Source organism: Sander lucioperca, chromosome 15 (assembly GCF_008315115.2).
Source record: "Sander lucioperca isolate FBNREF2018 chromosome 15, SLUC_FBN_1.2, whole genome shotgun sequence".
Taxonomy (NCBI): Eukaryota; Metazoa; Chordata; class Actinopteri; order Perciformes; family Percidae; genus Sander; species Sander lucioperca.
This window is the reverse complement of record NC_050187.1, coordinates 28,345,094-28,480,914: the sequence shown is the minus strand read 5'-3', so window position 1 is coordinate 28,480,914 and position 135,821 is coordinate 28,345,094. Positions and strand designations below refer to the sequence as shown.

At 41.8% G+C, this 135,821-nt stretch overlaps 1 protein-coding gene and 2 long non-coding RNA genes across 3 annotated transcripts; 2 read left to right on the top strand and 1 right to left on the bottom strand.

Moving 5' to 3' along the window:
• Nucleotides 1-14,069: 14,069 nt before the first annotated feature.
• Nucleotides 14,070-14,626, top strand: LOC118493233. Its single transcript, XR_004895226.1, has 2 exons — nt 14,070-14,412; nt 14,530-14,626. It is a non-coding gene; the product is annotated as an uncharacterized LOC118493233 (long non-coding RNA).
• Nucleotides 14,627-41,687: 27,061 nt separating this feature from the next.
• Nucleotides 41,688-45,787, bottom strand: LOC116061631. The gene is made up of 2 exons (XR_004107755.2): nt 45,511-45,787; nt 41,688-43,849 (listed from the first exon to the last, which is right to left on the bottom strand). It is a non-coding gene; the product is annotated as an uncharacterized LOC116061631 (long non-coding RNA).
• Nucleotides 45,788-45,876: 89 nt separating this feature from the next.
• Nucleotides 45,877-125,815, top strand: meis1b (Meis homeobox 1 b). Its single transcript, XM_031315933.2, has 13 exons — nt 45,877-46,570; nt 48,412-48,632; nt 49,883-50,024; nt 50,344-50,394; nt 50,957-51,007; nt 52,324-52,470; nt 61,782-61,893; nt 83,121-83,266; nt 102,053-102,129; nt 115,446-115,504; nt 117,283-117,372; nt 118,276-118,373; nt 124,702-125,815. Exons 1-12 carry the CDS (start codon nt 46,559-46,561, stop codon nt 118,332-118,334), a joined length of 1,167 nt encoding a protein of 388 aa, XP_031171793.1. The 5' UTR covers nt 45,877-46,558; the 3' UTR covers nt 118,335-118,373; nt 124,702-125,815.
• Nucleotides 125,816-135,821: the final 10,006 nt, after the last annotated feature.

Here is a 135,821-nt window from a genome sequence, read left to right as displayed (position 1 = left end):
GGCAGATTGACCAAACACAACATCATATGATTATATGAAATATTGATAAGAGTGGTCTCTTCTCCCATCAGGCCTTATGGACAAATAAATGGACAACTGACCAGCCCTGGCTGAACTCGAGCAGCTTGTATAATGAACAGAGTAGCATAAGAGCTGAACAAAGTGGAAAATACAACAGTGGCTTAAGGCTGAAAGCTTGTCTGTTGCAGATTTTTCTGATATATTTTCTTTTATTATTTATCTTTTTTTTCTTTAAGATATTTTATTTAACTGATGTGCACACTGTGCTAAGAGCCATCATGGACTGACAAGGTTCAACCCTTATAACTTAATACATGTGTTATTCCATCATGAAAATAGTTTTAAAATAAAATGTAATTAGTACAAAAATATAGATTATAACACTTATTAAATGTCTATTTTAGAGTAAATCTTAGAGAGACTTCAGACCAAGCTGACTCTTTCTCCAGTGGACATAATTTAAACAAATTTAATAAATAACTAAATAAATGCATAAAAATAGGTGGATGGGTAAAAAGGCAGATTTAAGATGATCTTTTCAAGCTACATCACTTTCCACTTAAGAACACAACTTATCTTTCGGACAGCCGGATGAGGATGAGAGACACTGCGTTCTGTAATTATCAGGGAAAAAATTGACATACTGTAAATTTGGGTTGTGATCAATGGTGCCGACCTGCACGTACAAATGTCTCCATGTACAAACGCACATAAAGTGGGGGACACTTCACTTTGATGCCCCCTTTTGATATGTCTTCCAAACCTTATTAATATTTTTCTTAAATTAAAGGACACTGATATACAGTACACTACTCAACAGAGATGTCTTATCAGAGATGTTTATCTTGATTTATGCTGCAAAGAGTGTAAAATCTAAGTAATGAAAGATAAAGTTATCTGTCGAAGCGATGTTATGTCTGTCAAAGCGATTATTACAGCTGTTATCTACAGTTTATCAGAAGCTCCAGCAGTTGTGCAAAAAAAATACACTATTGTTTTGAGTGAACGGAACATTATCTGCAAAATGTTAGCGCTTCACTTACAAAGATTGATAACTCTTCATTGCAGCATGTTTAGATGGGTTTTGAATAGCTTTCCAAAACCTATAAGGACATGAAACTTGCTCATGTCAGTCTTAAGTTAAAGTAAAAACAACTACATTTTCTTTCTTTGACATCAACAGCAAAGACTATTTTAACTTCCCAAAGAGGGTGCTTCATTAGCTGCACACACGTATTTCAAACGACAGATAGGGGAAAAGCAGTTTTTAACAAGCCTTTAGTTGTTGAGGGGAATAAGTGTAAGCAGTCTTCCATCAGCTGCACACATTCCTCTGATGAGACGATAGCGGCTAAGACGTTTATGCAAAGATGCAACCTCACGCTTTCAACTTTCCCAGTCACATGGACGACAACTTTGATGCCATATTAGATGTGAAGCAACAAACTTGATACGGGTATTTACCAACAAAGCCTTATTCTCACTTGTGGGTTGTGCAGAGTAAGAGGATTAGTTTTTCTTTCTTTTGTTGTCAGGGTTTAGGGAAACTACAATTTTTGAATTTAATTGTTGTTCCGTTGTCTTAAACATAAGCATCTGACTTCATGCTATATGTCCTGAATGCCACCAATATTAGGAAAGAGTAACTTTGATGGTGTATATAAAGCAAATAGCCTTCATGTTTAAAGGAATTTGGGGTTAATATGCATTCGATGTTGGCACATATCACTCTTTTGTACCTTTTTTACTTAATTACCATATTTTATTGCTGCATTGGTGTGTTTGATTCTATTTTACACTAAATACCTGTGTGTGTGTGTGTGTGTGTGTGTGTGTGTGTGTGTATATATATATATATATATATATATATATATATATATATATATATATATATATATATATTACTTTTTTTAAGACCAGTCCATTTTTCTCTGACAAGAAAAGATTAAACTCTAAAGAATAACCTACAGAGGCCTGCAGGGGACAGTTGTTGCCTCGGTGAAATTTGAGAACAGAAGTAATTTGCTCATTACTGATCGCCCCTGCGATATCAAATTTCACACACATTTTATGAATTCCCCCCCTATTTGATTTCTAATCCTCACAAAAACCATTGTCCAATACAATTCACCTATTTGTGGGTAGAAAGTATGATTCTAAGCTTAAATATGTATCAAGTTTAATAAAGCAAATTAAAGCAAACTGAAAAAACTCAAAAAATGTATCATCATTCTCATAACTGCTCCTGTAAAGAGTTTTTTTCCATTTAAAAACTGTTGGACACCCACTTACAAGTCAGAGTAAAGAGAAGGATGGATAAAGATGAACAGGAGTGAGGAGGAAGAAAAGGGGGTTTGGGTGGGTTAGGAAGGGAGAGAGGGGGGTTGTGGCATATTTTTTACCTGAAGGCAAAAGCAGGGAGAGGAACCCGAAGGTTCAGCGGGGAACAGTCGTGCCCGCCCCAGTTCCAGGAAGGCCCTCTCCACTGTGATCCATTATTCAGCAACAAGCACAATTAGCCTCTGTCAAGCTATTTTTACACGCTCCGATAAGATAGATTCAATGTACAAAAGAATGTGCAACGCCCCCCCGCGCCCCCTCCCGCACATCACCACTTATTTATTTATTTGGCAAGTTAATGCGTTAGAATTGTATCGATGTAGCTTTTATCCCTTCATTTATTCATCAGGGCTTTGAGAGAGTTTGTTTAGAGCTGTTTAGTGAGGCATCATCGTCAAAGCTAGAGGGATGAGATACGTTACGTTGACTCATCTATCTCGATGTTATATGTGGGTGTAATTTCTGTGTTTGAATGCAGATGGTTTGCATTTGAAAATGAATTGACCTCAAGGACCTTAACGAGCACTTAGCATCAAATGCAGAACGTTAATACGTAGCCACACTAAGTGCAGGTGCCCATTTACAGAAGAGTCCTCTTAGTATGAACAAATAAAATACGCTTCATAGTTGTGATGCCTTGCTAATGATCTCACTCTCAATTTTAGCAGTGTACTGTTTGTATGCAGTGTGACGACAGTTTAACCTAAATGGATTTGAGTTTGCGTTAGTTTAGCTTTCACCATCTTTCTTTTGAGCGTCCTCATTCTATCACTTTTTTTAAAAACTACACTCCCTCCTCAACTACATGGCAAACACATTTGTGTGCGGAGAGAGATTATAACTTAAAGTGATGGTTCGGAGTAATTTCACCCTAGGCTGCTTTGCACCTTGACCTCGAGCCAAACAACCCCCCATAAGCTTTTTTCCCTTGTTATAACGTTGGTCGAGTTAGCGTTTTCAGTTGGTTAGCTTAGTGCAGGTGTAATGGATCCACGTTTGTATGTCGTAAATTACCCCACTAATAATGCCCGGAATGATACCAAACTTCTACAGTAGTTTCTTTACTTATAAAATGAGGCATTAGAAAGTTTGTAACTACACCAGAAGTATATTTAAATAACACTTGCCTGATGGATACTCCTGTCGGCTGCTACCGTGCTATCGCGCGAGATCCCACAAGATCACGCACAGAGCACAACATCTATTGCTTTTAAACCGCAGCCGGGATATATACAACTGTGTGGCATCTTGTCCTATCGCCTCACGCTGGAGTAGCTGCTTCTGCTGTTCACTCGCTTCTTGATTCTTCTTTACCAGTAGTCTCTTCTGGCAATAGATGATAGAGCGTATTTAAAAGTGCTACCACCTGTCTCCAGCTGCTCTTAGAATAATAATCTTTTTTTGGCGGAAAGTTAGCTAGTCGTATCCATCAGTTAAATATGAAGCTGCAGCAAGCAGCTGGTTAGCTTAGCTTAGCATAAAGACTAAAAACACGGGGAAACAGCTAGCCTGGCTTTGCCCAACGGTTGTAAAATCCACCGACCAGCACCTCTGAAGCTCTCTAATTAACATTTTGTATCTTAATCTGTACAAAAAATGAACGTATAAAACACACAAAACTTTACGTTTTACAGGGGTTATGTGCCGGTACTTCTCATTTAACTCTCCACCAGAAAGCGAATAAGCATATTTCCAAAAAAATATAAATGCTTATTTGCTCAAACTATTTCTTTTAAGATATGTTCAAGACATTTTCTTCAGATGTAGTGTTTCTACACAGTGTGAAGATAATCTCTCTCATCAGCATAACCTCAGTAGTTAGGATAGATTACTGTAATGCATCATTATTCATGTGACTGTATTGTAATAGGGAATAAATGTATGATAAGGTTAGGCTGAGAGCAGAAAGTGCTTGAGCTCTCTTCACATTTCAGAGCTTTATGTGCAATTTCCCAACTTATATGTACAACATAAGTCAGTCCAAATTGGCTCACCTGCCATTTTCAAATAGGGAAAAGGATATTTGTTTTTGGCTGCAACTCTTTTACCAAATGACACTGGTCCCTTGTCTCCCTTTTCCGCCCAATGTTCCCCAAATTACTTCATCACTTCCTCTGAAAACTTTGTATTTGGTCACGGTTTGGGCCTTGGGCAGTTTTGCTTTTCTTCTTTGCTCATACACTCCCATTTTTATCAGAGCATCATTTTATCTTAATAAACGTTAATTCGATGAGATAGCAGTTTGGAAGTTCCTCTATCTGTAATCTGCTTTGATATCCTGGATATCTTGGTATAGATTTCCAGCTTATATACAGTACATTTACTGTACAAGAACGCTGCTTTGTGATCTCATGTATGGAAAGGGGTTAGTTTGAATGAAATTACACAGTTCAATATACAGTACAGGTAAGGAACTCAAACCAGGTTCTTTAATGAGGAAATCCAAACAGACCTGGACTAAATCACGCTTACTTTCTAGGGAAATGAGACTTGAGTCGCTCAAACCATTGAATTATTAGAGCTCAGAGTTTTTCCTGTGGGTTAGTCAAAATCAGGTCTGTCTTCATGTACCCACATTTTTCCTTTGCCAATGCAAATGAGCCTTACAGTACTTCTTGCATGTCAAATACTGATTATTGCTGTACACGAATGCATGCGAGATACACATTCAGTCATGTTAGATTGATACCCACAACCTGACTTGTGAAGTCGGCGTCCAGCGTAGCGATACTTTTCAAGATGAAACGATATTGCCTGGTCTATGCATTACTAGTGATCTTTTAAGCTCACTTGCTGCCCTTTTAGCATGAAACTAAATATGCAACATGATTAGCTCTCATTACCATGAAGTATTTCTTAACAAGGTTGTTAGCACATCCCAACTGTGTGCTTTGACCCCTCATTGCAGGTGCTGTCATTGCATCAGATCAGGCAGGTAATTAGGCTACTTAAGTGTGTGTGTGTGTGTGTGTGTGTGTGTGTGTGTGTGTGGAGGGGGTATTAGTGGGGTTCATAAGCCCACCCTCCTACTTATCCACCCCTTTACCCAACCCTAGTTGATCTTTACAAGACCTCCCTCCCCTTTCATTCTTTGCCTCCTCTCTCTTATCTCCAGCAGCGTTACCCCTGACCCTCTTATTTCCCCCAGTGGTGGAGTGGGTGGGGTTAGGGGTGTGTGTGGAGGTGGAGGGGTGCATCCATTGAGGGCGGCTGATCAAAGCCCCGGGGATCCCCAGGGAGGACCTTTTCAGAGGCAGGAGGGAATTTAAACAGCGGCCTAAGCCAGGAAACCAGAGCTGAGGTGAGAGGCGAGGGGGTTATTGTGGCTGTTTCTAACCCAGGAGAAGGGCAGCCCTGTCTTTAATCCCCCTAATGAGGGAGTGGATCTCACCAAGGTTGCTTTCACCTGTAAAACGTCCTAATGTGATTTGCATGGTGATAACCCTTGAAAGCTATTGGGTTTTTAAAAAAGGGCATAAGAAGTGTGAAATGTGAGAAATCTCTGGATTTGTAAGAGCAGCGTGAAGTGTATTGAGGATGACAGAAGCATCAGAAACAACAAAGTGGTCTCCAGAGGCTGACAATATCCTCTGTGTGTGCGTAGCACTGTGTGTTGATGCATGTGTGCCTGTCCTCTGAGCTGAGCCTCTTTTTTTGAAAGTGTGCACGTTGCAGGCTGTGGTGTGGCTCTGTGTGTGTGCGCCTTGACATTATATGTTTGTGTGTGTATGGGGGTGTTTTTGGCCTGTTGTGCGTCTGTGTGTGTGTGTCCGTGTGTTCCGTCAGAGACATGACAGGCGCGAACGCTGATTCAGTCTGGCGGTGGTAGCGTCTGAAAGCGCCAGGGAACCTACCGGGAGCAAATGATATTCATTGGTCTTAAACGCTCGGGTTGGCCGGCTGGCCTTGTTGCAACCGCTGGTGTCATGTTACATTATGACCTGAAGATGAAGGGGGACGACACTGCTCCAAAAAGGAGAGCGAGAAGACGAGGAGGAGAAGGAGAAGAAGGAGGAGGAGGAGGAGGAGGAGGAGGAGTGGCAGCTGCTCAGCTGAGGTCATTTAAAGCCCCAATCCACAGTTTGGTTTGCTATGTGAATTTTTAGTGGACCGACACAGATAGATATAATCTAGTTTACATCATTTTTTTTCTTCGTCGCATCCGATGTATTTGCTAAATGTGATCTAATCTAAAAAACTCATGTATGAAGTATGTTTTACTTTATAGTGGGAACACAATGATATTATGGATTATTTAACTTAACTCAACCAGTAATTCTGACACGGACTCTTCAACATGTCTTTGATTCAATTAACTGAAGATAAGATAAAACATAAATAAAGCCACTGTGGGGAAATACTGCGTCAACAGGGGGTGCTGCACAGCAGTTCAGTGGATTGCTGCTTCAGCTTTTGAGAACATTTTCAACACAGCAAGTATTTTACTGGTTACTTAACATATGGAAGTGTTTTACTTTTAATCTATCTTTAGATTGTCTTTGCATCTGTCGTATGTGGCTTTTTCCACGGGTGTGTCTCTGTCTTTCTCCTGCTCTCTTTCTGTGTGTGTTCGTGCCGAACCAAAACATGGTTTTGAGGTCCGTTTGAAGTGTCTGGTATCTTCTGCATCTCCTCTCGGAGCCTAACCTTGGCTTTTATATCAAAAGATGAACCATTATTACAATTTCAGATATGATTACCCATTTATTAGCAGGGTGTGCACAGTGTCCACAAAGACACTGCCAACATCTGTTTGAAAAGGCTCAATCTTTGAATTCTTGTGTTGATTCACAGCCACTTACAGAATAAGGCACTTATGATGCCACTGGGCATAATGTTTTTTTAATAACTTTTAATGAGATTATTTAATAGTTGTGATAAAGTAAAAAAAAAAATTCTTGTAGTTTTAGTTTCAGAACTGGTTTGTACTGTACACTGAGGTTGCTTTCCATTTTGAGGGGATACATGTGGATCAGGGTGACTGCACGAGGAAAGAGAGAAAAAAAAAAGAGTATCATTGTTCAAACAAAAAGAGAAAAAACTACGCAGCTTGTTTGGAAATGAAACAAAAAAGCATCTGTGCCAAAGAAGAGAAATCTTTATGAAGCCAAAACAATGGTGTCAAGCTAAAACAAAGGCAGCGTTTATTGGTTTGTGGCACTGAATGGCAGAGGTTTGATTGTGTACAGAGGGGGGGAACAGCTGCGTGGCTTTATAAAGACGAGACACTGAGATCCTTCATTGTCAGTCCATACCTTGGGCATGAATCAGTTTTGACAAAGCACCATTATTCGCCGTCACCTTGCTTGTGTGGTCAGATAATGAGGATGTTTTCACAGACAAACAGAGAAACAGACTGAGAGAGTCATCAAACAAAACAATGTCATTGTGGAGCCAGTGTTGCAGCAGAATGAATGGATTTGTCTCCACATTTTGTGTGGTGATACAGTTTTTCTGTGGGTTGTTTGGTGCCTTTGCCAATGTTGACAGGCTCAGTTTCATTCCCGGCCTTGGCACGACTTTCTGCCAAAGCTTCTGCTGGAGTCTATTAAAGCGTTGCACTGCAGGACCTATCGCCCGCTACCATCAATACAGATCCAGACAGACAGAAAACCAAGTGGGATTTCTGGGAGAATGGCGTGTATGTTATATCAAGAAAATAAAAGTTTAATCTACATAGAAAACATTTGACTCCGGCATTAAAATGTTTTAAGAGTAGGTAATGATATAGAGAATTCAGTTTTTATAGCTGCAACGGACAACTTTGCATGTTTGCAGCTCTAAATGATAATAGGAGAGCTTCCCAGAAATCCTGTAATGTGCTGCTCTGACTTCTCGCAACACCCACTGATGCAAGTATAACAAAGGCAAGATAAAGGCAAAAATATCTAGATGAGTTTGTAGACAAGATGCTACTTTTGAATTTCTTTTAAGTTTTGATTTGTCAGTTCCTATTCGAGAGGAATAGGAATCAGTCAGGTGGATGAGCTAGCTCTACAGCTAGCGCCGCAGTATCCCTCTCTCACAGTCTGTGCACGTCTAGCGCTAGCCGTTAACCCGAGCCACTCCTCTGCGCTGCAGCTGCGCCAACATCTGTGCTCTGTGTCTTCTTCGTCCGCCCCATTCCCTCCAATAACTTGCCATCCCTCTGATGGGTATGAATAAAGGAGGCAACAATCTGGATACTCTGTTACACAACATGCCGCTGGGACTGAACACATATCAATAATAGATTTACCAGCATTCACCTTCCCCTTAGTTTTCTTTTGCATCATATTTTGTCAATGGGGACAACATATGTATGAAAATATAGAGTGTATAAATCCTTTTGTGAGTCTTCTTTGGGCTTACCTGAACTCTGTATCTCGCTTGTCAGCCCTACTTGAGGCTAGCGGCTCAAGGCTACATTAGCAGCTACTAACATAACACACCGGTCTTTCCAGCATAGAAACGGAGAGTCTGGGCCCTATCTTGCACCCAGCGCAACGCAGCGCAAAGCCCGACGCAAGTGTCTTTGCTAGTTTAAGACCAACGCAGTTGTCAATTTCCCTTCCAGCGGCCACGTCGTTTAAATAGCAAATGCACCTGCGCCCATCTGTGTGCCCATGGCCGTGCTGGTCTTACAGGGAGGTGTGTTCAGGTGCATTCTTGCCGTATTGCTATCTTGAGGCAGCGGAAAGTGATCTCGCCATTGACCAACAAAAACCTGGTCTAAAGTCAATAACATTGTTATTTAAATGCCTGCTTCACGTCGTGGAGTTTTGGTGGCAGAGTGCTCGTGACATATATGATCTGATCGTGCGCTTTCACTTCACGCATGAGCAGATCAGTTTCTTCTCCTGAAAATCTCTCTTTCCTGCTTAGCAAATCCACCATCATAATAGCAATGCGCTATGGTTCAAATGCGCCTGGCTTTTAAAGGGAATGGGAGATGACACTCTATGATGACCTATGATTAATTAAGACACTAAGTACAACCCTTTTGAACCATGCGCCTTACGCACTGACCCTTTTTTCCGCCGTTAAACTAGCAAAAGTGGATTTGGACACGCTCTGAACGCACCTGCTCTGCGTTCTGCTAGCTCTGACTAGCAGCTCTACGTCACTGTAGAGGCTACACTGAGCGGTCTAAAGCAGCAGTCAGTCTACCTAGCTACAAGACTACGATTCTTACAGTCGGTTATTTCTCTGTATTGTTTTTTTAATATCCTGTGAGACAGAGTGGTAGCAGAACTTGAGGGTGGAGTTACACTTTAAAGGCATCTGAATTAACTGCTGAGCTTTTATTGTGAAATGAAAAAAAAACTGCAGCTGCTGTTAAATCTTGTTTGGAAATCTATTATTTGTTTGTTAAGGGCAAAGAAAAGCACAGTCTTACCCTACATGATACTGTGCTCGGTAAGGTTGCATGCTGAAAATTCTCTTCCAGTTGCATCTTGGCACTGCACAAATTGGCATGTAGGCGGGACCATGTTAATATGGTGTGAGACTGCTAATGGCTTTATGATTGGATAATTAGAGGAAGGTGGGTAATTAGGAGAGTGGTCTGTGCTTGGCTTCCCTGTTGGAGTGAGTAGGAACAGGAAGACTCCCTGCTGGCTGTTGAAGGGTGTTTATGTGTGTGAGCGTAAGTGTGTGTTTTTGGATGTCATTGCTACCGGCTAATAGTATAAATCCTTGCTGTGCCAGTTTAAGATTCCAGACATTTAAATAGGGTAGTGGTGAGTTGAAGAAAACTAGAACCTGTGGCTCTAACTGGATGTGTAGCTAAACCCTAATGTTTATACAGTACAGTATGTGCAAATTTAGCTCATACAAATGGCAACAATAATGTTTTTTTTGCCTTGACACAAGCTCCTGCATTGAACTTTTTATTTTATGTTTTACTTTTTTCATGCATATTTGTTTTATTTATTGAAAATAAATTTGAAGGGATTTGTGATGTTTTTAAGGCTTCCCTCTGAGAAACTGAGTAATGTCGCACATAGTTGATTTGACAGAAAAAAAATATAAAATCAAAATAATTATAAAGTAAGCCTTTAAAACACAAAAAATACTATTCAAACTTACACAATTGAATGGTCATATGTTGTCCTCGTGGTTCCAAAAACATATTCAGTGGTGCGACTATTTCTCTTATGTTTTGCTAAATAAAAGAGCAAACAATCACATGACATCCCCCCCCAATTTGAGAAGCACTTTCAGGATATTCTCAAAAATTTCCTTTTGGTCCACTTCAGTTCACCGGTCCACCCTGCTGCTTTAAGAGCATGTTTTTAATCCTTGAGAAAATGACTGTGAAGCTAACGACTTCTCCCTCCGCCCGTCCACCATCTCCAGACATCATTAAAGCCAGGCTATAGCTCCAGGCTGCACATGAACCCCTTCTTCAAACTGTACACTTTATCCATAATTCAGCTATCTTCCCTGAATTATTCAAGCAAATAGTGGGGAAAATAATGGAGTTCACTGAATCTTACTTACACATAAAACTATTTTAATGTTGATTTGAATTTTTGAGGCTTTCTGATGTGGTGAGGGAGGAGGCTTAAGTAGCACATGTGGCCTTCTTTGCCTCAGCCCTGATCAGGGGCAGGGGAGGATGGTTTGGCTCATAAACACATTAGCACAGACTGAGGGTGGTAAATAAATGAATTTTGAAATACACACATATGTGCATACATATGCATGAAAGTACTGTACACAATTTTACACATGCAGAAATAAACATGCAAGTTTGAAAGCAAATGCTATCAAAGAGTTTTACGTGTGCTCTTCGTACAGTTTAGGATCAACATTTTCTTAATGTCTATTTTTTAACTGAGCATATGAATTGTAATCATTGTTGCCTTATATAATTAAAAAGGAAACACTATTATCAGTAGTCCAAGATAATTTCCCTTATTGCTACACAAGCTGACACAACAACTTTATAACATGGCGTGACATGGCAGGGCTCCCTCCCTCTCTGCCCCCGTACAGCCTCTCCAAATTTAAAAGGGGACAGGAGGGTAAATGTAGCAATGCCCCCCACTTGATACCCTATCAGAAAAAGGCTGAATTAATGTTAGTTGCTTACTTACCATACCGTAAGCCTTGGTGTTAAATCATTTACTCCCTTCGGAGTGGGTAAGGCCATGCAACTTTTATCGCGGGAAAAGAATCAGAATTCCCCGGAAAGGAGAAGGGTGGCTCATGCATAAATAAAGCATACAGTACATGTTAGCAATATAACCTTGCTCAGGGGTTTCGCTGGAAGCACATAGGGCATTACTGAGAGGTTTTATACGGTATCATATAAAGGCTGTAAGCCCATGCTTTATAACGGGGCCTTTGGTGGAGTGGAGAAGAATGCATTTTAGGCAAACTCAGGATCTTGGAAGGGATGTCAAGAGAATGTCCTTGGGTCATACGCACCAACACACTTCTGTGTATTCCCACTTGTGTTTACCCTCATTCACGGTCTAAACTATCTTTTTTTTTCTTTTTTTTTTTACCTCCAGTAACACGCATATATGAACAGATACACACTTTAGGCTACCCACACCACTGAAAGCATCTGGTATCATTTGATTTCAGCTCTTTCCCCTTTTAGATTCTGCACTAGTTACAGTCTTTTCTAAACATGATGCTTACGTTTCATGTTAATGAGTCACAGTCAGGGCATGAAGTTAACTTTTTTGACCACCAGCCACTGTGGCAGGTGGATTTTTAAATCCACCTGCCACAGGGACTTTTTACCAGCCACTTTTTTTTGTGTCGTAAAGGTGAAAAACAGGAATTGCTGTGTCTCTATGATCCTATCCTGTCCTATTGATGGTAGCCTACTCGTGGACATTGCTCCGTCATCACGTGCTGTAGTATGGGGGCCCGCCTTGATAATCCTGCATAGGGGCCCGGTGTTGGCTCGTTACGCCACTGCATATAAGAGATGAGATGACTGACAAAATCAGGAGTAGCCTACGCGCACCACCACAACAACAAAACACTGGTGAATGCGCACCATAACACAAGAATTTTTTTTGTATAGTTAAATAAAATAAAAGGGAAACTTGTTTTGGGGAGAATAATACTTATTACTATTAATTCATTATTCTGGGCTGAGATTTCCTAGGAACCTTACCAAAAAGGCTCAGGATGCTGCAAATGTTGGTAAAATATGAAAAAGGCTGGTGGATTTAAGATACAAAATAAGAATGTATTGAATGAATCAAATATGAACATATCTATCATTGTCAGTGGCTTGTTGATCTTTACATTGTTAGTTAATTTCCTATCCTGGCCTGGGACACACATTCATACAGTTTCATTGGACTTTAACTTATCATTACACTTACAATAACGAGAGTAGCTGTCCTCAATTTAGGTCATCGTGTACGTCTCATCTGCGTTTTTTCCTGCATCCACCGTGTGTGTTTGTGTGTGATTGTGTGTGTGTCTGTGCGTGTGTGTGTGTGTGTGTGTGTGTGTGTTTGTGTGTGCGCGTCAGTCGCGGGGGAAACGGAGCAGCCCCGCCCGCTGCAGAGAGCCGACAGTATTGAAACAGCAGCAGCTTCAGTGACAGCGTACATTGATGTTAAAATGTATACATGTTGGCAGGACGATCTGAAATGTTTTGCACGGTCTTTCGCTGTACGTTTTGTTGGTAAATGTGAGATGTTCGAGTCACACACACGTCTCGTCTTCATATCAGAAACTAGGAAATTAACTTTACCCGTTCTCACTCCCGCTTGGTCAGTGGCTGCACGTGGGACTGCTGGGATTGTGTGAGTATTGAAATTGCGATAGGGGGCCCCGGCTGTCAATCAATGTCTTCCAGTGATGCAGGCCTCTGATTGGACCAGGCCCGTAAGCAACGGCGTACCCTGCTTACCGATAGTTAAGTGTCTGAATCACTCAATTCTCATTGGCTACCCGCCAACGTGGCAGGTAGATTGACAGTTTCACCCGCCAATCACAAAAGTTACCCGCATTTGGCGGGTGGGCGGGTGCCAATTTCATGCCCTGGTCACAGTTATTAAACAGGTAGCCAAGTGCCTCCTAAAAGTAATGTTCCTATACAACTCACTTGCTATTTTTTTTACATATTGAATTATTAACATAAGGAGGAAATGATTATTTTGACCCTATCTGCAAACTATTCACTGCCAACACGAAATGTTCATACTGAATAAATCTCCAAAACATTTACTGTCAACATATTTCATTTGTTTTCCCTGAGTATTCATTCATAGCAAAAGCATAAAGCATGATTAACTTTCTTATGGTCATGTTTTGGCAACTCAAACCACTTAGTTAGGATAGGGAAAGATTGTGGTCTTTGTTATATCTATGCTGATTTGAGAAGGGATGTGTTGTCGTTTTCTAGATTTAACTAAAACCACAGTTCTTCAATAATCTTAAATATAGGTTATAAACAAAGTTACCGTTTACATTCTGTATTACTCATCAAAATGCATTGTGTGTGTGTGTGTGTCCTTGAGGTCCAACAAACGTGCTGACTGCATTTCCTATCTCGTTAAACACTTGTGTTGTTTGGTTGCTAGCAGTGTTCTTCGTCCCTGCTTTTACTGGCTGGTTACTGCCACCTGTAGATCAGTGGAATAGTGTAAGACCGATAGCAGGAATGTGTATTGCATCACCCGTGTGCTCGTATGCGTGCATTAGAAAAACCAAAACGGGGACCCACTCATTAAACCATAGCTTCTTTCCGACCAAGTAGTTACAGGAACGTAGTTATAGGAACAGTCCACTTCAAAACAGTTCGACTAACTACTCTCCCCCAAAACCGGTTTTGCCATTTGCATTTGCACTGGCCAACTGGCCATAGGAACTGGTAGGAGGGGTAAGGGAGTGACGCAAGCACGGCAACGGTCTTTATAGTGTCTTTATAGGATCCTCATAACGGAGCTCGAACGGCAGCGTTTAAAGACTAGGCTGGAGTACTTAACAGAGAAACACAGAAGACAAAGACTCCAGCGTAATATGATCCTAATTAATATGATGGAAGAAGATAGAAGAGCAGAGCGCAACAGGCAAACGAAACGACGGGTAAGTTCAACTAGCATTAACAATTAGCTGGTTGAATGTGTGATGTTTGTCTTATGAGTTAGCATACGTGGGCGAATTGCAACAGGCAGTGAAGAATATGTACTGCTTGTGTTTCAGACATTGCTAGGTCACTAAGGGTTCCTATGCAGAAAAGGGAAAAGACCCTGCCCTGAAGTAGGAGCTGAAAGAGTTACAGGAACTGCGGTCAGAGGAACTTAATAATCCCCAAATTGGTCCAGTCGGAACACAAGAAAAAAAGGGTTCTAGGAACGTTATGTTCTAGGAACTGCAAAAATCCCTCTGGTCAGAAAGAGGCTATTGCTCCATAGTGCTACTGGTGGAAAAAAAACTCCACATGGTACCTTTAACCGAGTGTTTCAGTGGCCCAAACCTAACAAGATTTGGAATGAAGGAAAAAATAACCTCTCTTGTGCTTTGTCTAGTGTTTTAACATTTCAGCTAGAAACCAGAGATGACATTGTGCCATTCACCATTCTTAGAGACACTTAAATATGGAAAACTGAACATGACTAGCATCATGAAAATAAACAAACTAACAGACAATAGCTGTAAAGATTTAGATTGATTGCAGACCAAAAATAGCTCTTGTGGTTTTCCTAGGGATCTATGAGCGAGGGATAAGCTTGTACCTTTTTCCTAATCACCATTTAACCCCATCATTGTATATCTACATGGATGTATAGGAAGGAGAGAGAAACAAGGGACAGGGTCACAGGAGGAATGGTGTGGTGTATGTGGGAGGAGTGAGGGATAGACTGACTGGGGTGTAAAGAGCAGCGGAGAGAAGGGAGCAAGAGATCACAGCAAGGTGGAGAGGAATGAGGCCCAGACGTGAGAACTAATTTGACACATTTGCCCAGAATTCCAGCACCGTCTGCCACTATCAACACATTTACCCTCTTCGTCTTTTTATCGAGGGAGATGAGGCCTCTGAGGTCTAGCATAGGTCAAAAAAGGCAGATCAAAGAATTCGCTTTTCCAATAGAGGCAGTCATCCAAATCTCTCTCTCTCTCTCTCTCTCGCTCGCTTGCTCTCTATTCATATGAAGGAGAAAGAGAGATAAGGCTAAAGAAAAGTGACGCTGACAGTCATTTTCCTGTACTGGGTAGGGGGTAAAATGTGAGTACACTGTATTCACCTTATTGGAAGCATATGAGGTCTTGCTTGGTTTCTGCCTGCTGTCTGTTTAGATCAACCCGTGTCTTTATATCTGTCTGATTTCTTTTTTCTCCAAAAGTATACTCAAAATCCGTGCAAGAAGTGTAAGAAAAAAAGCCAATGCGTTTTGAGAAGCATATTCTGGCCTTTAGCTGTTTGCAAACTGCTTTGTTGTTAGGTAACCACAGCCAAGTCCACTGTGGGCACGCCTAAAACAAAAAATATCTCAACATGATCAGTTTCTGGACAGACACAGGCGTGTTGTAAATGAAAGTAACCAAAGTATTGAACACATTCAAATTTTGACCTGATAATGAAGCTCGATGAATGACCATGCATGTTTGAACCAAATTGCATTGTAATCCATCCCACGTTTGTTGCTGGATTAAAGGTCGACATTTAATGACAATCCATCCAGTAATTGTTGAGCTATTTCAATCTGGACCAAAGTGGTTCAACCAACCGAGTGACATTGACTCCATGGAGCTCCTAGCAAACGACACCAGGCTAGCACAGGATGATGGCTCACGGGAGCAGATTCCCTTACAATGTCTGGTACAAAGCTCTGTATCACCAAATCATTTCTTTAAATAAAGGTTTAAAATCTTAGCAGTGTGCTGTGTGTTCTCTTGTTTGGAATACAAGAAATATCTGAGCTGCTGGTGAATTCCATGACTGATTGCATCCAGACAAAAACTTGAGGGGCTTTGTCGCTCCAGCTACATGTTCTCACTAGCCGAGCCTCCTATTAGCAACCTTTGTCTCCCGTAATGAGATATTCACTGTGAAATGTTAATTACTAAACACTGGGCCGAGTGGCTTCCAGTACTGACCCCATTCTGATTGAACTTAATAACAATTACTGTAGTTCTCTGCAAAAGTGGGTTATGAGAAAATGAGGTTGTACAGCAGCAAGCAACTCAACTATTGAAACAAAGGATAATCCATTGTCTAAGTTTAAAGAAATAAATCACACATCACGCTTGTTTTTTTTCTTCAGTTTAGAGTTAACATCTATAATTAAATCATAACACGGTGTCAGTAATGATGAGATGGGTTGTGTTATTTTGTTTGTTAGTGTAATTGCTTGAGTAGGTGCACAAACATATTAACGTGTGAGAGATTGGGATTGTGTGTGTGTGTGTGTGTGTGGGGAAGATCGACAGCCATTTTCTCCTGTTTGTATGGCTCTAAATCCACACATATCTGCATGAATCTGGCCCTGTGTGCTCTTAATGGAAAAGACCTTCTCTGTTGGCTCAGCTATGAATAACTCTAATTGTTCAACCCACTCCCCTCTATTCCCTTTGTGCCCCTGCCAGCTGGCATCTGGTGCCCGCCGACAGTAATATTCACCCTCCACTCATGCCATCATGTCCCCTCCCTCCACACACACAGTAACACACACTGCTATACGTTTGTGATGACCCTCCAGCTGTGTCCACGTGATTCAGTCGCAACGTAAGCTTAGATGACGCTAAGTTACGATAATACTCTTGTGCATATGCAAACCGGGTGAAGATGTTCACACACACATACACACATATCATATAAAGTGTGGATACACACGCATTTATTCATACATGCGCGCCATTATGAGATCTACTAAGGCTGGTGTATCACAGTACTTGAACACCTGTAAATACACAAACATGCAGCTACACACATGTACTGAATTGTTTTTGCCACAGATAACTTTTTACACAATTCACTCATGCATGCATACAGACACACAGACACACATACAGAGCTCCCTCCCCGTCCTCTCAACCCCTAGTCCAACGTTTTCCAAATGATCTCATCAGATTAGCCCCAGATTGCTACCTATTACAGCCTCGCTACTTATTTAGCAATTTAGCTAGGGGGAAAATTGCCCCCCGCTTGATGGCTAATTTTCAGAGGTGACATTTTGCCACATTAGGCTGCAGTGCTGAGGGGCCTGTTGTTGGATAGACAGGGGGTCCAGTTGTAGTAGAGCCATTAGGACTAAATGATCCCTTCTGACTTGATTTACTGACAGGGGTCTTCACATTGTAACAAGTGTGGACAGAGCAATGTGCAAGGTGAGGGAGCTGAATGGTGGTTTTGTAGTTGCTGAAACCAAATCTGGCTCAAGCTGCATTTTCTGGCTTTATGTGTCTCACTCACGTGATATGGGTGCTGTTATGGCCAATGGTCTGAAATCATTTTACGTTGGGCTTTCTTACTAGAGCAGCAGTATGTGGTACTATATATTGTTCAACTCGCCATGACTGAAAGAATATAACCGATAGCTGAAACATTGAATTTCATAATGACATTTTAGAGGACACTGTATTTAATGTGGAATAGTCAAGTCTTGCTGATACCCCATCCACCTAATAAGGTCAGTATCAACGCCGATACGTCGATCTCTACCAGAAATGGGCATCAAAATGGGGAAGTCAAAAACAAATTTGAATGTTTTTTTTAAAGAAAAGTGTTTATTAAGCAGTGCATTACCCTTGCATATTACAGGGATACAAATAATTATGTAAAAACAGCCAAACCTTGAACTATGTATGTTTGTACTATGTACTTAAATCCCTAATACAAACATTGCTACAAAGATGGATCACATTAGGTTAAATGTCAAAACCGCAAAAAATATTTTATATGGCATGGAGAACAGTTTGGAAAATCATAGAACTTACTCATGTTATTTGATTTTACCCTCTGTGCATTACCTATTCTTGGGCTAGTGTCAATTTATCTTGATTAGTGTAATTTCACTTTTACTGGCCTGAACTTTTTAGTGCCTAAAATCATTCACTTTTATCCCTGACAGTGAATAAAGTGGTAGCACCAACCGTTTTAGTGGTTTGATTGCGTTTGGACCCACCCACCTTAGGAGTATATTTACCCCTGATACTGTAAGGTGCATTGACTAATGGCATCTGCTGCACCAAATGCGATATGTTATGCTGATGTGAAAGTGCATCAGTAATCCCTGGTGAGTTGTGAACTGACCATGATTATGGCCCTGCAACTGCAGGAAATCCGTTTGAGGCTGTAAAATATAAAACCATGACATTATAAATATGCAGGCCATTAAAAACAGCCAGCTGACATTGCCAAAAATAACCCTGACACACTGTGCAAGGCAGAAATATGGATTATCGTCTAATGCAATACAATTCGCTTTATATCTTTCATGATCTGGAAAACTCCCTCTGCTCTCATTTGTTATAAATGGAAAAACCTGATGATGTCCATGGAGAGGGGCTTTATAGCTGTGTGTGTTTGTATGGTGTTTCCCTATAGTCTTTAGGATTATTTGTCAGTGGGGATCATAGTTAGATTTTGAGAGTAGGTAAATTAGACGAACATGCATTCAAAACTTAACAAAGATTATGATTACATGGAACTAGTATCATCTCATTTGTCATGTCCTAGTTGAAAACAGGACATCACAGAACTGAATATCAGTAATTTAAACCCTGCATGAATCAGCCATGACTCTCATTTGTAATGTTAAAACCATTGTGCAAATTGTAAAATCCTGTGCAAAAAGTCTAATGCTCTTAGAGAAAATATTCTGTTCCTTCTTGAATACTTCCACATTACTACAGCAATGTCAACATTTAAACTGCTGTTTTTTAGCAAATAAAAGGCCTGTAAAGTTGCCTTTTAAGCACTTCGATGTTGGCTTAAAAATGTTGATGAAAGTTCAATCTTGTTCTTGCAAATGGTAATAAAAAAATCTCAACAAGATCCAAGGTCTTTTAAATGCATTTTTAGCACAAACATGAAGTTCTGCTTGGCTAAATCAGAAAATGTAAAATGTTGGATGCAGGGCTTCTGTCTAAACTAGCTCATTTAATAAAGCTTTGTCAATGAGTTTTACAGAGTGCAGAGGTTGGAGGTCAGTTCCTTAATTATCTGAGGTCCTCACATACTACTTGCCACCTGTGAATGAAACTAAAGACAATGAAAGACAGAAAAAAGGAAAGTAGCATCCTTTATGCACACTGATTATCTGGACTGAGGCATTAGTAGAAGCAAAGCAGCAGCATTATGGCTCTAATGATGACCAATTTAAGGACCCCTGAGGACCCCAGCTGTGTCCTGGGCTAGACATATTGGCCCATGATGGGCTAAACCAAGCCTATTTACCCATGCTCTTTCTCCCCAGCCTGTAACAGCCAGCCACACACAAACACATATGCATAATGGAGAAATAATGGAATCTTCTAATAATTTGTTTGGGCCAGGGAGGAAAGCAGAGGGACGGAGAGTCAGAGGCTGGCTTTCTAAATGACATGCCCCTGTGGCCTAACACGATTAGAATTTAAACTATGAGACCGCCGAGCCCTTCTTTGGGGGTTGAGATGAAATATTGAGATTGACGCCATGGCTTTTGCTCTCTTCCCAGCTTCCCGCGACATTCCCTCACTCTGACACTTGTCTGCCAATCAAAGTGATGGACAGCTAACACGGAGAGAACAAAGACGAGGTCCGCCAAGCCAGTTTGTTTTAGTCAGTTTAGTGGTGAAGAAGGTTGAGTGACACCTGGGCGCTTGGAGACACAGTGCTTTACTGAAGGGATGTTGTGCAGTTTATTTAGTGGTAAAATCATATGGAGGAAATGTTGTCAGACAGAGTTAATGTGCAGGAGCTGCTGTCAACCATATTTACTACCAAACAGCAATAACATATCTGTTTTTATTCTTTTCTATTATGTTGAACAACAGAGATCTTCTTGACATTTGCAATCTGAAATGTCATAATATATATATATATATATATATATATATATATATATATATATATATATTGTCTATTCCATTCTGTTCTGGTATCTTCTCAACATGCACACACAATGTTGTTGTCATTTTAACAAAACTTTATCTTGTCAAACTGATGAACATAGGGGGAGGATGAAGTGTGTTGGTGGTTAGAATCTCTCTCTCTCTCTCTCTCATGTGAGTGTATGAATCACAGGAACAGTGTTTGGCAGAAGCTCATAATTATTTGAATATTTTCTCCCTCATGAATAATACAAAATATTGCCTGCTGGATTGGGCACTCTGTGTGTGTGTGTGTGTGTGTGTGTGTGTGTGTGTGTGTACCCTGTGTGACTGCACTGAGTGTGTGCTGTGCATGCATGTGCACCTATGCTTAAGCATGAACAAGAAACCAAGAGTGTGTTTGCGCATGTATGTTGATCCCTCTGTCCTTTTGCGCATGTGTTTATTTTGTGCATATTTATAATTTTGCTGCACATATATGTGTGTGTTTGTGTTAGAGAGAGAGAGTGTAGAGGTTAAAAGGTTGCCAGACTCCAGGGTTCCAGGCTGCCAGTGAACATATGTTTGTCCCTGTGATCTCTTCGCCCACCAGCCATACAGGGTTGCAGTGTGTGTCCCCTCAGACTCGGCCACTGCCAGGAGAGCAAACATGTTGATTTGGAGTCTGAGTGAAGACACCACTTCCAAAGAGGAGCTGCAGCAGCAACTTGGTGGATGGATGCTTGAGGTTTAAAGCCCCAGTCCGCTGTTGCTGCACAACACCCTTTCCACCAACAAAGGGTGGTCTGCCTTAAAATTGTGGTACATGTGGATGTGTGTGTTTGATCCAGAGTAGATTATCGATCATGTGGGCTCTAGTACATGGGCTGCAATTGGATTATACTGTAGACCGTGTGGATGATTAGACAGAAAAGCTGGTTTACACCATTTGTGGATGGGGCTTTAAGAATTTATCATCAAGACAGCTAACCCCTCTAGTATCTTCTTCATGCAAATGCACCTGAAGAGTCAGCTCCCATACTGTACTGCATACTGTGTATATATAAAACAGCTGACATGACTGATATTTTTACTTCAGCCGGAAAGTAAAGTCATCATCACCTGTCATGTCTTCACCACAGCTGGTTGGATTTTGGCATCTGTAGTGTCTTTGGCTGCTAAGGTGATGCTAGCAGCAATGTTGCAAGGCAGACTGCAAAGCTATATAGTAGACTTATACAGAGTTGGTTTATTTCACCATTTGCTTTTGTGCCCTGGCTTGTTCATTGCATATCTTGCTTCAAGGTAGACTGCTAAAATGAGTGACAATGTTTTGGGTGGGTCTTTGACCAAAAGAGGAGGGGGAACGATGTCCAACAGTTGTATATTGTAGCTTTCATAGTAGAAATTGTGAAGTGCCAAGAGGGAGGGTGATGTGTTTGAACCACGGAAAGTTCTTGAATAATTATAAAGTCACATTACACTTTCCACCGTAGCCACAAGCTGATCGTAAGTGTTGGGATTTTACATGTTGGAACATCCTTCTTGACAGACTAACTGCTGATTTTTTGACCATCACACTGCTCCCATTACTCTGTAAAAACAACAGAGGGAGAATAAGGGCTGATCAACTATTACTTTCACGTAAGATGATAGTTCTGTGGTTGTAGATATCATTACAGTTATTTTAATATGGTCTGCAATACTTAAAGAACATTTTGCCACAAGAGGGGGCTAGGATAGTTGTAATTGTCCATTACTTATTGAAACGTGGTCACAAAACAATCCCGAATCTGCTTAAAAAAGGAAATAAAACCCCAGAGACATCCTAAACTTTAGCTCAAATGATTATTTATTTCTAGCAGTTTATTTTTCAAGTTTTTAAAGTGTTTAATCAGCATTGTTATTGTACTTGAGAATGAGATGTGATGTCAGATAGAAGTTTTCTTTTTTCCAGAACTCCTTCCAAACTGAGACACTTGCCCACTTCAGAGAGCTGTTTTGATAGAGACATCCAGCCCGTTTTCAGTGAAAGTCATGTCTCATTTGTGCTAGCTTGGCCTCAATACGGTCAGAGAGGAAGAGAGGGGGGGGGGGAATGGAGGGCTATAGGAAGAGAGAAAGAGAATGGCAGAGGGACGGCCAGAAAACAAGAAAAGAAAATAGCCATTTCTTATCCATCTGATTCTAATTTGGATGTAAATTGCAGGCTGATGTCACAGCGGAGCGGCAAGTTGCTGGGTAATCACGGTGGAATCCAAGAGAATGAAGCCAGAAAAAAAATCAGCTAGACAGGTGCACAACAGAGCCGCTCAATAGAGCTGTCGTTTTATCAGCGCTATCTATCTCGCACTCTACAGAACATGAGCGGGGTTGCATACGGCGCTGCTTATACCGCACACAATGTCATACAGTACAAGCCTCAAGTTCAATCTGGAACTCATGCATTGAGACCGGAGCAGCTGTTACTGCCAACAGCTAACTCTCTTTTCTTTCTTTCTTCTACTCACTTTCCTTCTCTCTTGCACACACTCCCATACAAATCCCCACACTCATTCTCATTCTACTCCTTTGCCTGTTTCTTTTACTCCCTGCTCTTTTTTCTTTCCCCCTCACTGCCACTCCTCCGCTCACATCGACCCACTTCTGGGCGGCGTTCCAACGTCATCTGTTGATGAGAAAGTGTTCAATAACAAATAATCGTCCTCAACCCGTTTATTTGCAGAGCCAAGACAAAAATGTGGCGTCTAATTGTTTACCTCTTGTAAATCAGTGTAATGTTGTTTTCCCGCCGACACACATGCACATTCCTCCGCCCTGTCCCCATATGATGATGTCAGAGGTGGAATGTGGGGTTTTTTTGGTTGGGGGCAGCGTATGGCTAAGTGACTGCAAGAGCCCCCAGTAATCCCTCTGTTCAGGATGGGGCCCGCTGGGGCCCAATGAAAGATGTAATAGGATCCCTCTGTATGCCTGCTTCCCCTGCAGGGTTGGAGATTAACACTAGTGTCATATTCGGCTCTGTTTGCCAGAGCTGGACCTCTCTGTCACACTCCCTAACAAGCCTGAACATTTCACAGGCTTGAGACCAAATATCTACATAGGTTATTGCAGTGTTTATTCAGGACTATGATTTTCTAATGCTAAAGTTTCTAGGGACAATGCAGCATTATTATTTTTTTTACACACGTGTCTTAGGCAAGGACTTAACAATAGTCAAGAGATTCAAATATATATTTATTAATTATTCATATTTAATTTGGCAGTCAGTGACATCAATATCAATGTAGGTAAACTGCACAGATATACTGAAATAGGTAAAGTTGGAGCTTTAACTATATTTCATCTGTTGATATAAGCAAGCAGCCAAAACAGCAACCGTCATAAGCAAAGGCTTCCCTCCTGTGTCTTACTTATTTTTCCAGGTCTGCTTTCTCTGCCAGAGAGCAAAGGACCTACAGCATCATTTCCTTAAGACTGATGAGGTCTGTGGAAAAACAGAACAAAAGGAGAAGAAAAGGCGTTGGTTGACGGCAGCCGATGCTGAGTCAAACCAACACGTTCTTGCAACACGTTCTCATTCCAACTCGTCACATTGTGACTATCCCCAATGTCACATCACAAGGTGTCAGTCAGACAGTTTGTGTGAGGGTCTTGCCGTTCCATATTTTAGATGCCACTTGTTTGAGTGAATAAAACCCACACAACGCATACAGACTCAGGCATGAAGAGAAATAAAAAATAAGGAGATACAAGGCTGCCAACACTTGCTGCCAACAGCTCTGGAACCACTAAAACAGCCAATTTTGACCAGTTTCAGGGGCAGCAGTGACAGAGAGAGGGAGAGCTGTGGCTTATGAGTAGAAACCCAGTCTGCTGCAGTTTGGCAAACCCCTGGACCTGTACTGTGTGTGTGCGTGTGCGTGTGCGTGTGTGTGTGCGTGTGCGTGCATGCATAGAGTCTCCAGTGCTGGAGAGGCTTCAGAGAAAGTGTGTGTGTGTGTGTCAGTGCATGGCCACAGTAGTCTGGCAATGTGCATATGTACACATAGGGACTTAGTGTTGGGAAAACTCCTCTAACACGTGTGCATGCAAGCACACATACACACACAGGCATGCACACACAGTCAGGAGTCAGCTGTCTACCCCTGCTTCTCAGCTCATTAAACCAAATCCCACGGACTGGACTGAAGAATTTAAATGAGCCCCCCCCCCCCCCCTCCTCCTTTGAAGTTTTGCCTCTTTCAGCTCACCGTAGCCGTAGTTGCACTTCTAGCCTGTACAAGGTATAACACGCCCACTTTGTCAATGCTCTGTGCCCCTTCTTTCAGTACTGTGTGTTGCCTCTGCTACACCTTTAGGCGTCACACTGGCAGCTTGAGCCAACACTGGTGACACTAACGGCCCCTTTTGCCTATACTCTGACCTTAGGGAGGAGGAACTTAGTTTTAAACCCTGAAATCGTATATATGTGTAAATCCGACAAAAATCCCCCACCCAACACTCCCACCCAGCCCACGTTTGTCTGTGCCTTGTAGCTCCAGGTCCCCACGGAAAGTGGATAACAGCGGTTTAGAGGAGCTCGGGATTCATTTGGGATAACAGGGCTTGCCTGACAGGCTGAGGGTCCGTCCATGGTCTCTTGCAACAGTAACCAGAGAGAGAGGGGTGAAAGAGAGAGCAGATTAAAGGCTTTCAATGGAAGGACTAGCGGTAACTGTTTTTGCAAAAGAGGCTGATCCACTTGTTTACCTCACTGCCACTAACCCTAACACTAAAAAACACAACTGCAGTGCTTGATTTTGTGTCTAGAGAGAGTTTGTATGACCCTTGGGTAACATAAACCTGTTCACACCCATTTCCATATTCTGAACTCTGGGAAACAATTAGCTTTTCATGTAGGTTACTTGTGTTATACTGCTATGCGGCTTGTGTTAAAGAGAAGCTGAGGAAATAGGTCAAAAGTCTTTATCTGGGTTTTTGTCAATGAAAAGACTTCCTTAAAGTTTTCACTGTGCTTACGAATAGTTTTGACAGCTGTAAAAGTCATTGACAAAGACACAAGTGAGCAGTTGTCTCCAGCTGAAATGTGAAAATCTTCTCTGTCAATGTGATTTTTGGATTTAGTCGTATTCATACCTTGTCTCATGATGGCCTTTTCTTTAGTTTAACTCTTTTCGTTGTTTCTTGATTTACACAGTAATGCTGTAAAACCTCTCTGGATAAAGTTTGAGAACAGTCTCACAAGAACCCACAGTAGCAGCTGTCTAAGAATCTCCATCTCTATTTGATTTTTTTTTCACTGTCTCATCTTTCTTTGCCTTGAACCTCATGAGACATCCCTTCCCCCTCCCTTACATGTGACCTCCGACCCAACCTTGATTCTTCCTTGTTCACCGTTTGCCAAAAAAGTTTTGGAAGAGGCCATCCCTGGCTGTTTCTCTATGAAACTATCCTACTTACCCCCCCTCCCCAACCCCCCTCAGCCAGGCATCATCCAGCGGCCCTCACTCTCTGTATCAGCTTTTTGTCAGGGATTTGCCTCCTCAATCCCACAAATCAACAGAGGATAGATGCCTATTGTGCCTAATCAAAGCACTTCCTCCTGGGGTAATCCCTCAATTTGAGCAGGAAGAAAAGCCCAGTGAAGGGGGGAATGTTCTGGATCAATCTTATGAAGGGCCCATATTATACACTCTCATTTAGATTTCACCAAAGAGACACAGCCAGCCAGCTACTTAACCCCACTACCCTCCCCCCGACTGCTCTCCTTTTCTGTTTGTGTTTATCTTTATTTTACTCCCCTTTCTCTCTTTATTAATCTGTTTTTCCCATGGTGTTATTGTCAGCGAGTGTCTTGGCGGGCCGGCTGGTTAGCACGTGGCAGCTCCTTCAGCGCTGCTTGTTTACCGGAGCTAGGTTGAGGATGATTGACTTGTTGCTGGCGAAAGCTTGTTCGTACAGTGGATGAAGGATGACAGGAGCATCAACCTAGATGTTTCAATCAGCCTGCACACAAAGGCCTAGCCAGCTTTCGTCTTGGAGGTGGAGATGTGAAGACATTTGTCAGGTTAGCATCATTGGGAACTGAGCATATGTCATTTTGGTCATTCATGCTCAGATAAGTAGGACATATTGTTCGATTGCTTCCATTTTTGGTGCATGTTTACTCCCTTTTTCAACCAATGAAAGATTGGAGATCATATGAAGGATTTTATTTCCTTTATTATAAACCTGATATAAGGAAAATGTTGTGACCTGAAATCCTTCAATCAATAATTCAAAACCATAGATGATTCTTTTCTGAGTAGCACATCAATAAGATGCAACAACCACAAGATGACTCAAACATTGATAGAGGATTTGCAGTTAACCAGATCTGTCAATCAAGTCTGGCACTATCATTGGCATCCAATAGAAAGCCTGCAGTAATAATTGCTACATACACAAGAAAAATGGAACATATTTGAAAAAAGATGGGTGTAGTGTGGATTTATAGATCAATTCTGTGATCGTCTTTGTGAAAGTGTAACACAGTAAACTATCTTCAAATGTCGGTTATTATCGGGAAGGCAAAAGTAGGTATAGCTATGCTAATGGCCACACTCGAAGGTGGGGTGAAAAGCGTGCCATCACAGAGAGGGGCTACACACGATAATCTTACAAATGGGGATTACTGCACATAGTCCCGGACTGTTGGAATTCATAGTGGTGCACTTGTTTGTGCAACACTATGCTGGCTTGAGAGAGAAGTTCAAATCCTGCTTACTTCCTCATCCACTCACAGCTGGCCAATCACTGTGTGAAGTGTCCATAAATGTTAGACTGTCAGTTTCGGAAAGTCGAACAATTGTCGGACGCAGCCTCCCCAATTCTGACCTCGGAAAGGTATAGGAGGACGGGGGTTTCAGATGCCATCGGCCATCTGACGATAACTTCGGTTGAAGCATACTGACCTTCAGTGGGGATTCAGATCAGAAACAGTCCTGCATTTAAAATAATGCAGGGGGCTGCATTGGTTGGGGTGTGTTGTTTAAGGCACCGGTGAGACAGGAAATCTGGAGTCCAGTTGGACAGAATAATGCATTTAAAAGCTTCTCAGATGCCAACACACTGCACAACTGTTTATAATACTCACAGACAGCATTTTACAATTCTGGAAAGTGATCATGGCAGCAACAGTAGAAATACAGCCTTCATGCTCTTGCATGTATGCAATTGGACAATGTAGCTTTTGCCGGATGACCCTGCGTTGTTTTGCCGGAGCCCTCTGTGTTGGCAACCCTGCTGTTGAGATGGACTGCCCCCATTCAAATGAATGAGAGGGCTGCATTTTTTTTGGTAGTCGTTAACACTGTCTCTGCTTCAGTAAAACTCTGACTTAAAGCTTGAGAAGAGTCACCTCAATTAACCTCAGTTAATTGGCATTGTTGCGTAACTAACAAACCTCAGTGTTGATGAGAGTCACTGTCACTTTTGTGAATGTCATTTTGAGTTGAACTGGTTAAATGCGGCACAACACTTTCTTAACTTCTTAACTTTAGTCACTAAATTAACTATTTTTTTAATTTTACTGTACCGTGTTACTGTTTGGAAGTGCTGCCAACACCTCTATAATAAAGCACATAAAAATATAGCCACCTTCATTCTCAGACTAGGCGTTGCAGCCTTTTCCTGCTCTTAGGCTTTCTTAATAAGTTGCTATGTCTAGACAGCAACAGCAACAGATGTTTCTGTTGTGTCTGTTAGATCTTTAAGTAGTTGTTGTGTTAAGTCTTAAAGACAGCTGCCATTGGTTTCTGTGCCATATATGTCTTGAGAAAAGATTCCTGCACTCAGTTTGACTAACCAGGATAAATAAATAAAAGTTATGAAATATAATCCAATTCCACCAAACACTCCACCTGTTCCTACTACTCCTCGGCTTATTACTACCTCTAATGCTTATATAATGATACATTTCTCTCTATTTTGATGCCAAGTCTTGTCTCCGTGGAATATCTCCACTGATGCCGTGTAACCCAAACTCAGGGGTTTGTACATGCGAGCTGCATCAATAGATGTCAATGAACAAAGCTGACAGAACATGACCTTTACCGGAGTTCTGAGGTTACTGTTCTCAAGCGGAGGAAGTCAAAATAGATGAGTGGATTAAGTGAGAGCCAGCGTCCCCAGAGACTCATTAGAATAGGAGAGGTATAAGGATAGAGAGAGAAAAGGACCGATCCCAGCTGGACCGACTTTCCTTCACATCTGACCTCATCCCCAGAAAAGGCTTCACAGACGTCCATCTGGTCAGGTACCCAGGCCAGGCTAAGAAGCTGTGCACCCTACATCCCACATTTTTAAATGGCTTGTTTTGTGCAACTGACAATCCCTAAACCTAAAGATTATGAATGATTAAAAAATGATTAAAACAAAGAAAAGAAGCCACTTTGGCTTTATGATCAACTTAAACAATTAATTGCTTATCAAAATTGTTGGCAATTCATTTTCTGTTGATTGATAAATCACTAATCATTGCATTTGGTAAACTTGCTGTATAACCAGGACCCAATCAATGAGACATTTTCATATTGCTGAATTTTGGCTGTCTTAAAGGGTGACTACTGTTTTTCTCAACTTCACAAATGTTGTCAGATACTTAGAATATTAATCTGAGCTTGTCAGTGGCAAAACAAGCATTTTGTGAAAGTAAATACAAACTGGACAATTGCCCTATTAACTTACATTGTAGCTTGTTTCGCCGATGCTGACTGCAGCGATCTTGCTAAGTACTGGACCAATGTCAGAGATTGTTGTTCCCATCAGTCACTTAGACACAAAAACATAGGAAAATAGGAAAAAACGGTAGTTACCCTTTAATTCATATTTTGTTGTTGTTCCTTAACATGCTTGGTCTTCACACATTTACACATGTAAGCTACTGTATTACTGTACAACCACAACCTTCTGCTATTGGCCATTGCAATTTTGTTGCGCTTGCATAATGACAATAAGTTCTTGAAATCTTAAGGACAAAACTTCTTACAGCCTGAGAGCACAGACATGTATCTGAGGTCCAGTGTAGGACTAAGGCCATGTGTGGCCCAGATTGTGATGATGTGATGGATGATGTGAGTAATTCTCATTAACTGGGAAATGGCACATTAACATTTATTACTTTTGAACGAGGAATGATTACCTGCGTGTGCATTGGTTGAACACAGCCCTGTGTGCAGGCACTTTAATTCCCAGATTACGCTATCCTCATATATATGCCTTGTGAAACAGAACACACGACTGTTTTATTTTCCTGCTTGCTGGCACTTCCAGTAACTGCTGTAAAGTTTTAGTCCAACTCCTCTTCTTACTGCCACTTCCTTCATTTACTGTAGAAGTGTTTTTTTTCCTGCACCGGCAACAGAACAAGTTCTGAGCCACCATCTACTTTCCCTCTGTCTGCCTCTACACACCATCCTCTCCTCTAGTGAGTATGGCTCTCTCTGCTCTCTGGGGCCCACAAGTGTCCCAATCCCTTCCTCTGGCCTCTCTTTCTAACCTAGATCAAATGTTAGGCTTTAAAAAGATAAAGTTTGATGTGGATGAGCAACTGCCTATGAAACACTTTAATCCGCAATGCTGTAATGTATTTAATTTCACACCCTCTGATGGTGTTGCCCCTTCTTAGGATTACCCAAGGGAAGAAGGCGGTGGGGGCACAAGGGCATGGCGGGAAGGGGGGGGGGAGGTGGCAGTCAGTCACGGAAGCCCTTCGTAGAAGAGTACAAGACTTAAGAAAGACAGAGGGAGGGAGGGAAAGAGAGGCAATCAAGAGCTGTACAAGGAAAGGTGGGGAGTGAAAGTAAACAACAGGAATAAGATGCAAGAAAGAATATACAAAAACAGAAGACACAAAAAAGGCGATATATGTAGGCAGAGAAAAAGTGAGAGTCAGGGAGAAAAGAGTGATAAGTGAGGGGAAAAAAGCATTTCTTAAACCAGGGGAAAAATCTCACCACAGAGCTGGCTTCACAGAGAAAAAGAAGAATGCCACTTTACAATTTGGAATGCTTGTATTCAAATAGGAAGTCGGAGCTTTGGAGCCTGAAGAATGCAGCTATATCTGCATTGTCACCCCCCCCCGCTTGGATAAGGGGAAAAGACACCCTGGCAAATCCCATTGTAGAGCTTGGGAGCTTCATAAAAGTTAAGGAGCGATGGATATAGTCTTGGCCCCCTTATGAGATGAGGATCTATCTGGCCTGGCTTCGGAAGCTCTAGACGCATACGCATACGGGATATTGGAGGCAATAATTCCCCGGGACGGGAGCACACACAGGCTCCTTTATATCGCCCCCTAATATCCAATTTACGGGCTCAGGCCCTCCGCCAGAGCAACCCCCGAGAACTTAGAATGCACAAACGCCAGCATGAGATGGATTTAGGGCCAAGTTCTCTTTTCTTCTGTTTGCCAAAAGTTTGAGGCTTACAGAAATATGAAACTGTTTCTCTCTCTCTCTCTCTCTCTCTCTCTCTCTCTCTCTCTCTCTCTCTCCCCTTCCCCCCCTCTTCCGTCCGTTAACCCAATTCATCCATTAAATAGACAAGGAACTGAAAGCAATAAATAATTTGGGCCTGGGATGGAAAATGACTTAATGTTGATGGTTTTGGTTAATATACGGCAAGCTTTTCCAACACAGTGAGTAGAAAATGTTGTAAACAAGCATCACTGATTGGAAATAAGACACAGTCGTTAAATAGGCCTATATTTGGTTTTCTTTGAAATTTGTCAGGCTGAGGGTATTATAACGTGCCAAAGTCTGTAACTAAGGGAGATTTGATTATCTAGAAGAGAAAATACAGAGGGGTGAGGGGAGTCTATCATGCTTAGATGAGTGGGGATTTATTTAGGTTTTGGGTGAAAAAGTAAAAGTTAGAAAGTGTATACATGCTTAAGAGGCGTGATATTCCCCCTCTGCTGATCTCCTTATCCTCTCCTTAGCCTCCCTAAGCGGTATGTGGTCTGCTCACACACACACACGCGCACACACACACACACACACACACACACACACACACACAGAGTGACTTTCCCTCCGCCATTGCTGGATGAATCTCCTGTGAACCTTGCCTGTGGATGTATTTACTCATAACAAGGGCTTAGGCCAATAAGAATATATGGTGATTTATACTGTGACCAGCAGAGGATTGTGTTGCCTTGATGCTTTAAGTATTTTACACTTTACTAAACTCTCTTGACACCTCCATGTATAAAATCCCCCATTTGTACCAGCCCCATCTCCGCCTGCTCACAACGCCGCACAAAGCAACAACAAAACACAACTGTGATTGAACCTCGAAGCGACACCGAACAGCATAATGTAATGAGAGACTGTTCTCCCACGAAAAACAAGCAAGTACCCCAAAATGTTTAATTTCAAGTGACAAAGCCTGCTAGTGTCTGTAGTAATTGCAAATGACTCTTGTCTGTTGGGAGCAATGTAAAGTGACGTTATTATAGAGCGACAGAGTCCATGGATGAATGGACTTTAACATGGCCGAGTGTTTTTTCAGTTTCCTTTCGTCAGTTAACATTGGCTAAGGTTAGGGAATGTTCGTGGTCATGGTTCAAAGAAACCAAGTGGTTAAAACTGTAACCATGATGCAGACGTCCCCTGATGTTAACGAAGTAGTAATTTTAACCCAAACCACAATCTTTTCTGTTGGGATGATACAACAATTTGAAAGCATTGTTTTGGGCTTTGTTAAGATGTGATGGACTTTTTATTAATGACATTTTGTCTACAGATTAATCAATAATTACAATAATCATTAGTTGCCACCAAATATAAAAGTATTGCCCTTACATCTTTGCTACTAAGCTACTATATAGGTTGGGTTTGATATTATAATATAACAATAATGTAGAGTTAGATACACGTGCCCATTTTTCAGATAACTTTAATAAGGTGATAGGATAGACATAAGACAGACATCAATTCTGTCTGTAAAAGTGTTTTACACTTTCTGGTTTGCCAACCAAAGACAAGACTGATCACATTATTTTCATTTTCATTTTGTAAGACAAAGCCTGTTTCCACAAGTCTGATAATTAATTTTGAAGCAATATATATATATATATATATGATCCTTCACTTGAAACCGAGAAGTAACTTCAGATTACCTCTCATGCTGGCTATTCATCTCCATCGAAATCTGTCTCTGTCTTAATTTACCAGGTCTTTCTGGCCAAACTCTCCAAATGGCATCGCATTTGAGAATAAGATGCTGATATCATCCATCTACCTTTCTCGAAAGGTCAAGCAGAGTGTGCCCGAGTCATAAAAATCCCCCATCTCATTATTTGAGCATTTCACCAGCCGTTGGCAGGGGTGCAGTGCAGTGGAAATGGAATGATATATCGGAGCTGGTCAATAGTCGATCTATAATGACTGTGTTGTTGGGCTTTCACTTTAGAATAATTTATATCCTCGCTGATCAATAACTAATCTTGGGCATAGTCAGCGCTGAAATAAAGGGGAGAATGATGATAGCAGGGGGAGAGGCCCTGCTGGAATGTGTGGGAAACACATTACACACACACACACACACACTCACAGAGTGACTTTCCCGGCATGTACGGCATGTCTCCAATCCATGTAGGCATAAAGCAGATCATCACAAAACCTAAAAGTTTTGGCTAAAAGTCTACATTTACATAGTTCAGATTGATAAAAATGGGCTTCTCATTTTTTTGTGAGTTTGCGTGTGCGCAGGAATGTTTAAACATCTGTACATTTCCTTGTGTGTACACTTGCAAGCGCATGAATGTGTACATTCTTACGTGTCCTTTACATTTATGTGTGTACCTGTTTGTGTGTGTGTGTGTTGGCCTGTGGAGCTGAGGGGGCTGAACCCTCTGCCCTCAGATTAGCCCCTGGTTGATAGGATTAGGCTCTAATGACTGGGACTTGGAAGACAAAGGGAGTTTCTGCAAAGAGGCTTAGATATGGAAGAATTAGCAGCAACCTTCCATTGCTCTTTCTTTCTCTCTTTTTTTGCTTTTCTTCTGCCTTGTTCACTCCTTCTCTCCCTCTCCTTTTCTCTTTATGACCTTTTCCTCTCATCTCATCTCATCTCCTCTCATTGTCTCTTGCACACACATTGTCTCTGGATCTCGCTCTAATGCTTTCTTCCAGCTGTTTCTCTCTGATCATCTGACAGATTTTTGTACTTATGCACCTGTCAAAGTGTTAGAAAATGTGATACTCGCCAAAAGTTAACATTCCTAAAAAGTAAGAAGTTGCTGGTTGTGAAGGCGCAGAATTTGTCTTTATATTTAAAGATTAAAAATCACTGACCGGATTCCAGAAAATAGCTGACCCTGCATCACATTGCTGTGCTAGCTAGCAGTCTGTGTTTTATTGCCATTTTTTAACATGCACACCAATTGTGATGTTACAAATTTGAGTCTGCATCTGAATTATTTTTTCTCTTTATAGATTTTATATTAAGGTCCATTTTCTTACATGACAGCAGGCTATGTCCTTATGTAGCATTTATTTCTACAGCTGGTTCTGTAGTGACCTCTTCTAAAGATTCCTCTATACCCAACAAAGAGCCAATTTGGCACTCAAAACAGACATTTTTTAATATTAAGGGAGCAGATGGGTGCTGCGAGTCCTAGGAGATAGAATTCCTCACATTCACTCCAGAAAAACTATCCAAATACAAGCTCTCACTGGGAGAATCAAACATCTTGAAGCTCTTTGATACGATTCAGTGCCGTCAAATCACCTTCAATACTGAACAGCGCTGCAGTGCCAATAGGTCTGGGCTTTTCGATAGCCAGCCTTATTAGCCTCTATGCTAAATGGTCTGATGCCCAAAGGCCCTGCTCAGGTTCTAATTGCCCGGGTCTCAGATGCTTTTCGAGAGGGAGCGCCAGCCGAGACGCAACACAACAACGGCGAAAGAGAGGGATTTAGGAGATTTTCTGCCAGCTTACATAAGAAGAGAGGAGAGCAGCTCCTTTTGTTTGGAGCTGAGAGGCTGCATGTGTGTTTATGTGTGCACAGATAAAACCATTGGTGGATGAAACCATTAGAAGAATATTGCTCAATAAGCCTTGGTATTTTAATTTGGAGCAGAGCGTGTGTGTGTGTGTGTGTTGTGTTTGTAGAGACGTGTGTGTGTGTGTGAGTTGCAGTGCAAGGCTGTGTTAGCGATGCCTGTGAAGAGAAAAAACAGCGAGGGGAGAACGTCGAGAGGAGCCCAAAATAAAGGAGGGCGGGATGGACGTCGAGATTTGTTTGGGAAGTCATGTATGGTGGTGTGAGTCCGAGGGCCGAGTGTTGGTTTACTGAGCCCCAGCTGGGCTCTAATCCGTCTGACTTTCATAAACCTGACTGGGCAGAGCAGGCAAAAGCACTGGCATTAGCACGGAGGAAGCACTGTGAGGTTGTCCTCAAACCAATCTCCTGTCACTCTTAATCCAGTTATTGAGCTGTTTATTTAGTTTCTTGCCAAAGCCATCGTCTTAAATTCATCATTTAGAAAATATAAAGGGCCCTATCTGTATACGTGTTACAGCTGTATAAGCCAAGGATATAAGTGACGTACTATCCTTTAAAAACCATTGGAGGATGTTTAATTTAGCACTCTATAGTAGCCCTTTTTTATCTCATTTTGGAGTAAAAGTATCTCAAATATTCTTGGAAAGTAATAAAACACAAACAATAAGTTACTAATTACCTGACTAATTTGGCCTGATGTGTTAATACTTCACTTTGATACTCAGTAAAAAGTTCAAAGCCTGGATGTGGAGGTGGGATCTGTGAAGCAGCCTCAGCGCACATGTCTGAGGCTGCCGCATGCACAAATCCTCAAAGCCAAATCAACTGCATTTACAGTGTAATAAGGGTGACATCATGCAGTTTCCCAAACTATCCCCTGAGTTATGTTGAGTCCAATTTGCCCTAAAATGCTTACATACATACACACAAGCACACACACACACACACACACACACACACACACACACACACACACACACATACAACAGTCAAGAATATGAACATGCACACACACTTTCTCCCCTGCGTTGTACACTCGCAGCCTGTTGGCTTTTATCTTGCGCTGGGCACTAGATGAGGACCATATGCAGCCTCAGTGCAATTATAGTGTGGTGAATTGGTAGAACAACAAGAGGGCGTTTTAACGGAGCAGTAAATGCAGGTAAGGGTCTTTATTAAGCCAGATCAGGTTGCACTGATGTTGTCAGCCGGAGACTGGCTCTCAGACAGGCCGTGAGTATGTTTGTAGATGCGTGTGTGTGTGTGTGTGTGTGTGTGTGTGTGTGTGTGTGTGTGTGTGTGTTTGCATGCAGGCATATTTCATGTGCATTTCACGATAGATATGTAGTCGTCGGAGAATCAAAGATATTTACCTGTGTTACTTTGAGGAGCTTTTGGGTTGAGCATGTGTCATGCATGCACACGATTTACCTGTCTGAATGTCTGAGGGAAATTGCATGTGATCTGTAATGGTTTTGGACATGTCACCCCACCAGACTTTCTTTGTTTAAGTGCCTGAAAGGTTAAAGGTCAATCTCTAAAATGTTTATGCGCAGCCCTGTGATGTTGACTCCCTCGGGAGACTCCGATTAACCCACACTGCTCCTAAATCACCGGTAGATTTTGTGTTTCCGCCATAAGAACAGTGAGACATTACAGGCACAGTTCAAAAAATATTTGCAAGTAATTCTAGCACTTACTCTAACTAGATTTGTGTCACAGATGGGCAGCGGCAGAGACATACTCAGATTTTTTTTTTTACTTATTTAAAAGTAGTAATTCCTCAGTGCAAACATACTGTTGCATGTAAAAGTCCTGCATGCAAAGATTCAGTAAAAGTACAGAATTATTGTCATCAAAATATACTTCAAGAACCAAAATTAAAAGTACTCATTATGCAGAAGGTTTATTATTGAGTTGGTCTTATTGATGCATTGATAGTTGGCAGAGATGGAGCTAATTTAGCTACTTAAAATGCTGTTGGGTAATTTAAATTTTAAAAGATTGATCATGTTTTATTTGTTGATCATATGATACATATTTGTATCTAAATTATGAACATGCAAAGTAACTAGTAAACTAAAACTGTCAAATAAATCTAGCTAAGTAAAAAGTACAATATTTCCCTCTGGAGTTGAAGTATAAAGGTTCATAAAATGGATAAACTGTATGTGCGTAAAGTGTAAGTTACTTTCCATCACTGCAGATGTTTGGAGTCTAGAAAGTGAGTCTGATTTATTTCTAATGCCTTATTTCACTTGTAATACCTTCACAATATGTAACTGAGTATCACTGTGAGTGGTCCTAATGCAGTAACCCCACTCATCTGATACTTTAACTAATTTAAAACAAATGGCAAGATTTATTTGTCAATACTATACTGTTCATGCAGAATGATATATCAGTCTATGGGTGCCATGCTGTGAGATTATGACACTTTATATGGAGAGTAAATTCGGTTTTAGGTTATATTCCAAGATTTGGTGAAATTAACAGGAAGTGGGAATTTAAACCCCCGCTGCAGTGGAAATTCTGGTGGTTTGGTGGTGAGGAGCTAATCCAGGCACAATGTAATCACTGCTAACATGTCAATCCCAACTGATTAACTCTGTCACTGTTTCTGGATGTTTTTCCCATTCGGAAAGCACAAGTGGTCAGCCGCAACTGCTCTGTTTCTCTCTTTGTTGAATTACAGCAATCTTTCGAGTCCATTTTCCAGTTCAGTTATGTTTACTCAAAAACTACTGATCAAAACAAAATTAATGTTATATAACTTCCTGTTAGTTCAGGCACAGAGAAACATTATTTTTATTATTTGATGATTGCATTTTTTAGTTTACAGTCTAATCTAATATCTATATCTATATATATATATATATATATATATAGTGACAGTATGCAAAATACAAAACCCAGCCAAATTCTTTTTCATGTAGTCCTTTTACGCCTACAGAAGATTTTTGAAAAGTAAATTATAAAATCATTTGTTGTTGAAAAACAGTATTTATGTAAGTATTTACTTGATTTAACTTTAAACCATGTTGTGTATGTGTATAGTAGTAAGAGAAAGAAATCATGAACAAAAGATGCTAGGCATTGATTATACAAATGTTTTTTTTTACATTACTGCTTGTAATGAAAGTGATAAAGTGCAGGTAACTCCTCAGTTAACAGTTTCACCCTCATAATGACTGACCTTTTCCATTTTTTTTAAAAACACGTAACAGATGCATTGACTACCACAGTGGAGGAGTTTCATTTCTGAATTAAATAATGCCTAAATTAAAGTACACCTATCTTGCAAATCTCTACTCTCTCTAATCTGTCTCTACAATTCAGGGTGACCTTTCATTTCCCTGCAGAGGGGATGCAGTATAAGGCTCTTTGGAATAGAAATCTTCAAATTTACAGGTTCTGTCTGCATTTAGAAATTCAAGGACAAAGCAAAAAAACGTGAGAAGGAAAAATTATCTGAGGCAGGTGTGTGATAAACAAAGGAGGAAGGAAAGAGCGACAGAACAAAGGGTATAAAGATAGAAGTGTCAAACATTAGTCGTCTGTTGTTGTCTTTTGATGGTTGTGACACTTGTGATAATTAACAAAAGCTAAGTGGAATAAATTTACAACAAAGCATGCTATCTTGATTCTTTGACAGTTTGCGTGTGAAGAACTTTTCGCAGAAAACTAGTTTGTGTCTCATTGTTTGAAAAGCCTTGGTGGATTAAATTTTTTTTGCTTTCATTTATTGCAGCAAAGCCACGGCAGAACCAGTCTTCTGTACTTTATTGTATCTCTGACATTTGTTGTCATGACAGGAATGTACAGTATGCTTTGAAAGCTCCTTTAATAGGACGTTGCAGGGTAGTACAGTATACGAGGGATCTTAGATGAGACGATGTGACCGCTGACCCCTTCATGAACTTCGGCAGAGATAACTTTGTTTAGGAGAGATGGCTGTAGGTTCACTAGCAACCGCTGCAGTCAATCAGTATGTTTGGTAATCTGATTCATGGCTGCCAGGATGGGCGGGTGCCCCTTCGCTGAACTGGTGTTCAAGTATCTGACCTGATGTGTGTGTATATATGTATATGCCAAATATTTGCATTATATCAATTTCAATCGCAACATTTCACTAACTGATTCTAATTTATTTTGAGGTCCACATTGTAACAAACCTAACCTGCCTTTTATCTTAGGCATATTATCAAGGTGTCTTATTTCTCTCAGAGGCAGTTACTGAAAGACAAAACCTAAGACATGTTTAGATGAACTGCAGATAATTTAAACTGCTGACCAAAAGAAAGAGTCTTCTGCTATTGGTTTTCACGTCAGTAGCAGGCTCGTGTCTGAATACATGTCAGACGGAGTTTGCAGTCCACTGGCAGTGGACGTTTTTAGTTACACCCTGAATCGTTAGTAAGAACAGCAAAAAAGCAGTGTTAAAGTGCATGGACCTCGCTTCTCCTACAATCCATGAGGCACCTGAAGGCACCCGAATCTGATGATATTTTCAAATGATCTTTTTAGTTTGGCATTTACATGGATTACAGACCTTTTTTGTAGCTAGTGCATATCTAATCTTTTACAGCGCTGCATCAGTCTCTCTCTTTTTTATTTTAGTTTATTTGACATCGAGAAGGGGGATGTCAAATCACACACAGCTACAAAAATATCAAGTGTGACAATATGAAGTCTGAGACTTATTTCCATTGTAGTTCCAAATATTGCACTACCTTTTATTATCTGATATATTTCACTTTATTATATCACTGTTTATATAATTGCTACATTTCTCTTAATTTTTTTTATTTTTGTGTTTTATGTACTGTATTCATTTGATGCTTTTAGCATTTTTATGTGAAGAAACACTTTTACAAGAAATGTGATTTAATAACTGGAATAGAGGAATTAACAAAGCCTGTCAAAGTTTAATCTGAAACTGTTCACTCTGCACTTGTATAGGAAATTAATTAATTAGCTATTCATTTTTCCTAACAGCGTGACTCAATCAGAGAGGCAGCTAAAAATGCTCTCGTTTTTAATCGCCTTCATTGACATACTATTTGAGTACTGCACATCGGTTTTGTGGTGTGTGTGTCACAACTTTCATGGTGACTGTGTGTTTACTGCAGGCTTGGAGATACAGATCAGCCACAAGCCAAATGCTGGTCATGGTTTAGGCTTTTATACTCCAGCCACATGGGCAAGAAACCGGTCATCATCTGAAGGAATGGTTTTACTCTGAAAATCAAAAAAAGAGTCAATGTGGTACAGTTTGTTTGCAAAGCGTGAGGAAAACAGATATATCTATCATTTTAATTAAAGAAACAACATGTAAGAGGTTCTTTAAATCCTTGTTTACCAAAATAAAAGACCTTCTACTAACAAAAAAGTAGAGATCATCTGCATTATGTTGAGCTCCCAGCTTTAAGTAACAGTTACTGTATATTTATATTGAGGACAGAGTGTGTTAAAAAAAAACCCTACATGACACTTAAATTGAAGAAAAATGACCTCCATACATAATACACTACTAAACTGAATGTTAACTGAACATAATCAAAATCGTCATATTAAGAAAAACAACTCTGTGAGGTTGTAACAGCTGTATTATTGAATTATTGATCTATGAACTTCAGAAAACATGTCCTACACAGACTGAATATTTATATCTAAAGCTGATGCTGACTGTTTCTCTACTGGGGCTTGCTGGTTTATTACCACTAGGCTATGCTGTGCTCCCAGGCCACTCTCCACTCCAGCCTTAACTCACACCCATCCAGGAAAAGATGAGTCTTCACACCTCCTCTGCAGCCTTCCCTCATTTCTCCCTTCATATCGCTCTGTTTTTCCCCGTCCTGGTTTTATAGCTCGGCTCCAACACCCAGCTTTTTCCACTTGTTCTCTCCTCATCGTCATCCTTCATCCCTCTGCTTTGCCACTCTCCTTTTTTTCTCACTTTTTCTCCCTCCCTCCCTCCCTCTCTCCCTCCCTCCCTCCCTCTCTCCCTCCCCTTCTCTCTCAAAGGTGCTGATCAATTCACAGTCTCCCTGGGAGGTGTGAGAAACCCCTCCCCATCCTCACCCATCTACCCACTGCCACCCTGAACGGTGCGACTGGCCAGCACATGACTCCCATACCCTTCCCACACCCAAATCCTTCACCCCTTGACTTTTGGGGAAGAAAGGATATAGAACATACACTCCGTGTGTTCCTTCTTTTCTACTCCAGTCCTCCTCTTTTCACTCCGTCCTATCTCAGCAAAAGTGTCTGCGACACCATTAGCACACCTGAAATAATAGCAGCAGTGACAAATGCTGCTGGAAGGGGAGGGCGAGGGACTTGAGAGAGAGAGAGAGAGAGAGAGAGAGAGAGAGAGAGGTGTGTGTGATAAAGTGATGAGCTCTCTATCTATCTGTGGGGTTAATTCAGACTTGGCAGCCTTTCAGAGTAAAAGTGGAGCTGGAGAATTTTCACATTGTACCACTGGCCACCGGGTCAGCCAGCAGCACAATGTGAAAATTGACTGGCAGCATTCAGCACATAGACCTTGTGTGTGTGTGTGCGTGTGCGTGTGCTTGAATGTACACATTTATAACTATATATAAATATGTGTGCATCTATTTTCACACCATTCTCACCATATGGGAAAGCAGCTGTTCATCACATATGTATCTATAGGTGTGATGCAGCGATGTCAGTGTGGCTGTCGCATCCAAAAGCTCTTGTATCTGTTCAGGTTCAGTGGTTTGCAGTTCTTCATCATTAATCTATGTCCACTTTAATGTAACCTACGTATGAGGTGTTCAGTGAGAAAGCAGCAGCAGTTGTCTTACTTTAAGGCCTTAACAGAGCTAAATTAAGCTTGAAATTACTGCTTTTATATTTGAAACGCAGATACCAGTTATAGTTTTACACATTGTGTCATCTAGAAAGGAGATGTTTTTTAAAAAGCTCCTGAGTGCAGTTTAATTTGTGCACCAAACTTAATCTAAGGGTTGAATCCTTAATGCTACAGTCTTTTGATTTTATGACTTTAGTTGGAATTTATTTCTGTTTGGAGCTAAAGAAAAGCTCATAAGGTCATATTTTGGTAAAATGTTACTTATGTCACATTCAGAGTGAATACAGCAATAGAAATTGATGGATCGCTTTATCAACAGTTTCACATCTAACTTAAAATAAAACAAACTCAAAAACAGACATTTGCAATAAAAGGCTACACCCCAAAAGACAACCAGCACTTTTCTATATTTTATTAGCATGTTAAATGATTGAAATGAACAAAGATCACAAGAAATATAACAATTTCTTTATAGATTCAAACATAATATTTAGCATTTAGTGCAGCATGCTGGAAAAGATAAAAATGCTGACAATGCAACAGAAGTACACAAAAAGTTTAACGGTCGATTTATTTTGTAGGGTTGCTTTTTATCTTAATTATCTGAGCAAGACTGCCTTTCTGCTTCTCATGTAATTTCCAACAGGTCCGGTAGAAGGCGCAAATGATTAAGCATTAATGTGTGTGTGAGAGACGAGCAGCTCAGATTAACATGGGGGCCAAACTGCAGGATGCAACAGAAGTGAAAACTCCCAGAGGAAAGCGTTACCCCTGGTACACAATGTAACTGATTTCATGGTTTAAAATTAATATTGCGAAACATCATATTATTGCCATTATACCAAAGCAATGCTTTTACACCATTAAACACAAGCCATAGTAGCCTATTAACCAGGATGTTTTCGGTGCCATGTGATTGAACACTCGTAATATTAGTGCCATTATTTTTTTGTTTTATTCATCAAACTTTCGCAAACACCTCACCATCCTTTTACAATTATCTATTACAGAGACAAACTGTATTTCACCCTTTGCTACACGTTACAACAGTTTGCAAACAATACATGCCTTTAACGTGTGACACTGGGTTTTACACTAACTTTTAAAATAAATCTTCGAGGCAAGAGAAACCATTTACTCGTACAAAGCTGAGCGCCTTTTTCCTAGACTGAGCTCACAGCGCCTAAATGCACCCTTAATGAATCCGGCTGGATATTCTGACAGGCGATAATATACTAGTAGTTTCATATAATTAGATGAGCTGTGAAAACTTTGCAGCAGGTCTATCTGTCTGCCTGTGTGCTGCAGCGGTGATACAAAGCAGAGAGGCTCGGTGGCCTCTGCAGATCCCAACACGTTTGGGCGCAGAGCTGCAAAAAGTTTGACCTCAGTTTGAAACCTCGGGCTGCCAGTAGCTCCACAGACACACAACCACAAAGGCTCGGACATCGTCATTCTCTGACCTGGAGATGTTGTTTTTATCTATTTAAAAAAAAAAATTAAAAAAACTCAAAGTGCACGTATTAAAATACATTTTCAAATGTGCATTATTTATTACAACACTGTAACTCAAAATAGCTGGCGATGACTTAAAATAGTAATATGTAACAGTAGAGGGAAACACGTCTTAGACGTTTTGGATGTTGCGTGTGTTTTGATAAACTAACATAAAGGCTGCAGCTCGTCTTTGTCTCCAAACTGCTCAAGTCACGGCGCACAGGCCGTGGAATAACGCATCCATTTGTTTCGGCAGTCAAACATGCTGTCCATTTACATTCAGCCGTTTGAAAGTAATACCTGCTGATTTTATTGAAACGACTCAAAGCATTACCGTCATCGCAAAGCGGATTAAACACAAATGACGGTATTTGCCCCCCCCCTCTCTTTTTCAGCATGCCAAAATGCGCTGACCCTCACGAAAGAGCAAGTTCAGGAGAGAAAGTGGAGCTCCAGTTTGCTTTTATAGACGCTAATTGACGTAGCTTAATTGCTTTATAATGCCATTGTAGTTATTTTACAGTGGTCAGGCGCTGATGTGGTCTCCTTTCATGTTAATTTAGCTATGCTTTTTCTCTATAACCCTCTTAACATTTAGGGCGCCTTGTGGTGTAGTGAGCCAGGCTATAATCCTGTTTACGTTTCACTAAATGCACACATTTAGCTGAAAGTGGATTTAAACACCAGCTTCTTGTTTAATTAAAAATAACTTCCCATCAAGAAAATATCAATGACAATACTACTTTGTTTAATTAAATAGGCCTACGCCATAAAAATAAATAAAATGAGAGCTTCTACTCACCAATAAATAATTGAATTAAGTAACTCGACGAGTACAAGTCAACCCAGTTTATTATTTGATCCGGTATCTCTGTGCGTAAAAGTCCATGGCTCCTGCGCAGCTTCGTGGCTTCTCTGCTGTCCGCGCCCCAGAGTCTCGCCGGCCGGTCTGCCGGAGGCTTTGATAGTCATTTCATGCCTGTACATTTGTCCCATCGGATCCCACCGCTCGGGTTTTACCGCAGGAATCACCGCCGAATGTGTGAAGCCGCATTATCATGTTATGACACCATTTCTGGCACCGGGGGCAGATGATCGATGACTGGACGCGCTGCACACACACAAAAAAAAAAGAAATCTTCAAACAGGCTGTCACCGACCAGCAACACCTTATGAACATAATCAGGAGATAATGTGGCTCTTTTACACACTCTCCGTTTACGTGTTATGGGCTGAGAAATAAATAAAAAGTTGGGGAAGCCTGTAGTCGGGATCATCATGTGGAAAACAACCACAAAAATAAAGAAATCTGGAAATCCTTGCGCGTCTTCCCTTAAAACTCACCCTGTCCATGGAACTTATCCCGTTTTTATATGAGTTCATATGCCATGAAATATATCGTTAATATTTAATGCAGCTTTTGAGGCTGTTATACTCTTTTCTTAATAAAAAAAAAAAACATTGATAGACTAAATGAAATACGATTTGTAGCCCTTTATATCCCAGTGAGGAATGAAATATAACGAGTTCATGTAGTAAATTCAAACTATTTTGTTAATTTACATCCACACATTACTCAATGATATAATATATGATATAATTAAGTTTCCTCTCCATTAATTAAAATTCATCAATATTTGACCAAACTTTTACAACCTCTGCACTGCAAACCGTGAAGAGACACACGCTGAAATAATAACTTCTGTGAGAGAAGACACTTGACAATATTTGAATTCGAGTGTTGAGTCTGTTTGGTTTTGAGAAGTTAAGTCAGAGTGTGAGTGCATTTAGAATGGAGGTAAAGTGAACATTGGTGTTTGTGTGTGTGTGAGAGAGAGCGAGAGAGAGAGAGAGAGAGAGAGAGCGAGAGAGAGAGAGAGAGAGAGAGAGAGAGAGAGAGAGAGAGAGAGAGAGAGAGAGAGAGAGAGAGAAAACAAGAAAGATATCTTGGTCTATATGTATATAATCTGTGTTTTGGTGAATTTACAGCCTGTAGAAGTTGACAGAAAACACAGAACACAGTGTGTGTGTTTTTTCTGTTCGCGGACGATGTTTAGTTTGCGCCTCCTCGCAAATGTGGCCTAAAACCGATCAATCAGCTCCGGATCGATCATGTGGGGAGCCAATAGGGGGCTCCCATCCCTGAGCCCCTCTGCCATTGGACAGCCCGGGCAGACTGGAGCGACCCATTCAGCGCTGCTGTGGGGGAGAGGGACGGATGACATGTGAACTGTTATTTGGATCTAAAAGATGCTTTGCAGAGCTTCTGTAACGTTTTAATGACTTTTTCTTTTCAGAATCCAGCATGAAGACTCAGTGTCAAGATGGGGAGTAATTCATCTGCGTTTGCACATAAAACAATCAATTATTCAAATTCAATATAAACCGTTCTCGCAAAATAACTTCAAGACAGTTGTATTTATTGTTCTTTTTTATCTGGAGTTGACACTTTCCTAACATTTTATAGCCTTTGCATTCCCATTGTCAAATCGTATGTACATTAATGCAAACGTGCAAGCAAACCGTCTGTAGGCTACAGGAGTTAATTGTAACAAGACGCTACAAGACGTCAAAACCTGCCAGACTGGATGTTTGGCTCCAGCCTGCACTGTGGATAACATGCAGACATGATGGTGACAGTCTACCAGAAGCTTAACCTGACTATAAAACTATTAGAATAATAGTTTTAGCTTATGATAGGAATGATCATAAAGTTATAACCAGTCCAACTTTGATATACAATTTAGATCATATAAGCTCTTGATAACATACCTGACAATATCTCACAATCAGAGTTGAAAGCTTGTTCAGTTCGCCGTTAATAAAGTGTTTACAAGTAGAGAAGTGGATACTGGACACGTCAATCCCGAAATACAGGCCTTTCAGTATTTACAAACGGCCCCAGACTGAAGATTAAAGTAATTTTATGAGAGTGAGACATGAAGCTGGAGTCCTAGTTGGATATTCGGTGTTTATCCCCGTGTTGTTGCAGCTCGCGGTGCGGCTGGCTGGTCTCGCAGGGTCCTCCCACCCCCCCTCCTCTCCGCACGACTTGCTGCAGCCCGGTGCGTTGTGTAAGACGCGACCTGTTATGGCCACCACTACTTCCGGGTTTCAGCAGTCTGGTCCAGATCCTCCGCTCCTCCTCAGCTCAACACACACATCCATTGTACACAAACGGGCAGGCGGCTCACGCATACGCACGCACTTACACACATACAGACACATACACACATATATACGCACACACGCACAGCATCGATCGTGGCTCCTTTAAGAAAGCCTAAGCCAGAATTATCACCCCACCTCCTCTTGATCTCCTCTAGACGCTTTTGCATAAGAAAATCAAGCCGGGAGCCGAGAGTGATCAAAGAAAACGAGAGGAGAGCTGCTTCATTTTTTAACTGTGATTGTGACCATTAACATTTAGGTGGTGCCGATCCCTTGGAGACGCGCGTCGGACCATCATTCATCCGGTACTTTTGACAAGCCCTCGCGTTTTGACTGACAGGCGGAGTGGCAAAAAGGCATGAGAGTCGCCAGTTTTGTTTGAGGGGCTATTTTATTTTCATCCTGGTTTTGGAAAAGGAGCGTGGCGCCGCTGCCCCGAGGATAGCCGAGGACATATTCGCCGCGCCTGGGCTAAACTTGCGCAGAAAGCGGGGGCTGGCTTCACCGTTCCGTGGAAAAAAGAGGCATACGGGATTTTGGCTGAAACATCTTCCCATTTATTTGGATTTTCTTTCTTCATTTCGTCTCCACCCTGGCCTCAGAGAGGATTTATCTAAACTGAAAGGACGACCAGGGAGTCAGGAGGGTTATGGCGCAACGGGTACGTAGGGCAATCCCCCTAAAAAGTTTCTCTAAGTCTGCTGTGCTTGAATGCAATCCTGCACTGTAACGTGGCTTAATGACACACATACCCGCACGGACACATACTCGCGGCGAAAGTTTCTGTCGTCTTCAGACACATGGAGACACAGTTTCATTTTTTGGCGTCTTTTGGCACGGTATTACGCGCGGCCCATTTCGTTTGCACCACAAACCGGACCACTGAGGGATATTGGAAGCGTGATCAAATCTCACATCGGCTATGTTTTTTAGATTAGTTATGACAGGCCAGTTACTGGAAGCGAAATGGGGGAGGGCATAGAGGCAAAACAAATCTCCACATTTCTCCTCAGACTGTTCGGTCAAGATTTCATATTGAGTGGAGCATTTTTGAACAAAACAAAAATCCTTATAATCAGTTCTGCTTCATCACTCGACTTTACACAGCAAAATGTGCTAAAACATGCACAATTAGCATAATGCCAGTGAGGCAGTTTTTTTTTTTGGCAATGAGGTGATGACAAACGCTTTGATTCATACACTCCAGCTTCAGAACAGCGACTGGGATCTTCACACGGATAGTAAACAGTGTAAAAGCAGAGATGTTGGGGGCACACTGGACACATTTAGCTGCTATAGTTTGGCACTGGAGCTGCACCACGCTGGGGTTTGCACCTCTTTGCCTTTAGGGTCGAAATGCTCAGCTTTAAGTGAAAATGCTTTTTACTCTTTTCCCGGCACTTGTTTGTCACTTCTAGAGAGCACTATCAATAATTCAAGCCTCTTTTTAATCTGTTAAAGCAGCAAACCTCGAGTAAAGCTTTTAGTTAGGCTTCAGCATACCTAAATCAGCATTTCTGCGTTCAAGCACACCGGCAGAGTGTTTAACAACGACCAAAACAACAGTGTTAAAGGCATTATTTAACTCAAAACTGACACGTGAAAAAGTTTGAATATCTCAGTTCCAGTTTAACATCATCTGAAAAGCGCAACATGCGTTTACTTGTGTTTGTGGCATGCATTAATCACAGTGTGCTTGGTGGGTTATTACATGCTGCACAATTATGAGCCTTTAAAATGAGAAAACACTGCAGTTAACAAGTTTAAGACAATTGTTGTTGTACACACTGAAAACACAGGAAACCAGACGTGGAGTTAAAACTTATACTGCCTGGTTCATAATAATATAATAATAATGATGATAATATAATAATAATAATAACAATAATAATAATAATAATAATAACTGAGGCATGTAGCTGTAGGTTTGCTTGTTCTACTCCCAGTATTTTTGAACATATTGAATAATTCATATTTATTTGAGCTACAAGGGTCACTGTGAATAAGTTGAAAACAAAAATAGTTTTCACTTCAGAATAAACGCAATAGTCTGTTTACTGTGAACAATATCCTGCTTAACAAGTCACGTAGATTTCAGTATTTAAAACTTTTCCTGAAAACAAGTACAAAATAAAGGGACCGAGGTGAATTTATTTCTCTTGTTTTGCATATGTGAAGAGTGTTAGTATCATGAAAGAAAGCAGAAAAATGCAGCTCAGATCACTAGTGTCAGGAAACCCCTTTGAATTAAGAAAAAGGCTGTAACATGTCGACTTGTTTTAGAAATTAATGAAAATATTTCGCCCTGTTGGCAATTTTTTTTATATTCCTTTTTTATTTTTTTTTTATTTAGAAGAAAAACAAGACTTCAGGTCTCACTTTTAATACTTCAGATAACTTTTATAATATATTCCTGACTTGTGGTTTTATAGCAAAGTTATAACCAGAGTTTATTCTTGTGCATGAATACTCACTGTGCACCCGCGTGTTTGTTGTGTGCAGTACGAAGACTTGCCCCACTACGGGATGGACGGGGTGGGCATCCCGACCACCATGTACGGAGACCCGCACGGCGCCCGGTCCATGCAGGCGGTGCACCTCAACCACGGGCCCCAGCTGCACTCCCACCAGTATCCGCACACCGCCCACACCAACACCATGCCTCCCAGTATGGGCTCCTCTGTTAACGACGCTCTCAAGAGAGATAAAGACGCTATATACGGGTAGGTGCAAGCCTCCGGTCCGCAGGGAAACTCACTCTCTGGCAGACAGGCGTGCATCCAGGCCTGGAGGGGGCAGTCAGAGTGGGCTAGAGGGTACAAAGTCAGTCCTGGAGCAGGAAAAACACCGGCTCAATGCCCGGGACGGCCGTGCGTCTCGGTGAAGTGTTTCAGCAAAACACTGGAGCCCAAACTACTGCAGAGGCGCTGGGAAAGAGAGTGGCTGCTGCCCTTTTTGTTCTTTTATTGTTGCACATTCGGATTTGAATTTGATTTTTTAAAGTCAGTCATGTTTATCACGCCTTTCTGCTGGTAAACAACTGCACACATATTAGAAAAAATAAATATAGCTTACTCATGGCGTTTATCTCACAAATGTTCCGCTATTTGGTTCACTGGAAAATGTATTTTGACTCTTAAGAATAATTATGAGACAAAGTCCACTTTAATTAGAACTTCTTATGTATTCTTTTTTTTTTTATTTGACGTGCTTAATTTCTTTTAAATGTTTTATCGTTTATCGTGAGCAAAATAATTACCTCTCTCTTTCAACCATTTTAATTAATTGTGTGTAATGTGCCAGGCTTCAGGAAATTAAAAATATATCCCGTTTAAAGGAAATCCCACATATGCATGTCATTTATTAATTTACAGGAGTTAATTAAAAAACTAAGCATGATATCTTCACGGTGGCTAAACCTGGCATTAAAAGTTTCTCCATCTTACGCCATACTGTCCTAACTTTCAACACATTACCAGTCTGCACATATTTACTCTGATGACCTAAATAACAAATAATCACCAAATGTGCGCACATCTAGTCGCCTACAGCTTCAGAGGCTCTCGCCACCCACCCACCCACACACACACGCACACGCACACACACACACACACACACACACACACACACACACACACACACACACACACACACACACACACACACACACGCACGCACGCACGCACGCACACACGCACACACGCCTGGATCCAAACGGAGACCTGTGCAAGAAATTGTTTGACTGACTCTAAAGCTTTTATGCTATTAGGCGCGCCTAGATTTAATCACAGAAGTCTGCCCGCTGTTTGCAGCCTTTCTCCGAGCCTCTGCATAATATAATAGCATGGGCTGCAGCAGCAGTCCCCATGGGCGAGTTGTTGAAGAGTAGCATGGCTGGCTAAATCTAGCCTGGAGTAGTCTTGACCCCGGCGCTGTTCTCTCTAGTGACATTTGCTATTGTGTGTGTTCCCAGGCACCCCCTGTTCCCCTTGCTTGCACTGATTTTTGAGAAATGTGAATTAGCGACTTGCACCCCCAGAGAGCCTGGGGTGGCGGGAGGAGACGTCTGTTCATCGGAATCTTTCAATGAAGACATAGCAGTGTTTGCAAAACAGGTCAGGAAAGTTTGACTTTTTTAAATCTGCATGCTCGGGCTGGTTGAGCTCTCACCTGCATGCGTTAAGTGTGGAGCTCTTGCTTTTGTGCGTAGAGTTAAGCCTGCACTCAGAGAAAATAAAATGGCATTCACTAATAAAGAAAAGTGACTTAAAATGTTTCATTGTAAAATTTCATAGTGTGTTTGCTGTGCGTAAAGTATGAATGAATAGGCTACACCATTACGTGCACTTGCATGCTACATGTAACCTTACGTTATACAATATTTATAACTGTATCATATATTAATATATTTTGTGAAAATGTTTTTGCTTTTAGATCCGGGCAGAAAAGCCTTTATTTTCATCAAATCCAGAATTGGATAATCTGGTAAGAAACATTATATTTTTGTATGTGACAAATTACATTTTCTATTTTTTCCCAGAGTATTTTATGTACCAGCTGTTATTTGCATGCTTATTGACGGGTTGTATGTGTCAGAGAGCCATGCGGTTCTGAGAAGTCAAAGCAGGATTGGAGGTGCTGTTCCTCTCCCTGGATTTGATATCATGATGGCCCCCGGTTGTATCTGTAGATGAAGGGCTGCTGTTACAGCTGACACAAACCTTTGAACTCTGCCTGGAAAGTTATTCTATTCATGCTTTTCACTTTGTACAGCTTGGTACTTTGAATGTGATGTGACAGTTACGTTTTCCTCACGACTAGTTGGTGGCTAATAGATCTCTGACTCTGAGGCTTATTGCAGCACCAGCATGTACTGTATGCCTGCTCTCCATATTGCAATAACGTCAAAGTTTAATATCAGTTCCACATAAAATCCATTCATATGAATATTTTCCTCGTCTGTGGTTACTTGTATTGAGAAAAACGTGTCTGTTTAATACCAAAAGATCTGAGCAGCTCATTTTTCATTGTTATTTTAATTTTTCAGATGATTCAAGCCATTCAAGTTTTACGATTTCATCTTCTGGAGCTGGAGAAGGTAATATTCTCTCGCCATTTCTGTCCGGTGTGCCACTTTAGACCTATGGGCTGTATTTGCAAAAATGTATTTTTGCTAGTCGGTTATAATTAGCGTCAAAATCAATCAAGGGGCCAGTTCTCTTCCGCGTTTAATCACGACGCAAGCTGTTACAACTGGAACGGATATCTCTGTGGCCAAATCTCCCCGCATGTTTTAATGAAGTTTAATGCTGGCAGAAATTGCATGCAAGGTGAAACATAGACGAACTTTGCGGGTTTTTTTTTAGAAATGATTCTTTGTGGAGGGCAAAAAGGCCCCAGCAGCCATCTGTGAATAGAGGGAGTAGTGGGTGTAAAACTCTGATTTGTCTCCGTATCAGATGAAATACAGTAGCATGTACAGTCAACTTTAACCCAGACTGTAACATTATGGAATATTATGAAAGCTGTTAAAAGTTTTAGTCTTTAAAAGTTGCTTCCCATGCACGGCCCTTCTCAGATTATGCAACCTGTGCTGTAAAAAAAGAGGTTGTAAACTGTATACTGTGCAACTATAAATAACATGTATATGTAAATCAAGTTTGAGTTGATTTGCAGTTATCTGTATTGCTCTGCCCATCTGATATGTTTGCTTCTCGGGTGATAAGATGCTCCGCATTGGCAGCGATAATGTAATAAGTCGACGGAATTAAACAGTTTACCTTAAATGTCAGTCAAGCGGGTCACCCTCCTCTAATGGCCACTACCCGGGGCACCGATGATGAATTTAACACGGGTGTTGAGTGCGTTGTAGCCCCTGAGCCCTCTTGTCACTGTCAATTTTCGAGGATATCTCTATTTTGAGAGGAGAAAAAATAAAATTACTATCACAGTCCGGATGGAGCGCACTGCCACGGCACGGCACGGGAACTGGACACACCTTAGCCTTTAGAATTTTAGATTAAAAAAAAACTTTTTGGAGAAAAAAATGAATTTATGACCATATTTAGCCTAATTATTTATTACAGTGCCAAAACGGTAATATAGTGTCAGCGATCACTCAGTCATGCTTCTCTGTTAACTCTTAAAATATTTAAATATTTTAGATGCAACAACTGTGCTGTGATCTTTGGGTTTGCCAAATTGCCTAAAATCTCTTTTGCATGTCAAAGGCTGTCGTGTGTGTGTGTGTGTGTGTGTGTGTGTGTGTGTGTGTGTGTGTGTGTGTGTATATGTATATGTGTGTGAGTGAGAGAGAGAGAGTTGGGGCTGTGTTGTGGTCGCACATGTCAGTCGTATATGATGATGTCCCTTTTGGGTGAGTGTGTTACGCCTCTGCTTCCTCTCTCTCTGAAGGTTCACGAGCTGTGTGATAATTTCTGTCACCGGTACATCAGCTGCTTGAAAGGCAAAATGCCCATCGACTTGGTCATAGACGACAGAGAGGGCGGGTCCAAATCTGACAGCGAGGAAATCACAAGATCATCGGTGGCCCTTGATCAGGTAGCCTACATCTCTCTCTTTCCCTCTGTGTGTGTGTGTGTGTGTGTGTGTGTGTGTGTGTGTGTGTGTTCTCCCTGCTGGCTATTCAGCTATTCTGGGTCACTACTCCGCTGCGCTGTTATTTGCATATGATTAAGGCCGTTTTACATTCCATCCATCGGAATGAAAAATTTTCTGAATAATGTTGCTATTATTGGCCCATTAAGACTTGAACCCGGAACCGACCTGGGAAGATTAGCTCGAAAAAGCATCGCCATAAACTTGACCTGTTTCATGTCGATTTTAATTTAGTGCCTCTCTCCATTTTTCTTTCCTCTCTGTGTCTTTTTGAACCAAAGCGAAACGTTATCAGCTCCTCTCTGTTGTCTAGCCCAGGAGAGCAGCAGCAGGATGGGCTGCACACTGTGGTTGAGGTGCCTTGGTTTCTCCACTGTGGAGTTCACGGTTCATTACGCGTCTTGTCAGTATTTTTCCTTAGACATGAGTGCACATTGCTTATCGAGACCCTTCTTCTCTTCCTCCTTTATTTCGCTCAGAGCGCACAGATCCAGTACCAATAAGGGTTGTTTTCTAAAAGCAATAGAAGCACCGTATTAAAGGTAGATTAGGGAGTGTTTTCTTTTGTGCCGATATCAGAGATAACCACAGCCTTCATTATGTGCTCCACTGAGTGTTGGTACTCCGGGGACATTGTAGTGTGCGTGCAGGCATGACCCTAATGGTCCATACACTGCCGTTAAATAATGATAACAGCAACCGATGATTAGAATTATGCAAATCTGGATTTTCGGCCATTAATAGCTCGAGTCATTTGTGTAGGAGACAGGGCTGTAGACTATGAGACCTTGTTTTAATAAGTCAAACTACCCAAGAGTTTCAAGGAATGGCTTAGGAGAGTGGCGGCTATATAGTCTATGGATACCGATGAGAAGAAAAAAATCAAGTGGCCAAATTAAAGGGATTAGTTGGATAGTCCGACATAAAAAGTAATGAAGCGATTAGGCTTAATAATTTAAATCCGCGGACTTCCATATGGTTGAGTGGCCGGTCTGAGTAGAGAGAGAGGCAGCCATCGGCTTTTATGGGCTGAATGGCAGGACTGTGAGCGGACTGGGGCCCGAGTGGGAAGCCCCCCACCCCGCCGCGCATGCCATCCCCGGCCCTTATGTCTGATTATGGAAATGAGAAAGATCACCCGGAAGATTATACTTCATTTAATCCAGGAACAGAATTAAATAACACAGACGCCACTTGTGCATTTAAGTGTCTCTTTGAAGGGATGTTGTATTCTCTCGGGGATTCAGTTTTCAAAGTTTTTTTTTTTTTTTAATAGATAGGTCAGGAGCCTTATGTTATATAGATATGGAAATAGAGTCTGTTAAAACCCTTGGGTTTCTAGGTATATGAAGAAAATTATGTTGTGCTTGAGGCACTGATGCAGATCTTTAATTGACTGTAAGATGAAGACATGGCCTATTTTAATATAATGATGGTCCCTACATATATCCAATTCAGGGCAAAACTTAAAAGCTTTTGTTTACGCTGATATGACAGAATAATATAAATGACCTACAGGCATAGATAGTTTGCATTACAACGCAGAAGAAACTTTTTGACAGATGTGTAATATTGAGGGATTGACTGATGTTCCAGTAGGATAACATGGAGACTGTCCACAACAGCAGGCTGTGTGTAAATGGGTATATCCTAACAGGCAGAGGGTGCATGCCTCTCACTGCTGAATACTTATATTGTCAATCTAATGGCACTACACTCCATAACTTACTTGCTGCTGAATATATATATTTTGAGTTTCGTGGGCTATTTTTATGTGACATCTTATCTGCAGTTGTTAGGCAGTGACATCCTTAACAAATTTGCGTTGTGTGTGCATTATCCCTTTCCATATGTATTTTTAATATATGCCCTCAGGCATGAAGTTGAAGTGGACTGGAAAAAAATGCTGAGAATTTGCACAAAAGAACAATGTTAACAAGACTGAGAAAGCAGGCTCATTTATTCATAAACCAATTTATTCCAGTGAGGCGACTGTAGCAGAGGAGGAAAAAAATTGTCAGAGGAAAAAAATACTTTGAATTTATTAAACTCAACAATCCAGCAACGCTGACTTTCTTGCTGCATTATGCACCCTTGCGTCATGACAGTAATTTTCAGAATATTCTTTACAGGCGAGTATGGAGGGACGCTGAGCGCCCCTTTCAAAAGAAAGCAGAGCATAGCTGAGAGGTGAAAAAGTCAGAGAGGCTCTGCGCTGGCTTGTGAATGCAGCCCAGCCAGTTTGGGCTCACCCTCCTGTGTTTGTGTGTATGTCTCTGTGTGAAGTTGTGTGTGTGTCTCTGTGTCTCTGTGTAGGTGTGTGTATGTGTGTGTGTGTCTGTGTGTATAGGTGTGAGTGTGTGTGTGTGTGTGTGTGTGTGTGTGTGTCTCTGTGTAGGTGTGTGTGTGTCTGTGTGTATAGGTGTGTGTGTGTGTGTGTGTGTGTGTGTGTGCAAATGTGCACGAACAGTGTGCATGCATGTGTCTACAAGTGTATGCATTTGTGTATGTCTGTGTGTGTGTACACTGCTATGTGTATATGTGTGTTCAGACTGGCCTGATAAATGCAGCACCCCCCTCAGGTGCTATGTGAGTGGAGTGACTGGTTAGCACCAGTTGGACTTTCTTAACCCTTTCCCTGCCGCTCCCTGTAGAGCTTCCCACCACGTTTGCCTCATTTCTTCACTTGAGCAGCACATTTCCAGCTGCCCCATTAGACCTATACATTCAGCTGTATATAAACATAAAATTCCATTATTCTGAGTGAATTTTGCAGAGGCCTTTAATGTGGAAAGGCTCGTGTCCACACTAAATATGGCTGCGTCTGTCTCAGTTCTTGTTGTGGAAATGTGGCAACAGTCACTCTGCTGATTACATCCCTATTTGCCTGACACACATGTTCACCTCAGTCTAAAGAAGCAGGGATCTATTTCCACGCCGCTGTACGTCATTTGCACAGTTGCCTTTAATTGCGCAGAGAGCACAGGGAAGGGCGCAGCAATTTGCTAATGAACTCCGAGGGCCTCGGCTCTCCGCTGTAGAGCAGAACACTACTAATAGTGCTGAGGACTCACTCCAAGTCTCAAGAGCTCCTCTACTTGATTGAGCCATGCACGCTGAAGTGGGCTGGAAATAATTGAGATTTCCCTTAAAAATATTCTCTGCCTGCCTTTTTGTGGATGTGAGAAAGTCTTAAATGATTATGAATGCTCAGCAGTTGACCTGTGGAGTTAATTTAGTGAAGAGGTATTTTTATGTTATAGAGGCTTTTGTGACACTGATTTTGCTGTTGAAATCATGTAAAAACAATGTGAAATAGCCCACAATCTAAAATACCATCTACGTTTAGGATCCGCTGTTTTTCTCATGTCCCACACAATCTTTCCTAAACAAACCCTGCTTGTGTGAGCTTAGTGTTGTGGTCACTGTGTAAGAATTTACTCTTGATAGCGCTATCGCGGTATCTTTTCCCAACAATTGGCACTGTTATGCCATACAAGTGCTGGTTTCCAGGTCAGTGAGACCCAGCAGTGTTGGTTTAGGTAACTCTGGCGGTCAAAGAGTGACCCCTGGCCCCCTCCCCTCCTAACTCAATGGAAACCCTGACCGCTGGGGTCAGCCACTATTTTCCTAATCAGTACACCACTATCGCTAATCTATCCGCTTCTTGTTGAAGTATGGATCAAGTTACAGCCGACTATACAGGCGCACGCACTCTCTCTCGCTCTCTTTTTCATTCCCCCTCTCTCCTACAGTGGCACGCTGCTGATCGTAATACAGACTTTTGAATCTTCGTTGTGATTGTTGGTAATAGCAGCTTTTGTAGTTGAATAGAGGAGAGGTTTGACCCCCACTCACCCCCTCCCTCCTCTACACCCCCTCCTCCCTCCCCTCCCCTGAACTCCCCTTTTTTTCCATTGGGGAGTGAATGCAGGGCGGCTGTTAGGGATTCAACAAGTGATACAAAGAGGTGACCACGTGACTTGTGTGTTTCTTAGCCTCTTCATTATTGTGGTGGAATAGCAAGTAGGGGTGATTCTGATTAAGCAAATCAAGGCCAGGGTGACTTCAAAGAACAAGAGTGTCAGGAGCTTCTTATATACTTTTATACACTTTTAGACATCAACTTTTTTTGTACTAGGTTCTGGAGTTTTTTTCAGTTGATTTATTAGTTGTTTTTCAATCATGTAGTATTGCTGGAAACTATTGCTTAGTGGAGACACACTGTGTCATAGCTATTTTCTTGTGATAGCCACAAAATCCCAATTGCAAATAAAGTTCTTGGCTTGTGTCTCGTGTTACTTATGATGGGCTGCCATGTCTGTCCCCAAGGCCTGCTGTGGTTTCTTTGGCTAAGTAAACAATAACCTGGCTTAACACATGTGTACTTAGCTAATGGAAAGTTCCTCTCCCCCTTAACCCCCTGCAAGCCTCTGACAATGGCCGCCGTCACAAACAGCCCGTCTCCAAGGGATCCACCAAGAACATCCCAGCGCAGCGGCTGCAAGTCAAGCTAGGCTAGGCTAACGAAAAGAAACCACAGCGAAACATGTCATTAAGAAATTACGCCTGCCTTTTCATTCACAACTGAATAAAAAGAAATATGCTTTGTTTAGGGTTAGATAGCGCGGAGGGGAGAGCCCTCGAGTTAATGTTTTTGTTTGGATTTCAGCTCACAGAGAGTAAACAAGGAGTCTGCAGCGAGAGCTGAAGTGGAAGAGGCCACAGAGAAAGAAAATCACTTTGTCAGTTTCCGCGAGTGTCATCTAAATGGACTTTGAAAGCTCTGGTAATTATCTCAAACATGTAATTATCTTTGGTTGTCTCTATGAGGTTAACCCACCAGTTTTAAAAAGCCGATTGAAGAGTACCTGACGGCTATTCAATGTAGCATACTTTACTTACTCAAGAGACCAAATCCAGTTTTCTCTCTCACCCCCTTCAGCAATTATAAGGTTATTTCTTCTTTCTTTGTCTATTGTGAAGAGTTAGGGAGAAAGGGGGGTGCAGAACAGAATGGGAGGGAGGAGGGTCTTTTGCTCTTTCAGTCCTTTTTTTTTTTTTGCACCACGCATACCATTATCAGCCCCTCTTTTCATTTTGGAAGCACTAATATTGCAGCGAGGGGAGGAGAGGGGTGGAGAGAGCAGAGAAAGCGGAGGTAGTTGGGCAAGCACTTGCCTGGCCGGTTATCAGAGAGGCAGATCCTGCTTTATCTAGTCACAGTGGAAAGCAAAGTAAACAAGAGTTTACAATAGCTGGCCTTTCAGCCCCTTTCACTAACAGCTTCCCCACCAGCATTCAGCTGAGTGGGAGAATGTGTCCGGAGTTATTGCTGGCCATCTCGCTGCTGCAGCACTTATGGCATTCTCGCAGATTTCAACTTGAGGAAGCAGTGCTGCTGCAAAGGTCAAAAATGGTGTTAAAGAAAACAATCGCAGAGAACATATGCACCAAAGCATTCTGGGGGATGGAGTAGCCCAACTGTCATCTTTGATTCAGATGTACCACCACTGAAGAGTGTACAGTATGTGTGTGGGGTTATTTGGATATTTATGTCTGTGCCGTTAAGTATGCACATATGATTATTCCTGCACGCTCGCTGGCACAGAGCGAAAAGTAAATATCCATATCATCACAAAAGATATTTCAGAGTGAGGAAAGAGGAGAGGGGAGGGGGCAAAGCACAACAACCTTAACCATTTTCTTTATTATTGCAAATGAATTGGCAAGGCAACATTTCTTGCATGAGCGCTTGTATGATATGGGGCCTGGCACAGCGAGAAAGGGAAGCCCCCCTCGCATCTTAGACGCGGCACAATGAGAATGCATTGGATTGGAATGCCTCACCGATCATAGTGGAATCAGAATTTCCAGCAAGGAAAATCTTTTCATGGTGAATTAGGGTGGTGGAAGGAAGAAAAATGGTAAGGAAAAAAAAAGAAAAAGAATAAAAGGTATGCATGGCTTCCAAATAGGGTTCCCTCGGCGCGGCAGATTTAAGAACTTTAGCTAAAGCTAGGCAGAATAGAATGTGGAAAATTAAATTTACGAAACAATTAAGCATTGAATTAATCTACATCCCGCACAGGAGAGAGCGAGCAAGAGTGAGAAAGAGTTAAAGAGAGGGGGAGAGAGAGAGAGAAAGCGCGCGCGAGAGAGAGAGAGAGAGAGAGAGAGAGAGAGAGAGACCATGGCGGCTCATTAAGGGGAAATAGAATAAATCAAGTGTGTAGTTATGTGTGCAGAGGGACAACTCTCTCTTTCTCTCTGTTTGCTCAAGCTTTCTGTTTATGCATCTATTCATCTTGTAGATTTACATATCCCATATTTTGAAGGTGGACTTCTACATTGTGTGCAGTCTTGTTGGCACAGGGTGTGTGTGTTTTTTTTGTCACTGTGTGTCTTGTGGTCAAGGTGTGTCCTTTGTTAAACAGGGACTGTGAGTATGGCGGTGCTGTGATGTGTTTGCATAAGGTAGATGAAAGGTATTTGTGAGTTAGCGTGTGTATGTGTGTGTGTGTGTGTGTATGTGTACAAGCTAAGTGACCAAAAACGTTTTTTACCGTGTGACATCGTATATTTGTGTAATGGTGTGTGTGCACGTGCTGTGTGACCTGTGTGTACTGGTATGTGTGTGTTGTGTGATCTCAGCCGTGTGTATTAATTGAGTGTTAGATCAGTGCCGGGCCTGTTCCGTCCAAGGGCGGCCTGTGATTATAAATAAAGTCCCTGTCCCCGCGGAGATGCCACCAGGCCCTGTCTCAGCCCCGCCCCCTTTCCCATGGGGCCTCAGCGGCCACCTCCCAGCAGGCAAAGCGCTCTTTTGTTCAATTACAGCTAATGCAGTAGTTTGCCATTTCCCCCTCCACTTTCTAATTATATTTTCAAGTGGAATTTGTTACGGAATTAAAACAAAAAGAAATGAAAAAACATGTTCCTTTTGCGCGCTGATTCTCTTGGGTTTTTTAATACTTGCCGTTTGACATCCCCGGGGTTACTGTGCTTTCTTTCTTTTTCACAGAGCTCTGAATAAACAAGATCTGCTCATTTTTAAAAGCTGCACTTTTGGAGGAGCTGGCAGAAGCCAGAGTTAACTGTTTGCGTGCTGACCATGTGGTCTGGATTACCTCACTTCTGATGTTCTCTGGAGTTACTCGGTCATGCACTGGTGTTTCATTTTTCAGCGTTCTACGGTCAGCAAAAAAAGAATTTGTAAGAAGTGGGAGAAAAGACCCCCTTGGTGTCTTATCCCCGTTAAAATCAACGTTTATCTACCCAATCATCATCCTAGTCATGTCTTTGTGCAGTGACTTTCCTCTTTATTGCAAAGCCTCAAAGCCTAATTTGGAAAACAACGATTATATCGTCCATGTAAGCACTGGATTATAATTTCATAGCCCCGGAACATCAAACGGGCTCTAATAGACCCCAAATGTGTTGAATTTGCTGACTTGTATATTCTTTTCTGTTATTTTATTCCTTCTACATTTTGTTTAAAACAAACCCTGTGTCATGACTTAATGTCTGTTTCTTTTTCATAATTCTAAACTCGACTCCAAATCCTCCTTCGCAGAGTCAGCGCTGCTTGTAGCATCCCAATTGAAACCAGTTGTTCCCCAGTGTGTTTCTCTCTTCTCCCTCCTCTCTTCCTCCATCTGGGTTTCTATCACTCATTTCGTCACGTAGCCCTAGAAGCGTGATGCAAACACCACATTGCCCCTTGATATCTGCTTCATTTGATTTGACAGAGCAAAGATAGGCTCACGAGGGCGGCAGAGCAGGCTCGAGTGTTTGTGTGTGCCTGTTTTGTTTGTTGCGTGTTTGCTTGTGAAAGCCAGCTGCGTGTGATAAGACATTAGATTCCATTTCCTTCTATTTTAAAGTCTCTTTCCTCTCCTGTCCTCAGTGCTAATGTTACTTTTCAGAGGCACTAAGAGATAAAAGGTAACATCTGGTTAAGTTTCAATAATATGTAGCAGCTTGTGAGTGTGTGTGCCCGTGTGTTTGTTTTATGCAGCGTCTATGTATATCTATGTTTCTGTAAATGTGTGTGTGTGTGTGTGTGTGTGTGTGTGAGGGAAACTTAATATTCTATATATTATATGTCTATATTATATATCTGACTGTATGTGTTTGTATGTCATGTCTGCTTACCTGTACCTATTTGTTGTGTGTGTGTGTGTGTGTGTGTGTGTGTGTGTGTGTTGTGTGTGTTTTGTATGTGTGTCTTCCCTTTATCCTTCTGTCTGGACCATTTGCTCCCCTGCTGCTGGTGTGCAGCTGACACTCTGGCCTACGACTGTCCTTTATCCTTAAACACACACACACACACACACACACACACACACACACACACACAAGCACACACACATACACGCACACATACACGCACACATACACACCTTACTATATATAAACCCAGGCCTCCCGGGTCTCTTTTGTCTAGTCAGCTGCTTGTGTTCATCTGTTATTTTTCTTGAACTCGTAGAGAAAGGAATGAACTTCCACTCCGTGGTAATGCCTCGAGTTTTTCATTTGTCTATATAAAGTTTTAAGTCAGCTTCAGTTTGATTGGTCATGCAGTATTTTTGTTTAATTTTGTGTTTGATAGAAGATTGTGGGAAACCTTCATCTTATTTGGGTATGTCTCTGTCTTGGCTCTGCTTTCCAAAATTACATTTTAGTTTACATTAGTGGGATTGGTCATCCATTTTGTGTTACATTTTTGGACAAAACAGAGGATTCATACTTATGTAGCAATACTTTGAGTTATTTACCTCTCTCTCTGGTCTGCTTGGATGACATCACTCCCTGGCGCTCGCTGCGGCCTATCTTAAGTTGTAGCTGTTTTGTATTTTCATCTGCTAGTGGTTTGAGCCAAATGGAGGCAGCCATGGATTGCATGCCTCAGAAAGCTGGGAACTAATACAACATGTTCGCTCGCTATTCGTCTGGGCCTTTCTCTTCATCGAGCCCCTATAATCCTCATTCCATAAGAGGGTTGCGGGGGCTCACACACACTGCGTGACTGGGCTGAGAGTTGGTATATGATGAATTTTGTTTGGAGTGTGAGTTTTTGAGTATGTGTGGGGACTTCCTTCCACATAATGTAAAGAAACATTCTGATTACACAACATAAACACAACTAATAATGGAAGAAAAACACTGATAAACTGATGTTAGAGTAACTCTCTCTCTCTCTCGCTCTCTCTCTCTCTCTCTCTCTCTCTCTCTCTCTCTCTCTATGACAGACGTCCTGGAACAGAGATCATGATGACACGGCGTCCACACGCTCTGGAGGAACGCCGGGACCGTCCAGCGGCGGACACACATCGCACAGTGGCGACAACAGCAGCGAACAGGGTAAGACTTTCTTTGTCTCCATCTTTTTCTTATTAATCAGGTGGAGCAGAAGGGGAGGTGCTCAATGTGCTGAGTGTATTTCATCTGCTACATTATATCATATACATCAAATACATGATAGAAAACCTTTTCAGATGTCTGACAGGCTTATTCAGGATGTTTGAAAAGGGATTAGGTTTTTGCAACAGTTGCTACAGTGAACTCACAGAGAGGTCAGAGGTCACGGTCAGCTTTATAAGATCGTTTTTGGACATGGAAGGCATTCGTTGTCTTGCTCAGGGACACATTGGCAGAGCAGACATGGTGTGGTAGATGGCTCGTACCCAAGTCTAGAGAGCGACTTCTGTCTTCCTTTCACGCTACACTCCTTTAGCAAGCTCTACATCTAATTGCAAGTGTATGTGATGCGTTTGTGTGCTCCTGCTTTTATTGTATCCCAGACTACACAGTTCATATTGTACAGTATGTACTGTTTGACTACATAGTTTGCAGAACTCTCTCTACAAAGTATGTGGCTCTTTCTGCTCTCTTTCTCTTTTCTGTTGTCATATGATCCACTTGTCATAAGATTAAGATAGCGATTTTCATGTTTTAGTATTGGTAAAAGGATTGCATGCCCCTGTTTGAGGAAATGAAAGCTAAAAAGAAAGATGCCTTTTTGACATTAATGATTAATCATATCTCTCAAAGCAATGGCTTTGAAGCTTGCCACCATTACTACAGGTTGCTTGCAACTTTGACAGTCTATGCACTTGAACATAGACTAGAATTCTATAGGTAGCAATTGTTAACTAAACGTGTAAAATTTGCATATAATTTAGTTAAGATTTACTTGACTTTTCATAATATTATGTTTAGCCTCAAAGGGTCTAACATTTGTCTACACTCCTTGGACCAGATAACTCTGCTGAGGCTGGATGTGTATGCATTCTAAGAATATGTGTGTGTGTGTGTGTGTGTGTGTCTGTGCGAGAGAAAAAGGCAGCAGTGGGTTGGTGATGGTGTTGGGAGGGGGGGTTGCAAATAAACTGTAGGCAAAAAAGCAACTTCATATATTATTGAAGGCGAAGTCAAGGCGAGCAGTCTGTAGGGTTGCCAGTGCCAGAAGGCAGAGCCTGGGTGGGAGCAGAGAGCGCCGCCATGCCTTCCACTCCAATGAGCGGCCATTTATATAGTCAACACACACTCTCTTGTCTCTCTTTGTCTCTCTGTTCGTCTCACACTCTGTCTCATCCTCTCTCTTTCTGTCTTTCACACACATTCTCTCTCTCTCTCTCACACGTACTGTTTGTCTTTCTTTCTCACTCGTCATTAATGCTCGACAGAGGAGCTGAGGGACTGAGAGGTGAGACATGAGTGGAGATAAAAATAAAAGACAGATGATGTGGAAGAGGAGAAGAGAACAGACTGATACAAAAAAGAGTGAAATTACAGTGAAACGAGTAGACAAAGCAATATTTGTGTGTGTGTGTGTGTGTGTGTGTGTGTATGTGCATGCCTCTACCTCTGATGACTAATGGTCTGGGGCAGCCAGGCAAGATCTGATTGGTCGCTCTAATGAGCGTGCTCTGTGCCGAGTTTGGGTTCCTGCTTCTGTGACCTTTGCCCGTTATTGACCAGACTGACACTTCATTTTTCACATCTTTCCAATTATAGGCCCACTCCTTATGTTGGCCTGCCTCCTCTCACTCTCTCTCTCTCTCTCTCTCTCTCTCTCTCTCATCATCCCCACTATTGTAGGTTTTTGTTTGTTGTTGAATTTCATCAGAGGGTAAAATGTGGGGAAGTAATTGTATACATGTGCATGTGTATGTGTGTTGGTGTGTGTCAGTGCAATGAATGAGGTGCTTTGATTTGTCCAAGTGTTACGAGAGTTGGGACCCATGCACGTATGTAGGTATCAGGGTATCTCCGGGTCCTGAAACATGTTTGCTAAATTAAGTAAATTTAAGATACAAAATTACCTAAAATCTGCTTTTTCAGCCATATTTGTTATCAGTTTCATTACCATAAGCGTCCAGTATTGTATTGTGTGGCAAAAAAAAGAAAATCATACAGGTGTAATGTTCAGGTGTTCACATACTTTTAGCCATGTAGTATATTTTTTCTTAATTCAGAAAGAATCAACCTAGGTAGCGTTAAACAGCTCTTTCAACCTATTTCTAATGTCTGCAGACACCCTGCTTTCTGCATTTATATGTGTGATTGCTTTGTTTCTGTAGTGTTTCTGGACACACACACACACACACACACACACACACACACACACACACACACACACACAGACACGCACCCGCACATGCACGCACGCACACACACACACACAGAGTGTAGAGCATCAGGACACAGTGACAGCAGTAAATACCGGAGGACATCTTGGACTGTTTTCAGGTTTAAATGGGTTAAGAGCTATCACTGCCACGTCATATTGGCTCTGGTAAATTGTGTGTCAGTCACTTGGTAATCCCAGTAAGCTGGTTATTTATCTGTTTGGCACTTTGCTCGCTCTCTCTCTGACAGTTTCACCCTGTTGTCTCTCCTCCCTCTTTCTCGCTCTTTCATCTTCGCATCCTCCCTCTCTTCTCCAGTTTTCCCTTGTCTCCCACCTACTCTCGCGTCTCGCTCTTTCATTTTGCTCTCAGTCGGTTTCTCTCTACTTGTGAACCCCCGTGCTTTTCTCTCTCTCCTCCCCCTATTTTCTTCCATGCCTCCCACTCGCTCTAAAACACTACCTTTGTTTATCCTTCTTCTTTCCCTTTCTCTCACCTCTCTTTGTTCCTTTCGCTCTCTCCTTCTTCCCCATCTTTCTCTCTTCCACTTTTTTACATCTCTGTTTTTCCTCTTTGTTTTCATCTTGTCATCTTTTTCTCTCATCTTTGTGGTGTTTCTTTCTGACTCTGTTTAGCTCTTCCTCTTTCTCCATCCCTCCTTTATTCTCTTTCCTTATCTTGTTTATCTTTCACACTCTTCCTTTCTCATGTTATTTTTCTCTTCCATTCTCTTCTCATCTTTCTTCCTCAGTTTCATTTCCTTCCTTGCTCATCTCTATCTTTACTCCTCTCCTCCTTTTCTTATTTCCTCCTCCTTATTTCTTCATGTTCATTCTAGTATTTTTCCCCACCTCTTCTGCCTTTCACAGATTGCTTTCTCACTGACCTTTCTCTCTCTCTTCCACTTTCTTCCTTTTCTTCCCTCTGCCTGTAGAGCTGAACAGCTAATGGCCATCTTTCTCTCCTTTACTCATTCTCTCCTTTCTCTCATCTATCCTTCAGTCCGCCCGCTTTACTCTTCCTCCTCAGTCTATCAAGCCACCTTCTTACTCTCCTTCCTCACCTCATCCTTCACTCAATCTTTCTCTATTTCCTCCCTGTTTGTCTCTGTATCGTTTGTCCCCTTCTTCTTTCTTCTTCTCAGAGAAAGGATGCTGGATGTTCGAAGGCCTTTAACTAGTGAACTCGAGTCTCCTTTCAGCCTTTTTTCTGAGGCTATTCCTGAGACAAACACATGCTCCGCTCTGCCCTCTTCTCTGAACGGTTCACTGCCCACTAGTATAAAAATCCCCATTTCTACCCGGAAATGTAGCGCTCACACTCTCAAATCCAAGAGCTACAGGAACCGTGAGGAAGTCTCCATTACGTAAGACCAGAGGTCTACATGTTGAATGTACATGTTGTTGAACTTGATTGCAGGAGAAGATACTCTTTCTAATGCAAAGTAGTCAATAACGTAATCATGTGATTTTTTTTAAATGAGATCTTTCTTTGACCTTTTATTCATCAGCAGGTGTTTTGCAGTGATTTGTCAGTGTCAGTAAGAATGTCAGCATTTAAAAACAATTTTTATTTTTGCATGTGCTGACAATGCTCACATGCTGAGTTCTTATAAGTGTTTATGCTTTGACCACAATGCCAGTGGTATTTTGTAGCACTGAATTCCACTGGCAGTCAGAAGAAGTGGAGGGAGGATCACATTTGTTTCACACATGTCATTAAAAGTCCTGGGTGTCTCCTCTCTCTCTAAAAGAGCAGAGAAAGAAGAAAGCCTCTTATTTTTCCCTCCTCCCTTTCTCTGGGAGGTCTTTGTTAACATCCAGCAAGCTTCGACAGCGAGAGTCGGAGAGCGGCCCTGTAGTTAATTAGTCCCACTCTATTAGCCCAGATGTTTGCTAGCTAGCCCTTTGTTTAATACCCAGAAGCCCACTGGTGAAGCCGCATTGTAGCTGTTGTTGCCTTGGATCATGCTTCACTGTGAAGAGTAATGCTTGAAGGACAGAGGAAAAGCCAACAGATCATATAGGCCTGCGATGGAGGGGGGTCCCTCATGGACATGAGCGGGCCCTCTCTTTTTTTTCTCCCAGTATAAAGTACTCCTCTTTGCCTGTGTGAATTTGTAAGGACACCCCTTGGCTTCTCCGAGGGCCTTTCGTGCGAGGCAAACAGAATAACATTCAGGCACTGAATCTTCACCAGCTGCAGCGATGTGGATTGAAGTTGAGCAGAGGAGTGGGGCAGAGTGTTTGCTCTGTTTTTGAAAGCTACAGGGTTTCCCTCTCTGCTTGTCAGAAACATCCAGGGAGTGAGGTGACGACTGGCGATATTAGATATGTATCACCAATTACCCAGACCGTTTGGGAAGAGTACAGTGTGCTGCGCCAAGGCACATAGCTCCCTGTAAGGCAATGTGTTAGTGTCTGCATACATTTCTAGTGTCTGAGTAGTGGCCTGAGATTTCCGGTTGTTGGTCTGATATCTAGCTCTGAGAGTTTTTTTTGGCTGGTGTAGTTGGATGAATGCTCAACAATGTCAATATATCAAATATTTGCTATTTGACCGACCTGAACTGTGTCTAAGTCTAATATGTGTAGCTCATAGTCTCATATAGTAGTTAATTTCTGCTACATGAGGTCTTGTTATCCTTGAACTAATTGCTCCAGTCTGTACAATAAAATTCCTGCATATTTATTATAATTGATGATTAGAATAAATCCAACTTTGATGTATGAATGAACCCTGTAAAATATGGAAGGAAACAAGTAGATCGGTAATATACTGTAAAGTATCACTTAAATGAAAAGACCTGTGGTGCCCTAATGGCTGAAGATGGGAATCTTTGCCAGAACAGTTGCTAGTGTGAATCCCAGCTGGGGGATGTGACACTTGGTCTGTCCCTTGTTTAGGATGTGACCCTAAAACATTTGGATAGTCTGCTTTTCTATTTTGATATTTATTTTAATATGATATCCTAATACAGCTTTGCCCCATTCATTTTGAAACATTGTATATAATTTTCACTGGCCAAAATATTCCTGATGTTTCCATCCATCCATCCATCCATCCTTCAACCCTCCAACCTCTGTAGCCTCCAACAAGGTCAGGCCACAGAGAGGCTGTTGCTTTCTGTCTCCTCATTGGCTAGTCTCCAGGGCCGGGGCGAGCAAACGAGGACATTGACAGAGGTGCCAGTCAATCAGAAGCCAGATCTGGCTCATCCAATCACTCGGCTTCACTTGGCCCCCTCAAAGTCACCGATTAATTGGTCCGATTGTCCAGTAGACTGGAAGAGAGAACTGTGTGTGCGTGTGTGTGTGTGTGTGTGTGTGTGTGTGTATTCCACTCTCTGAACAGCTTTTCTCTCCCAGTAGCCTTTAGCTGCTCTTGAAAAATGTTCTGTTAATAGGAAAATGAATGTGTATTGGTTGCTTTGGCACACATTCAATGACAGCTTTAGTATAAATTCGATAGCTTGCGGTTTTAAAATTCTTACATACTTAAACGCAGCAGTGCTGTAATGTTGAATTTAATGGTGGGTGAACTATCATCTAGTTGGTGATCATAATGTAACCAGACACTAATGTAAAAAGCATTAATCTGTGTACATATCAAAACTCTTAAGTGTTAATTATTTTTGGCCCAGCCTTAAAAATTCATAAATCTGCAGAGAAACAGTACTTTACACTTTTTTTATGTAGGTTGTCTAGATGCTGTCTAGATGTTATTAAGGAAGATACTCGGTCCGGTAATTGTCTTATGTCCAGCTTTCCTGGTAATCTGTTTAAATGTGAGGCTCTGTGGGTAGATAAAAGGTATGTGGTTCCCTGCAGTCTGTATTACTGGAGGTGTGTGTGTAAGTACAGTAGCTGGCAGACACAAACAAGAATCTCTCTTTGATTTCCTCAGAGCGTGAACACGGGGAAAAAAGAGAGAGGAAGAAGACAAAAGTGAAAGAAAAAGACAGAAAGAAACAGCATAATGAGAGAGTAAGATAAGGAGGAAGGAAGATAATCTCATAGTGAATGCTGTGAAAACATTTTGATGCTGACTGGAGCAGTGTATCCAGTGTTTGACAGACAATATCTTTTCTGCCAGTTCAGAGGGGAGAGAGTTGTGGCCGGGCCACCTGAAGCCCACTATGTGTCCCATAGAAGGTTAAAGTAAAAGTGTAAAAGCATGTGATTAAAAACGTTTTAATATCTGCGTGGTCGCAAGAGCATTAGCCTAACTTTTAGTTCACATGCTGTTTATGAAAATCAATATTTAAAAAGCATAAAGGGTAATTGCATCTTAAAACAACTTGAGAAAACATCCCTCGACAACTCAGCGTTGCCAGTAGGAATGTTTATTCAGCCTCCACTGGATTTACTGCATCTCAAACAATATTATCTGTAGTTACCTGGGAAAAGAGATGTTTGTCCTTTTAGTGTCCAATCACGACCTCCCTCTCTCAGATTCACTGAGATCTTTACGACCTCGCTCTATCGCGGCGGCCAATGTGTCAACCAACATGTAGTGACTCGCCTCGTAGAAAGTGATAGCCCTCAATGACTTTTTATTGCCTCGTGCGCAATAAGCAAATCCGAAGTGGCCTGAGTTTGCCCCTCTCGAAAAAGAGGAAATTGTATCAGGTTCCCACAGTGAGGGGCCAGTTTGCTTTTAGGATTAAGGCTGGTGTCACCCGGCCACTGGGGTCGTGTGGAAGAAAGGATCAGAAATACAAGTAAACAAAGTAACTTCCTCCACCCTCTCCAACCAGCTCCTCTCCTTTGTCTCCTTTCACATGTGAAAAGATCTTCTGCTGAATCAGTCAGATTCACTAACTTGTGTTTTATTGGCTTGAGTGAACGTCTCGTCTATGAGACGATGATAGTTATGAAACAGTTTGATAAGGTGTCAGGCTATTTGAGTGTTTGACTTAGGGATTTATGTGCCGTTTGTAGCTGAGCATGTGTACACATTATCATGTGAGCCTTATATTATATATATATTGTCTTTATTTTCTCTCAGAGCCTCGGTCTCATTTCTCTCTATATGTCTTTTGCTCTCACTACGCCCGCACGTTTTTGACTTTCTGTAATAACATTCAGAGGTGAAGAAAATGTCTCACCCTGTCTCTCTGTTACATTAAATCTCCCCTGCATTCACCCAGTCGGTCTCTCTCCGTCTGTTGGTTACATGTGGGCATGTTTGCATGACCAAAGAAATGCAAAGTCTAGCCCAGACCATTACAATATGCCTTGTGTGCACAATTTACATGAAATACATATTCATTCATGACATGCATGCACACGAAATAGCTTCTCCCACCTTCTTCCCCAGTCTCTCTTATGCCTTTACTCAGTCCTTGCACTCAGGATGTGTTCTGTTCATAAAGTCTGTCAAATGGAAAACATTGGAATCATTTTGTTTCTTATTTCTTACAAAGTTGCCTGTGTTGCATTTTATCTTCGTTGTTTTACCTATAAATGTACGTGGATCACACCATGTAGTTTGCCGCTGCTCCAAGAAAGACAGCCGCTCATTTGAAAAAAAGAAAAGAGGTTCTACTTCATTTGCTTCAGTGAGGGAGTGCAAGCAGGAGGGAAATGTATCTTTAGCTCCCATGTTATAATTGTGGCACGCTAATGATGTAGACACATTCTCGCTGTCTGTTTACAGGAAGCACTCTTCTTTAATTTGCGACTGGCGTGAATGCCAAATGCCTATATCTAATTACTGGTGTTTGCTAAAAGATACTATTTACACACACTTTTTGCATTGCAGATGTCTCTTGTGTGTTGGGATGGGGAGATTATGACAATAAAAGTTAAATGTGCAAACGTGGTAAAGACCATTTTCTTAAATTTGATCTGCAACATATTTTTCTGTCTGTGTGCAGGAAGTGGAAATTAGAATAAGAGAAGTTCTTCTCCACATATGATTTGTACATTTAAACATAAATATGTTTTCATTCAGTGCCTCTAAATTCACAGTCGTGTTTGAAAAGTGTCAACTGAGGACTCCATTCAGGTTTATTTCTGTATGAAGCTCCATAATTTGCATCATTGTCATGTAATCATGTCCTAAAAGAAGATGCCACTTTTGTGAAATTACTGGATTTGCCTTTTGGAAGGGACTTCTTTAGCTTTGATTTTCAAATGTAAACAAGTAGAAATGTGGTAATTCACTCGCCATACAAATGAAAAGAAAGTTGAAGCATGCTCATTTACTTGTTATATTATTTGTGTTGTTTGTGTAGAGGGTCTTGTGTTCTTGCCGTGGGAAACTTGTCATAGCGAAGAATGGTGACAAATTCCAAAATTGTCACCAGTCCTTATTTTGTTTGTTTCCAATTCAGCTCCAAATTGCCTGGAATCATACACACTCATGCACAATACACAGACACACATACAAGCTCTCATAGACAGAAAATGCCCTGGTTCTTAATCGTGGCCAGTACAGGATCATAGGGAATCACAGTGACTCATCACTGGCGTGTCACACCGCATTACATCTGGCCGATAAAACAACCTTAAACTCTCTCTCCTCCTTCTGTCTTTCCATTTCTCTAGCAGCTGACTGTGCCCTCCCTCCTCCTCCTCCCTTGAAAGGGAGCTGAGCTCAGGGCCCAGGAGGCCTCTGATCAGATAGATGTTAACTTTTCAGGGAAAGCCCTGATAGCAGGCTGGAGAATTCAGACAATCACCTCTGACAGTGGATGACAGGAGGACCAGATGAGTGTTCTCATGCGCTTTCCTACTGTTTATGTAGGAAGTAACCAAGAGTATTAATTGTAGATGGATAGATGGCGACATACTGTAGTTCACTTGTATGGAGGAAGAATGAGAGGAAAGAGAGAGAAGGAATGGAGTGAGCAAAAAGTCAGGGTATTAGCACCTTTGTTTAGTGGAGAAGCATTGTTTGGCCCCTTGGCACACACAAGAACACACACAAGAACAAACACACACACACACACACACACACACACACACACACACACAAATAAGCAACTCACACATGCACAGAGCACCAACGTTTATTTAAGCTTTTGATAAAGAGATTAGCCCCATCATCCTACGCTCTTAAGCTAGCCGAGGGGGTCCGTGTTCAGGAAATCCTGGCTTTCCTGACACATGGGCTTATAGGGAAACCTGGCTCAAGCAACACTTATATGATATTAATACAATTCCTCATGGTCAGATTAACGTGATTTGGTCATAAAATGGAGGTCAGATTGGTGTATTTCAGTGAAGAGGGAAAAGAGACAGAGGGGGGGACCGAAAGTTAGTATGAGAGAGAGAGAAAAAGATGGAATCAGAAAAAGGAGGCGAAGAAGTTGTGCCAGCTGGGCTGTTTTTTTCCTTTATTAGTATTAGCCCTATCAGGAGTCCAGCTTAAAGCTACAAACAGCGGAGTGCTAATTTTAGCCTCCAAAGAGGATAAGGATAAATAGCTTGCTGCCAGTTTGCCATATGGTCCTCTGTCGATTATATTGTGTCAGGAATATTTCCACCCCACCCCCACCCCTACCCAAACATACACATAAACACACACATATCTGTTATTTCATCATTAATGACACTGGGGGACGGCTTTATCTCAACATGTAGATATGATCGAGGGGTTAGTTTGCAAAAGGCAGGATTTTAGAAATATTATCCCACAAATGTCATTATTAAAGTAATTTAAGTCTGTGAAGGTGTTACTATCCCTAGAAAAGGCACATAATTAGTTTTTTCTTTTGTATAGTTAATCTCTATGTGAGAATCCAATAATAATAGGAAGTTGTTGTTGTGGCGAAGGTTGTTTTATCCACTCTAGCTGCAAAGTAACATTTGGCCTCTTCTGTAATCTCCTGCAACTTGGTTTATATTCTCACTTGTAAATGTGAGCCACGTAGAAGAATAAAAATGAGTCTCTCTCTTTCTCTCTCTCCATCAACACACATGCATATGTTCACATGTAAATTCAACTCACACAGCCACTCTCCATTATTCTCTCACTCTCTCTCCCTCTCTCTCCCTCTCTCTCCCTCAAATTGAAATAATTCAATTTATGGACACAGTTCCAGACCTCCCTGGCTAAGACCATTATGCATGGAGCCCCCCCTTTTCTAACAAAAGAACGGGAGAATTTACCAGCCGGCTCTCCAAACGACACCCACACAAAGCCAATTTCATGCCAGCCAAACACTAGCAGTAGCGCCATTTTTTGGTCAATACCAGCATCCCTGTGGATGTTTTTATTCTTTGAATATGGGTCGATGCTACTTTAATTTTTTGTTAGGGCTTATTTTATAACCCCGATATGACACATGCAACTCTCTTTTGCTTCTAACATTCAAACCTGCTCTTTATACAGGTGTTTATTCATTTAAAAGTGAAATTGAAAAAATTTAATATTCTGTTTCAGCATTAAGCGTAAAGATGTAACATGCAACATTTAAGGTGTCCAAGTAACCTGGGATGCAGTAGGATGGAGGTAAAGGGTGGATTTAATGTGTGTCAACCGGGCCAAAGCTTGACCCAGGGCTAACCCAGACCAAACATGCTGCCCCCTGAGGCCCCCTCCCCTTGGTCTGTTTGACATGGATACCTGCTATAGGGATTAGACTGAGAGATAAAGACCTCAGCAAGCTTTTCTAAGAGTTTAGAGAGAGAGAGAGAGAAAAAAAGGAAAGAGAGGGCTAGATAACAAATACCTGTAGGTAAACACAAGAGCAGCAGGGTGGGCCGGAGGGCAACATTTACGTTTACTTTGTGTGTTTGCAGCGCAACACAAGGCATGCCACTTTCTGTACACACACTCATGAACACACACATTTGGATGCAACCCGATCGTCCCTTCTTGCTCCGAGCCAGTGAAACTCAAAGAGATGAGCAGGGACTGGGGGCTGAGATTCTCACTAGTGATAACCTTTGGAGTAAAGGCCTGAGTGGCAGTGTTAAAACACACACACTGCATACATATTGTACACACAAACTCCCATGGGCAGTCCCAGGTCTTTGTTCCACTGAGATTCTCTTCAGGCAGAGAGGTCATACTCTTACAGGAAGTCACCCCCAGAGAGGGTTGCCTCTTTCAGGAAGTGACTGTGTGGCAAGAGCGCCGCTGTCCACGGGGGGCATATCAATCCCGTCCACATGGGCCCATGCTCCACAGGAAATAGGCCTGCCGTAAACCCACTCACTTCCTCTTCCTCTGTCCCTGTCTCACAAGCCTTATCGGGGCTGCGTATGGGGAGGCTGATAGGACTACAAATCCCCCACATCCCCACAACACCACATCCTGTGCCTATCAAGGACACATTGACAAGCAGGAGGAAGTGGAGATGCAGTGTTACTTTGGAGGGGGAATTTATAGGTTAATTTAATACCTCAGCTAGTAAAAAAACAGAGAAGTTGGGGCGATATCAGAAGTGTGGATACCCTCGATCTGGGCTTGAAGAAGGAGTCTGCAACACTCAAGCTCCACAACAGCCAGTTCCATATTTACTCATTAAAAATCAGCTAAGACCCTAAAACGTAAATGCAACAACTCAACAACTAAAAGTATTTAAATAGAGTAGGTTGTTACTCCGATAATGACTTACCCTGTTTTCCTAACCACCCCTTCAGTAACCTGAGCTTGTGGGTGCAGACCATATTATACTCCTTCATAGCACTAAAACCTTCTGTTATTCCAAAAAAACTCACTGGAAGCTAATGCGCTATTATTAGCCTGTGCCACTGCAGGGTTAGCGTGCCTGTATTATCTACATACTGCAGTTTGGCTGGCGCTGATAGGTTAGCATGAGTGGGAAAATCCATGTGTATTAAAAGCGTTTTTCATAGTCTGTGTCATTCAGATAGTCACCACGTGGAAAAATGGACACAGGCGACAGCTGTACACACTAGCTCTGAAAAATAAACAGGGAAACTTGAGTTTGGTTAATGGAACTATTCACCCTTAACACAAAGGCATGATTACAGACAGAACAGGCTGATTGTTGGTACTGAAATGATATATATCCACTTAATTTTAGTTAATTAAACTGATGGCGTTGAGAGGTTGATTGAAGTTAAACAAGTTAGTGCTGCAAGATATAATTTCACTAAATTTAGCTCATCTGAACAGATGCTCAGATCATTTGAAAGGATGTATTTAGAGTAAATTCATGTTTGTTAAAAATTATACCTTGGTACTTTAGCTTAGTAGAGGGCTGCTGGAAGTTAAAGTGTCTTTGTTCTGAGAAAGATATATTTGCAGTTTGAATTTATTGAAAAGGATATTTTGATGGTTTATTAAAGGACTCTCATGATTAAATCTAGTTTTCTTGTGGTGATTAAACATATTTTTTGTGGAGTTAGTTGTTAGAGTGTTGTTAGTCCACAACAAAGTTTAAATGGGATGTTTCCCCTTTTAGTTTAGCTAAGGGTTCCCTCTCTTTGTTCCATGTCTACATTGAAGGACTTTTAAACGCCCTTCAGCACATCAGCTGACTTTTGGAAAGGACCGCCATGCCATTGTGCTGTTAAGTGCTCTTAGCTTTTGTTATAGTCCTTGTCCTCTCTGCCATCCCTTCCCCCTTTCCCTCTTCTTCCATAGTCCATTTCACTCTCTCACTCTGTGCATTTGTTGTGTGCTGAGTTTGGCTGAAGCTTGGTGAGTTGAAGGTGTCAAAAGCCATCTGAGAGCTAGCGAAGCAATTGTGAGAGTTAAGAGTGAGAAAGCAGCAAAAGAGGCACAATTTCAGGAGTGTTAGTGTGTGTGTGTGTGTGTGTGTGTGTGTGTGTGTGTGTTTGAGGACTTCCCTTCACTGAGGCGAAGAATCTGTGGGCCCCCTCACAAGTGCTCCCGTTTGAACTGGGTCTGGCCTTCTATCTTCAGGTTAGAAAAAAAGAAAACGGCAACACAAAGGCAAGAGGGGAAAAATCAATAGTTACACAGTAAAAGTGCTCAACATGAAAGGGTGAATTCTTCGCCCTACACTTCCATTTTAGGTTGTACTGTCTGCCTCTTTCTCCCTTATTCTTTCTCTCTCAACTGATCTGAAAGTGGGAATAAAAGGCAGTCGATGTGTGTGTGTGTGTGTGTGTGTGTGTGTGTGTGTGTGTGTGTGTGTGTGTGTGTGTTTTTGTGCGTGGAGGCATACTGCAGTTTAATGTCGTGTCGGTGCCCCGCGCTTCAGGCAGTTTCCAGCGTGTCAGGCAGCCTGTGGTGATGACCCTTTACAGGAAAATGGCACAGAGAGAGCAGTCACATTTACACTGACATTTTTGCCATCACCTATGGCTATGTCAACAGGCCTGACCCCCTCTTCTCTCTCTCACAGCCAACAGTGGATGGGCCTCAGCCATAACACACAGAAGAACAGGAACATTTTCACAGAGAAAATGAGCATTAACACAGGTCTAATATTCAATATTTGGTAAAAGGTTAATCGTTTGGTATATAACATGTTATAAAAGAGTGAAAAAATACCCTGCACAATTTCCCAGAGCCCAATGACATGTCTTTAAATTACTTGTTGCTTGTCCACAACTGAAAGATATTCACTTTAAAACCATATGAAACCGAGAAAAGCAGAACATTTGAGTAGCTTTAGTTTTTTGCGTGGATTGACTAATAACTAACTAGTATATCGATTTCATTGTACAATGTCACCTGCACACATGTTAATAAGAAACACATGAAAAAGCATGCACCAATGTCCACTTACATTCAATATGAATGCTGACAACAATGCACTCAAATCACGCCAGCGAAAGCCACATAAATCTCACAGATCTAAAACCTTGCAAATACTTTTAATCAACTCATAAATATGATAACTTCTTTTGTTGTAAGTTAAACACATTCCCTGTCTCTGGCTTCCTGATCCCGTCCTCATCAGATCACCACAAATGAAATAATTGCTCCAAAATTGGCTCGGATTCTCACAACATGAATTCTCCAGTTAATTACAAATAACCCTTGTAAATGACTCACCAGTTACTGGCATTATTGAATCTGTCAGTGCTGATCCACAAAACTGTCATCATTTAAAGTAACTGGCTTTGTAATTGCAAAGCACTCGTTATTTACTGTAATTATTTCAATGGAATTGTCTTTGATTACAGGAAGCAATTACTTAGCTCTCCCCTTATTGTTTACCTGGCAAGCCCCATTTTGTTTTTTCTTTTGTAATAATGACAACTTTCTCTCTAATCTTTTCATTCATTATATTGTAGTCTGTGTATATTCTACAAAAAGTATTCTATGCTTCAGACTAAGTGATATGATCCAAATGTGTTGGCTGAAGTTTTAAGCAAAGATCTGAAAATCGTGGAGTGTCTCTCTGGCAAAGGCAGGAAGGAAAGGCTAGACTATAGCCATATTGTTTTGTCGACAGCGCATGTCATTATCCGCAGTGTAGTCGAGGGGATTTCTCTCTGTCTCTCCTCCTCTGGGAGGCGAAACAGCATTGGTGACAGAGAGTGTTTTGTATTGAAGTGTGTGTTGGTTTAGAATACTTTGTTAGTCATTATTGGAAAGTTGCCTTGTGGAAGATCCTAAGAAATTGGTGCAAGTGATTGATTGTGTTGAAGTGTGTGTCTGTTTTGGTGCGGTAAAGGGAAAGGCGCTTTTGAAAATGTGCCCCTACTTGGGAATTGTGTTGCAAGGAATTCCTGCATGTTCAGAATATTTGAAGGTGGGAGGGGCCTCTAGAGCCATGCAAAAAGGAACCCCCCACTGCCTGCAACCCCCCTGTACTCCCCCTCCCCAAGTCTAGAGCTTATGAATGGCCTGAATACAATAAACGCCACTTTTTTCTTCTCTCCCTCCCTCTTGAGCCCTTCTTTACCTCTCTGAGGATTTCTGGGAATGTTATGTATGTGTATGTGTGTGAGAGTGTGTGTGTGTTTGTGTGTGAGTGCCACAGAGAAAAAGAGCGAGAAGGAGAGCACTTTAGTGAATGTACATCAGCATGCGTGTGTGCGCTTTATGTATCATGTTTTGAGTGTGCCTGCCAATATGAGATGTGTGTATTTCATGTGGAACAGGATAGTAGCTCCCTGAGGCCTGGGCCTTGCCTGGGCAGCCAACCCAGGGTCATGTGAGCTTTTTGGGGTGTGAAACTCTAGGAGTGGCCCATGAGAGATCAGCTCCAGGTCACTCACAGTGAAAGACACACTCTCTCTCTCTTATAACAAATAGCCAATAGAATTAATGCATGTCATAAACTCAAAAGACCTGTCTCCATTCCTCCCCCCTCTGAGTCCATCCACGGCCTATAAAACCTTGCAAAAACATCTCACAGTATCCTCCAAAAACGTTACGCCATCTGTGAATGATTCCTCACACAGGATTCCACTCATGACATCTGGCACAAAGCTAATATTCATAACCCTTATTCCTCATCTCAGCAGAGCCTCTATGAAGAAAAAATTATTAGAAAGCTAAATGTCATTATTCTCTCGCGTTGCGCTAGAAGCGACGTGTCTGACAAGATTGCTGTTCGCAGATGACTGACTGGTGAATCCACGGCTGTTAATTTGCCAGGCAGCAGAAAAATGGCTGACACCTCGGAATGACACGTGTGCCCGCGCAGAGGGGGCAGGTAGTACCAATCTCTGTCTTACGCTGAGAGATGGTTCATAATCAGATCATAACAGATTAGCCTAGATACTGCTTGATAATGTCAGGGTATGCCTTGAGACAGAGAGATGTAGAGATGTGATGAAGACACAGGAGAGGCAGACGAAGAGACAGAAGAGAGGAAGCATCATTAGTACTCACTAGTTGAAGAGGTAGATTGAAAACATCAAGACTGAGGATATCGAACGTTAACCTAGTTTACCTCAATTTTGAAACATATTTAATTAGTGAAATATCATTTACCGCTGTCTGTTTGATTTACAAAGAAAGAAAACTCCAAACCTACAGTGAAGAACAATAACAATACCTAATCTTACATCCCCAACACTGTGCAGATATCCTCCATACCAACCTCACACTCCAGCAGACAGAGAGAAAGTGGAGAGAGACAAGTAATGAAGTAAGAAGGACGGGAGGCAGGAATGAAACATGAAGTGGCGGAAAGGCTTAAACAAAAGCCATCGGAGCTGAATGAGCATGGAAATAAGTGTCTGTTTAGCTAATGCTAACGAAGGTAGTGAAAATGCATGAAGAAAGCTAACCTAGTTTTTTACGTCATTAGCTGTTTGCTCACAGTGTGTGTGTGTGTGTGTGTGTGTGTGTGCGTGTGTGTGTGTGTGTGTGCGTGTGTGTGTGTGTGTGTGTGTGTTTGTGCGAGTGTGTATTTGTGTATACAGCGTGTGAGGGGACTGATAAAATATTCCTTCCCTTCGTTGGCCCCGGGGCATTTCAACTGCCCCTGGCTCCTTCCAGTCACTGGCCTGCTCCCTAATTGCCACACACGCGCACACACACACACACACACACACACACACGCGCACACACACACACACACACACACACACACACACACACACACACACACACACGACATTCAGAGCTTCTGTGGCTGGAAACACACATGCATAAGGAAAAACAGAGATAGACACACATGTACAGAAGAATGCACATCCATCCATCCATGCATGCATTCTTCACACACGAACATGCACCCCCACCGTTCTGCATTGATTCACCCCCTCCCTCTCCCAGCCCCTCCTCTAACTAGTTGCAAAGATGTTGTCATGGCTGATCAGTGGGCCAGGCCCAGAGTTGTGCCTGTGGCTTTTCCTAGTGGGGGGAAACTGGAGCTTGCTAGCCTAGCTGCCCCATGCTGTATGCAGCTCAGGGTTACAGCCTGCTGATGTTCTTAATGAGCCTGGCAGCCTGTGTATGGAGAGTAACGAACTGGTTCATTGGCTGACCGGCTGACTGACAAGGTTACTTCATGACTGGCTGACTGACTTGGTGGCTTTATAGACTGACTAGCTTACTGGCTGGCTAGATAGTTACTTACTGGTTGACTGTGTGGACTACACAGTGTACAACCACCTAACTGACTAAAGGGTATATTGGCTGAATGATGAACTGACTATGACATCACTGCAGCCATGTTTACACTCAAGCAGATACATTTGAAATCGCTGCTTACATGTCAGAAGATTTTTGCCCATTCAAGCATGCCAGCTTTTCTGAAAAGTCCTGTTTTTGGTGTTATAAAATTTTAGCTTCAAAGGCCAAAATAGAGAAAAGAATGATCTGCATTACAGTGGACATTGCCTGACTGACTGTCCTGCATCTGATTTTTTTCAACTGATTAACTCCAGTCTGCCACACAGCATCTCTTCCCTCTCCTATCTATTATTTTCTCCTCCTTCATCGCCTCCTTCAGTGGCTTGAGTTTTTTCGTTCTCTCTTTTCCGCTCTCACTGATTATTCCACATCCGTTCTTCCACTCTCTCTTCTTGCCCTCCTTCACCATCTCCCATTCGCCTTTTTTCCCTGTGTTACCCTGTGTTTTCGCTCTCTCTCTCTCTCTCTCTCTCTCTCTCTCTCTCACAAGCTGAGGTAACACCATTGACATTTCCCCAACATGGCTGCCAGACACAGCTTCAACACCTTTCCTGCTTCACCCTTCCTCACTCCCACAGTCTTTTTATTTTCTCTCCTCCCACCTCCTGCTCTTCCCTCGCTTGCTGGAGTTAAAGCAAAGCAGAAATTAGCCCCAGACCTTGCAGAAGTGATTGGTATCAAATTGCAGTGAAAATGGAAATGCCAATAAAATTGACAGCCTCTCTCCAGCCCTCCACCTTTCTTTTCCCCCTCCTGGGTAAAGTAAGTGTCTATTGGTCAGACTTACTTAGAAGTATTGGGAAGAGACAAATACTGGGGAAGGGTTAAGGTTTCCCTCTCTGGCTTAAGGTTTGGGTTATGCATGACTAAAAAAGTCAAACTTTGCCTAAAATCTGTAAAAATGGGGGTCAATTTAATTTCTTTTTCCATAACATTCATTTTGCATAAATGTTCTGAGGCAACCTTGTGTATGTTGTATGAGCAAAAGTAGTGGTTCTATGTTCTTTTCACGTGGCTCTATGATATGAGATAGATCTGATATAAGTAGAGATGTAATGCAACCTACTGCTGTCACATTATGCATCATTTTGGTATGTGATTAATTATTGATTAGCTAGAGATCTTTAGGGTTATTTTATATTCTGTAGGGTCATATTTAAGAGTTCTAAAGATTGTAGTTGATGCTTGCATACCATTTGATTCACCATACACCAATAGATATATGATGTAGTACTGTAAAATATGGCTGATTTACTGCAGATATGGGGCAGTGGTGACCTAAAGGACCATGCACATTCTCATGACAGTTTTCTCTGAGCATCCACACTTTTATGACTTATTCTGTGCTTTCTCTGTCCCCTTTGTCTTTTCTCTCTCTGTTGTTTCCCCATTCTCCCCATGCTTCTCACGTTTTCTTAACTCTTCCTGAGCCTGCCTGCTCGCCCACTCTCTCCTACTTGCTGGCTTGCATAGATACTTACTCACTCACTCACTCACTCACTTATTCACTCATAGAGTCACTCACTCATACACTCACTCATGCTCTGAGCTGGTTCTCCAGCCGTTTGCTTCTGTTTTCCCAACTCACATGGGACAAGCCCCTAGGTTTGTTATTGTAGGCTTTGCTGAACATGAGCCGGTCTTTACAACGGATTGAAAGCATTTGCTTCCAATGAAAATCTGGTCTTAGATTACAGGGCCTCGACTCGGCTCACCCCTCTTTTCCACCAGGCAGAGAGATGCAGGGAAGAAAAGAGAAAGTGAGAGACAGACAGAGGGGTGGGTGTATTTTAGCCCTGAAACAGTAGGCAGAAAAAACTCACTTGTTGAGCTCAGGCTGCGTTTGTCCCGGGCTAATGATGTAACTGAAGCTTGCAATGTGAGTGTGTTTTTAGACAGAGAGCGGTCTAGGAGCTTGGTGTAAGGAGTTCATTGTCTTCAGTTAGTCGATTAATGGATTAGTTCATTGACAACAATAATTGATTAATTGTTTAAGTTGTTTATGAAGAAAACATGTCAACGATTCACTAGTTTCTGCTCTCGGATGTAATGATTTGCTGTTTTTCACTGTTTTATATCCTTGCAAACTGAATATCTTTAGATGTTAGACTGTTTGTGGAAGTAACGTTGGAAACTGTGGAATTGATTGATTAATCAGATCAATAATCAACAGATTATCCAGTAACTTACAGTAAACTGGCAGAGGTTACTGACTTGCTCACATTGCCTGAATTCAACTTTTGACCTTTTGTTGGTGCTATAGTAGCCCAATCCTACCACCAGCTTTATCTGCATGTGTGCATTATTGATGTGAAGTGTGTGGCGTTTGCATCAGTATCTATGAAAATCAAGCTCTTGTTATATCCCTCCCCCACCCTCCATAGCGTCACCTCCGCTTCCACGAGAGGTTCATTAAAAAGCCTTCAATATGTGTGCATATGTATCTCCTTCTGCCAGAACAGTCGGCGAGAGAGAGTGAGAGCTAGCCAAGAGTGTTGTTTCGTATGGATCGTTGAGAGCCTCTCTCTCCTAATGGTGTATATAATTCAGGTACCCTCCAGGCATGCTTTCAGGAATTCTTTTGCCCGAGGTAATGGGGAGCAAAGGCCTGGGTTTTAGACCCTTGATTATTCCATTGATGCGGCAGGCTGGAAAAAAGTCATCTCCAACCGGATTAGCGCCAACATCCCCATTAATTATCGATGAATCGGGGGCTTAGGGTTTAGCTAGGTGCTGGGTGTCGCCCTCTGCAAGTTAGCGGAGCACGGGCCCGCTCGAATGCAGTTATCTACTCCCGTCATAGTGAATAGACCTAGAAGCTTTAGAAGTGCTTTGTGTGTAATCAATATATAACTGGATCCAATTCTGTGCACTGCTTGAACGTTTTTTCTTCTTCTTCTTTCCTTCCCCTCACTTCCAGTCGAGAGAGGTGGCACGGGACAAAAGTCAGTTATCAGCTGCTGAAATTTCTAGCAGTGAGGGTGCCATTTGTTTACCTCGCCTCATGTTTCTTTTATGATTATCGTCTTTATTGAGGGTGGATGCATTTTTGAATAATGATAATAACAATTAGGCTTTTCACAGCCACAGATGGAAAGAGCCTTTTTCTCTCCACTGGAGCAGTATAGTATAGAATGCGTACAGTAATTGGGTAGTTTGAATATGTGTGTGTATGTGTGTGTATGAGTTCTTGTTGTTGAGTCTGAATGCAGAGAAAAGGCCCATGGAGCGCCTTCCTTTCACTTTACCTCTCAGTGCTCAAATACTCTAAGCTGTCTAGTGTTCCCCTTAGGTGAGGTTAACTGGCCTTAATAGAGCCTTATCGAAGCCCTACAGGTTGCTGTAAGCAGCCATGACGCCATTGTTATGAAAAGCAGCTAGCTTTGTTAGCGCTGTTTGTGCCTCTGACTTCCCTTTTTCCACCTATTTTCCTTTTATTTTCTGCCTCCCCCCTCCTCGCAACCTCCCCTTTTGTAGTGCCGTGTTACTCTTTCCACCTCAGGTAAAATGGCAGAATGCGCTGGGGCGACGCTTCAATAACTATTTTCCCCTCAGGATAATAAAGACTAAATCTCTCTGTCATTTTCAATTCTGTGCAGGCTTGGATGGGAGAGTGGGGAAATGCGACCTTACAAGTCCTTTGTGCTCCCCTTCTCCCTCTCTTTCTCGCAGAAAGATGCGAGCGCTGGCTGTGTTTTCAAGTGGCGGGGGGAGAAAAATGAAAGGCAGGGTTATTTATAAATGTATTAAAAATGAATGCATTTATGAGGTGCTGTTTTCCAGCCATTCTCTGCTTGCCATTGTTGTGTCTCTATACCCCTCCGTCTGTGCATACAAAGCCCTCCAGAATTCCTTCGAAATCGTATTTATTCCCTTTGAACGCAGAGGCGCAGCGAATGCAGGAAGTAAACAAACTGTGTGTCTGATCTCCGCTGTCTCTTCCTGTTTCTTGTCATGTGACAGGTGATGGCCTGGACAACAGCGTGGCTTCACCGAGCACAGGGGATGATGATGACCCGGATAAAGAGAAGAAACGCAACAAGAAGAGAGGGATCTTCCCTAAGGTGGCCACCAACATTATGAGAGCATGGCTCTTTCAGCACCTAACAGTGAGTTGAATGAAACACCATTTGCTCTCAGTTTCATATCATGTGTGTACACTTCAACTTCACTTCACAGCCACAGGCTTTCTAACTCTTATATACACACACACACACACACACACACACACACACACACACACACACACACACACACACACACACACACACACACCTTCTGTCTTTCTAGCGATGCTCCTGTCTTTTTTGACACAAATACACTTGTACACAAAGAAACACACATAAACACAAACCCACTGACACATTGACACTCACATACACACCACCACAGCCCCCCCCCCTTCTCCCCCCTTCACAATATATCCTGGTTTATACAGTGAACACTTCAAAGTGTGCCAGCCATCTCTGCAGCCTGCGCTCCTCATGTGCTGAAACTGAATAAGGTTGAAGCTAAGGAGAGACGCTCCTGGCCATAACTGCATATACATAGATGAACCTTATTAAGAACAAATCTGTCATTATTTAACAGATGCCTAGGTTGCTGAAAAGGCCTGTGGTTTGGCTTTATTTCCATTCAGTTATAACAGGGATACCAATGCCGTTAGTACCCGCTGACAGCATCGCAAATTGTTAGGGGGGGGGAATAGCGTGGGAAAAAATGTATTTTGATGCTGAAATATACAAATGTGACTGTGAAAATAGAGCCAACAGTAAATAGAATGCTGTCTTCTTTAACAACACATGTCTATCATTTCAAACATGATGAATTCACCAGCCACAGTTAGCATTGTAAGACACAAAACTTATTCCAGAGACTTAAACTTACCTGACATTCAAACTACAACAGCTCAAGACCTCTGAATGACAGCTGACATCTCAGTGATTCAAATAATATATCAAATGACAGCAAAAAACGATTCATGCTAAATATTAGGCTAGTTGTATGTCAAAAAGGTTACATTTCAAAAAGGATTAAACAAAATAAAAATAAAAATAATCTAAAAAGATGTACACAGGTTATTCTTGCATGAAGGTGTGAAGAAATTCAGAAGAGATTAACAAGACTAAGTTATTTACGTAAAAAATGCATCGTAGTAGTTCATGTGTAAAGCAGTTTTTAAAAAAGAAGCTGAAAATAATTATTTCTTTTCTCTGTTTATTGTTGCACTGTGTTAAATTCCTGATTACAATTTGAATCTAGTGTTGAGGAAATATGTTTCAAAACTAACCTCAGCCAGGCTTGCATCACTCACTTTCTGCCTTTGTCAGGGGTTTGTGGAGAACGCGATACAGTTTGGCTGAGTGGGTGGTGGTTTGCACAAGCCAGCAGGGAGGATGCTGGGGAAAGTAATTTTGTTGTTGGATTATGGATATTGCATGGGCTCCACTTTCTATTTTTTTCCTTTTTTGTAGCTCTCTATCGTTGATGTTGATGGTATGCATTACTGTTTTCCAATAGTGTTAATGGCAAATTGGAGGAACTTTTTTTATTTTGCGTGTACTGTAGTGTGGCATTTGGCAGAGATATAAAGTGAATATCTGCACACAGAATACACACACATCTCACAAGGCTTCTTATACTTTTTGTTTCTCTTTGTGTTCTCCCCTTTCCATCTAACCCTCACCACCTCCTTCACAAACCACCAGCTCTCCATCACCCTGCACACACGCACACGCACACACACACACACACACACACACACACACACACACACACACACACACACACACACACACACACACACACACACAAACACCATACACCCCCGAAACCTTCGGGGCTACAGGGGGAAGGTGTTTGAAACACACACATATCCTGTCTGTGAAAACACACTAGCCTAGTGAAACACACAACACACGCGCACACACGCACGCGCGCGCGCACACACACACACACACACACACACACACACACCCCTACTGTGTCATATTACACCATGAGTTGGGCTTATGGGAGGCTTCTGCACTGTCAGATCTCAAACAGTGGGAAGGATATAAGTGTGTGTCAAGGGAGCGAGGGAGAAGAGAAGAGGAGGAGAAGGCAAGGAGGTGAAGAGGTGGATAAGAAGGATCCATCAGCCTTATCCTTCTCCCAGGAAGAAGAGAAAGATAAACTAAAACATACACACATACAGGCACACAATGTCACATAGGCTCTTTTGCTTTATGGCACTAAACAGGAAGAAGCTGCTGTTCTCATGGTGCAAGAACTGAGAAGTAAACTGAAAGGTTGATTGGAAAATCACTTCCAATATGTCTATCATTCAGCAAAGCCAAATAGAAATGAAACCCAGGCGGAGAGTAGAAACATCTCCTTTGTTTATGGAAAATGTGGTCTTAATTTTGAGTAACACTGGCATTAACAATACCACTGGTGTCAGATAAATGCTCGCAGTGGTCTCATTTGTTTACAGTAATCTTTCTTCAGTATCACCATTAATTTAATCACCATATATCTGTGTTTATAAATGCTACACATAGCACCTCTAATGCAAAAATATTTACAGTATATCTTACATTGGCAGTATGTCTCTCTGTCTCTGCTGGTACAAACATAAACATGGACAGCTGATCTGGGCTCATCCACAGCATCATCAGCTGGCCTGCCTTTGTTTCACAGAGGGATGGAGGATGTGAGTCTGGTCTCTTAGAGATAGACACAATGCCAATTAGGCACACACAGACGCATGCATGCACATATACACACACACACACACACGCACACACACACACACACACACACACACACAAATTCATGGCAGAGTGCTGTGGCCCTACACAAAAGATATGCAGGATTTGACTGTGAAGGGACAATGGAACAGAATAGAGTAGAAGTTTGGATACCCACCTTCATGTATTTTCTGTTATTCGCCCTCACACTTGGACCCTCAGGGGAGTTCCCATTGTACCGATGAGGAAGGGGAAGGTGGGTGGCAAACTGAGGCTGCGAGTGCACCAGCAGGGTAGGTGGTAGGTGGCATTCATATATTTTTTTACTGTTGTTTTGAAGACATTTCTGCATCTCACTTATCCATCAAGAATGCTCACTTTCAATGTCTTGTTATAGCAGGAAAAGGGGACGATTTTGAAGCGGAGTGTGCCATGTTTGTTGTAACAACAAGAAATAACAGAAAAAGAAGTAGAAATATGCTTCTATCTGTTGTGTGATGGGTAGAATGACAGATAGAGCAGTGGTATTGAATTTAATATGACGACAGTCGCAGCTTGCTGAGTTCTCTCCAACACGCCCTATGAGCTCATATGTTGTCAACAGTGCTTGTGGGACAAGTTCATCGGAAGAATTTGGCGGCTCCAACTTGGACATTAGCGTTAACCGCCTGTCACCGATGGCCGGACCACGCAGCTCGCTGCCAGATTGACACGCAGCTGTAAACTTGGTGGGAAACCAAAATAAAGGGCAGCAGAGGGGTTTTCCACTTGTGTCCTCAACTCATTTTGATCTTTGTTTTCCATTGACAATGAAACATTTGTTGTGACTACTAGCAGTCATTTGGTTTTACTGACTAACTAAATGGGACATTTGATAAGATAAAGCTGCAAAAATGCTTTAGTCCAATTGACAAACTCACCTTTATATCTGCTTAAAATCAATAAGGATGTGTTTAAACAGATGTTTTTCAGGAAATAGCTAAAAAATATATGTTTAACAAAATGATTTAATTTGTCGAATCAATTCTAAACTGATTGCATAAGTGGCTGAGCTTCCTGGTTGCTTTGTGTTACAACCAAAAAGACAAGCAGTGAGATAAAGAAATAGCTTGTACCCAATCTCTGTTTCCTCCATCCCTCCTATTGTGCAGTTGGAATCCAACTACCCCCCACTCACCCAGCCCTTCCTCCTCACAAATGGTATTTTCTTGTTTAATTTAACAAGAAATGAGTAGTAAATGAAAGCTCAGGCCTCAAATCCCCAACGCGCCCTGTGCTCTGCTCTCCACTCCCCTATGAAAAGGCAATTTGTGAAATTATGTGATAGAGTAATTAGATGGAATTCACCCCCACCTCCCCACTACACACACCCGTTTAGATTGTTGCCTTGCTAAACTGAAGTAGGTGTGTGTGTGTGTGTGTGTGTGTGTAGGGAACGGGGGGTGTTGGCATTCAGAGTGTTAGCATCGGTATATTAGCCTGGCAGACTGGTACACACACTCTCATACACATTATCACTAACACTCTCTCATTGTGGCTCTCCTCCCCTTCTATTTGTACACATACTCAATGTAACGAGGGGCAGCCGCGATCGCAGCTCATAAAAGAAGCCAAACCCGCAAACCCTCAATGAGCTCAATGAGAGTTTTTTTTCCTCCTCTTCCTTTCTCCTCTTAAAATGTGTAAAATGCACAGAAAGAAAGTATAAAAAATCCAACTGGAAGGCATAATCCCCCGTTAATACAATTAGAGTCTAATTTAACCGCTCGTGTACGCAGATGTAGCCGAGCTAGGCGAGTGCCGTTACCCCCCTTGGAAATGTTTTTTTTTTTTTTCTCCGCAACACAACAGTGTGCAGCAGGCTTTTGAGCAGAAACAGGTGTGAAAGGCAATATAATTCATTTCTGCGCTGGCAGAGGAGGGCAGGAGCCTCGCTATCGTGGGCCCTGGGTGGTGGAGGAATCCAGGCTGAGTGTGCAGGGTTGCGAGGGGCCGAGAGGAAGTGATAGATGTGTGGATGGATGGGTGGGTGCACTAATCATTAAAGGCAATATGTTTTTCCTTATATCTTAATGGTTTCGATTGGAGTTGAACTGAACATAGAACAACAGGGCAGAGTACTCTCAACTGTCAAGCTTGTTTGGGAAATTGCTTTCTCCAGGTTGGACGAGGGTGTCTGTGTTCTTTTGATGGTCATAGAGTGACTCACTAATGTGTTTTATCTGTTCTTGATAGAGAATATATATATAATCAATATGAAAATTCAGCAGATTATTACTGCAGCGTGTAAACTCACAACCTATCACTTCCTGAACTTCTCACCAAGAGAACACAAACCAGATATATAAAGCCTCATCTAAACAACAGAAGGGAGGGAAAAAACTTTTGAGGTCAGAGTTCGCCATTGCCTCAGATGCCATTAGTCTTTGTCTGTTTATTGCTAGAGCCTGGACATGTCAGCACCCTGGTCACCCGCGGCAACCCTGACCCGCCACGGCAACCCAGGTCTGGAGGGGTGTTATCCTACTGGTCCAACCAAAAATCTGTACGTGCAAAATTGTCCCTAGTCTGAAGTTTACTTTTTTAAGAAAGAAAGGGAATGGGAAAGAGAAAGGGAGATAACATACAGTACAGTAGGACAAATGTACATATTTATGACTACGGTGTTCCTGCGATTGTTGTTAGACTTGTTTGTCTTAGTTATCCACTGCACAAATTAAGTTTCTCATGAAGAATAATTTCAATTTCCTCATTAATAGCTATAAAAGGAGAAAATCAGCTGACTGTGTTTTCATTCATTTATTCATCAACGGCAACAAAGGCTCGATGTCCATCTTGATACTGTAAAGTAATGTAGTGGCCTATGTGGCCTGGTGTCTCTGATTAGGTCTTAATTCAATCTAAGTGGCAGTCAGAATCTTAGGCGCCACTGCATTAGGATTTCAAAGAGGTCCTAAGAGATGGCAGACAGACGGACAGATCTGCCAAAGGCCTGGCATGACACTATGATGAGACAGAGCGGCGGAGGAAAACAAGAGAACAAGTTCTTATTGTCAGCATTTTTATTCAGTTTCAGAATATGATAGAAATGGCTTTGGGCTGTGTGTTTGTGTGTGTATTTATCTTTGATGGCTACTTTTTGTGTAAATGTGTGTGTGATTTCTTTAGTGCATGTGTGCGACTAGGTGTGTGTGTGTGTGTGTGTGTGTATGTGTGTGTGTGTGTGTGTGTGTGTGTGTGTGTGTGTGTGTGTGTGTGTGTGTGTGTGTGTGTGCGTGCGTGCGTGTGTGTGTGCGTGTGTGTGTTTGTACGAGGGCATTTGGAAGCAAAGACTTGTACTTACCAATCACAGGAGTGGTTGGTGTCAGAGGAGGCAGCTGAGTCAACCTGCTTACCCCAACAACACACACACACACACACACACACACACACACACACACACACACACATACATGCACGCACACACATGCTCACACTCATACTGTGCCCCAACCCCCACATTACCCCACACCTTGTAATGAAAACATCATCAATTATCCCTCCTGACAGGCCCCAGGGACCAAAGGCAGACAGCTCTCTTTGGGGGCTTCTCTTTGTGGACTGACCCTCACAGACATACAGACTTCTCACACAATTTGCAACCATTTCCTGAGCATTCATGTTTATTCTGTATTAAAAGTTGGTAAAACATTTTTTCCAGGAGTGTCGATAGTCGTTCATGAGAGTGCATAGTAGATAATAGGACGGCCCATGTAGTCGAGGTGGAGGAGGCAGGACTTGTGTGTGTGTGTGTGTGTGTGTGTGTTATGTGTGGTTTTGGGGGTATTGGTGGAGAGGGGGTTATGGTATGGCCAGGGCAGAGGGAAGCCATCAGTCTTGACAAGGACTCCTGAAAGGCCATCTGTTTCATGATTGATGGATGGAATGATGGATGGATGAGTAGATGAATAGATGGATAGAGAGATACAGTAGATGGGTAGAAAGACTGACACATGGCAGATGTTGGTAGATTTAGGAGGATAGGTATTAGTTTGCAGAAATATCAGGATAATATTGACATTTTACTTGACTATTGTTTAGAAAAACCAAATCTCCTATATGCTTTCTGATTTATTTTCTTAATTTGAAATCACAGTCCAAACACATGTCCATTTACAGAAAAGTCTAAATAAAGTTGCCATTTACTATATACGACAGAAGAAGAATGTTCCCTGGCTTGTAGGTGATATGAACATTTTATACCAAAGAAGATTAGATAAGATTAAGAATATTAGATTAAGATTAGTTTTAAATATACTATATATATATATGTATATATATATATATATATATATATATATAACCCCAGGTCAGGCATTTTACAAAGTCCCTTTACATTTCTGTCAACCTTTATTTCAGCTTTTCTCCGACTTTCCCCTCTGTTTCTTGTATCGTTTTACCCCTCTATTTAAAAGCCCTCAAGGGCAGTTAACTTTTAATTTAGGCCACCTTTGAACTTTTCCAAAATGTCTGCCATAGATCTAGACCAAAAGGAAGCGTGTGTGTGTGTGTGTGTGTGTGGGGGGGGGGCGGGGTGTTTCCTTGAGAACGTGAGAACTTTACAGACCCTCAAGGTCGGTCAGTAGCACTGGAGGGGATCACCAGTCGCAAGAGATCTAACATGGCTCCCCAGAATACACACACTACACAGACAGACAGACACACACTCATTTTTAGTTTCTGCTTTTACAAATGTTTTAAAAATTGTTCTTAGACGTTACTAGCCCAGCGATTGACTCAATAACAGCTCAACGCTTCCTTTTTTTTTTTTTTTAAACGTTTTAAAATGTAACATGTTTAAATGATTAAACATCACGGTGAGAGAATATTTAATCACACTCTTTAATTTTGCAATTACCTACAATCATTACCATTTTCTTCTTCTTTATCCTTCTTTTGCTTTTCCCTCCCCCCAGCCCTCTTATAATTTTATAGCTGGGAAACTATGAAACAGTTCAGTGTGTGGTTTCATTGTTGTACGTCTGAGTGATTGATGGCTTCATGCTGAAGCTGTGTTTCACACTAGTTCTATTTTTCATTATCAGCTGTGTGGGATAAGTGTTGTGTGTGTGTGTGTGTGTGTCAATGTGTGTGTGTGTGTGTGTGTGTGTGTGTGTCTTCAGAGTGGACAAAGGCCCAAAAACTCGGATGTGTGAAATCGTTCTTGGTTTGGTACCCACTAATCAGTTAACGAAGATTTGCAAATCCGAAAAAGAGGCTCACTCCCAGCCCTCAGACACACACAAATACAGTCAGATTCACATGCACGCGCGCTCACGCTCGCTCACACACACACACACACACACACACACACACACACACACACACACACACTTTTTCGCATAGGCCCCACAGCAGTGATGTCAGTGTCTGGGTGGGGTGTGGAGTTCCCCACCATCACTGTGGTATTTGTTGGAGAGTGAGTGGCAAGTTGACGTGTGGAAGAGTCAGGGAAAATATTGTCATAAGTCTGTGGTTAGCTTGGAATGATTCTATCCAACACTTAGGGATTAGCAATGCTAGCACATTAGCCTCTCATTCTCACTGTAAGCAAATACATTACCTCCAAGATACTTCCTTTTTTGTTTAAAACTCCTTAAATATAACTTTGACAGTAAAATGCTCACCCCCTTTCAAGAAACAAGAGTTTAGCATAGCTTCTGTGCATAGCATGATTTTGTTCAGCCAGTGATATATTAAATCTGCTAAGTGTGAAATCACATTAGCGCTAGCTGTTAGCCATTATCCATTAGGCTGTGTTTGGTGATCCAGAGGATTGTGGGATCTTTTCTGGCTGGAGTCAGCAGCTCAATACATTTTACTTACAGCAACTGCAGCAGCCTGCCCTAGATACATTTTGTGTGTGTGTGTGTGTGTGCATCTGTGTGTGATTGCATATGCAGTCGTGCTATTATTTGTATATCTCAGCTTCACGTGTCTTTTGTAAGTGCTGTGTATGAGGGTGTGTGTGCATGTCTTTGTGTCTCATTCCGTGCGTATGCTCGATGGATCCTTTGGCTTTGCCGTAATCAGTTTGCGCTTTGGCTGAACTAATTTATCAATTCAGTTCCTCCCACTTTTATTCTCTCCCATGCGTGAACCCTCTCTCTTTCCCCTACACTCTGTCTCTGTCTCCCTCTCAGACAAAACACTTCTTTCTGAAAAACCATAAGGGTTTTTCCTATATTTTATGCATGTCTTCTGCCTCTCTGACCTCTCTTTCCCTTTCCTCTTTTCTTCCATGACTCCCTCTCACTCAATTTTTCTATAATGTACAGCTGCCTTGCATTTTAATGGCCTTGAACCATGATATCATAGCAATATTGGTGCACTTGCACTGTTTCAAAGGCATTGGGAAAGAGCCATGATTTATAGATGAGATATCTCGTGATATCTATCCATAACTTATCATTTTACACCTACTTGTCTCCTGATGTTATGATTGAAGATTTCTGCATAAAACACTGTAAGGCTCATGATGCACTAGAGGCAAGTGGCATGGATGGTATGCCCATAGGCTGGTAGTATGTTTACACTTGGCCAGCTGACCCAAGGTGCCCCTGTGGAGCGGGTGTATGTTTGTGTGCATGGCAATGTAAGTGCATCTGTGACACACACGTGCATGTATGTAGATGTGTAGATGTGTAGATGTGTGTGTGTGTGTGTGTGTGTGTGTGTGTTTGTCTGTGGTGTGTCAGAATGTGTGTCCAGCGGAGTGAGAGAAATCATAGCTAGTGAACCAGGTGGTGAATGCAGACAGGCAATAACTCATGGTAGAGGAGTTGGACACAGCTGAGGGCTTGGAGAAGAGATGTGGTGGGAAAACTCATGCCACACACTTTAATTTTTCTTACTTTTACTATCCTGTCTTCGTTTCACTTCTTCTTCCCATCTTTCAAACATGTTTGTAGTCCTCCTATCCCCCCCCCCCCCCTTTTTTTTTTTTTTCTCAATTCATCTGTCTTCCAACGCACTCTAAACAAAGCTCACATTGCATGTTTGTCAGCTTTCTTCCTTCTTTCTCTCCTTCCGCTCTCTCTGAGACGTGCTGTTGTAGTGTTGGCGATGGCAGGGGGAAGTGAACAGGGCTGAGGGTGCTGCTCACTTGTTTGTTACGACAGATTAAGTAATTGATTTGTAAAAGTGGTGCACTGATGGAGAAAGCCCTCCGCTGCTAAAGTCGAGGAGGGAGAGAGAAAGCAGAAGAGATAGATGGAGGGATGCATTTGGCTGTAATGAAAGAATGGCTAGGATATTCAAATTGAAGGAAAAGATGAGAGCTACAGTAAAGAGTAGAGTTAGGTGGAGGTGGGAGAAAGGGGAGAAAAGGAGGCAGCATGAGATAGTTAAGCAAAATGCTAAATATAGAACAGAGGGATGGAGGGGGTGGAGACAGGTGAGAAAGATAGGAAGACACAGGAATGAGGAAGGAGGGAGGTGTGTAGCTGTACTTTGAATGACAGAGATGTCAGAGAAAGACAGAGGAGGCAGAGAGAGAATCTTTCAATGGCTGCGTCCTCCTTCCCTCTTATAATTGCCGCTCCAAAGAGCATAAGGGAGCAATTGTAAAGTACCCTTACCTAGTTTCAGCATTCCCCCAACCCAGGTTCATTTTACCCCCCTAGGGGCCAACGGTGAGTTTCTAATTAAAACTTTGGGGGCAAAAGGGTAATTATGATAATAACATAATAATATCGCCAGGGTTATTAGATTGTTCTGTGGTCCCCAAATTGCTTCCTCTGAGAGATCAGATTTCAGTGGCATTACGTAAAGTCAAATTTCCTTGAAAGTCAGGTGAAATGAAATGGATTTCCCCTATGGTCGAGGTGCAATCTGACAATCTGATTCCCTCTTGTATGGCACAGGCATTGAGTCTAAAAAAAGCCCTTTAGTTTCTCATCACAATGACACATCAAATCCCCCTCCCCCTCGCTTACCTCCCAGCTCAATTTAGTCAGAAGAGTTTGTGTGGTTAGGAAGTCTACTCGTTTAATAGTTTTTGTTATGTTGCTCTGAACTCTCTTAGTAATAGCACTTTGTTTCTCTGCCCCGTGTAACGAGCTCTGTGTATTGTAGCTGTGTGTAACAAGAGAACATTTGTTTTTAAGCTCAGAGATCACTGCTAGAATGCTAGCTCCAAGCACTGTAGCTAGCATGCTGATGCTTTCAGGGGCATCCCACTGTTTTCTCTCAGCTTTCTGCGGTACCTGACAGGGATGAGGCTTTGTGGATCCCTCCTACTCCCCATTTACACACCCCCTCCATCCCAGGCAGCCCTGAGGCTGCCCACCTCCAGCTGTGGCTGCCGTTCACTGCGCCGCTTGTTGCAAGTACCGATTGCTTTGGAGAGCCTCCCCTCGCTCAAATAGGCAGTAATTACGGGCTTAAAGAGGTTTAGTGGTCCAGCAAACTACATAATCACCCCCTGAATTAGCCCCAGCTCATCAGCCTCAGTCCAACGAGCAGCACTTACCACTAGCACTAGCTAGCATGTTGCACCCCCTTCCCTTTATTGCACAGAGGGAAGCACAGCAGCAGGTGTTGTGCAACATCCGGCCCCCTTAATAAATTTAGCCTCCCCTGAGCTGGAATGGGGAGGACTAATGAAGCACGCCCTTGCTCTTAGTGAAAACAACCAGAGTACAGACACCACACATACAGCACACAATATTAGATGCTTTCCTTCAGTATCAACAGAGCTCACCCTCTACATTCTGTTAAACACAACAATACAGACTTGAGACTTGGTCATGTGCATACATGCTACAGTATAAGCTTCTGTATACATATAGACCCACCCAACTGTAAAGCACACGGATCATTGTTCACACCCTGCAGCACAGCAGTAACAGCTACAGCAGTGGCTGCTGCCCTGCATTATGTTATGTGCCCTTAGAGTTTTAGAAAAGCAATGAATGATGCTAATCATCAATTATCAGTGAAGAAGCTGGTAATGCTGTACATTGTCTAATCCACTTTGTACTAGAGCTTTAATGACATACTTTTTACCCTTTGCCTCACAAGCTAACTGGATTTATCTCATTCCCATAGGCAAGTGTGCTGTGAGATTTCCCTAAATCAACAAAAGCTGTTTTTTGAGAGGGAAAATGCTCATTAATGAATGAAAAGCGCAGGAACATCTGTTTTTTCTCCATTTTCTTTATCTTCTGAAGAGATCGAGAGATTTGATGACAAAAACTGTTTAAAATGTTGTTTTTTTGCCATTTCTGGTGCATATATCAGGGTTTCTAACAAAAAACAAAACAGTGATGAATTATTCATGGTACAAGCTTTGAGTTGGTTTACCATAGTCCAATGCCATAATAGAGGCTATTTCTGCTTTTTTTGCGCTTTACAGCACTAAGACAGGGGGCGTTTATTTTGCGCAGGCTTTGCAGAGGGCACTCTGAAACTCTCATCCTGTAGTTGGTTCATTTTGAGTCTTTCAAAAGATCTGTTTTTGCTCTGTTTTGTTATTTTGCATTGGAGCAGCCCAAATCAGAGGAAATTAGGTTAGGGGTGCTTTGTTTTTTTCTGTTGTTGTTTTGTTCGCTCTCACTCTCTTTTCTTTTTTTCTTTAATCCCCCCTTTCTCCCAGAGCCAGCTTTGTTGCTGGGTCCCTGCTCCCTAATGAAGTCAAAGGGATGTCAGTCGATGCCACCTACACAAAAAGGAATTTGAAATGGCGTAGCTCTCACAGCGCAGCATGAGCACACATAGAGGATGAAACTTCCACTGAATGAGCAAGAAATTTTGGAAATTGGAAGCTTGTTGTATGAGATACAACAGGCTTACAGTTTAAAAGGCTTGTTTTAAAGTCTGCTTGTGCTCAGGGTTCTGGACATTTGTTGTTAGCATAACAATGTAGCCTACTTGCCTCCCCAAATATTTAAGGAAATCTCATACACGTCTGGCAGCAGCAAGGCTACACTTCCAGTAAACTCTGTGTGTGTGTGTGTGTGTGTGTGTGTGTGTGTGTGTGTGTGTGTGTGTGTGTGTGTGTATATATATGTAAGACAGTTTGGTATGATACTCTGATGCCCTTCTAGCCAAAAAGGCCCCCGGATTAGCCGTTAGGCATTCCTGATGGGCAGCTCGGTTTCTACGGTGATTTGACCTGGGAACACTGAGGGGAACAGACCTGGCCAAGTCAAGGCTTTTCACTTTTACCTCAACTGCCACATGCAAGTCAATAACCATGCATAATGTTGATGGTGTTTGCTGTAACCTGCCTGGTGTTTCAGGTCTTTGGGTTTACTTTGTCAGGACAGTTGACACAGTTGCTGAAAAAAAAGTAACAAAACGTGTCTTACTGAAAATGGAAAAGTACACTAAAGTAAATTGTTGCACATTAACAAGTTGTTTACTACGATTCATTGCATTTTCTGGCATCCTTGTGCCTCGTAACAAACCCCAACAATCTGGTGGTAAAGTAAGCTTACTCGAAATAAGCATTGACCCACGTCTGTTCTCCACAGATTGTGCAGTGTCATGGCCTCTTTTTGAGGCACGTCATATGACTGTGACAACATATGATTTTCCTCTCTCTTATTCCTCCCTCTATCCTCTTTCATGGTTGCAGTTTTATAAAGCTAATGTGGCGTGTCAAGCCTTTTTAATGGGATGCACAGAGGCTCGAGAAGCATGGCTTTAAATAGAAATATATGCAACGATAACACCATAACATTAATGGCTAAAGAAGGAACAGGACTGAGAGGACTGTGTATCTGCAGTGAATTGGTTAGGAAAGATGGAATCACACACATAACGATGGAGATATAATGGTAAAATGTAGGCTAGCATTTAGAATTCTGGATAAATGTTTTAAAAAATATATATATACTGTATATATTTAAATACCCTTTACACAAAGTCAAAAACATTTAAAGGTTGAATTTTACTCTCATATTCATAGTATTTTTTTTCAAAGTTTATGTCATGTTTTAAAATGTGGATACCTTATGTTTGACCTAAAGCCAAATTAAAAGAAAAATAAGTATTTGGAGCAGTGAGGGGAAGAGACAGCCAGAGAGAGAGAAGAGGAAAGACAACTGTTTTTGCTGAGGAGGCGAGATGAAGAGAAGGGAGAATAGCAGCAAGATAAAAAGACATTTCTGGAATAGCCCTCCCCTTGTGGTAAAGTGGAGCATCGCCGACAAAAGAGTGACTCAGACTCTCTCTTTCTTTTTCTCCCCCCTCTTATTGCTTCTGAGAGACTGGTGGTGAAGGTGAGGCCTTGTACAGTTTACGAGTCACAGAAATAAGAATTAGGGAGCCATGACCTTTAGGAAGTCAGTTCTTAAGATGAAAGTAAGATATTGTTTGGGCAGTTTGTCCAGTAAAGGTGAAAGATTCAGTCTACACAATAGCGATGTGTCTTGTCAAAGTGGCCCTGGGCATTACTCCAAGGAAATAGCTGCTCCCATACAGTGAGCCATTCTAGCTTCAGGTTTCTCAAACATAAATGAAGAAGCAGAACAGGAAAATCCGAAACATAGCGGTGCAGCTACTATAAGGGAAGGATCGGGTAACTTCCAAAATGTAAGACGTTTAAAGTAAGATGTGTCATTACTTTGCAATAGTTTTTGTAATGTAATATTAGTTCATTAAGTCAGACCAAGATGAGATGAGACCAAGGTCCACACAAGATGAGATTCAATTAAAATATTACTGCAACAGTATGTATTCTGCAGAGCTTTATTATAATCTAAAGCTGATGTAGCTTTATTTTAAGTAATTTATCAAATAAATAATTAAGTAATCTGATTACTATTATTGTAGCACTGGTAGCTGTAATGGTTGACATTTCCTTCTGCCGCTCTGCCTAGAATACTTTTCTCCTGGGTTAGACATGGGACAGGGGGAGTAAAGAGAGGTTTGAAGAATATGTATGCTGTTATCTCTTTGTTAAACCCCTAGGGCTCCAGATATCCATTTCCATGTCTCCTCCCCTGCCTCCTTCTTCCCTCTTCCTCTCTTTCCTTCTCTCCGTCTATCTATCCCTCTTTTAGAACAGGGTTAGAGAAGAACGGTCAGACAGGGAGGGGATGTTACTGATGCTCCGTTACTCTCACACACACACACACACACACACACACACACACACACACACACACACACACACATATGTGACCAGACACAGCTGAACTTGAAGGCCCAGCAAGCTCAGTGGTTAAAATAAGTAACAAACACACAAATAAACACCAAGACACATACAAGCAAATCTTTGACTCAAATGGACACACAACACAACAGACATGCACGCACATACCCACGCTTGCACACTAACACACTGATTGATAAGACACACAGAGGAGGAGGAGGAGAGAAGCAAAAACACACACCCTTCCTGGCAATCACATGCTCAAAGCCAAGCAGAAAGCAGCGAGCAGGGTGGAAATTCTCATGAAAGGAGTTGTATATTTGGAGAACACATATCATTAAGATAGGCGGAGGGAAGGGAGGGAAGGATGCGCAGAAACTTTCCATCTGCTGTTTTAAAGAACATGTTATTGCTTTACTCAAAGGTCTTTCTTTCTCTCTCTCTCTCTCTCTCTCTCTCTCTCTCTCTCTCTCTCTCTCTCTCTCTCTCTCTCTCTTTCTCTCTTTTTCTCTTTCTCTCTTTCAACCCGCTGAACTACTGCCAAAGGCTGTTAAGACACCAGAATCACTCACAGACAATATTAAAACTGGGCGACTTGTTGCTAAACGAGAAACTTAATCACAGTGTTTTGGCAGATAGGAGCTAATTTGGCAGTTTAGAAAAAAGGAGGGCTAAAACAGTTATGATGTACTGGCTTTCAGACCATCTCTTCCTGGTAACTCTTCCATTAAGTGTGTGTGTTATTTTGTACATGAAAGCTCTGGCACTTGTAGGAGGTTGTATTAAGGCCAGGATGCAGTGGTGGAAGAAGTTTTCAGATCCTTTACTTTGGTAAAAAATAGATATACCACAACGTAAAAACATTCAATTACAAGTAAAGGTCCTACATTGACTTTCTTTTTTTACCTCAGTTAAAAGTTGTTTTCTAATGTTTAAACAGCATTTTCATACTGTAGCTGATGCAGGTGGGGCTAATTTTGCCAATTCTATATGCTGTTGGGTAGTTAATTCTGTAACAAGTAATCACATTATAAGCACAAGAACCTCAAAAGTTTTCTTATTTCAGTACTTGAGTAAATATACTCGGTTACAATCCATCACTGGCAGGATGTGTGCTGAACACAGCACACTCATGCAACTAACACATATTTCTCCCAGTGCTGCTGTCTGACATTGCATGCGTGTCTGTCTGTGTGTGACTAGTTATGTGTATCTGTCGGTCTGTGTGTGTGCTGGGAAGCTTGAGGGAGGGAAGTACTGAAACAGGGTGTATTTGTGTTGTACTGTGTCCCCTGGCATGGCTGCAGCCCCCCCGATATCACGAGGCAGACACTCCTGCTTCCACTCATCTACGACACGTAGAATGGACACACTGATCTTTTCATTTGTTTGTTGAGAAGAAAGACTTAAAAGACACATTGTTCACATGATTAGCTTCAATATGTCCGCATGTGAGTGTGTGTGGTGGCTATATGTAAAGTGCTCAATGCGTCAAAACATCAGATGACACAAGCCCTAAAGAATAAAGTTTTCTTACTTTCTAAACACGCGGGCAGACGAGTGGTGCCCCAGATTTGCAGTTATTTAATTCCGATACTATCTGATCAGTCTACAGTATGGAAAATATGTATACGCACACACACACACACACACACACACACACACACGCACACACACACACACACACACACACACACACACACACACACACAGTATATGGATGGCAGACTGTTCACATACATGTACACACAAACACACGCGCGCACGCACGCGTGCACGCACGCTCACACACAAAAATGGTTGCAGAAAAGAAGTGGACACATATTTGGCCAGAGGCGACAATGCAATTATAACTTAGCGCATGAAATTAGCCTCCTTGTGTTCCCATTCCCCACAACCAATCACATGGACAAGGGAAGGCTGGGAAAAAAAATCACCCTCTTCTCTCTCTGCTGGGTCATCCCAGCATTAAACACAATCCTGTTCATTATTCGCTGAAAATACTGTAATGAAAAAATGAAAACGCTGGCGCCGCACTGATTTTGCACGTCTGATTGACTATTAAGTGTGTGTGTTCTTGTTAGACATACTAGATATTATAGCCATATGTGTGTATTGTTGGTCACCAAAACACGGAAGAATAACTAGATAAATATTCTGTCAGGGTGGCCTGTTTCTATCATTCAAATAAATACATTTTAGTCGTCAAAAAATTATTTTGTGTTGGTGCTGAACAGCCAAAACACACATGCAGCCACTCCCTCGTTTTGTTGTGGATTTGCAAGTTTTGTGTAAGAAAAGAAAGACGTAGGGGAATCTTTGGAATTAATGGTATTACGGGTTTAAATGTCTGTGTATGGCTACTGCTACGCCTTATACATAAGTGGTGCTCTTTGTCTCTTTTCAAGGAAGTTTAAGTAACCTAAAATTTGTTTTTCCCTTTGGTATTTATTGTTTGAATTGTTAGGAGGACATGGGAAAATTAGCCAACAATGTAATTATTTTATTTTACAAAAATCACTAGGTAGGTTATTCGGACCCATGGGTAGCAAAATGCTTTAATGATTATCTTTGGTTATTTAGGTATCTCTTCTTTCTGTCCTAAATGTATACCTAGCATTTTGGAATATACATAGTTTCCAGTTAGTGATATCCCTTCAACAATCTATTCTCTCCCCCGCTCCCCTGCTCCTCCCTCCTCTCCTCCTCTTTTATGGCCTGCCTATGGTGTTCAGCACAGTCCATGTCTTGTCTCAGTCATGAACAGCACATTGTCCTCCATGAACAAGGCCCTGTGCAACTGTGATACCCCCCCCACACACACTCCAATATAAATCAACACACTGCCCGGGTTCACATTTATCCAATTTATTCATTCTATATATTTAAACAGGTGGCTCAACTTTAACTGTTCTCAGCCGGCTTCTCGAAGAGGTGCTGTTTGTATTTAAACACTGGGCTTGAAGTTTGTTTGGGTAGTCTTTCATGTGTAATATTTATGAGTATTTGGATAAATATAAAATAATCCCAGAGTAAGGTAAAGTCATGTATCTATCAGTGCAAATTCTCTTGTTTAAACAAATTCCCCAAAAAGGTCAAAAATCAAGGTGATGCGGCTTGATTAAAGAGAATTATGAGAGTTAAGTTAACAGTATAAAAATGAGAATTATCTCTGTGTGAAAATTGATTTACATTAGAGAAATGTAACATTGTTCCATCCTGAAAATTGGATTAAATGACTTGAGTACATTTCTGTTCCTGTGTTAAGCTGGTACTTAAAAGGATGAAACGTGGAAGGGTTTCTGTAGTTAAAGGTATTTACAATCAGTGTAGCGAAACTGCAAAACTAAACACAACAAAGTGGCAAACTTAACATGAGTCATGTTATTGTACCCCACTGCAATAAGGACAAAAGCAAACAGCAGCAATAAAGACGAGAGATTTTACATTCTATTGTCTGTATTCCATCGGGTTAACGTTACATATTCCCCGCTCACTGATTACATATGCAGCAGGGTGAAAGGGGGGCCGTCTACTGGAATATATTTGTGTAAGAGGTTGCCTAATTACCAGAGCTGGTTCTCCACTTCACTTAACTTTCTAATTGGCTTGCCTTTTTGGCTGCCATTAATTACAAGATTTCATATTCCATTAATGATCGGGGGGAGAGAGTTAACGTGAACACACTCACACATACTTACAGTATACATCCAGATACACACACACACACACACACACACACACACACACACACACACACACACACACACACACACACACACACACACAGGCACATACTGATAATTACGCACCAATGAGCATGAGCACACATCTCATTTTCTACCTCTCATTACGCAGTATGATTATATATGTGTGTGTGTGTGTGTGTGTATAACCTGTGCCCTACAACAAGCCTTTCTTTTCTAAAAGGCACATCAAACCCTTTTTTTAAACAACAAAAAGCTTCATTAAACAATTTGTGGTCAGCCTTTTCTCATAGACGTTGCCTTTCTCTCCTGCAGCATCCCTACCCGTCAGAAGAACAGAAGAAACAGCTGGCACAAGACACAGGCCTCACCATCCTACAAGTGAACAACTGGTAAGTCATTTCAGAGTTTACATGCAGTCGATTCTAGGGGTTTCTACCCCCAGGCTATCCAAGTTCTTAATGATCGGAATTAATGCCTACACTCCACCCCTATTTTCATCCCACGCACACACAGAAACACACACACACACACACACACACACACCACTTACTGAATCATCCTCACCTAGATCAATCCATCTAAAGAGATATGGCCTGGAGTGATTTTCCAAACCAACAGACTAACTCAGCCCAAACATGAGCATGAGGTAATTAAGAGTCAAACTACCATCTGAAAACATCCAAAGAAATCATCCAACATGCAAGTTAGATGATTTAATTGGATGTTATTCCTGTCATACAAGAATGATTACTGAAAAAGTGGCAGCCATGAGACTAATTATATGGTTTTACTTTGACTTATTTTGGTGTATGGCTTTTTGTAGCACCTTTTACTGTGATTAACATTTGTTTTAATCAATTGATGAACATCTCATTTAGTATTTATTACCAGTTTATGCACCGTATTGTCTTTGAAGCTAGCTTAAAGTTAATAGTCCCTTTTTCAGAGATATTTAGCCATGCACTTCAGCTACTTCCACAGATAACAATGACATATTTTGATTCCAAATAACATTTGAAAAGACGGGAAAAATTGCATCACTGTAAAGTTAAACTAAGAAACAGAAAAGGAGTTACTTTTCGGCATGCTTTATATATATATATATATTATTAATGACTTCATGGGGTTGTCCACTGACCTTATGTCCATTTATACATTGTTATTTAGTTCCTTTTCATTATGCATTTTAAGTTGTTACTGTTAGCAAGGAGCCTAGCTTAGAAGTGCACAGCCTGATTGCCATCGTGATTAATGCTCTGTAAGTGCCAACTAGCCTGTTAATTGGGCACAAGCGTGACTGGCCAGTGCCATAAAATAGGGTTGTTAACTAGCAGTTTTAACCTTAGGTAGCCCTTTTAACGGTAGAAAGGGGCCCTATGTCCGTGTGCGGCTAGTCTTATCAGAGAGATGGCTATCAGCACTTGCTTAGTGTTATTAGCCATGTCTAATTAAAGGGGCTGGAGTCTGGGTAACTGAGGCAGCGTCCAGGCAGAGGGTGTTTGATCTGAGCAGCCCTTAAAATAATCCTTGAAAGTATAAGTTATATGCTAGGTACAGGCATGAAAGTGGAGACTGCAGAAAGGCAAAGAGCAGCGGAGAGAGAGAGAGAGAGATAAGGAGAGATGGAGAGAAAGAGATGAGACAAGATAAATCCCCATTACCAGCTGTCTAATGATGTTAACAATATTCCCAGCCATTGTTCAATCTGAGACCTCAGAGACAGACAGACGTTAGATTAGAGTATGGTGTATCAGTCTATGGAGAATTCATTTTATACCAAGCCAAAAAAGATGTACACACACACACACACACACACACACACACACACACACACACACACTGGCAGGAAAATGCCTCCTGACCAGAGGGAATCCTGTAGAGGTTATCAAATCACGTGACCCCTCTAAAATCCATGGGGGATCAATTCTTACAGCTGAGATAAAGCCAAGCTGCGTGTGTGTGTGTGTGTGTGTGTGTGTGTGTATGAGTCAGACAGTCAGTCTGTCAGTCACATGAACAGTAGCTTGGTCACTTAAGGCTCTCATTCTGTTTGTTGTTTTTATTGGTAGGGGGATAGCAACACACCCTGAAGGTGTGTGTTTATTTGTGCATGACCAACACACACTGTGTAAATCGTGGGAGGTTAATCTTGGTTTGTAGAAGATGTTCTGTGTGTGTGTGTGTGTGTGTGTAAGAGAGGGGAACCGGGGGTGGTTAATCTAAGGGGTATTAGCTGTTAAACCCTGCATGCTGGGATCCCGCTGCCCCCTCACATTTTGTTGTATACAAGTGTGTGTGTCATTGTGATTGCGTGTGTGTATGTATGTGTGTGTGTGCATGCTTGTCCAGAGGCATATTTCCATGCATGGTTGTTCGAGCTAGCAAGCAGTACATTGAAGCATGGATGGGTGATTGAGAAGGAAAACAATAAAGTAAAAAGATGGGGTGACTGAGAGATAAAGACAAAGAAATTGAGAAGAGAATGAAAATAAGAAGATGAGGCGTGTTGGAGAAAGAGGAGAGAATAAAAAGATGACAGAGAAGAAAGAAAGATAGATGGAGAGACCATCAGAGAGAGAGAGAGAGATATATATATATATATATATAGAGAGAGAGAGAGAGAGAGAGAGAGAGAGAGAGAGGTTATGTTAGGGGAACTACCATTTTGCAGGCGTGTTGTTGTGCTGCTTGGGAAGCCCCGTCATTGGGTGTCTCCATAGCAACCCCCGGTGATGTTACCTCCTGACCCACTGATTTGGTGAAGTCAATTTCCCTGGCTGTGATTCCGTTTGTCAGTGCTGTTGATGAACACACACTCGCTCACACACATACACAAATTTCTGCATGTCTAAATTCTCTCAGAGTTGCACACAAACACATTATCTCATGCACCAAATCAGGTCTACAACTGTAACATCAAGGCAAGGAGGACTTCAGAAAGCATAAAACACTTAGTGAGAGTGTATTTCACGGTCATACGCTGGCCATCGACATTAGGTACATGTCAAATGGACGCAGATTAACCACAGGTCATTCATGTTTGTTGTCCCAACAGGGAAAGACCTAACGATGAAAAACATGTACAACTGACGCATCAAATGCACAATGCAATCCTGTCACATGTTCCAGCATGGAACAGTATGAGCACACACTCTCCCTTTTTCTCTCTACATGACACACACACACACACACACACACACACACACACACACACACACACACACACTTTCTTTCACATATATACTCACACACTATCTCTCATACACCCACATAATGTCTCTCTCTCTCTCTCTCTCTCTCTCACTCTCTCATGCACTCACACGCACCATAGATGTGTTAACACACATGTCGGTGTGTATTATTGATGACTGAGCATGCGGTAGGGCTCAGCAGATTAAATAAAAATGCTAAAGGCCAGCAAGGGGCGCAGATCACTCATGAATTATTGGCAGAAATATGCTGCACCAGGGAATCTCAATTTGAATGAAAAAGTGTGTGTGTGTGTGTGTGTGTGTGTGTGTGTGGTAATGCATGTGCACATTTACACAGCAATATCATATATTGAGAATGTACGCATACTGCGCACACCCAAATGTAAATACTTCGACACATCCATACATAGTAGCCTATACAGTACATGCCCAAACAGAAATGCAAAGTCACACACAGACTTTCTAGACAGGTTAGGTGTGTACACAGAGTATAGGAGTGTATCATTTCCACACAAGCATACTGCAGACACACTCATGCTCACACAGTTAAATGCTGAACAAGGTTGTTTTTTTAATGAATACACACAGGCATACAGTAATGCATACAACAAACACTCCAAAGCTGTTGTGATGGATTTGTGTTCATTAAAGATATTGTGATATAAATGATTCTATAAAATCCCATGCAATACATTAAATACACAAAGAAAAGCCAGTGTTGAACTTTTTTATGTTTGTATTTCTGAATATATTTTGAAGACACGAAGGATTATATCATGCAATAGATTTAATTAACATCTCATTGTGGTTTGCAGCCAAAAAAAAGAAGTGTCCTTGAACATTACAACCCTTAACCTACTCACACATTGTAAACGACTCTGAATGGGCAGCAGCTACAGTAAAAGCTCAAAGCGTAACATATAAAATGTCTTTCTCTCTCTACTTTCTCTTTCTCTGGCTACAGTCAGTATCTCTCTGCTAAGTTCTCCTAACGCTCCGGTGATGTAAAAATCGATGGCAAGGTCATCAGGTTTCCCTTGTTGGCTGCCCCCCCCCTTCCTGCCTGCAATTTAATAATGCCCCTTTAAAGGCAGTGTTTAAGCCTCGCCGAGCGATTGTTTTGTCAATAAGACCTCCTTTTACTAACGTCTTAAAAGCATAGACAGGGAGAGAGCGAGGGAGAGAGAAAGAGAGAGGTAGTATTTAAGAGGGCAGAGTGGATGGACGTTGAGGCTACTTAGAAAGGAGCAGTGTGGCACGTACATATATGCCGCTTATCGGGTTTCTGAATGGACGAGCAGGGGGAGAACAGAGGAGAGAAAGAGGTGAGGGAAGGAGAAGGAGAGCAAGTGAGTGGGGGAGGAAAGAGAAGTGGAGCAGGGTGAGGGAAAAAAGAACTTGGAAACATGAAAACGTGGACGGAGAAGGAGCCTATGTTGTTTAAACAGTAAATTTGTACATGTTCTGGGAACACTGTGACAAAGCCATAAAGAAGTCATAAAGTACAAGAAACAAAGTCGAATACTCAGACAATATTCTATTTTTGGTACTTTAAGTAATTTTGATGCTAAAACTTTGTATTTTCACTTAAAATGTTGAATGCATGACTTTTACTTGTAACAGAGTATTTCTAAACTGTGGTATTGCTACTTTTAGTAGCAAGTAACATATGTGAGTACCTCTCCCACCACTGGTTAGTTAATAGTTTTTAGAAAATCTAGCTTAACTGTTAGTTGTTGACAACCGTCTATCAAATATCCCCAGGTCTTAGGTATTACTTTGGTGAGCATATGTTTTATTATAACTAATAGAAATGATGGCCAAAACTACATACATTAGACCCAAGTTGTAATAAATCAGAATGATTCTTTAAATAATATAAGGAAGAGACAAACAGGTAGAGTGAGATGAGTTGCATGGTTCAATATGTTGACAGACTAGAGAGAGAGATGCTGGAACTTGTTCGTAGAAAGACTTCTTAGGTGTGTGTGTGTGTGTGTGTGTGTGTTTTGAAATTAGCAGGCCCAGTTTCAGTCCATGCCCTAAAGCCTGTATCATACACTGCAGCTCTGTCAAGTTGCTTCAGCCTGAAACTCCCTGACATTACAGCAAATACCATACACACACACATGAACACACACGTTTCACGAGATATGACCTCACCCTCAGATTTCATCTCAGAGTTAAAATGTGTAAATCATCTCAAAAACAATATTTTCGTCTGAAGTCTGTTGCTATCAATAGCCTTTTACAGGAATCTTTTTTAGCCTGTGTAGACACGACCCTGGCTTTACTGTATTGTGTCAACAGAAATGTGTGTAGACGTGTGTGTGTGTGTGTGTGTGTGTGTGCTTATACTGCTTATACATATATAGGTGTCCATGTGCAAAGATACACTATGAACCGAACACCCCACCCCCCTTCCTCCCTCTTTCTTCCTCTCACTCTCTCTGTTTCTCTTACATCACAGCACGCAACCCGAGGCCAAACCTGCATTTCTCTTCCCTCTCTCTGTCTTTTTTATTCCCTCATCTTTTCTCCCCACTCCTCTCCCTTGCTTTTCAACCTTCTTTTGTAGTAGTGGAGGGGGGTCCAAAACATGAAAGAAGGCATAACGTGAATGCCAGGGTCTGTGTTGAAGCACACATGGTCGCTGTCGTACTCGCCGCCTTTAGTCAACCACTATTCTCACGCTGAAGTTTTCCAGTGTTGATCAAACGCTGTTGTGAAAGGGAATCAGCAGGGACAAGGAGGAAGTGTTTTGTGCCAAAATTAAATATCTAGGAAAAATAGGACACCTATTCCTACAATTAACAGACAGAAGACTGACATTGATTTCATACAATTAAGATAATGGTTCTATGTGAAAGATTTGTAGACAAAGCATAAAATAAGAAGGCTCACAGACTGTTCTGCTGGCACTAACAAACATGTGGCGACTGTCACCCACCATTGATGAGATTAATTAAATCAATGATTGTTCTGAAATCCTGCAGACATATCCACCATCACAAAAGGTCTTTGTGACTCTTATGAAATTGATAATGTTATTGGCTGGTTACTTAATATTTTAGAGATGTTAACTAAATCCCCTTCAAATAGGTATACTTATATATATATACTTATGTATAATAATTATAACAAGCTAATTTTCAAATGTAAGCATGTAATCTGTAACAAAAAAGAAAGAAATCTCCACCTTTTTTTTTTTCTCACACTGTTACCCGTTTGTCCTCATATCCACTCCTTTCATGTTTGCTGACTGTGGATGTTAACTGCCTAAAACTGCCTTCGATAGTTTCTGGGCAGTCAGAGGGATCCCCATAGCGATGGCTGCAGTGAGCCAGTGGGGGGAAGTGACACGCGCAGATACAGGATATGACACGGGCAGTATGGGGGGGGATTTAGGTCAACCACTGTGTGTTTGCAGCAGTCCCCACTGCAAGCCCTGTCAGCAATACTGGCTCTGTGTGACATTGGTCATCTGTGTGTGTGTGTGTGTGTGTGTGTGTGTGTGTGTGTGTGTGTGTGTGTGTGTGTTCACGTGTGTACACGTGTGTACGTGTGCGCGCGCGTGTGTGTGTGAGAACGCTGTATTAATTTACATGCAAGTACATGGACTACATAAAAACACACACAAGGAGAGTACTGCTAACAGAGCTTCTACATACACCACGCACAATCACTCGTACACACACACACACACACACACACACACACACACACACACACACACACACACACACACACACACACACACACACACACACATAGACGCACATACATTTCGATCCAAGCCCAAAGGCTAAAGGACACAGACTCACTCCAATGTTGTGTTTGTGGAGTGGGCAGCACAGGGCAGCCATGTTGTTTCTGGGTAAAGCCAGGCTTCAAGCCACCCTCTCTCTGGCATTGATGGATGACTGGCCAACAGAGTCCAAGACTCTCTGAATGTGTGAGAAGGGAAGCAGGAACAGAGATAAAAAAAAGAGTGACAGAGTTGTAATGTCGTATTCTTGTTCTCTGCCTTTATTTCTTTGTCTTCTTTGTCTCATGTTTTCTGAACTTTTTCTTCCTTTCTCTCTTTCTCGCCCCTCTCTCTCTCCCACCCTCTGTATATATTTTGCCTTTTGGCAAGTCCTACTTAGAGGTCAGTGAATGTTGCAAAGGCAGCCCAGTCAGAGCCAATGAGTTCATGTATGTTTTTCAAGTGGCCAACATTTCCTCTCTATAACTCTGTGAGGCACCTGGTTGTCATGGACACACTACACACACACACACACACACACACACACTCTGAGCTCTTCTCCAGTTTGTGTGTGTGTGTGTGTGTGTGTGTGTGTGTGTGGGTGTGGGTGGTTACCCAGCCTGTCACTCCACTCTGTAAAACCAGCTTTAGTGGTAGATTCATGGCTCTCTTAATGGACACTGGGCTCTTGGGTAGTGGAGCAACAGGGAGTGTGTGTGTGCTTACATACGTGTATTTTATGTGTGTGCAGTAATGGGGATTAAGTGACCCCATGGCTGCTCTCAGTCTAAAGCTCCTTTTAAATTTCACACTGTTTTCTTATGTTTCCCTCCATATGTGGCACTGGATCCAACTAATCCACCTCATGTTATTAGAAGCTGGATCAGCAGACCAGCATGTACTGATCAGTGGGTGGGTCTGTGCTATGCATGCATTTGGAGATGGTTGCCTGCCAATAAAGACTCATATGCATTGCTAACTCAAAACACAGGCCTCCTGTCTAATAACAGCCTAGCTGCAGCATTCATTGGTCATGTGACTCCCACAACCTTACTTGTCAAATGTGTGTGTGTGTGTGTGCGCGCGCGCATGTATGTGTTTCATATTGTTTTTTTGTGTGTGAGCATGTGTGAACATGCATGTGTGTTTATGTCTGTCACAGTGCCACAGGTAACCCTAGGTATTATATAAGATACCACACCTTCTCCACAGACCCACAGCCTTTTTCTATCGAAGGAGGTTGAGAAGCAGAAAGGATCATGGGAAGGGTGTATGTTTGTGCGTAGGAGATGTATGGACCTGCAACATGCAGCTATGTGTAGGCAATTGATTGGTCTGAGCAGCTTTGGGGAAAACAGTGAAAACAATGCTAATCGTTGACAAGTGAGCTCATGTAGCAGAATGAGTGCCTTGAGTACGTTTATGACTCTGTGTATGCATGTGTTTGTACGTGTTGAAAGCTGCACAGGAAAAATAAGGGCCATATAGTCTCTTTGCACAATATTAGGTATAGCTTACTCATAGATAGTTGCATCCCTTTTTGCACAATCCACATCTTGGCTTAAAGCTTAACATTACTCAAAATCAGCCTGCGTTCAGGGTGTCACAAGCCTAAAACATTGGGAACCACTGCTCTAAATTATCTTTCTTCTCGTTTTATCCCAATCGCCATCATAGCAAAAATGTAGAAACATACATTTAAAAAAAAATATGAAAGATAATTCTCATTCATGAAAATACTTAAATGCATAGACTGAATGTAGAATGTACTAATCTGAATACCAAGGAGTGTCACGGTGCTTGTAAATTCACTCTTCAGTGTTTAAATACTGTCTAAGTTGTTTAAGCAGTATTGGTGCAAATACAAATCATGCAAACACTATAAATGCAATGCAATACAGTAAAAGTGAATTGTGGATGCAAACAGAGTTCTGCAAGTAGCTGCATTAGTTTATGTAAACTAATCTGAAGCATCCAAATAGAAGACCTGAGAATGACACTGAGGAGAAAAGAAAGAGAGGAAGGGAGGGAGCTATGTGGGGAAAAGAGAAGGAGGTGATTTATGAGTTAACTCGTCAACTGAGGAGAACAAGGGGAGAAACTCATAACTGTAATTCCCTCACACACCCACATGCAGTACGCTCACATACATACACACACACACACACACACACACATGCAGTGTGCAGGTACATGCGCACAAATCCACTGCCACCCCCTGCTGTGCATAAGAGAACGTGTGAGCTCTAATAAAATAACTAATTACTTAAGAAGATGGAGATGTGCTGGGACACGGGACCTGATAATAAAGTTCTGCAGGGATACAAGGTGTGACATAAAAATGGAAGTGTGTGTGTGTGTGTGTGTGTGTGTGTGTGTGTGTGTGTGTGTATTAGCTCCAACATGCTGTATAAATGCTTATCTTGTGATTTATGACTGGTAACTGTTTGTGTGGGTGGTGAGACTGACTGCTTCTGTGTAGCTTTACTTTTTAGTAATTATGTTATATAGGACTAACCTACTGTAGAAACATGAATGGTTTAAAAGTTATTTCCAGAGAAACAATTCAGATAAAATAATTAATTTTTAACAGAACAGTGTTTTAGTTTGCATGAATGTGTGTGTGTGTGTGTGTGTGTGTGTGTGTGTGTGTGTGTGTGTGTGTGTGCGCATGTTCACCAGTGAGTAGGAAGGATATATGTGCTAGGCGTTAATTGTGGTTGAGCAGCAGACAATCGATGCTAGCCGCGCAGTGACAACCTGATGATAAGCTACATGATTCTACCCGTCAGAGCTCGCTTTCTTTTTAGTGCTTTTAAATCACATTGATTGGCAGGCAGGAGGAGTGTGTGGTTACACAGTTATTTTAAGCGGCTCTCAGGTTTGAATATGAATATGAATATGTAAACCTCTGTTGGCGTGCGCTGAAATCCACCACCGGCTCCTGATGCGTGTGCTGGGATATCCAGCTGTGTATAAATGTGAGGTGTGTGCAGGTCTGTGCATGTGGGTGCACATTCTCTCAGATTACTAATGTAATATTGGTAGTGAGTGCAGAGGACGTGTATATGTATGCGTATTTGCACATTTGTGCGTTTCTGTGTGTCTCATATTACTAATATAATATTGGTGGTGGGCTCAGGAGATGTGTGTGAGTATGTGTGCCACAGAAACTGAGAACTCCACATGAATTTAAATCATTGAGCTCGCAGAGTAACCTTTTGTATATCCAATCTGCATCTTTCCACTGCTCGTTATTAAATTATCCCCTAATTGGTCACGCAACAAAGGCAGCTGATGAAAAAGACAATTTCTTGCTTTTAATTGGGCATTTCACGTGTGCTTCATGTACACCTGTGTGCGGCTGCCTCAACTAAGTGTGTCGGTGTACGTGTGTGTGTGTGTGTGTGTGTGTGTCTCGGGTGTAATGAGAATAGGACATTAGCAAGGGCTTGGCAGACGCCTTCGCAATCAGTTCCACTCTTTCCAGAGAAGGAGGGAGAGGGGCGGAAGGATTAATCCAGACATTAGCAATCTCAGAAGGAGAAATAGATTGGAGGCAGAACAACAAAGAATCAAATTCACCCAGTTTCCTCATATGACTTTTAAAAGCCTTCAGTTCTGGTGTAACATATGGCCGACATGTTTTTGATCCACTGTACCATGGATGCATGCTTATGTCAAGCATGTGTGCCCATGATGGGAATCAAACTCATACCCGTGGCAGTGTTCACACCATGCTGGATTCCCTGAACTACAGAAGGCTAAATTTTAAGTAATTTTCTTTCCTCCTGCTTGTCTTTTGGTGTTTTTTTGCCCAACCTTAGGCGTACCACCAGTGGTGTGTCACGCCAAAATAGCCCAGCTATTGTTGCACTGAGTGGAGCTGAATAGTGCAGCTCATTGTGTTGTGATGGGAGGCAGGGGAATGAACAGGCCATAAACACTGGCCCTATAGCACCCAGGGGTCGTGCAAAGGTGAAGCCTCATTCCCCCTTATAGAGGAGCTCCACTTTTCTCTTCTCTCCCTTTCCTCTCTGTTTCTCCATCACTCTTTATCTCTCGCTAGCTCTTTTTCCCTGTCTTATTTCATCTCTCTTGATTCCCCCACTTTTTCTCTCCCTCACTCTCACAGTCTTTCTCTCTGTCAACTTATTAACGGTCACAGCAAGAGTGTCTGGTTTGCAGACCAGAGCCCCTTGCCTTTTTCCCCCTCGCTCTCACTCCTCCTTCCCTCCCATTCTCCCGCTCTCCATCGCTCTGTTCCCCTGGCTGCTATTATGAGAGGCATTTTATCCTTTGTTCCAGCCCCCATGGTGCATCTGGCCTCAGATATGGGGACGACGGGGACAGGAAACCGACGAGAGTTCTTGCAAGGAGGAGGGGTTTTGGTGGGTTAGAGTGTGAGTTTGATGCTGGGAGGTGGACCGCCAGTTTCCACCATACAGGGAAGGAATGATAAGGAGGGAGCGAGCAGGAGAAGGAAACAGATACAGAGGGGGACAGAGAGGGAGGTATGAGAGGCAGTGTCACTGTAGTTGTTCTTTTAGGAGCAGCACTTGTAGGTTGAGTAGCAGCAGTAGCAGTGATAGTGGGATTTTTACTTCATTGATACATAGTGCCATATTTCTGGGTGGTCACATCAAGTTACAAGTCTATTACATTCCTCCCTGAGCCCCTTTGTACCAGGAACAAATGCCTGACTTCCTAAGAAGTGCACGCTTATTGTTGTATACAAAACAACCTCCTTTGTTGCATCAGTGTATTTTTGAGGGAGATAGAAGGAATCACATTTTGCAGGAGAGAAATAAAGTGTAAGGGAGAAATAACAGAGGCGAGGTGACAGCAATGAAAGACGAGAATGGAGGTGAAGAGAAGGAGAGGTCAACAGTTAGCCAGTGCTGGCCTTAAAATGACCTCGTCCTGCTCTAACGGGCCTAGAGAGGAGTAGAGAGAAGAGGAGAGTTAAAGGAATGCTCAGGCCTCCACAACCCTCCTTGCCCTCTCTCCTTTGCTCCTCCTCCCATATCTCCCCCAGCAAAACAGGGTAGCGAGGGAGGAAGGGAGGGAGGGGGTGTTGGTGATAAAACTCCAGACGTTCCCTCATTTGATGGTGCTCTGCCATGTCAGTGCATTCTTGTATTTCTCACTAGCTCTTTCATTCTCTCTCCTCCCGAATTCCAATTCAACATATTGTAACGAATAGACTACAAAATTGCCAAAGCATCAAGCTCAAAGGTTGATATTCCCCGTTGCTTTTTTTCTTCTTCTTTTTCTCAGATCATTCCACCTCACAGAAAGCTCCTCTTGCACCCCTGTCAAAAATGAACAATTTTTCTAAAGCGGCTTATAGTACAAGATATAACAATTATCCAAAAACAAGGCAGGGGAACAATAAGGCTGCAAATCATTCTCCCTTTCTATTTGCTATCTGTCTCTTTCACTCTCCGTCTCCTCATTACCCTGCAGCTCTGTCGGTAGAAGGTGATACAGGATAGATAGCAGACAGAAAAAAAGGAGTAGCACCATAAAGCAGTTAGAGAAGGAATATTAAAGAGATATAAAGCCATACACCTATCAGGGGTCAAACAGATGCACCAGCTGGTGTCCTTTTGTTCTTGTCCCTCCTCCTCTCCTTTCTTTTGACCTCTTAAATGCTCTTTTTTCCAGCTTCAGAAGTATTGCACGACTATTGTGTCCTTAAAGTTCAGCTAATGCTCCCCCTTTTAGAGATGAAATAGAAGTGTCTGGTGGGGCAACAGCAGGAACACATAAATCAAGTCAGAAGCCCCAAGAGCCCTCTCTCCTTGGGGTCATTACAGGTCAAAGGGTCATTTCACAAGGGTTAGACTGAGCAAGGCCAGAGCGCTGCCTGTGGGAGTGTGTGCAAGGGCGTGAATCTGTGTGAATGGACGTAGAAGAGGGAGAGAGATTAAGAGTGTGTGTCTGTGTGTGTGTGTGTGTGTGTGTGTGTGTGTGTGTGTGTATGTGTGTGGTTGTGTGCGCGCTGACCGTGTGCTTTTATTGGAGGTCACGGGGTAAAGGGGTTTGTCCAAACCAAGCCCAAATCCTGCTCCTGTGAAAACACACACGCATAGTCACTAAAAAAAGCTCCTGCTGTCACAGTGTAACACATGTTCACCTGTCTTAACAGGGTATCACCCAAAACAATGCCTCTCACCAGTGGCAACGTGACATGTTTCTGTCAGCAACACTTCCAACACTGCCACGCTCGAAGCCAAGTGTGTTAAACAGTCAGCAATCTCAGCTCGTTGTGAGGTTGAACGTCCCCAACAAAGCGGGATGGGTCGACATGTTTCAAACAGGCAGAGAGAAAAATCCCGGTTAAGCCTCGCCCCACAAAGACTCCAGTGTTCAGGCCGATGGGACTGTGTATAAGCTGAGGCTGTGCAAGTTTATACAAGTCGTGGACTGCGTTTTGAATGACAACTACCTAGGTTAGCAAAACTGTTAAAATGTGACTTTTGCCGTAACTATATTGGGGCTTTACCTGAGCTCAGGGTTGCTTAGGGGAGAATCATTGCTCCATATCACTGTTATGGTTAGGTAAGAGAAAGAGACTGGTTTGGCAATGTTTTTGTTTTCGTGCTGTGTGCCAAGATTTCCAAGGTCTTAGTCAGCAATTTTTGCCTGATCTTGTTTTGATAAATACACTGACGGTGTTTCTGTTTCTTTGTCCCTTCTATTTCCTCATCCTCCTCCTTCCTCTCTTCATCTTCTGCAGGTTCATTAATGCCAGGAGGAGAATAGTCCAGCCCATGATTGACCAGTCAAACCGTGCAGGCAAGTCTCCTATAGTTACTGTATTCAAGTCACGCAGGCGAAAGCCGTCCACACTCCATGCACCCGGAGGCCCCTCAGCTGGTAAATACAGGACTGATACCCCCATCCTGGAATGTCCAAAACATCCAGTGAAGGGGCTTTCCCCTTCACTGTCGTGACTGACCACTAAAATTAAGAACCAAAACATTACAACATTAACAGCAACCATTAATCAACTTTGAAGTGCCTTTTGGGGTGAGAAACTATGTATTAATTATAAAATATAATTATTTGGCTGAAAATTAGTTAACGAAGAGTGGATTTATTTTTCTTAGCCTGTGAACAAAACTAGCTGTGTTCTCAGTAAAGTTTGCACTTAACCCCCCCCCACCTATTCCAACCAGGCAAAGAAAAAAAAACACTCTACCCCGTTCTCCCTGGCTCAAACCAAAACATTAAGAGAACTACACCCATTTCTTTTTTTGGGTGACCGTTGTTTGGCTTTTGGGCTCCAGACCTGTTTTTCCCCCCCCCCCCCCCAGTTCTTTAAACTCCCCCCGTCAACCCTATTTGCGGCTGTTTCAGGGAGCGAGGGGAGTGAGCGGTCCCCCTGGTGCATGGCTTGGTTTGGACTGCTGTAAACTTTATTACCTGTAATAGGGGTCAGAGGTCAGGGTGGCATTAGGGACGCAGTAAAGTTCAAAGACATTCAGTGGGGCCGAGTTCTTGCTTTTGCTTGACTGACCCCCAAACAGCCTGAATCGAAGGTAAGTGGATTTCTATGAGAGTAGAACAATGGAGGCGAGCAAAAAATAGGAACCATATCAGGTTTCACTTATGGTTGCTGCTCAGTTATAGGCAGTATTTATTAGATAAAGCATTTAGGTAGGAGCAGATTCTGAGGCCACTCAGCAAGAATGACTTATTGTTAGCACAAAGGAAAACTGATCAGAGCTTCAGCCTGGAACTCATTTTGTCCTTTTGATCATGTTTATAATCATATATTAATAGAAGCAGCAATTATGTTGAAGGTAGTAACATAGTAGTGTTAAGTGCTAAAGTGCCATTTCTTTCTACATAACAAGCAATGATAAGTATTATCTGAACAGAAAGAGTTTGGTGACAAACGCTTTTTTTCACCTTTGCATTATATAGCAACAATGTATGATTGAAGTTTTTATATTCCTAAAGTTCCAGGCAATATTTTAGGTATTCATTTTGAAAATACTTCAATTGGTCAGAAATAAAGTGTTACCATAAATGCTTGATTGAATATTGTTGCCATAAATACAAAAACAAATGTGTACAATCAAAGAGCTAAAACAAGCTGATACACAATATATATGATGCTCTCAACAGTTTGGAATTTAATGATTTTAACAACCTTAAAGCTACTTAAAAAGAGAGAAAAACCTGTGTTTAAATTAAAAATAATTGTATCCATACAAGGACTCCAGTCATGCGAACATGTTTTATTGGTTTTCATTCTGAAACAGTTGTCACCTTCTCCAGATGGCTCAAATCTCACCTTAGTAAACAGTAGTGTGTGTTGAACTCTCTCAGTCCGATCCCTATTAGAGCATTTAGACGCATTAAAGTCTACCAGGGGCTTACAGTGGAGAGCCGGCTGGACAGACACAGAGCAGAATGACGTTGAAACACAACGGCGGCTCCCTGTGCGTGCACCGGCCAACAGATGATCCTGCTTCGGCCACTGAGCCTTAATTAAAAGCACTAATTGACCACTCCGTCCCCTCCCTCCAATCCCTCCCTCCTTCTGTCTCCTCCTCCATCCACAGTAAGTCAAGGAGCTCCCTACAATCCAGATGGCCAGCCGATGGGGGGCTTCGTCATGGACGGCCAGCAGCACATGGGAATCAGACCACCTGGTAAGGCTTTCTCTGTGTGTCCCTTTCTTTCCTCCCTTGCTTTTGCCATTTTACTCCTTTCTTTCCTTGCTGTTGTTAGCTCATTTTTATACCTTTGCCCTCCTTTTCTTTGCCATTTTTTGCTCTCCTTTCTCAACTTCTAACAGTATCTCTAGGTGTCAGTGTGTTTCATACAGTATCTGCCATGTTGGTGGTTTATTTTACCAGCACACACCATGTCTTTTCTCACACACAAGCACTTAGTGGAATCTATATGGTCGCTGTGTGGTGGTTTAAGTGTAAGCTGGGCAGTATACGTGCACCCTCATACACAGTGATAAAGATACACACTGTACAGACACGCATACTGTACACACTGCTACCTCCCCCTCCTTCGACACACAAACCAGAACAGGTGTGGTCAATCACATTACACAACCATCTCCTTCCTCACTCCCACTAACTTGCTCTCAGTCCCTCTCTCTCTCACGCCATCAGGTCTAATCCCAGAGTTTGTCCTTAAGCTCCTCTCCTCCTCCTCTATCCCCTGTTTTCTGGGATTCTCTCAAGTCTCTAACCCTATCTCACCCTCCACTCAAAGTCAGCAGGTTTGGATAAACTGTCAGGCTACTTAACCCCCCCCCCCCTTCACTACACCTCACTCTGCCAGGTTTTAAGCCAGTATGCTTCTCTGCTATGTTGTCTTTCAAGTTAGTTTCACAGAGAAACTATCTCTGGTATTTACCTCAGTGTTTTTCCTTTCAGTCTGCAAACATTTTCCTGGTTACACTTGGTTGCAATAACTTAATGAAAACATAAGCATTTGCTGTCTCTTTAAAGAAAATAACCTAAATAACTTTAGATTGCATTGTCATATTTTTGCCACCGTTTTGGATTTAAGTTCACCCCCTCTGTGTTTCTCAGGAGCAATGGGTGGAATGGGAATGAACATGGGCATGGAAGGTCAGTGGCACTACATGTAGCCCCGCCCCAGTCTGACCAATCGCAACACAAAGGGGGATGTAAGTACACACTGATACACACACACACACACACACACACACACACACACACACACACACACACATTGACTTACACAGATTTAACTGACCAGATCAGCAGCGATGTGTCTACAACATTTTGAATGGGGGTCTTAGACTCAGATATATGGTACATTATTCATGTATATATGCACTGCAGTTTAGGAGGTGTGGATCTGATTTAAAGTGTTTGTAATCTCGGATCTTTGACTTAAATAGTGTGTTTGTGACAAACACGCTCATGTTCTTCCCAAGCTGATTTGTAACTGTCCCACCCTTGGTCTGGTGATAAGAGCCTTTGATTACAACCTTGTAAATCTTTGTGTATGTAATGTGAGTGTGTTTTTGTGTGTGTGTGTGTGTGTGTGTGTGTGTTAGTGTTTCACCCTCTCACATATCCAATAGCTACAGGACTAAACATCCTTCATATCAGGGAGGAAGGAAAGAAGAGAAGGCTTGGATAAAAAAAACAAGAGGAAGAAAGGCAAGGGGAGAGATAAAAACAGACAGTTTGAACATGTGTATGTGAAAACATACTTGTATACAATATCCACATAGAGATTATTGATGCTAATCAATTGATAGGAATATGTTTTGAATGTTTGAGTACAACATTTAAAACTATTAAAAAATATGTTTCTATGAAACATATACTCTCGATGTGTGTGTGTGTGTGTGTGTGTGTGTGTGTGTGTGTGTCTGTGTCAAACAGATAGGAGAAAGAAGGCGAATGGGGCAAAGAGGGGAGAGAGAGAGGGTGATGAGTAGGAAAGAAGGCGGGGATGGGACGGGACAGGGGGTGGATGGGGTGGGGTGGGGTAGGACACTGGGGGGGGGGGGGGCAGGTAGGATGTTGCCATGGCAACAGACTGATTGGCAAAAATTTAAGCAGTCGTCACTGGTGCAAGGAGAGAGAGAGATAGAGAGAAGTGAGCGCCCCTTAAGTGTCATAAATCTGCCGGGTTGCTGTTGATGCATGAGCCACATTAATACACACACTAACCAGCTAGAAGAACCCCTCTCTCTCTCTCTCTCTCTCTCTCTGTCTTTTTAATGCTTGCTCTTTCTCAATTCCCTTTTTGTGTTCTTTTCTTACTGTCAATTTTCCTTTTCCATTTCTTTCACGCAAACACCTTTTTTCTTTTGCTCTTTAATTCTCTGCCTCTCTCTCACCTCCTCTCCCTCCCTCTCTCTCGCCCCAGGGCCAAAAAGACTCCCACATAATTCTGGATGTATACAGGCTTGGTGTTGTCACAGTGCAGTGTGTATGAAGTGGCTACGGGTCCAATTGTTGTGAAACATCATTGTTAAGTGTGTGTTGTTTGTATACCATATGTTTGTGTTCCTGTGTGTGTACAGACCTGTATGTGTGCGCGTGTATACCTTATACATATATTCATATGTGAAATACATGCATTTGCCCATGTGTGAGTGTGTGCGCACTTACAAATGTGCATGTCTGTACAACTGTGTCTATCTATGTGCATGTGTGTGTATAGTAATAGGATTACTCCTGGCACAGGGAGGGGACACAAACTAGTGCAAAATGGAGGAGGTAGCCAGCAGGGTATGGAGCTTAGCTGGGCCTAATTGACTAGATCCAAATTAAATATGCCATCACCAGAGGTGTGACCAATGGATTTGACTTATTCAGTTTACAAAAATAGAGACCATTAACCCTCCATAGAATGTGCGTGCATGTGTGTGCTCGCCGCGATGAAAATATGGCGCCTTTGTTTCTGTCACAAATGTCCACAACAAAAGCAAAGACAGAACATCTCACATCGAAATGGCATCTTTCAGGTTTGAAATGCAGGGAGACGTGGTAATAGAAAGGCTGTGCTTTCTAGAGAGACGTGTGTGTGTGTGTGTGTGTCTGTGTTTATGTGTGTGAGTGTGTAAACATGAGGGCTGGTTCGCCGTGTCCAAGCTGCCTCTTTCCAGCAGCTGCTAGCCTTCCCAGCAGACCTTGCTTTAAACAGCCTCAATTTGCCTGCTGAATCTCGTAATTGGGCCACCAGAGGAATCCTCTGCGAGACGGGCAAAGCACGGAGAGGACGAGTAGACAGCGGAAGAAAAAAGAGAGGAGTAGACAGAAAGAGGGAGGGGCGGATGAAGAGATGGCGAGCGAGAGAAGCGTAAACGACAAGAGGGAGGGGTATAGGGAATAAAAGGAGGGAGGGAGGAAGGAAGGAAGGAGGAGGAGGGAGGGAAGAAAATACAAGCTGGGAGAGAGAGGGTGACAGAAACTCTACTCTTTTTTTTTTTCTCATTTCTTTACAGCTTTATTAGCTAGCCATTGCTAGCTGCTAGCTTGCCTCTGTCATATATTGCTACTTTCCTTTCTAGGTCAATTAAATGTAAGTGATGTGTTATATTCTTTCATGACCAATTAAATTAATAGGTTATTACGGGAGGGGGGGAGGGGAACCGCTATCTTATTTGATTATGAGAGCACAGGTTCATTATATTTTATAAGCAATTTTCATTAGCAGAGTTGAGGTTTTGTTACCGCAGGGGCTAAATTGAGCGATATTGTGCTGGGGAGTGCTGAGCCTTGATACAGAAGGTGTGTCTAGCAGTCACACTGAAACATTAGTTAAAACTAAAGCCAATTAGTCCTGCTTAGTGAAGAGCGTTATGCTTTCTACCCAATGATGATTACAGAGCTTATATACCCTTGCGAAACAATACACCTGTCAGCAGAGATGAAGCCCAGCAAGTGATGCGGAAGCAAGCGGAGCCTTTGATAGCAACGAGAATGACTCTCGGATGACCCTTACCCCTTTTCCCTTCTTCCTCTGCCCTGCTTTCCCTCTTCCACGAAATTAGCCAGGGGGTGGCCCCTGAAAACTGTAATTTTCAGTTTCAGGACAATAGTTATCACAGGGTGGAAGAATTAATTATGGCGCAGAGTGTATGGAATCTTTTTTCTGGCCCTCCCCACGTCCAGCTTTTCCCAAAATGTCGGGCAGAACGCTTGAGTGAACGCTGCCTGTAACCCCTTTGCTGCCGGTCTCGGCTGGAGACCCTTTGTCCCAGAATTCATTGCTCCAATCATTAAGCACAAATTTGTTGACCTTCTGCTGAGGGGTCAAGATCCCTCAACCCCCCCTCCCCCCCTCAACTTCTCTTTCTAGTGGATGAACTTTTACTAGTAACGAACATTGGAAAAAAACAGGTCCTGATGGGGATTTTGTGCCCCCTTGTATTGTCCATGTGATTGTGTGTCCCTGTTGATTTGGCCCCTCAGGAATCCCCCTTGGGGTCTGAGAAAGGAGACCTACAGTTCAATCTATTGATTGGCTTATTAAGTGAAAAACCTTATTAACAATGCATGCTCTTTCAAGCACGCATAGCGTTTATTAGAACTTGACATGGATTTACTTTAGTCATCAGGACACTCTCGTTAACCAGGGATGCATATGCAAGCAACAAAGAACTTTAAGTAGCAATCCAACAGATTCTTGATTGTTTTGGTTTGGTGGATATTTTTAGTTGCAAATGGTCATTGTTGTGGTGTTTAGTTACTTGTCAATCAAAGAGTGACTTCTGCTCCTTAAGATTTCTGCTGAAGTTTTGTTTCTGAAACACTTTTACTGCAGAAATAATACAACCCAACATGCTACAATTTTTTTTCAAAAGCTTGAAAAACAGATATTCAGTTGTATGGAAGTGTCATGGACGATTGCTTTAAGCACGAACATGGCTAGCATCGCTCATGACTCAGCTTGTTGTGGTGCCACAGGTTACGCCCCACAATAGAAAGGTCACAGGTTCAATGCCATAAGCTCCAGAAAGATATGTAACCCCTACTAGAGCTTAGATCGGCCCAAAAAAATCAAGCCCGAACCTGCCCGAGCCCGAGCACGTTGTGTCCGAGCCCGGCCCGGCCCGACACATTAACTGTAATTATGAGCCCGAGCCCGATTTAAACCCGACAATTTTTTAATACGTGGGCCGTTATAACTGACGTTCTCAACTACAATTCAGAGTTGTTTGAACTGGAGAAATCTGTTTAGAATAATACAACAAGGACGAAGCATGTAAACTGCTGTTAGTTTAGAATGGAACGGATCGCAAGTGGATCCGAATGAAGAAACGTAAAAAAAAAAGAAACAATGATGAACAACATATTGTTGTCACTGCCCAGGACTTGTTTAAACTGCTTCCATACCTCCGACTTTCCTCCACACTTGCTCAAAGTTAATTCTTTACATCTTCAAGCTCCCGGTGTGATGCGTGCGAGAGGTGGAGACTCCGCGCATGACACGTGCTGCATTTTGTAACTGCAGCCTAACTTTTGTACACATTTGTTACTTTTATATAGCCTATATATATATATATATATATATATATATATATATATATATATATATATATATATTATATTTCTGATTATGGCATAGCTATCTCCCCACCCAAATAGGATAATAAGGTAATGGATAAAAAAAAAAAAAATAACGGCCCGAGCCCGACCAGAGGTCCGGTCGGGCTCGGGTCGGGCTCGGGCTTGGGCCGAGAATCTAAACTCTAACCCCTACCACCTCACTCATTGAAGGAAGCTAATTACAGGGGGCACAGCTCACATAATAGCTCACCGTTTTCTTACGCAAGTCACACCTATTCTCCTCAGTAGCCCAGGTGAAAACTGATAGATGAGGGAAATAACAAACGAGGCCTCTGTTGTGCTCCTGCTGCACCTCATTGTCCATTTTCCTGCCCGCCTTTGTGTCGTCTGTAGTGGCCCTCTTGTGTGTGTGGCGGACGCGTGCACGGGCCCCGGGCGCTCTCAGGTGACGGGCGGCCGCGAGCCACACCTCTCCTCATTGGTTTTGAAAACAATGGCCGTGGTTCCTCAGCTGTGACTTTGCAACAGCAGAGATGGATGGCGGCTATTGTTGGCTGTAAAGAGAGGAATGTAGGGAGAGAAGAGGGTGAAGGTGGATTTCTTGACTTCATTTTTCATTGTTTGAGGAGGTTTGATTGCATGCAGCAGGTTGCATCACTTTAAAGCTTTAGTGCGTAACTTTTTTATATTAATGAACGTCCGTTACATTCAAGCCATTGCCAAATGAGTTGATACAAAGGTAATTAAGACTATCAGCTCCACAAAACTCTTTCTGTAATTCTCATTATGGCTATGTTCAGAAACTGGTTTCATCCGACGACTTTCGCACGCAGAAAATCGAGTAAAGATAATTACCTCTTCTGAAGAGTCCATGGCTACTAGCAACTGCGTAGAGGAGGGGTGGGGGTGGTGCGTAATCACGGAAGGCTTGAATCATATGGACGCACCGACAGTGTTGTTGTCATTACTTAGAATTCCTCATGGGTTGAGACAGAAACTACACACTATAGCTTTAAGGGGTTCCGGTATGTATATGTAACATGACTTTTAGATTTCGTGATTCAAGCTTTGCTCATCAGTATTATTCTTTAAAACAACATTGAATTGTATGTCATGTTAACACTAACCTGAAATAGTTTTACCTACACAGTCAAATGCTGACTGCTGTAAACTTTCAAAAGATAAATCAAAGGCTAATTTTAAGATTCCTTGTAGTCCAGTTAAACAGATTATCCAGGAAATGTTAAGTACAGCGCCTCGCTATCACTTCAAGTCGATCATGTTTGTTTGGTTTCTAAGAGTCCTCTCCTACTGTTAAAGTAGCATTACTGCGGGTGTAGGATTAACTCGCTTAACCCTCCAATGCTCTCTTTCTCTCTCTCTCTCATACATCCACACAGTCTTAGTGAAGGGCATGTTTGGGTCAGTATTCTGACCCAGATTAGTACTTTGTTGGGTTTGCAGCAGTTGCCACATTCTACACTGCTCCTCTTCCAGGGTCTTATCAGCAGGTCCTACCATGTTCATGTGCTCAAAGTGTAACATGAGAGTCTGCTTTCAGAAGTGTGATCTATTGTCGTATTTAATAAATCTTTAATGACATCTAACTCATTCAACAGTTTTCTTTCGCAGTCAAATGCTTTCTGCCCAAGTGGTGGAGACAACTTGACGCCAACTTGCTCGGTGCTTAATAACAATTTCAAGACTTTGCACATACACTCGAGTTTTTCATTTGTTTAACTTTATACATATACAAATTTACATATCACTTGTCCTCTACAACATCAGTTGACTTCAAAATAACAATAGTGATATTGTCTGAGTAGAAACTTTAAAATGAATCCTCTCTCTGATCAGCCATTAACAGCAGACTCCGATCTCTTGGCCAAATGCAAACTCTCATTTACCTAATGCAAAACTAAACATTGATTAATCATTTTGACCTTCTCTTTTCTTCAGAACTGTAGGGCAAACCAGGGGGTCACCTGTCTCACAGAGGCCTAAAGGAGCATGGGAACAGGATCGTTGACTTCCTGATGACAACAACCAACAACCAAGCAACCCCTCTGTCCACCTCCAAGACTCAACTACATTTGATTTGGCTGATATCTACAACATGGAAACCTTCCATGACTGCCTACAATCTTTGTCTATGTATCCAGCCATGGTGATGCACAGAAGATCAAACTATGTCCAACCCAGATGACCCCCTGTCATGACAGATCCCTGCTTCTTATCTGGTGGGCACTAGACTTCGCCATTTTGCCACTGCCCACTAGGTTCACATGGATTCCTCCTTTACATGTGATTGTGATTGCGAGCATAGATGACACACGAGAGAAACACTGTGTCCTTTGCCTGTACCTTCAGCGAATGCAGCACCTGGTGATATATTCGAGACTCTTTGGCAAACAAAAGAGACTTCCTCTGAAGAGCACTCCGCTCTTTGGGACGATAGAATTGGACCAAGGAGAAGCCAATGTCTGTATCTGACAGGACACTAACAAAGCAAAAGAGGTGCCCTTTAAAAAATATAGTGGATTGAAACATGGAAGGAGGGAAAGCAAGAGAAAAGAAATTAAAAGTATAACTATATCAACCCCTAGTTTGGGAAGCGAGTGGAGAAAGAAAATATACTGTATACTGTTGTAAAATTACGCTGGACTCTCACAAGAACTGGGAATTTAAGTATTGTAAATGCTATTGTATTGTTCTGCATATTATGTTGTTTCTAATAGATTTTTTAAAAAAAGGATGTGAACTTTTTTCTCTTTTTTTCTGATTTCTTTCCACACTATGTGTGTGCCGTCTCTCCATCAAATTTGACCTCCTGCCCCCTCCCTCCATTGAATCACAATGCATTTTTAAAAGAAAAAAAGTGAATAAACAGACAATTCGATAAGTTTGTCATTTCTCCCAGGCCTTTATTTGCATGGTAAGAGAGTGATTCAGATGTCCTGTTTTTTTGTTTTACATACAGTACACACAGCCTGTCCACGTACATGCAGGGTGCAGCTAACTTCTATTAGTGTTGCTGCGTCTACACCTTGTAAACTCCAATTTTGGTGATTTTTCATTAATTCATCAATTGATTTTTTCAACATTTTCATATCAGTTGATTATATGTTTCACTACTGGTGAAAAGTTTTTATTGGTTTAGACAATTTTTCTGACCATTTGGGGTCATGCAACTCCTTTATAACTCATTGGATTAACTCCAAACACAGAATGACATCAAGCTTAAAACAGTTTCTGAGAAGCTAACATCATGGAGGTACATGGTTTTTAATCCAATTGCCACTATCCAATTCATCATTTGATCCATTTCATCCACTGTTCACATGAGGACAGACACATAATGTTGGTGTCATCATGGCTAACATGATATAATAGACATCATACAGAGCTTCAACTAAAAAAAGTCACTGCGGATGGGAAACTACAAGTGTGTCCCACACACCTTGTTTCCTGTTTTTCTCCATGTTTGTCTGTGATTGAGGGCCTCTGAACGTCAATTCCAGTGTCCTATTGATGTGTTTTATGTCACAAGGCCGTGCACTCGCATGGCCAATGGATTCTCTTCCCCTCAGTGTTTGATGAAGCCTGATAACAGGGAGAGGCTATGGGAAACACCATTTATACCACAGTCCATTCGTTTTGATTTAACCCGATGATGTAATGCTGATCAATAGACAGGAGAGATTGTAAAAGTCACTCTGTGTGTGTGTGTGTGTGTGTGTGTGTGTGTGTGTGTGTGTGTGTGTGTGTGTGTGTGTGTGTGTGTGTAGCAGTACGCATGTGAGGGGGAACGTGTGTGCGCGCATGTGTCAATGCATCCATTATCCATTGCTTCAAACATGTATTACGCACATCTTTAAGATTCCTTTGAAGACAAGTCATGTTTCTTATGCTTTTACTTTGAAGGGTATATATATGTACATCTGTGTTGTAAATAAATACTTTTTGTTCAAATAACAGAACTCATAACTAGTCTCACATTATCTTCCTACAAGCAGAAATGAAATAAGCACATACATATTACTAGTTGTTAAATCATTAACAAAAACCTTAACAAGTGAATTAGGCACAAAAATGTTTTCATGTCGTTAAATGCCCATTGAAAGAAAGCAGAGGTCCATTTATGCTTAAAGAAACATGCACTTCAAGTCAACCTTCCTCCCTCCCATTGCTATGGATAATGTGCAGCTGTAATTTTCTCACACGTGGAGAAGGGAGACGAGGAAAGAGGGGCTCGGCGAGAAAGCGAATTATTCTTCATTTAGCATTAAAATTCATTTAGGTGAAATTGCTTCAAACATGTAAATGGGAAGATTAGTTCTCCCTCACGCCTTGTTGCCCGCAGTCAAAGGGCTCCGCTTGAAGCCCAGCGCTCTGCAGCCGACGGTGTCTCCGGGTTACACTGCACTTCAGCAGGCAGAGGCTGAGCCGACTGAGGAGACGAGAGGAAAAGAGCGGAGCGACTTTTGCCTAATTGATACATTTCGGAGAGCAGCGCTGAATCCCAAAGTCAGTGTCTTGTTTTTTCAAACCAGCGAACAAGAGAGAGTCTGTTTTATCCATAACAATATGAACGTGTAAATCAATACTCTCCCATTCTCCCTCTCTGTCTCTCCTCCGCGCAACGATTGTGTTTTTACTGCCTTTGCCCAAGTAAATGCTATTTACACGAAAGAAGAAGAAGGGGGAAAAAGACACGCTCTTAAAAAACCCAGGCGACGTTTTAATTGCGTCGCCTCTCCACCATGGCTGGAAAATCCGAGGCTGTGAAATGTGAATTCCTGAGCTTGTGGCCGCTGGGAGCTGTGGAGACAGATCAGAAAGCCCATGCTTGACTGCCCTCTTTAGGGAGGCCTGGTAACTGTCCGGGGCAGAGACGCTTGGAGATGGCGCACAGCACCAACTCTTCTTTTACGCACGGACGTAAACCACACAAAAACGCGTGTGGAAGTTTGATAAAATTGGAAAAGCGAAGACGAGATGCAAAGAGAGTATAGCTGCAACAAAAGAGTGCGCTGCAAAGATGAATTCTAAAGAAAAGTAGTTTTACATCTTCTTTGGTCTTATATTTAATATGAAAACCAGATTTTTCTTTAAATACTTTTCGAAAACAAATGAGCCAGTCAGGTGAAATATTTTTTTTTTTTGTTTTCAAAGCACTTTCGTTAAATTTAATTTCGGTTTGAATAAGTGCCAATGTCTTAAACTTAGACTTAAGTCACTCCCGTCCACTAGAATAAAATATACATTTGATTACATTCTTGAAATAATTTGATTTGTCTTATTCCAGTGGCATTTTAAATGTTTCTTTAAGATATGTATTTTTGAGACTCAACTACTGGTTAAATAATAAGAATTTAGTATAACATTATCCATATATAAAGACGGTTTTTCATTACGAGCACTGCAACCGGTCTTCTATTTTATCATATGTAAAAACTGTAACAGTATTGTGATTTTGCATTGTTAGGGATATTTTTGTCACAGCTGACCTATATTTCTGCTGAGATGTGGATGTCAGTGGCCTTTTGACTGTTTGTGTCTTCTGCAGTTTAAGACAGTTTTCACACATTCTGTTTGACTTGTGCTCTTTTCAAAAGCTGAGAGTCAAATCGTAAATTGAAGTTAATTATGATGGTAGGCCTACCCACCCCTCTCTATGTTACACACACACACACACACACACACACACACACACACGCACACACGCACACACACACACACACACACACACACACACACACACACACACACACACACACACACACACACACACACAGTGACCGCGGAGTGAACTGTCAGAGTAATGAATGGAGCAGAAATGTGTTCCAGAGCAGTGGAGGTGCCCGGACAGGCCTGTCTTCCTCCCACAACAACGCAGATATGTATGCGCTTTTATGGTTGAAATATGGAACTTGGACAAGTAACCGTGCGCCTGGTGTTCTCTGTTGCACTACAAGTCATGACAAAGCTCGACGGCAATAATGTGTGCAGGCTTATTAATTCAAATCACCGGTGTGTCACCGGTTGCTGAACGCCGAGGCCTGTTGCTCAGTGTGTTGAGTGGTGATTTGAGTTCAAATTGATTTACCTTTATTCACTTTATACATTTGAAACGTTTGCACAGCATTTTACGTCGAATATTTTTGTAGGTTACTCATGCTGATATTTTATTACTAAAAACAGCAGCAACACTGGGTGTTTTAGTTCAGAGTTTATCAGTTAAAAAAAAATGAAATAAAAATTAAAATGGCAGGTTAGGCCGTAATTTCATATGACTTAAAAAAGATTGAACACAAATCGAAGTGCTATATATAGCATATATTTTGTTATTTTCTTTTATTCTCCTCCAGAGAGCCAGGAGTGTGTAGATTGTGTTGATTAACTAAATCAGCCTCTATTACCTTCAGGCTTTATAACTACATGGTCCAACTCGAGGGGTAGAAAATGTAAGAAATAGCAGAGATTTTTCATGAGCGTGCAACAAAACAATACTTAACCAATCAATTCTATACATCATCCAAAGCGAAAATCATTACACCGGAAATACACATATGGCCAAGATGACATGCCAATATCTGAGCTAATTTATGAAATCAATATAAACACAAACTAAACAGTAACCCTCAAACGCCTCACAGGAAAAAAAAAAAACTTTCCAAACCGCCAAACCAAAAACTCCACCTTCAAAAGGTCGCGCGGCAGCTGGTTTCGAAACAAAGGAAGAAAGAAAGAAAGGAGGCAGAGAAAAACGAAAAATCGGTTGGTGGGGAGAAAGAGAGAGAAAGAGAAGGACTGTTGAGCGGGGGCCATTTTGGATGTCATCTGTCTCCTTGGCGACGGGGCCCCGGCCCTCAAAAGCCCCTTGGGCGCACGGATTGTTTGAGAGGAGCCCGCTATTTTCTGCAGCATCATTTATCACTGTCACCACATAATGATTCCCCTCGCAGCTCCTTATTGATGTTTGTAATTGCATTATCTCGTAAGGGGGATGATCAATGGAGCCGAGAGGAGCATCGAGGGGTCAGGAGATGCCGGATTGCTGTTTGTCCATTTAATGCAACCAGGCTCTAATTATCTGCAGCCTCTCTGCGTTCAGGCTAAGTAACGTTTGGTCTGCTCTCCTCTGATGTTTCACAGAGAGGAGAGGAAGAATAAGAAGAGGAGGAGGAGGAGGATGAGGAGGAGGAGGGGAACTGCTCGTTTCATTTGTTTAACCCCAAGCCACTGCAGATAAAAAAATTAGAAATGCAAAGGAGAGAGAGAGAGGAGAGTGAAAGTAATGTGATTAAGTGTTATGTTATTAGTTCCATTAAGTCTGAAAAACGATATTCTGAATTAAAGCGCACAGCTTTAGGCTCTTGGGCATCCGTCTTGTAGTGGTCATATAACTTGTGATGATTAAACATATATATAACAATATGCCCTCGTGGTTAAAGCGTTTAAATTGACCTTATGCATATATGGAAAAAAAGAAAGAACAGGAGAATCGAATTTTTTTTCTTCAAACTATAGCCTATGATTCAGGTAATTTTTTTTGTGCGCTCTGTGGACAGAAATAGTGAGTCTGGGTTATAAAGTTTTGAGTTCTGAGATGTGGAGCATCAGGGCCAGACGATGTTGTTTGCAGCGGCTCGTGTTGGGGGGATGAAGTCATGAGATCCAGTTTCAGAGCCCGACCGAGGCCCCCACGTCAAACAAAATGCGATACTCCCCCTTTCCAAACGACCATAAGGAATACCGACGTAATTACTGTGACGTTAGTGACTTCAAGTGCCCCACTCCCCACTCCCCACCTACACACACACACACACACACACACACACACACACACACACACACACACACACACACACACACACACCAAGCAATTCTCGCATCACAAGTAGCCTATTTCTCTGTCACACGGACACGATAGCGTCTTTTGGGATGAACGGGCATTTCAAAAAATCATATTTGCAATTAACTCTGTTTGAGTTATTTTTTTTATTTGACCCGACAGAACAATTTTAGAGGTTTTAACATGCAAACGAGTCAAATGCTCAGAAAAAATGGTACATGAAGGATATGCAAAAAAAAAAAAAAAAAATAGTGGTGACTCTTCAGTGGTTCTTAAATATTTCCATATTTACTCCTGCTTTTGCAAAAATATAATTAGGCTAAATTTAAAAGGTTCTTTGCTACTTTGGAATATTTCTAAAAAACTTATTTTCAGCACTAAAACTGTTCTGTAATACAAAAAAAATCATTTTCTGGCGCCGTGTAAATCTCCTTATTTAGTTTCTGTGGGAGAGGCGACGGCTGCGGCTGCTGGGTGACGCTCTGTAATCTTGCGCGTCATGGCGCACAAGGGGGGCCTGTCAGCAGGTATGAGTGTGGATATGAGGGCCAGGTATTGGAGACATGCGTACTGGTGTGTGCCAGACACAGGCAGTGACAGAGAGCCTGGCTCAGAGAGATACAGACCGGTAGCAGGTAAACACCTCGGAGACATGGTTTGGGAGAAATTACGCACAGCTTATTCAGAGCCGGGATCTTCAGAGCTCGGGGTATTTGTGGGCGCGTGGTGTGTTTCTCCACTCTCCAGCTTATGACCAGAGACATCCGGTGCTTGGGATAACATGATTTTGGCCTCGGTGTTTTCCCTGCTAGCTGCTCCTGCTGCGGGGAGGGAGACGCCGCTGGCAGCGCACCTTTCCAGAGGAGAGAAGCAAACCACGGCTGGTTAATAACCAGAGCTGTTTCTGTCAGCACCTTCCTGAATATCCGCCTCTCTCTCTCTCTCTCTCTCTCTCTCTCTCTCTCTCTCTCTCTCTCTCTCTCTCTCTCTCTCTTTTTCTTCTTCTCTCTCTCTCTGGAAGGTCACCTTGGCAGCACCAGGCAGGGCAGGAGGGCCAGAGGAGGGGGGGAGGTCACCTGGTGAGATCCAATAATAGCGAGGCACCACTCCCTACACCCCCCTTCCCCACTCGCCCTCCACCTGCTAGTGGATATGATAATAAAGACAGCTTTGACACAGAGTAGAATAATCTCCTCCACACTTTGCTTATGAAGTGTCTCTATTAGGCCAAACACCTATTTACAATCATCATTCCCTCCTTCCTTCTCCAATACTTGAATGGCGTAAGTCACAATTTCTCCCTGAGCTTTGAGGCACTGAAGGCTAAAACAGTGACTCAGCTGCTCAGAGGCGGTGGTTCTAGTCCCAGAAGTAGAGCTCTGGAGACAGTAATAACCTTCATCATGGCTGCCAGGATATTAGATTGGTGACAGTAGAATGGCGCCATTGTTTGCATCAAAAAAGGATGTCAACAATACCAAGCATTTATTTTGGAAATATGAAAAATATTGAGATTGATAAATCTCAAATTTTCCTCTTTTTTAATGAAGTTTAGGGAAATATTATTTCGCTTGACAATTAAAAAAAGAATCAACTTTTGAGCACTATATTATCAGTTTTGTCATCAATATTACTATTATTACTATTATTAGGATTATGCTAATTATTATTATTATTATTATTATTATTGTGTTGCCCTATCCTGCATGTTTTTAAGCATGCACAATTTGATTTAAATTAAGACTCATGCCTTGAGTTGTCAGCCTGTGCGTTTTCATCTTGATGCAGAGCCGCCCTCATCATTTAGCTCGCGCATTAGTGCATGGGTGAGTTTTTATTTCTGCTGTCTCGCGGCTTGACTCAAAGTGCTGCCTTGTGCACAGTCGAGCCATTGAGCGGCTGCAGGGAATGACTGCTTGGCCTCCAAAAGTAAACAGTGAGGAAGCAAGTCCAGACAGGACAGAGAGGCTAAATTCCAGCCACAGCACAATACTGATAAAGTATTGGCCCCGGGCCACGTCTTTCATTAGTTTATTTATATGTTGAGGCTACTTCAACCATTCATCGTACAATCCAATCTATGCTCCAATCTCAAAATGTGTTTTGGGTGGTGGGGGTGTTTTTTAGAGACTGTTGGGTTGTAAAAAAGTCAAGTAGTGAGCTTTATTATTTACAGAAAGGGATGCTCAATTAATTTAGCAGCTGATTGAAAGTGCAATACAATATACCGAAGTACATGAGCCACTAAATGCAACATTTCTAACTATATTATCATAAGATAACATGTTAAAAGGGGATGAATAAGAGATAGAACTATTTGACATTTCTGAAATGTCTCTACCTCAGAGCAAAGATGTCACCATCCCAAAAGAGACATAAGAGGTGTTTTTCAATAGAAATAATATATTATCATTAAATTGGATTCATATTTTGTATATTAAACTATATTTGCTTCTGTAATTTAGTCTAAACAAAGCTGGGAAAGGAAGTAGTTTGTGACAAATCTCTCTTGCACACTTTCGCTGTAGTAATTGATAGAAGCGCGGCTGTGAATGTGCTACCCATCTCGCATATTCATCAGCCCCACATCTGTGATGGGTAAAGAAAAATGTCAGCTCCTCCCGCTCTCACCCTGTCAGTCCACCCTCCAACTGTGACAATGTGTGTCTTCATCGCTGCTGTTTTGTCTCTGTTTCTCTACGCATGCTAGAAATGCAGCCTCAAATCTGTGTGTGTGTGTGTGTGTGTGTGTGTGAGCAGGAGCCACTGTAACAATGAAAACAACCATAACCTTGTTATTTAAGTGTAACCTCAGTTCCGATTTAATTTGTGGAGGTGGACAAAGTAAGAGGACTAACCAGTATATTCAGTAAAAACATGCATTGTTCTCCAGCAGGCTATTTTCTAGCTATCCTTTGTGATTCAACTTTCTTTACACTTTTCTCTAATTAAGTGAAAGTTTGATTACTGTGAAAGTTTCCGCTTGTTCAGACGCTCTCTGAGAAAAGTTTCCTCTTTCTATTGTTGTTTTTTAATTTATTTGTGTCTCTCAAAAGAGCTTTTTCTTCTGAAGTTTTACTTTTTATGTAATTGTTGATTTGGTTGTGATTATTCTCTGTGGGCTCTCTTTTTGTCCCATTTAAACCAGTTCTATCTGCATGTTGATCCTTGTTGATCAAAGGAATTGGCCTCTTTGCTGCAGTTTTATAATTTACTGAAACTGTTCAGCATAAAGCAGATGATGTTTTTGCTATCAGATGTGTTGTTTAGTGCTGTGTGTGCATTCTGTTTTTTTCTCATAGGGAATTTTGGTCATTAATCTTCCTGATGGTCATTAATGGTACTAGTATACTACATTATCAGTTCTATATAATGTCCTTTCCTAGATCAATTTCATTTATTGCTGTATGCTCAAAGTCACAACTACTGTATTATGGACCACAGTTTTTAAAGATAGCACAGATAGTTATTTCTAGAACTGAACATTACATGCAATGCCAGCAATCCATGTTAAAGAAACATGTAGAATCTTAGAAATTATTATGTAAAAAAATGTAACAATCCCATGGTGACAATTGATGTATGCTGTGTTGCCCTTAAAGTGTCATTCTCCGTGTCTAAGGGTTGGATCCAAGAGAGATATTTTGATATTTTTGTCTTTTTGATGCTCCCATGAGAAGTTAAAAAAATATTTAAATCCTATATGTAGGGGCTTTAACTAGTTATTTAACATAATTTATTCCATAGTATGACAGGATGAGAATGAGATTGGCGAGACAGTGGCCATATTGTATTTCAACTTCATTTGTCACGAGCCACTTGTCACATTAATGCAATGGCATATATTTAATCAAATATTTACATAATAAACAGCATGTGGCTGTTGTGAATGTACCCCTTTATAATTATGTTATTTATTCAAAACAACTGGGAGTACAAATTAGGAGTTGCACACACGATACATAGTTGGATTTAAGGCTGGAAAGTAATGAATAAAGTAGCCTACTATAAATACAGCATACAATCTACTGCACACTAGTGGTAAGGCAAAGTTTACACTGTCTACATGGTCTGAACTGCCTCATCTAGAGATATAGCTATGGTTTTCATACAGAAAGTGAATAAATGCGAGCTTGGCAGAGTTCAATAATATTCATACTCACTCACAGAGAAATTACATGTTTAAAACCTTTCATCACGCCAATTTTTCCCTGTCTTTTCTCTAAACCCAGGGATCTCATCGCACATTTTACTAAGCAAATCTCAGCCAGGGCAGAGAGAAGAGGCGGGGGCTCTGGATGTGCGTGTCCCTGCAGGCCAACACTGTGCAGTGTTATGCTCGGTGCTGCACAATTTATGGACCATGGACAGTTTATAAGAAGCAATGTAGTCTATCAGAGAGGCAGGCGAATTGAGGACAGTGGGGATCGTTTCCAAGCAGGAAGCTGTGTTTTGGAATAATATACGCTGTGATAAAGATGTTTCCCCTGTGACGTAAAACAGCAGGGAGCACCGACGGCCACTTACTATTCCAACCAAATATGAAGGAGAGTCTTTCAGCTGCCATACTTTTTTTTCTCTCATGAGCCCTGTGTGAAATGTTGCAATGTTGAGACAATGGTGCTTGTGGCTGATTTATCCACAAGTTCAGTTTCCAAAAGCTAATTTTGGTGGCATTTGAGTCAGGATGATAATTATTGAAAAGAGCAAGGCAGTTATAATGCAAAATAAAAACATACTGCTGCCTGCGACCATTACTATATACCCCTGCTATAACGTTTGCTTAGTTTAACAACTACAACTACAACATTTACTACAATATCATACAATTGCATTTACCATTACAACACTGTGAAATAATCTCCTACTAATGGAGTCATTTAGTCTTATTTAGTTATTGAGTTCTCAAAACAAGTTAAAATTTTGACAATGCAAAGAGTTTTAAATACAAATCAATTTATATTTTCTAAAAATTAAGTTTATTTCTTCTACTTTTCTAGTGCAGCAATCTTTCTCATTAATTTGTCTTTCAAGATTCAGACATTGATTTCTCTAAAGTTCTTGAAGGAACTTGATTTCTACTCGATTTTCTCGAGGTTACTTGCTAAGATGGATATTGTCAGTTATTATAGTTCATCATATGTCATATATAGTTTATAATACCCCCAATGACTTGCTAGCTGAAACCAAAATAAAATAGTTCTTTCATTCCAATAAAATC

What these genes read in the sequence shown, in the direction of transcription:
- meis1b (XM_031315933.2), top strand. An exon ending in ATCCAGAATTGGATAATCTG is followed by an intron (nt 50,395 to 50,956) that starts GTAAGAAACATT and finishes TTAATTTTTCAG; the next exon opens with ATGATTCAAGCCATTCAAGT. An exon ending in GGCTCTTTCAGCACCTAACA is followed by an intron (nt 83,267 to 102,052) that starts GTGAGTTGAATG and finishes TCTCTCCTGCAG; the next exon opens with CATCCCTACCCGTCAGAAGA.